The sequence below is a fragment of the Pipistrellus kuhlii genome, unplaced genomic scaffold (genome assembly GCF_014108245.1).
Source record: "Pipistrellus kuhlii isolate mPipKuh1 unplaced genomic scaffold, mPipKuh1.p scaffold_m20_p_13, whole genome shotgun sequence".
In the NCBI taxonomy this organism is placed as follows: domain Eukaryota; kingdom Metazoa; phylum Chordata; class Mammalia; order Chiroptera; family Vespertilionidae; genus Pipistrellus; species Pipistrellus kuhlii.
In genome coordinates, this window is record NW_023425438.1 from 48,575,278 (window position 1) to 48,718,404 (window position 143,127).

Here is a 143,127-nt window from a genome sequence, read left to right on the forward strand (position 1 = left end):
ACTCAGCTTTTGAATTGCGTGCACACACACATAGAAGCAGAGAGCTGGGATCATAAGTCCAACAGACCTGGGGAGCAGGTGGGGCAGGCAAGGGCAAGTCCCTCATTGGCATGAGCTGACCTGTATGTGGCAGCAGGAGAACCTGCAGGGGAGCAGCCAGGAGGCAGCACTAGGGCATCTTTCTTGAGACAGTTTCTCTGCTCGCCCAGAATGGTGCCAGGCATAGGCATAGGCATAGAGAAAATACTTGTTGCTTGATTGCTCAGTCTTCTACTAAATGGAATTAGTTACAAGCTGGTAGTTCACTGGGTGAAACTGCCTAGTGAAGGGACATAAACAAACACTGATACGGGGCACAGCAGGCAGGGCCAGGATGGGTGAGAAGTTGACACGGTCCTACTTCTAGCCTATCACCTGGTGAAAGGCTGATTCAGCATGGGCAACTCACTTAACTTCTCAGAGGATTAATTATCTGTAAAATGGGAACATGGGAATAACCAATTTGCCAAAGTTTATGGATGATCAAAATTACATATATCAGTTGTTTCATTTCTGTGAGAGGTTCAAATGCCAAATATTTTAAGGACTACATCAGACACAAAGAAAAGGAACTTTAATATTTTTGAGTCTTATGTTTTACAAGAAATTCACATTTGTTTGATTTTTTTTTTATAAGAAACTATAGCTGTCCCCTCCCCCCACTTAAGAAGGAAACTTCAAGCCCAGGTTTTTCTTACTCTGAAGAGAAATGACACAACTGGCGCCCTACAGATGCATTTACCACTTGGGGCCGCACACATGCAAACTCTGTCCCACAAACTGACCAGAGCTGCAGCTTCATTGTAGTCTCCCCGAGTCATCCTCAACCAATCCTCAACCACATGGGTGGGCCAGGCCTTGCCTCTGGAGACAGCGTTGCTGGGGATTTAAAAGAATAAAAATCTGGTTCACCTCCGCTCCACTGGAGAGCCGCTAAGACCAGATCCCGGAGGAGCAGAAAGGGCATGGAGTGCTCAGGAGGCAGCCCTGTTCAGGAGGGCCTGGCGCTCGGGACCTGCACTGAGACGGTAACCAGCTCAGGAGGCTCTGAGAGAGAAGCTGTGAGGCCAGCACTTGGGGAAGACTCACGGGGCACATAAGAGAGGGCATCCCATTCAGAGGGCTCTCCTGTGGGGCCAGAACTTCTTTCACCTTTGAGGCACGTCATGTGCAAGCAGATGGGACTCACAGACGAGCCCATGGGTTTTGGTTCAGTAAAGAGAGAACCTGTTAGTAACAGAACTGCGAGGCTTCACAAAGTGGCTTGCCCCATCTTTGCAGGAAGGCAACAGGTTAGTGGCACTTCGTCCTACCCTGGGGAAGAATTGGACTAGGAAGACAGCTCCCAAGTTCTGCCAGGTAGAAGGCACAGGCACCTACTGGGAATTTTCTCAAGTTTCTGTTTGATGTAACTGAAGAGCTAGGACAGGAAATGCCAAATTAGACCTTACTAGAGATTGCATTATGACAGTGCAAGTAAATGGCAATGAAGCCAAGGGTTCTAGGGCCTGGCTTAATTACAGGGGTGAGGGCTGGGCAGGGTGATTTCCCAGAATGTAAGGTAATGCTGGGCATGGGCCAGCCCGCTGGAGAGGGACAGGCAGGAAGGACTGGTACAGGGGTGCACCACCTGTTGTCCAGTGAAAGGAGTACCCTGCTCAGGAGCCCAGAACAGAATATTCCCAAGAACAGAAATGTTTTGAAGTACACTTCAAATGTTTTTCTTTATTATAACAAAAGTAACACATACTTGTTATAGAAATTTTTTAATCAAAAAAAGCACAAAGATGGGGATTGGTAAGGTATGTACAAATATAATACCTTATTTTTAAAAATGAGGGTGGGGGGAAGCACGAAGAAAAGTTAAAAAGATCTGTGATCCCACTTCCAAACTATTTCTGTTGTTGATATATTGGTATACCTAGACAGGTCTTTCTGTTTTTATAAAATGGAATCATAATACATACACTGTTCGGGTACTGAAATGCAGACCAAGTTGAAAAAATCACATTTATTATTTCATCTATGGCAATGATTTTACATTATTTTATATACATATTTCTTTTGTTGACTTCAAAGCAGAAGGGAGAGGGAGAGAGAGATGGAAACATCAATGATGAGAGAAAATCATTGATTGGCTGTCTCCTGCATGCCTCCCACTGGGGATCGAGCCCACAAGCCAGGCATGTACCCTTAACTGCAATCGAACCTGGTACCCTCCAGTCCACAGGCTGACATGCTATCCACTGAGCCAAACCAGCTAGGGCTTACATTATTTTATGAAGAGCTCTTAAAAGCTAACAATAAAAATTGAGTACCTTCAATTTCAAAAAGAGTAAAATTTATTAACAGGAAATTAATAAACATGTTAAAAAGCAAAGCTATCCAGCGCTAGAGAAAGTGTGGGGATGCTGGTGGCAGTGCCAGGGACACAACCCTCCTAGAGGGCAGCTTAGCAATAAAGTACCATAAATGTTTGGATCGTGAATTCCATTTTTAGGAATTCATCCCTGAGGAACTTTATTCCAAGAATTATATACATATTTGCCTTTGTTTTATTTTATTCTTGTTCTTTGTTTCTATTCAGCTCAAAATAGCTAGTAACAAAAATATTTAAGAAATATCTCTAATGCTTTGCTATCTGTTATTTTTGGTTGATGACACTTGATTAGTTAGAACCCAAGACCCTTGAGTCTGGGGGCCGACGCTCTAGTCAAACTGGCTAAGGCTTATTGGTGTGTTTTTGTTTTTGTTTTTAATACAAAATAGCCCCTAAACAAGCACCAACAACTTCAATTGGTCTTCAACCAAAGAAACAGTCATTTCTTCCAATACTGGGAGAAACTGGCTGTGGCAGATGGCACCTTTCTAACGGTCTCTCAAGGAAACTCCAATGTACCATTTTACTTTTTGTACTGACATTAGAAACTACCCCTGGGTATGGCACAGCTCTACTGTAATGTAAATTAAAATTGCATGATTTTAAAAGTACCCTATACCCTGGCCGGTATGGATCAGTGGTTAGAGTATCGGTCCTTGCATCGAAGGATCACGGGTTTGATTCCTGATCAAGGTTCAATTCCCAGTCCTGGTTGGTGTGAGTGCAGAAAGCAACCAATCCATGTATCTCTCTCATATCAATGTTTCTCTCTCACTTCCTCTCCCTCTTGCTCTTCCTCCCTGTCTTTCTAAAAATCAATGGAAAAAATATCCTTGGGTGAGGATTAACAACAACAAAAAGTGCCCTAAGAATGACAGCATAATTTAACCTTCAATTTAGTTCCTTCCGCAAGTTAAGCAGTGTGGCTAGCACCTCAGAATGTGTCACTGGCCTAGAAACTCCCATCATCAAAGATTCTCATGTCACAAAACCTGAACAAAAAAGCTGCCAGAGTGGATCAGTCTCAGTGTGATACAGGGTAAGGTTTTCAATTAGCAAGCAGTGCGGCTGGAGCTGACAGTCACTTTGTTTTGTCACACTGGGTGCTCATGAGGGTCTTACAGCCTCCTTCACACCCGCTCCTGCATTCTACTTCTCAGACGCTTGGCCTGAGTCTCACACCACCCCAGCTCAGATTTTATTTTCTTTTTTATTGAATTTATTGGGGTGACATTAGTTAATAAAATTATATAGGTTTCAGGTGTACAATGCTATAATGCATCATCTGTATATTGATTATGTATTCATCCTCCTAGTCAAGTCTCCTTCCATCAGCTTGAAGCTGGCTTCAGCTTCTGGCAATGCACAATTTCTACCTGAGCCATAGATGAGGGGAGAAGACGGCACAGAGAAGTCCTTCTGTGATCAGGTTTGGGAAACCGGCTGTGGGACAGCAGCGCCGTCTGTCGGGACAATTTTCTTGACTCCAGATTTGTTCTCATCCGAAGAGCCGCAGCTCTCTGCCGCTGGCATAGACTAAGTGCCGCACAGTTAGGAATCAAGAAAACAGCTTGGGAAGTTGCATTTTCTAAAATGACAGCTTGTAAGTACATTTCCAAAACTTGTCGGTATTGTTCAAGACTTTTGGGTCCAGTTTCTAACATGTTTAGACAGAATTTCTGGAGTTGAAGTACATTTCTTAAGCTTTTTGTGCACCATATGGAATTTGCTGAAGTTTTCCTCAACAAAATACCTTTTCCCCATTCATTAGCTCTTCTGTCTTAAACACTGTGGGTCTCCACTGGGCTCTCTTCCTGAAGTGAACGGACAAGATACAGTCTCCATGGCCACTCTAGCCACCAGCCAGCCTACATTTCCCTCTGATAATTTTATCATTTCACTTTTTCATGATAAGCCTTAATTTATTTGGAATTTAATTTGGTACAAAGAAAAGAATGTATGTAACCTTTTCACTTTTTATGTTTCCAAGGGTTTCTTGGTTCCCAAACAACAATTTATGAATTAATTCACTCTTTCCCATCTCGTTTTAGACTTCGGAAGTTTGTATGAAGTGCAATCCATGACCTTCGGGGCTACCTCTGATGGAAAGTCAGAAGATGCTGTTTCCTCCCTGAAACCTATGAGACAATGAGCATCACTTCCCTTCTTTTCACTTTGTTTCTTCAAACTCCTCTTTCCAAACTCGGTAAGGCCATGGGTTCCGTTCTGTAGGAATTCCCAGGGCCCGCAGACAAGGAGGAACTAACTCATGTGGGGAAATCGGGGAAATATTTATCTACTCCGTTAAGCCTACCCTCCGTGATGACTCAAACCGTCTAGAGTTTAAATCATCACTTTCATCCCCAAACCATTTCCTCCGTTAGGCTTCTCTATTTCTGGTGTCCAGACTCCAGGTCTTGATGTCATTCTCTAGCCCTCTCTCAGCTTCCCCTTCTGTGTGCACCTCGCAGATGCATTGTCCCACCACCAGCTGGTGTGTCATTTTCTCCCTCAACCCAGGTTCTCCTCACCAGGTCCATTGGGAGGAACAGTGACCTGCCAGCCCCATGCACTCCCTGTGCTAACCCTCTGAGTTCATCACTGTCAGTACCTTCCACATCAGGGCTCTGCAGGACACATCCGGCCCCCTCATTGCTCCCGAATGGACATGAAGGCCCACCGCCATCAGTTCACCTGACCTGCCTCTCCAATCTTTCCTCCTTACTCTGACTATCTTCCAATATTACCATTTCTCCCCTTCTTTACCTCTAACCTGAACAGTTTCTCTGCCAGGGCATACGCTATTCCTATGGCCTGAGGCATGAATCTCTCTATGTCTGTGCCTTCATCTGGCTAAACCCTCTCTTCCTGTCCACTATACTGCTCTGTCAGAGAGATTTTCTATGACTTTCAGGCTATGTTAGGTTCCCCTTCACCACCCCCATCTATCTCCAATAACATCCCACACCCACCTCTTTATTAATAAATACCACCACAGTGGTCATATATGCAAGACATAGCTCATCCATGAGCTGAAATGCTCTGTGCAATTGGAAACTATGTTCATCTTCATCACCATTCAGTCCTCAGCTCCACACATGTTTCTGGATCAAAGATCCCCATCTTCTGTGATGAATGAATGAGTGAATGAGTGAATGAATGAATGAATTGAGAATGCTTAATAATATTCCAGCCTACTGTATTCATTTTATTTTATTTTTTACCATTTTTTATTAAATTATTATCTGTGTACATATCTCACCATTGCCCCCCCTCCCATACATACCCTCCCTCCCCAGAGTTTTGTGTCCATTGGTTGTACTTATATGCATGCATACAAGTCCTTAGGTTGATCTCTTATCTACCCCAGATCTCCCTACCCTCCCCGCTGTAATTTGACAGTCTGCTTGTTGCTTTACTGTCTCTACATCTATCTTTTGGTTCATCAGTTTATAATGTTCCTTATTATCCATAAATGAGTGAGGTCATGTGGTGTTTCTCTTTCATTGACTGGCTTATTTCACTCAGCATGATGTTCTCCAATTCCATCCAGGTTGCTGCAAATGATAAGAATTCCTTCTTTTTTTATGGCAGCATAGCATTCCATTGTCTAGATATACCATAGTTTTTTGATCCAATCATCTGCTGATGGGCACCTAGGCTGTTTCCAAATCATAGCTATTGTAAATTATGCTGATATGAACATAGGGGTGCATATATCCTTTCTGATTGGTGTTTCTAGTTTCTTGGGATATATTCCTAGGTGTGGGATTACTGGGTCAAATGGGAGTTTTTTGAGAAAGCTCCATACTGTTCTCCACAGTGGTTGCACCAGTCTGCATTCCCACTAGCAGTGCATGAGGGTTCCTTTTTCTCCGCAACCTCGCCAGCACTTGTCATTTGTTGATTTGTTGATGTTGGCCATTCTGATGTGTGAGATGGTACCGCGTTGTTATTTTGATTTGCATCTCTCGGATAATTAGTGACTTTGAGCATGTTTTCGTGAGCCTCTTGGCCTTCCTTCTGTCTTCTTTTGAGAAGATTCTATTTAGGTCCATTGCCCATTTTTTTAATTGGCTCATTTATCTTCCTTTTATTTAGTTGTATAAGCTGTCTGTAGATGTTAGAGATTAAACCTTTATCAGTGATAACATTTGCAAATATGTTCTCCCATACAGTGGGCTTTCTTGTTGTTTTGTTGGTGGTTTCTTTTGCTGTAAAAAAGCTTTTTATTTTGATGTAGTCCCATTTGTTTATTTTCTCTTTAGCTTCCATTGCCCTAGGGGCAGTATCAGTGAAGAAGTTCTTTTGGCTTATGTCTGAGATGTTGCTGCCTGTGGATGCTTTTAGTATTTTTATGGTTTCCCGTCTTATGTTTAAGACCTGTATCCATTTTGAGTTTATTTTTGTGTATGGTGTAAATTGGTGATCTAATTTCATTCTTTTGCATGTATCTGTCCAATTTTCCCAACACCATTTATTGAAGAGACTGTCTTGACTCCATTGTATATTTGTGCCTCCTTTGTCAAATATTAATTGAGCATAGTCTACTGTATTCATTATAGACAAGCTCACATTCAACTTAGAATTCCTTTGATTATAACCTGATTTCTGGCTAGTCACATCTGGCATTATCTGCAGCAAGTCTATGCTTTACATTCCACATCAAGGAGGATAGTAAAGAAAGGTCTAAATTCCATGAGTGAAGGAGGAGGAATAAGTCCCAAAGGGGGAACAGCCTGAACAAAAGGTAGAGATGGAGACTTCATTCTGAGGGAGGATCCAAGATGGCTGCTCGGTTAGTCACCTAATCGCAGCAGCACACAACAATTTCAATGGAATATAACTAAAATGTAGAGTGGACATTGCCCAGAGCTACAGGTAGTCGACTGACTGAAATTCTACAACAAGAAGGAAAGAGAAAACCAGAAGGAAAATCAGAGGAGCTGAAAAAAAAGCCTAAGGTACGGAGACATGCTGCGCGCTCGCACGCATGCGCGCCGAGAGGTCGCAGCCTGAGAGGAGGAGAGGGCTGGGCGCTGCCTGGCGTTCCCTAGCAGGAAGGAAATAAAACCCCCAGCCTGGGCTAAACCCCTGAACCGGCAGCGCTGACCCCCAGTTATGAGCCAGACCCTGGGGACCCAGGCTCCGGCAGGGGAGACAGGGCTGTGAGGCAGAATCCCAAGCGAACAGCGAAAAGCAGGGCCCCAGAGTCGCGCGCACATTGCTCGCAGAGGACTGAATGTTGACTCTGATGCTGGATTACCCTAGTGGGAAGAAACAAAGCCTCCGGCAGCGCTGAGCCTCAGTCCTGGACCAGACCCTGGGAACCCAGGCTCAGGCAGGGGGAGACGGGGCTGTGAGGCAGAATCCCAGGGGAGTGGCGAAGAGCGGAGCCCCCAGAGTCGTGCGCACTGCGCGCAGAGGACAGTCTGTTGACTCTGATCCTAGACTCCCCTAGCGGGAAGGAGAAAAAAAAAAAAGAAAAAAAAAAAAGCTCCAGACTGGAGGAATGCGACAGGGAGCAGGAGCCCCTGCCGGACACCAGCCAGCTGGGCGCTGGCAGGGAGCCGGGCGACAGGGCCCCCAGTGGGGGGGCGGGGGGTGCCCCTGAGCCATCGACCTCTGAGCGCGGGCAACAGAGCCAAGGCCAGGGGCTGCTTCCTGGGCGGCGCCAACCCCAGCAACAGGATGGAGCAGCGCAGGAGCCCGCGGAGAACAAAGGGGTGCCACAGGCCAATCTGCTGAGCTCCCAGGACAAGGAGGAAGAAACCAAAGTTCTCAATGTGAAGAAATCAAGTGAGAGCAAAAGATAGTAAAATTACTTAAGAAAGAATACAAAGAAGATCTTGAAAAATCAAAGATTAAGTCAGAACTCAACTCACCAGCCAACATGGCAACATAAATGCGTTTTAAAAAAAAAAAAAAAAAAAAAAAAAGGACAGAATGTTGGAACAGCGGCGGCCAGGCCCCAGAGCAGCAGCAGCCAGAACCAGAGCAACAACAGCCAGCACTGGAGCAGCCAGACCTGGGGCAGTGGCAGCCAGGCCTGAGGCGGAGGCAGCCAAGCCCAGGGTGGCCAGTACAGGAACACCCAGACCCGGAGTGGCTGGGCCCAGAGAAGCCGGGCCCAGAGCAGCCAGGTTGGGAGCAGCCAGGCCCAGAACAGCAGTAGCCAAGCCCGGAGCATCCAGGCTGGGAGCGGCCAGACTCGGAGCAGCCGGGCCCGGGGCAGCCGGGCCCAGAGCAGCCGGGTCTGGTGCGGCCAGGCCCGGAGCAGCAGCTGCCAGGCTGAGTGCGGCCAGGCCCGGAGCAGCCGGGTCGGGTGTGGCCAGGCCCGGAGCAGCGGCTGCCAGGCTGGGAGCAGCCAGGCCCAGAGCAGCCGGGTCTAGTGCGGCCAGGCCCAAAGCAATGGCTGCCAGGCTGGGAGCGGTCAGGCCCGGAGCAGCCGGGTCTGGTGCAGCCAGGCCCGGAGCAGCAGCTGCCAGGCTGGGAGCGGCCAGGCCTGGAGCAGCGGCTGCCAGGCTGGGAGCGACCAGGCCCGGAGCAGCTGGGCCCAGAGCAGCCGGGTCTGGTGCGGCCAGGCCCAGAGCAGCGGCTGCCAGGCTGGGAGTGTCCAGGCCCGGAGCAGCCGGGTCGGGTGCGGCCAGGCCCGGAGCAGCGGCTGCCAGGCTGGGAGTGGCCAGGCCCGGAGCAGCCAGGCCCGGAACAGCTCGCTCCTCGCCTGCCCCTGCCCCACGGCTGCCTCTCAGACATGGCTGGAAACTTTTGTGGGAACTTGAGGGTCTGCTGAATCAAGTGATGAAGGCTTAGATCTGGATGTGTTGAGTTAGTATAGGGCTGGGGTGTTGATCTGTGAGTGCCTTGGGTGGGGCCTGGATGAGGCTGGTTGACCTTTTTGGAAATGTCTTTTGTGTGAAATGTATCATTGGGCATATGGTGGTATTATTGATATGAGAAAATGCTAAGTAACTGATTTACTATCTGAAAAGGGATTTACTATCAGGGAAAGGGAGGGAGGAAGAGACTGAACATAAACTGTGCACCTATGGATGAGGACAATGGGGGATGGGGAGGGGGCAAAGGGTGGGGTGGGAACCTGGTGGAGGGGGATGGGGAGGGGGCAAAGGGTGGGGTGGGAACCTGGTGGAGGGGGGAAGAAATGAGGAACCTTTGTAACAACATGAACAATAAAGATTGATTAAAAAAAAAAAAAGGTAGAGATGGAAAATGTTGGACATCAGGGGAAAAGAGAAAGGAGACTGACTCTAAACAGAAAAAGCTCACAAGCACGGTCTCATGCAATCCTCCACAATCCTCACAAAGTAAGAATCAGTCCAGTTTTACAGTTGAGGCAACCGGAGCTCTAAAAGTTAAGTAACTTGCCCACAGCCCCAGAGTAGGAAATAGAGACATGGAATGTTATGTCTTCATTCACCCTCTGAACTCATCTGGAATATCCATGTCCACTCTCCAAATCTAACTCCTCAAGACACAACTAACACAGCCTCCATGAAGGCTCCTTAATTCTGGGTATCAGCTGCAGGCAGCCGCTTCCCCTCTGTACCTCTGCCCTTGTTACAGCACTTCTCTCACTCTGCATGTACGGTAGACATCTGCACAGGTCTGCCCACAGGGTAGAAGCTGATTAAGGGCAGTGCAGCTCTTTCCCACCTCTTTCCCCCTAGCTTCTGCCAGGATGCCTTACTGGGAAGCAGGTTTCAGGGGACTGTGCTCTGTGGGAACCTTTGCTGTCTTCTGCCCCGGGGTTCTACTCCCCAGCCCAGGCTCTTTCAGTCTGCTCTTTCCCTCCCAGAGGAGCCAAGGTGCCTTTGAAACACCCTGCAGGGTGTATAGTGACCAACTGGGAACAGCACTAAGACCCCAAAGGGCAGAGTGCAGAAAAAAGAAAGATCATACTTTTTCCTTGGACGTTGTTGTTTTTTTAAAACCAAATGCTCCAAAACTGGTCCAGCCTTTCAGACTCAAAATTTAAACTTCCCTGAGGGTAATCAAGGGCCCAAATGATTCTCTATTTAAACCAAGCTTTCTAGAAAACAAGCCTGAGTCATCACCACTTAATCGAGGGGTAAACTACCCCATTTCCTTCCAACTTATCAGCAATTGTCCTACATGCCTGTACTAGAAAAGGGGACTTACTTCTAGTTTATACTCAGCAGGACAATCAAATTTGCCATTGAAGTAATGAAAAAAGCGTGTATCTAAGTAACTCAGCTATACATGTAACAGAGAAAACTTTTACAAAAAGTCAGTAAGGAATGAGTCCAGGGTGGACCCTATGTAACCAAGCATAACAGTTCAAGAGCACAGAGGTGCCATGAAACAGACCACGGCTGTGTTCAAAGTAGTCATGAAATTTGGAATGGACATCCAGGGTTGGAGGAACCCTAGTAGTCATTCAGCCTAAACTCCTTCCTTTATAGATGAGGAAATCCTGAAGACATGTAGGAATGTTGTAGGTCACTAGACTGGTTAAGGTCAGAGCCAGATTCAAGCCTCTTGCCTCTCCAACCACATTGTATGCCACATTTGCCAGATCTGCTACTCCCTGCTCTATGGCACAACTGCTCTAACTGGGGCTCATCCTTCCCAACAACCAGGAGTCTGGAAGCAGGGGAGAACTGTGTTCTGGGCATAGGACCTTTGCTAATGACTATTTGCATACATAATAAGTCAGCCTCATATCACATTGAATGCTTATATTAGTGGTTATAAAAATGCTTTGAAAACTGAAAAGCACCATATGTTAGGCTTTTAATATAATTACCATGTGATTTGTATCTGGGATGTTATCTCAACAGAACCAACTTAATTATTGGACAGTTTATTTCATAGCTGATTTATCTTTTTATCTGGAATTGGAATTTGGCCAAAATTAAGGCATCTGATTAAGTTCTTGATTTGCTTTATTGGCAAATTCATCCCATCAATTATCTGAAAGAGGAATTTGACATTTCACCTTGCATTCTGTGATAGAGAAGGGAAGTCATTCATAGTAGCAGAATAAGTCAAGTTATCCCACAGAAACAAACCCAGAAATCTCATTGACTTAGCCCATTTTTGTTTCCTACTGATGCCAAGTCTAAGACAGGTTGTTCAAGTCTCACCCAAGTGGAGCCACACCTCAACCACTTGCAGCCACACCATCTCGAATAGGTGACTTCCAAAGTTGCTGCATCAGAGGAAATTGGAGATGACAGGGGCACACGCTGAGCCTTGATTGCATCAGCCTGGAAGTACAACCCAGAATGTACTACTTCCTGCTCACAATGCATTGGTCAGAATAAGCCAACATCCCTAATTGATGGCCAGAGAGACAGGAAATGAAAACCGAAATTTATTAAGTAACCACCACAAGTGAGCAAATGGATATTCCATGAGTATAATCTACCACGTACGTTCCCTAGATTTCAGGGAAGCAAATATTTCTCCAACTATGCCATTTGCATATAAACAAATCTGTAAATGCTGTGAAAAAAACAAAAATGATTGGAAATAACACTAACATAGTAATAATGAATACCTCCAGTTATTCCAGTGGTTGTGGGTTTTCTTCTCTTCTTTAGGTTTTTTATATTTCCCTAGCAGTATTTAATAAACATGTTTGGAATCCAAAAAAGTAAAACAAGTTATTTTTTTTTTAATTGAGAAACAAGTTCAGACCAGGGATAGCTATGGCTCCAATGAGGAAAATGACTCAAAAGGAAAGGGACTTTCTTTACAATGAACTTCTGATTGGACGCTCACAATTAGCAAGCAAAAATAAAAGTGAGAGATGGGCACAGACATGCCTGCTGACACACAGGAGGCTCTCTAGTGAACTTTGATATTCTCTCTGTGTGTGTGTGTGTGTGTGTGTGTGTGTGTGTGTGTTTCTTTTTTATTTATTTGAGAGTTTGTTGTTGACACTATTGCAGTTGTCCCCCATTTGCCTACCTCCACCCTGCCCCTGCCTCCTGCTTTCTTGGCTTTCACCGCACTATTGTCTGTGTCCGTGGGTTATTCATATATGTTCTTTAGCTATTCCCTTCATGATTTTCACAAAGCATCTGTGAAAGAAGAAAAGGAAGTCACAGAACCAAGGAGCCAGGCAGAGAGGGCACAACCTTACTATCCACCATCTCAAGAGAAGAGAGAAAGAGAATGTGGAATAATTTTAAAAGAAAGCACAAAAAATTAGGGAGCAAATGAACTATGGCAAAGAGAAGGGGTCACAGCTACACGGGGATCTGCTGTTTCAGCACAAGTTCTGCCAATTTGAGTCCTCCATCTACTCCAAGCCATAGCATCCCTCTGTTCTCTGAGTTCTCAGAGCACTTACCCAAAGTTCACCCAATGTTAAATGGGTAAAGGCCTTAGTGGGTCTACACGGGGTCCTGCCTATATGACCCTTCCTCTCCAGCCTCATTTCATCACCCCTATAGCCCTCACCTTTCAGGAATCCAGCCTTGTACCCTATGTTTATTAAATCGACCATATGGCCTTTGCTCATCCTAATGTTCCCCCTTCCTTTCCCAGTGAACTACCCACTCCCAGTCTATGAGCTCCTCTGTTTGATGCCCTCATTCCATTGATTTCAATGTGTGCTGATCTGCTCATTCAGGAATGTCTTCACTATCCTCTTCTAGTGAAGCAGAGCAGCTACCATGGCCAGTTTTTCCCACTAAATGGAGTGTCACTCTTTTTAACTCTTTTTACTTATGGGTGAGATGACTCCTTCACCTTACCCTTCTTTAATGAAGAGCTAGAATCAGTAGGTAATAGTAGGATATTTTGAACTAGAAATCAAGAAACAGTGAGTTGCTACCCTTACAAGTTTGGCTCAATGGACAGGGCATCGGCCTGTGGAGTAAATGGTCCTAGGTTCAATTCCAGAAAAGGGCATGTACCTTGATTGCAGGCACATCCCCAGTAGGGGGTGTGCAGGAAGCAGTTGATCGGTGTTTCTCTCTCATCATTGTTTTTAACTCTCTATCCCTCTCCCTTCCTCTCTGTAAAAAAATCAATAAAATATATATATTTTTTAAAAACAGTGAGTTTCCATATTTGCTCCCACTCTTATATGGAACTCTCAATGTAACCTTGGGACCATGATACTTCCCTCTCTGAGCCTGTTTCCTCCTTTATAAAGTATAGTTTAAACCAGACAGTATCTGAGGTGCCTCCTTCTCTCCAACATAGCATTCTAGGTCCTTCAATTGACTAAAAAGACAAAGCAAAAAAAATAGAGAAATAAATTTTCAAAAGCAAAGGAAAGGATGAGGTCACACTAAGAAAGGGAGAAGGCCTGTGGTTCATTGAGCCTGGGCTCTGTGTCTGAATACCATTGCAGCACTTGATCACCTTGTAACCTTGAGCAGATTGCTTAATGTCCCTGGGCCTTGACTTCCTCTTGTGAAGAATGTAATAAGTATATTTCCCTCACAGGACTGGTTAGAGGATTAAATGAGATGATGTATTATAATACAGGGAACATGGAAGTCTATAGTACGTATTAGGTCCTTTCTGTCTTCCCACTGACTGTCAAGGAATTTTAAAGTGGATTATAACTAAGTAGGGCATAAATTGAGACAAAGGCTCAGTTGTCTCTGCATGTTTTGGTCCCTGCACACTTTATTCCTCTGCAGAGGCTTTCTACCACTTAAAACAAACAAACAAACTGCATCCCTGAGATTCACAGAGTTGCGTTACTCTCCTCATTCAAGCAATCCTATGAGATTCCACTACATGCAATGATTTTAAAGTTGGTTCCAAAGATGTTTGCAGATGTTTTCTGTCTTCATGATACAATGGCAAGAGCATGACTAAAGTCCCCATTCAGCTACCACCGACCAGGTACTCAATTATAATGGTCACTTTCACCCTTTCCTGTATGTCACAGAAAAACATGAGACCCTAGCTGGCTTTGCTCAATGGATAGAGCATTAACCTATAGACTGAAGAGTCCCAAGTTCAATTTCAGTCAAGGGCACATGCAGGCTCAATCCTTAATGAGGGGTGTGCAGCCAATCAATGATCCTCTCTCATCATTGATGTTTCTATCCCTCTTTACCTCTCCCTTCCTCTCTGAAATCAATAAAAATATTTTTTAGCCAAAACCGGTTTGGCTCAGTGGTAGAGTGTCAGTCTGTGGATTGAAAGGTCCCAGGTTCGATTCCGGTCAAGGGCATATACGTTGGTTGTGGGCACATCCCCGGTAGGGGGTGTGCAAGAGGCAGCTGGTCGGTGTTTCTCTCTCATCGACGTTTCTAGCTCTCTATCTCTCTCCCTTCCTCTCTGTAAAAAATCAATAAAATATATTTTTAAAAAATATATTTTTTAAAGAAAAACATGAGATTTATTTGGAGGAGGAAAGAAAGGGAGGGAAAATATTTTAACCCATTTCCTCTCTCTCTCTTTCTCTCTCTCTCTCTCTCTCTCTCTCTCTCTCTCTCTCTCTCTCTCTCTTCAAAGTATCCTAGAATCACTGAATGATAAAGTTTTGAGGCAGGAAATACCTTTAAGGATTATCTATTTCAACCCTGTCACTTGACATTAGGGGTGATAAGAGATTTGAGCATCTATATTCATTGGAAAGAGAAGATTGGACTTAGAATTTAAAAACTTGAGTTCCATTGCTAGCTCTGCCAATTTTATGGCCATAAATTGGTCACTCAACCTCTCAGGAGTCCCCAGCTATGAAAGAGGACAGTGATCACTACTTACCGTAGGTGAAGTAAGGAACCAGTGAGACCATGCAGGTGAGAGCTCTTTGTGAACAGTAAAGCAGTTTTCAAAGGAAAAGCATTGCCATGACTCTTTGGACACACAACCTTCGAGCTTATAGAGCACATGCACTCACCTACCAAAATATATCATCTCATCTCAAATATCTAATTTTGTGAATCAAGAAAGAAAAACACTGACCCTAGCAAAACCCCTGGCACAGAATAAGTGCACAGAATTTTTTCTGAAATATTTAGGTGAAAATGACTAAAGAAGGGTTTTTTGAGGTCTACTCAGAGTCAGGAGGTAGATGCATGAAGCTACCCAAAATCCCTGTCACAGGACAGCCCTAAACATACTGTGGTTCCAGTGGAGCTCTACCTAGTGCGTTCCTCTCCCTGTCCCCTAGAAGGAAATGGCCTGATGCAGAGGCTTCCTTACAAGTCAACCTTTGTTCACACTCACAGAACAGTAGCCTCCCCAAAACCCAGCAGGGACTTCACCTGCATAGTTTGCTGTTTAAAAACTGGTTTCCAAGGTCACATGAAGGAAAAAGTTAGATGAGACCCCAACCTGAGTTGTCTGTCCAGAAAAAAAATTTCAAGCTCTCCTTGAGAAATTCAACGACCGCAATGAAAATTCTCTGCAACGGAGAATGCCATTGGCCAGGATGGGCATTGTCACTGGTAATGGAACCAATGGTATTTTCCTGGATTACCAAAGAAGTGTTGCATGTTCTTCCCAGAAACTAAATATCTTTATGGTTTCAATGGAGATCTTCATCTGAAAATGCCCTCCCCATTGAAGATTTTAAACCAATATTTTCATAAGAACTATTTTTCCTTTGTTGAACCAAGGCATTACAGTGATGACTATACAGATTCCCAGGTGACAGAGCCATCATTAGCATTGCTATTATTTTTGTTTCCCTGCATCGCCATAACAGCCCACATTCACACTGCGCTCTGCAATCGCTTCTTAGTAATAGGCCTCACAAGATCTCTGTGAGGCAAAAGGGTGACTAGGATTAACATTTCTGTATTGCCTAAAGGGGAACCACAGACATGGATGGAAGATAACTGGCTACCAACACCATTTTTACAGTGATCGTACTGAGACACCCACCCTCTGCCCCAATTTGGCCCTACATTTACACTGCCTTCTTCAAGATGCCAGCTATTTTTGTAGCTCTTGTTTATGGCTATTGAAACACCAAGTCTATGATCAAGAAGAACTGAACTCGACAAAACCAGACATTTTGCACCTAGGATAGACCATAATGATCACCTAACCAGCTCCTTAAGGCGCAGAACCAGAGAAAATGCTTTATCGAACTCACACAAGCCACTTCCTCCCAGTTCTGTGCTTGAATGTGTTTTTATGCCATGTTGCCATGCCTCACCTTTCTCTCTTTACCTTATTTTTCTTCCTTTCCTTCTTCTTCCATCCATTTCCTTCATTTAAAATTTGTGTGGTTTAAATTCCAACCAGGAAACCAAAGACATATATCTGCTAAGGCTCTGGTGTTGCACCACCGGAACTGGGCTAGTCTCAGAATACTGAGAAAGTCTGTCAGTGTCAGAAATGAGTCCCTTCCTTTCTTCAACCTCTATTCTTGAGTCTAGCCGCTGGGCTCTGGCTCTGGCTCTGGCCAGGGACTTGCCTACACCTCCCTGTGTCTGAAACTATCCTCACTCTCCTGGGGTTTGTCCTGGAAAAGACCAGACCACTCTTTGGGCTCTGGTGGAGGCTGTAACATGCCAGAGCCCAGGGTTCTCTCCTGAACCTGTCACTTCTGTAGGAAATGGATTGATGGTATTCAGAGGAGTAAGAGGATAAAGACTTTTGTAGTTGAATGTCACTTTTGTCTCCTCTGACCTGCCCTAATCAGCAGGTTGTCACCCCATATTCTGAGTGATTTATTCCTATTCAAACAAACTCCTTCTTTGGGGGGGGGGGGGGGATGGATCTTCTTCTCTTAAGGACCACCCCTCAGCTGCCAGGGGCTGCCAAGTACCCTATCCATTCATGCTCAGCCACAGGGAACAATAAACAAATTAAGCCAAAACACAAACCACAGCTCCGAAGCTCCCCTCCAACTCCAACTTCTGATTTCAGGAGTTCTCTTTCCTCTTCCATCATATATTTTTAGAAACTTGTTACATGTCCTATGTCTTCTTCCTTTTTTTTCTAAGACTGTGTGCTTATAATTGTTTAGAGCAGAGCAATACAAACACAAAGCAATTCAAAAATCCTGGTTATCTCTGCAAACAACATTATCAAGTTTATCATCTGCCATTATAAGGGCAAAGGAACATAAAAGCATACAAAGCAGAATTCTTCCTTGTGAATTCCCAGTGACGCACCCATGGCCACGCCTACTCCACAGAAGACAAAAGGCAAAGGCACGGGACTCAGGCTAAGTCTCCGGCCAGAGAAGGAGTCACTGCACTGGCGGCTGAGTAACCAAGGTATTGTCCTTATCACATCTTTGGCTTTAAAAATATTTTTTTCTTTTTATCCTTGGCTGTTATCTCTCTAACTGCCTTCTTTAGAGCTAAAGCCTTTTCCTCCCTTTCTTGTCCTTTCCTGATTTGGAGTGTGAGTTAGAATCATGGTCAGATTTTAGAAAATGATTTTTTCTCCCGGTGGAGAACTGGGAGACAGAGGAACTTGTCTCATATAAGAGCAAGCCTTTCCTCTAAGGGAATTCTGCTCCCAAAAACTGTCTCTCTTTTGCATCTGTGTAAGGCAAATACCTCATTCTTGTGGTGTTTTAACTTAGCCAAAGTTCACTGAATGCCTGTGTGCATGCATTGAATTAAGACACATAAGGGATACTAAGATTCTAAACGAAATTTACAAGCTAGTAGAGGAGGCAGATGCAATGCAAATCATTCAAGGGATTCAAAAGAAGAATGGGGAAAATGCTGAGCGTGGGCTAAGTCATGCATTATGTTTCTCAAGAAGCGCAAAGCGGAGGTGTTTCCCCATGAAGGCATCTGGTTGAGGAACTGGCTGGGCTGACAGCCCCTGGTGTTCTCTGTTTCAGAAGTCAACATGGCTCAGGTTCCTGACCTCTTTGAAGACCTGAAGAACTGCTACAGGTAGGAAATAGATTCTCTTGTGATTCGATGAGGGGATCAAGGCACATTAGAATTCAGCTAGGGATTACAGTGACTAGCATGGGGCTAGCCTAGCAGACACTGAAGAGATGTGTCCTCGCTCCAAAATCAGGGCATGTTCAGCAAAGACCCAGGGCAACTAAGCATCCAGCATGTTAAGCTGAGATGGGATTGGGAGACAGCTATTCCAGGAAAATTATTTTTAAGGCCTGATGAGTCCTAGTGAATTTCAACATCTCCTCAGACACAATCTCAGCTGGGTTCCCATGTCTGACAGTGATAGGTTTTAATGGACTGTCAGAGAGGGAAACCATTCTCAGAAAACTTCTTGATCTCAATCTGGAATGGGAAATGGCTCCACAGCAGTCTGAGTACTTGAGTGCTTACACACAGTCCAACCTCATCCAGACATAGGAGAAACATAAATGAATAAGAAGGTAACATTATAGAGCCTTAAGCTAGCACGGTGCTCCCATTACCTGTTACTATACACTAACACACACTAGGCCATCCAGGTGTTGTTTGGATGTGCTGCCAAGTATAAATGACTAAATCCAGTTGAGTGAATACATTAAAGCAGCCTATAACATATATTTGGCTAAAATTAAAGTGAGATGCTTCCAAAGTATTTCTTTTCTCTTGAGAAGCTTAACATTTTTCTCTGAAATTTAATTATAACTCTTCAATTTGTTAGTCAAACTCTGTTTTTGTTGATAAAACCCAGGTAATGTTCAAAGTCTGCCCTGATGATTACTACAGTAATTCCAAATTAGTGAGAGACAGATCATTGTATAGATGTCTGTTTATAGAAGTCTTCCATTTTCTAAAATGACAGTAGTTGCTGTGTATGTGTGTGTGTGTGTGTGTGTGTGTGTGTTACCCAAAGATAATGTGGTAATTAAAATACATTGCCCAGTGACTGTACTGATATAACAATTACATTCTTATCATATTGTTTGACAGTGAAAATGAAGAATACAGTTCCAAAATCGACCAACTCTCTCTGAATCAGGTAAGCCAATGACTGATTCTTTCGGGATTGCTATCCTAACACTCGTATTTTCTCCCCTGGAAGAGAACCGCAATGGCTCAAATCCTAGAATGCTTCTGTCATACCCTAACATGTATCTGCCTCTGTGCACTGAGAGTTGATGGGCTTCATCATGCTCACTAGATTTTCCCAGAACAGAGCAGAACTATCTTGAATCCCAAGAACTGAAGACTCTTGGCCAGGTTTCATCAGAATGTTATGCCATCCTGAGACCGCCTCTTTGGGATATGTCTCCTAAAGAGATATGTTGGGGTCATCCTCTCCAGCTCCAGAAATTAGCGAGAGCCCTACAATGTAACAGCCCATGAAGCTAAGGTGGAGGAAGCAGGCCACACACCACCTGTGAGATTTTGCTAGGAGACCACACAAGTACTGCCTGTGTGTATTAGGTACTGGCTCTAAAAGCTGTTCTCAGAGGAATATTTCTAGACTCTTTGTGCCCTACAAGTGAAAATCTAACATCCTGAGAGAGAACTAAATGGAGAACCTCCACTCACAATGATCTCACTTGTAAACCTATTTCATTACATCTCATTTTTAAGTCGGTTAATGGGTGACAATAACCGGCCAAGAGGTCACGTCCTTTCAGGGAAATCCTGAGAGTTAAGGGAAGTGTGAGGGAGAGGGGAAGACTGATGAAACATGGGTTCGCCAAGGCCAAAATGCAGCTCCTTCTCACTGAGTCTATGGAATAAAACTCCTGCGGAAAGTACTCTCATTCTGTGGCCTTGGGAAGCCTCTCAGGTTCTACTTCCCTTTCTCACAGAAATCCTTCTATGATGCATACTACGACACACTTCCCAAGGACCGCACGGATCAATTCCTGTCTCTGAGTACCTCCGAGACCTCTAAGACATCCCAGCTTACCTACAAGGAGAGTATGGTGGTGGTGTCAGCCAGTGGGAAGATTCTGAAGAAGAGACGATTGAGTTTCAATCAGTTCATTACCAATGATGACCTGGAAACCATTGCCAATGATCCGGAAGAAGGTAGGGAGTCAAGTACAATAACATCCTTATTTTCCATTTTTAAGCAAATGTAGGGACAATAGAATATGGGGGCAAATAAAACCTAAAGTCAGAGTAACAAGAAGGCAACCAGACACTAGTCTGGTAACTATAAGGAAAGAAGATTAAATTATATCCCTCTCCAGCAGGAAGGAGGCAGCAGTGGCCTGTGTCTAAAATATTTGCTCACATGCTCATTTCGTGGCCATATTGTAAAGGTCATGTGACTTTCAGGCCTTTGGCGGAAAGCAGTTATACACTGTTTTTGTGGGTATCAGTTTACAAGCTGTGTTCCTCCACATGCTGACTATGCCTCCTTAGCCAAAGAACTTCATCCCCCTGTGCTCCAGTTTCCCCTACTGTAAATGGAGATCATCAGAGCCCCTACGCATTGTGAGGATTAAATGTGTCAATACTTGCAAGCTTCTTGACTGGAATAATGCCTGGCACATAGGAAAGATCCAGTAAATATCAGCTATTGCTGTTGTTATTAATCTTACTATTACTACTGCTGCTACTGCCTTTATTAATACTACCAACAATACCACTTGATTAATGGCTGCATTATCTCTACACTTTGCAACAACTCTACATTCTCATTTTACAGATGAGGAAACTAAGCTCAGTGAGATAGTCACCTTCCCGATTTGTAAATGGGAAAGCCTTAAACCAAATTTGTTTCTAATGATAAAAACCATGATTTTTCTCCCATGCCTCTATTTTACAACCCTCAATGTGAAACAAAAACCAAATATGTTTAAGGTAACACTATACACTAATACACATTCACCTAGAAAATTAAGAAGTAGAAGAAAATGTAAGAAAGAAATAAAAATTACTCATACTGCTACTAAGAGTTTACCACTGCCAGTACTATGATAGTTGTTTCTATATACATACATGCACATGTTAGGATCACAGTTTCATATGTAGTTTTTTTTTTCAAGTAACAATATATCAAGGACATTTTAGAGTGAAATTTTTCACCAATATAAATAATTGTAAAGGTCATGTGACTTTCAGGCCTTTGGCAGAAAGCATTTATACACTGTTTTTGGAAATCATTGCCAATGATCCAGAAGAAGGTAGGGAGTCAAGTACAATAACATCCTTGTTTTCCATTTTTAAGCAAATGTAGGGACAATAGAGTATGGGGGCAAATAAAACCTAAAGTCAGAGTAGCAAGAAGCTTGTAACAACAAACATCCATATCAATAAGCCATCATTTCTATCGCCATTTACACCTTAAAATAGACTCCTATAAGTAGAATTATGCAGAGCCATGAAAATTTGTGAAGATACTAATTTATATCACTGTTAAGAGGGGGACAGACATTTAGACCTCTCCCTCAGTAACATACAAAATTCTTAATATATGTATTTCTTTACACAGAGTGCATTCATTTGAAAATATAGATGGGGATATTAAGAACTTTCCTGGTTACTTAGAAACCTCCAAACAACCAAAAATGAAGACATTGCAGATAATCTCTGTTTAAAAAAATATAGAGGCATCACAGTTTAAAAAGAAATAATGTTAAAATCCACTCTGTTACGGCTGGGTGATCCCACTTCTCTGTTTCCTCATTTCTGTGCTTGTATTAGAGCAGGCATGTCATGTGTCTGCTCCCAGACACTAATCTGAGATTGTGCTAATGATTTCAGAAATCCTCCAGCCCACATCAGTTCCTTACAGCTTCCAGGGTAATGTGAGTTACCCCTTCATGAGGGTCCTCAAAAGACATTTCATCCTGAATGACAGCCTCCATCAAAGCATCATTCGAGACACATCGGGCCGTTTCCTCGTGGCTGCCACATTACATGATGGGGACCAAGCAGGTAAGCAGACAGCTCAATCATTCTCCCTCCTTTATTTTTGTATTTCTTTCAAGCTTTCTACTTTCAAAGAAAACAGCTCTCTAGACTCTTGGCTTTGCACAACTTTTCTAGAACAGAAGGATGAATATCATCCTGGCAAAGACAGGAGCCTCAACCAAACCTGGAGCCCCACAAGCAGGTGTCCTGTCCTTGAGGACATCTAAGTGCAGTGTGCAACTTCCTGATGTAGTTTCTCCTTTGGTTCTCTCAGTCTTATCCTCCTTTTTAAAGACGAGGAAACTGAGGCTCAAAAATATTAAATGACTCACCCCAGTTTGCCCAGAACCAATGAGGAGCCATCACGCTTTATTAGAAAGCCTGGCCAGCAAACTTACAAATAACACCAAATTAGAAAGAACCATTATCTCAAGTATATAACATAATTGGAGGCAAAATACCCAATAATATGCAAATATGTTCTGAAGGATGAAACTTGGTGTCTAAGAAGTTTTATCACACCATTTCCATGATGTATATGGTTAGCTTCAGGTTATGTCATCATCTACAAAATTATTTCCCAAGATCCACAGAGGATCCTCTGCAGTAAACAGCAGAGCTCTCTGATTGAACTTGAGCTAGCACGCTTCCCATGCTATGACAGTTACAAATTATTTGTGTTCTATTCACCAATTCTCCTATAAACTGGATACACACACACACACACACACACACACACACACACACACTGAGTGACCAGATTATTATGATCTCTGAACGCATAATAATCTGCCCACTCAATGTATATCCTATATAATAAAAGACTAATATGCAAATTGTCCCCTCAACCAGGAATTCAACCAGCAGGCAGGTCAGCCAATCACCCATATCCTCTCCCCCTGGCCAAGCTGGCTGGCCCCCACCCATGCATGAATTCATGCACTGGGTCTCAAATACACACACACACACACACACACACACACACACACACACACACATACACTGAGTGGCCAGATTATTATTATGCTTTAAGAGATCATAATAATCTGGCCACTCAATGTGTGTGAGTGTGTGTGTGTATATATATATATATATATATATATATATATATATATATAGAGAGAGAGAGAGAGAGAGAGAGAGAGAGAGAGAGAGTTTTCTCTAAGAAATTCTGTTGCAAATATCTTTGTATATATACATTTTTTCCTACGAGGTTATTTCTTTAGAAGAGCATATCCCAAAAGTGGAACTCCTGAGTTTCTAGACATATATAATTTTACAACTCTTATTAAGCTTTGTTCTCTAAGAAAATTTTAACTACTTGTCACTAACACTAGCAACAAGCCTATCAGCTTCCCTAAACTCTCCATCTTAGGTCATTATGAACTCATGACCTCACAAATTATAGTGTCTTATCCCATTAATGTAATTACACTAGATTTAATAAATACTTAGCCCCCAAGCATTCATTCAATTTAGACGATTCTAAGGATATTAACCAAGTGTCTATCTGCCTACTAAGTATGGCAGACATGGTAAAGTCACATCAATGTGCCAGGTTCCATTTCTGTCACTTACACCATAATGTGGGACCTACTACACACACACAGGCACACTCAGGCATAGACAGAGTATCTATTGATACATAAACACTTGATTCTATACAAATACCATATATTTACTTTCTTTTTGGCTTTTCTCTTCACAGTGAAATTTGATATGGGTGGTTATAAATCAGATGATCTTAAATTTCCTGTGACTCTAAGAATCTCAGACACACGACTGTTTTTGAGTGCGCAAAAAGAAGGCGAACCCGTATTGCTAAAGGTCAGTTGTCCTCTGTCTCTAATTTACCTTTGCATACATTTATAAATAACTCCAAACAACAGACACCCCTAGCAGGGTGCACAGTCCTCTTCTCTTCCTACCACAGCCCCCACCTGCTCATCTGGCCCCATCCTGCTTCCATCCCCAGGGGAAATTCTGGGCAGAATCTGTGAGAGAGTAAAATGCAGGTGCAAGAATATATAAGAGATAAATTGCCTTCTTCCTTCTTCTTTCTTTCTCTGCCTGATCCTGTTCACCTCCCATTCCAGGACATCCATTTATTCATTGTTATTTTATCCTTACTGACATCTACTATCTGTTTTTACATTATTTAGGCATTAGGATGATGGGCCTGCCTCCAAGAAACTCAAACAAGTCAACTGAGATTAGAGAGGATTAATCATGTGCCACTGGGCACAAGGGAAAAAGCTGGAGTCAACACTCTATCCCTAGCCTTCTGACTCTAGCACCTCTTTCTTCATTGGTGCCCACATTGTCCTTAATCCCAGTCCCATCTCCACTGCCAAAAATATAGATGCCCACTTTAGTGGAGTTTTCTCCACTAATAAATAGGTGACTCTTACTCAGTAAATTTATAATCCAACCCCCAACCCACTAGAATTTATGTGATGCATGTGTTTCTTTACTTGATCAAGTGAAATGAAAGTGGTGTCAGTGGCTTCATTCATGAAGTCATTTAGTAAGCATTATTTGCTGACAGCCTTCTGTCTGTCAAGCTCAGTGCCAGTGTAGGCACTAATAATTGGTGTAGGCAGCGGTACACCAAAGTCCCTAACCTTATAGGACTTAGTCTCCTGGGGACACAATCAATAAACAAACCAAGCAACCAGCACAACATGCAAGATGCTATAAAGCAAATGGACAAGGTACTGAGATTTTTAAAAAGTGGGAATTCTCTTTAGATAGAGAGGCAAAAATAGAGTTCCCTGTGAGATGAGAGCTGCTGAGGGGAGAGGGGGGCATGCCATCATACAAGGGAAGTGGGGGGAGAAGGGCATAATAAAAAGAGGGGTCTGACTGCTCCCAGCCCTAGATCTTTAAGAGTTTAAAGGCTAGCTTCAAAGATCAGAAGGACACTCTAGGAGCTGGGCACCAAGAGAGGAGGGAAGAAAGGCAGAGGCTGGTATTAGTGGAGCCTTGCATTTGGATTTCCTCTGAGGTGCAATAAAAAGCCATAAAAGGGAGTTCATTTATGTTTTCTAAAATAGAGGCTAGATCCGAAGGAAAGCAATAGAGGAAGCAGACAGCTCCACTAGGAGGCAATAACAACAGTCATGGGGTGGGAAGTGCTGGGACAGGTGGAAAGCAGTAGACAGAATCTCATTACATTTTGAAGACAGAATAAAAAAGAGCAAGAGGAGAAACTCCACTTATTGAAATGAGAAAAAATAGGAGAGAAGTAGGTTTGCGTAATGAAATCTTTATTGACATTAAAAACTCCAAGGGAACCTCAAAAGGGATATTTAGTTTCTTTAGATTAAAAAGAATAGAGAAGAAGTATCTCAGGTTAGAATTTGAATTTTACTTTTTTTCATGAAAGTATTGTTAAATTCTATTCATAACCACAAGAAGGATAGAGTCTAAAGAGATCACAATCATCAACAATTTTACAGAAAGAATTCAGCTGCTAATATACCTGTGTAGTGGAGTGTGTGTGTGTGTGTGTGTGTGTGTGTGTGAGTGTTTTGATATTTTTTCAACCTTCAATTGTTGATTCAAATACATACATAAACATTTCTACATTATATATTGTTTCCCCAAAGGTATGATTTACACTCTTAGAGGTCAAAATTTTTAGAGGTTTTAAAATTGTTTGTGCTTAGATTTGATGCAAAATGTCTTATGTTTGCATTGGAGGTAAGACAAGAATAACGTTTGACCACACCTGCCAGGATACAGAGAGACACTGGTGTCATTGGCAATCTTCATGACTAATTTGGATTTCTCTCCAGTTAACTAAGGAAATCAACTATTATGAGTAGATGATGTCATACATCTAATAGGCATGTAATAAATGCTTACTGAATGAACAAATGAATGAAGAACCTAGGTAATATTACAGAGTCAAAATCTTAAAGTGCTATGTTTCTCACTAAGGATATACCAAAGGGACTGAACTTTGACTTTTGTTCTAGCATCTTATTCTCTGACAACTCTGCCCTCCTTATCCTAGGAGATGCCTGAGACACCCAAAACCATCACAGACGAAACCAACCTCCTCTTCTTCTGGGAAAGTAAAGGCTCTATGGACTACTTTGAGTCAGTTGCCCATCCAAAGTTATTTATTGCCACAAAGGAAGAATACCAGGTGCACATGGCAAGTGGGCATCCCTCTATCATTGACCTTCAGATACTGGAAAACTAATAGCCTTGACTCTGGAGTCTACTTACTTGTGAAATGTTGACAGTCCATTTGTACCATGTACATGAGGCAGTCAATACCTTTACTCTTAGTCACTTGCTGAGCATGTGCTAAGCCTTTGTAATTCTAAATGAATGTTTACTCTCTTTGTAAGAGAGGGAGTAAGATCTAGGGGACCAAAACTAATATATAATATTGCTTGTTATTTAAGGAACACCCTATACTATGCAAGTACCAATCATTTTAATTATTATTATTCATTACAATCTTGGGAGGAACAGGGCTCCTGACAATAAAAAAGACTCTACCTATATTACATACGAGTTAACTAAAGCACAAAAAAAAACTAAGGAAGACCCACAATGGCAGTTGGAATGAGAAGCCATAGACCCAGGATTTCATTCCATCTGCTTGCCTTCTGCTTTTAAGTTGCTGATAGATCCTTAATCAAATACTGTAAGTTTCTTGGACTTCATTTTGACTGTCTTCAAAATGGAGGGCATGTCCTTTCTGCCTCAACAGTATTTTATGACAACCAATGAGATCATTTCAGTAAAACGCTTCTTGAAACTGAGCCTCAAGAACAAAGCAAAGCATTGAATGTTAAGTTATTATTTATATATACATAAATATTTATAAATATAATTTAAGATAATTATAACATATTATTATATTTATGTCAATTTTTTTTTCATTTGTGAGAGTGACCAGGTATCTTCAACAACATACAGTGTTCTCCAGGTTGAGTGAGTTTGATGTAGTTACACTAAGGCACTTTGGTCCAAGTTGTGCTCTTTCCATTGCCATGAGGCTATGTATTCTGGGATCCTTGCAATTATGATAATAAATTTATATTTTAATTATTTTCTTTGTTTGAGCTGATAATTGGCCAAAAGCTTTCGCTCCTCTACCTTTAAACTTTCTTTGTCATTCGTGTGGCATTATATTTCACCTGCTATCAATTTCTGCTAGCTAAAATGAATGACCTTGACTTTGGCAACAATGAGACAACTGTTATTTATTACTTCTAGGTTCTAAAAGTTGGGCTAAAACCACAGTGTCACATTACTATTACTAATAAAGACTGACATATTATCAATTACAATTGAATAAAAATTACAAAAAAGTAAATCTGACATATAATTATTGTCTTAATCATTATTTCACTGCACTAGAGGCCCAGTGCATGAAATTCATGCACTGGCGGGGTGGGGGGGTCCCTCAGGCAGCCTGCTCCCTCTCACAATTCAGGACCCCTCAGGGGATGTCTGAATGCTTGGTAGTGCTGCTGTGGATTTGGGAGAGGCTCCTGCCACCACAGCTGTGCTAGCCAGCCTTGAACTCAGCTTCTGGCTGAGTGATGCTCCCCCTGTGGAAGCACATTGACCACCAGGGGGCAGCTCCTGCCCTAAGCATCTGCCCCTTGGTTGTCAGTGCACATCATAGCGACTGACCAGTTGTTCTAGTCGTTCCTGTTGTTCTGTCATAATGGTCACTTAGACTTTTATATAGAGATAGATGGTAACTAGGAACAAAAAGTAAAAGTTCACATAAATAACTATAGTGCTATTATACATTACAAACCAAACCATGAGTTTATATTTTTTCTCTCCCTTTGTTAGCGAGCCAGTAGCATAACTGGCATTAAGAATGATAATATATTCAGGTTTATTTCAAGTTCACATTACAAATTTATAACACATGTGTTCATCTATCCACACAAACTCATACATACAGAGCCAGATTAATAACTAACCAATGCAAGTTAAAATCAAGGGAACTTGGAATTAGATTTGGGAAATAATGATGAAAGAGCAATTCTAGATGACTCTCAGTTTCCTATTACTGGGAAATAGGTGAGTGACTGTATCAATCAGTACTTTTGGTAGAAATATGGAGTTTTTCTCACTACCAGGATGCAGTATGATGAGTACCATTTTAGGCATGAAATTTGAGCTACTTGCAGGACACTCAGGTGAATATGTGGAATGGATAGATGATAATATGCCTGGAACCCAGGAGAAGTTAGAACTAGATATAGATTTGGAAGACAGAAGGTGTACAGTAGCTAAAATCTTAAAAGTGACATCAGAGAAAGAAGAGAAGAGAAACATATGGTGAACACTTGTTTGTTCATGCAATTGCCATCTCCCCTGCCTAAATGATAAGAAGGTCACCATGATGGAGTTCAACAGTCTTGGCACTGAACTTGTTAGACCCTGTTTATTTTATGATGGTCTTTATAAATCAGTTTTCAAACTGATGAGAGAAAAGCCAAATCTCCACCTTTAAGTCCAAAGTATAGAAACAAAAATCCAAAGGACATTTCCCTACCTCTTTTCCCACTAAGTCATCCCCAGACATTTAAAAATGCCTACACTCAAACTTTTTGAGGTGATAAAAATAGTTGGGATAGTAATAATATAGTATGTATAAATATGCTTGTGTATCTATATCTATTCCTTGATTATATGGTGGTTTTATGACTATATACACTTGTCAAAATTGTCCTCTTGAGTCTTGACCAATGTTATCTTGACCAATATATCTTTTATATAATTTGTAGGCCAGAATTAAATGTAGTGTTCAAGATTTGATCAGACCAGAAGAAACAAGAATAGGATTTTGCCAAAACCAGTTTGGCTCAGTGGATAGAGCGTCAGCCTGCGGACTGAAGGGTCCCAGGTTCAATTCTGGTCAAGGGCATGTACCTTGGTTGCGGGCACATCCCCAGTGGGGGGTGTGCAGGAGGCAGCTGGTCGATGTTTCTCTCTCATCGATGTTTCTGGCTCTCTATCCCTCTCCCTTCCTCCCTGTAAAAAATCAATAAAATATATTAAAAAAAGAAAAAGAAAAAAAGAATAGGAGATTTGTCCTTCTTATTTAAGCACCATGGTTTTGTTAGGAAGCAACATTAGCTTTTTGAAAGCAAGTGAAATTAGTGACTCATATAACATTTGTAGATAATTAAGACCTAGACCAATTCTGAACCTAAGTTCATACTTTAAATTTATCTCTGTTAAATTTAATCTTGTTAATTTGACCCCAGATCTTTTTAGATTGTTCCAGATTCTGATTTTTATAAACACGGGGTTTTCTTCTCCTCAGTTTTATAGCATCTGTAATTTGATGAGCATATTTTTATTTTGTTCACACCATATTGTTGATTATAAAGAATGGACTACAAAGATTTTACAGTATATCCCTGTCTTTATTTAAAATACCTACAATCTATATTTAAATGATTATTGAAAGAATGTTAACAATCTTACCTCTGAGTGATTGAATGATTTATAAGAGTTTTAGGTTATATGTTTTTCTGATTTTGTAAGTGAATGTATGATTGCATAACAAAATACCAATTTATACAAAGACTTTTATGAGTTTGACTTTTATTTAGATTTCACATATAAGTGAATACCATGAAGTATTTATCTTTCTCTGTCTGACTTATTTCACTTAGCATAATGTCCTAAAGGTCCACCCATATTGTAGCAAACATCAATATTTCTTTCTTACTTATGTCTGAATAATATTCCATGTATATACATATTTTATTATATTTTTTAAATTTATTTATCCATTCATCCACTGATAAATGCTTCAGTTGTTTCCATAACTTGACTATCATAACTACTACTGCAATAAACATGACCATGCAGGTATCTCTTCAACATCCTGTTGTCATTTTCTTCTGATATAATACCTAGAAATATAAATCCTAAGCTATATAATAGTTCTATTATTGATTTTTTAGGAACCTCCTATACTGTTTTCCATACTAGCTGTATCAATTTACATTCCCACTAACAGTACAAGAGGGTTCTCTTTTCTCCAGATCCTATCTTTGAGAAAACAAGAAAACACTTGTTTTCTCTTGTCTTTTTTCTGACAGCCATTCTCACAGGTATGAGGTGATATCTCATTGTAGTTTTGATTTGCATTTCCCTGATGGTTAGTGATGTTGAATATCTTTTCATGTACCTGTTGGCCATATGAATGGCTTCCTTTTTTTAATTTTCTATTCAGCTTCTCTGACTATTTTCTAATTGGATTTTCTTTTTTGTTTGTTGTTGTTTTGCTGTTGAAATGTGTGAGTTCTCTATATATTTTGGCTATCAACCCTATATCAGATAGATGGCTTGAAAAGATTTCCTCCCCTTCCATTAATTGCCTTTTATTTTGTTAATTATTTCTTGAGCTATGAAGAAACTTTTTAGTTTGATGTGGTCTCACTTGTTTATATTTGCTTGTTGAATCTGTCTTACTGTTAAATAAAAAATAAAAATAAAAAGAAATCATTGCCAAGCCCAATGTCAAAAAGCTTACCCTATGTTTTCTTCAAGGAGTTTTACAGCTTCCAGTCTTAAATTTAAGTCTTTAATCCATTTGAGTTGATTTTATATATGGTGTGAGATGGGGAACAGTTTCATTCTTTTGCATGGGGCTGTTCAGTATTCCCAACACCATTGATTGAAGAGACTATCTTTCTCTATTGTATAGTCTTGACTCCTGTGTCAAAAATTAATTAGCCATATATTTATGGGTTTATTTCTGCATTTTCTGTCTTGTTGCATTGATCTATGTGTCTTTTATACCAATTCCATAGTTTTTTATTGGAATTATTTTGTAATAATCAGGAAGTGTGATGACTCCAGTTTTGTTCTTTATCAAGAGTTCTTTGGCCGAGACCGGTTTGGCTCAATGGATAGAGTGTCAGCTTGGGGACTGAAGGGTCCCGGGTTCGATTCCGGTCAAGGGCATGTACCTTGGTTGCGGGCATATCCCCAGTGGGGGGTGTGCAAGAGGTAGCTGATCGATGATTCTCTCTCATCGATGTTTCTAACTCTCTATCTCTCGCCCTTCCTCTCTGTACAAAATCAATAAAATATATTAAAAATTAAAAAAAAAATTAAAAAAGAGTTCTTTGGCAATTTGGAGTTTTTTGTGATTACATAAATTTTAGGATTGATTGTTCTATTTCCATGAAAAATGCCATTAGAATTTTGAAAGAGATTGCATTGAATCTGTGGATTGCTTAGAGTAGTATGGACATTTTAACAATATTAATTCTTCCAATCTATGAACACAGATTATCATTCCATTTATTTATAGGTTTCTGGGTACAGATGTTTCACTTCCTGGGTTAAGTTCATTCCAAAGTATTTTATTCTTTTTTTTATACAATTGTAAATGGAATTGTTTTCTTAATTTCTCTTTCTGATGGTTTATAGAACTGCAACTGATTTTCATATATTGGTTTGCTCTCCTGCGAATTTACTGAAACTAATCGTTTTTGGGGTTTTCTTTTTTTGTGGGTTTGTGGTTTGTTTGTTTGTTTGTTTGTTTGTTTTGGTGTCTTTAGTTTCCTATATAAATCATGTCATTTGCCAATAGACACAATTTTATTTTTCCCTTTACTACTTGGTTTCCTTGTACTTATGCCTAAATGCTCTGGGGGACTTCCATTACTATGTTGAATAAAAATGATGAGAGCAGACATCTTTGTCTTGGTCCTGATCTTAGAGGAAAAGCTTTTAACTTTCCATCATTGCTTAGATGTTAGCTGTGGGCTCGTCATTTATGAACTTAATATATTGAGGGACATTCCTTCTATACTCATTTTGTTGGAAGTTTTTAATCATAAATAGCTATTGAATTCTGTCAAATGCCTTTTCTGCATCTATTTTGGGGTTTACCCTATTCTCCTTCGGGTTCTGACAGGAGGAGGGAAGTTCACGGAAGGTCGCTAGCTCGCTGCAGAGGCCGGAAGCTCTACCATCACCACCACACTCGCTCCTCCAATCAAAAAGCTCTAAGCCGCATGCCTTGTCCCGCCCTCTCCTGCTTCCTATTGGCGAGTTTCAAACACTGGGGAACCAATGAGGGAGGGCGCAGGCGCCGCGCCGCTCCTCAACTGCGGACGCGGCCCCTGAAGAGTAACTGTCGCGGAGGGACCACTATGGTGCGACCTGGAGTCTCCGCCGCTGCGGGTGAGTGCTCCGGCCGGCGGGCGCGGCGGGCGGGCGGCACCGCGGAGGCTGCTGGCCCCGTCGCCTGCCTCGGCGTCCCCACCCGGCGTCTGGGCACCTGGGAGACGTCCGCGCGCGGGGAGTCCCGAGACCCTGCAGGCACTGTCCCAGCAGGTCCTGCAGCAGCGATGCAGGGCGTCACCGGCCCCCGGCTGGTTGGCCCGGATTGTGAGTCCCGGAGGAGCCAGGCGCCCCTATCCCCCGCCCCGGCCCGAGTGGCCCCCGCCCCGGGGTGGCCCCAGCCCCCGCCCCGGCCCGGAGTGGCCCCGCCGGCCCGAGCCTGCACTGCGGCGGCCACAGCGCCTCGCGGGCGCGGGTCCGGGCCCCACCTCCCCGGTGGGCGGCGTTTGGCGGCGATGACATCTGCTCACCTGACGCATCCTGGGCGCTGCACTGAATGACCCAACGCCTAACGTTGGGCGCCTGTGCCCCGTGTTCGGGCTCAGCTTCGGCAGGTTTGCTAACGGGCTGGAAGTCCCAGAACCCGAGCCCCGCCGACCTGCAGGCCCCACAGCCCCCGCTGCACTGCCTGCCGTCCTCGCTCAGGGCCGCCCGGAGCCAGAGGGCCATGCGAGCAGCTCGGGTTAGGGGAGGCGGGGAGCAGATTTGCACCCTGTGATGTTTGGTTTGCCATTATTGAATATTAGCCTTTTCCAACCACCTGTTACCCTCAGTCCCTGCCTCTGAACTCCCCTAATTCTTTCTTTTAACCCTCTCTCATGGCACCTAGATTTTGCCTTGTGCTGTAATTATTGTTGTTTATTTTATCTCCAGTACTACATTGAAATTTATAAACAGAAATATTGGCTTTTACCCCTCATAGATGTCTTGATTAGAAATTCACCATAGGCATGTTTGCCATGAACCCCCTAACCTGGCCTATTTTAAAACCAAGAAGGGTTTGTAGGCAAAAATCATCATCCCTCTTGGGGAAAATGTAATAAGACCAGGCCTGGCTCACCAGCTCAGGTGTGCCAGAAACAGAATTTCCTCATGCAAGGAGTATGTTGTAGCCTAGAACAGTGCATGTGAGCAAGCGCTCTGGGGTTGAATAACACTGGCTTCAGATCCTGGCTTTGCCACTTATTAGCTGGGTAACTTTGGGCATATCATTTACCCTCTTTAAATTTCAGACTGTAGGGCCTGACATATAAATGATATGGGTAATGTTGGTATTCACTTGGAGGCGTGGTCTATGTCCGGTGGGCTCAGTGGTTAGAGCATCTACCAGAGCACTTTAGGTCTCGGGTTCAATTCCCAGTCAAGGTCATGTACCTGAGTTTGGGGTTTGATTCCTGGGGGGGTATTGGGGGCAACCATTTGATGTTTCGCACATGGATATTTCTCACTTTCTTTTTTTTCTCCACCCCCCCCCCCAACCTCCTCTGTCTCTCCCCCTCCCTCGCTCCCTCCCTTCCACTCTGAAAAGCAATGGGAAATATAAATGAACTGGTTAAGATCCCTCACTGAAGTTCTGTTCTTTGCTCACCTGTTTTGCAGAAGAGCGGCAGAGAAAGCTCCAGGAGTACCTAGCAGCCAAGGGAAAACTAAAGTGCCAGAACAGCAAGTGAGTTTGTCTCCCACAGTCAGGGGACTCCCATTGCCCTGGTTGCTAACGGCAATGGAAAGCCCTTTTGCTTGTGCTCTGCTCCGACTACATTGGCATCCCATGGTAGCTCAAAGAGGGCGTGTCAGTGCCAGCACGACAAAACCTCTGGCAGCATCTGGTACATTGGCAGAGACGTAGGCATTGTTATGAGACAGTCTCCGGAGGAAGGAGGGGAGCATCTACAATATCGCCTACCTCGCTGGAAGCTTCCTCTGTCCCTGCTTCCTTCCTGGGAAAGTAATTCTTGGGAAGGCAGTGTTTGGTCAAGGAGCCGAATGATCCTATTCAGGCCTCCATAGCTGCACATGAACATCCTGCTCTTTGGCCATCCTCTTAGCTCAGCAACTTTAGCTTTTTCATCTCATGGCATACATAGACTAATGACCAAAATTCTGCTGCACCAAGAAAAATATATTTTTGCTGATCTGACAAAAAAACTGTAATTTTGATTCATTCACACCAGATAGCTATTGTTGTGTTGACTGTGGCACACTGATTGAAAATCGCTGCCTTAGCACTCACTCTTTTTTAAAATATATTTTTATTGATATCAGAGAGGAAGGGAGAGGGAGAGAGATAGAAACATCAGTGATAAGAGAGAATCACTGATGGGCTGCCTCCTGCACACCCTTCACTGGGGATCAAACCCACAACCTGGACATGTGCCCTGACCGGGAATCGAACCATAACCTCCTGGTTCATAAGTTGATGCTCAACCTCTGAGCCACATCAGCTGGCAGCACTTACTCTTGAGGTGGACATGATGTTACCAATTCACTTTTATCTTTTGTCAACATCTTAGGGATGTCATTTATCCCTCTTCTGAGCATTAATCAATTTTATGCTCACTTGAGTAGCTAAACTTTTTTTTTTTTTTTAACAAAACAAATTTTTACAAATTTAGCTTTCACATTTTATTGTATTTTTACTTTGGGTTTTTATTTACCTTTATTTCTTTGTTTGAGTAAACCTACTGCATTTATTCAGCAGATATTTATTTAATACCTGTAATGTATCTCTCTTGGTTCTGAAGAAATGCTGCTTAACAAAGCAGAGCAGTCTGGCCCTCCCAGGGCTTGTATTCACGATGGGAGAAACAAAGATCAAGTCACGATTGAAGTCCCTGTTAGCTTGGCAATTGCTTTTGATCCATGGAGGTTAAATCCTTCTAAATTCTCCTCTACTTTCCTATCCTTTTTTGCATTTTCTGTCTCACTAGCTAGATTTTATATGTGCCTATTTTTTTCTTTAGTTGTATTACTTTTTCCTCTGGTAACTCACTGTTTGGAGATACTTATAACAAGCTTTTTAAACTTGTTAGGCATTATATCTCCAGTGCCTGACACAGTGCATTCAAATTGTTGGAATATTATGTATATGTGTAGGACATCTCTAAAAAGATCACACGTAGTGAATAAGAGCAGTTATGTTTTCTGAAGAGTAGAATAATGGAATTAAGGAGGGGAGGAAAAGGAGACTTCATTGAGTATAATTTTTAATTCTTTTACCATATACAGACATTTTAATTATTTAAAATTTCATTTTTGCCGGGACCGGTTTAGCTCAATGGATAGAGCGTCGGCTTGGGGACTGAAGGGACCCGGATTCGATTCCGGTCAAGGGCATGTACCTTGGTTGCGGGCATATCCCCAGTAGGGGGTGTGCAAGAGGCAACTGATCGATGACTCTCTCTCATCGATGTTTCTAACTCTCTATCTCTCTCCTTTCCTCTCTATACAAAATCAATAAAATATATTAAAATTTCATTTTTAATCACTTTACTTTCCAAGCCTTATTGATCTTTCTGTACTAAAAATTAATATTATTTTTTCTTTTATAGGCCTTATCTAAAAGCCAAGAATAATTGCCCAAATCCTCCATCTTCTAAACCTGTAAGTAGAAATTAGTCTTTTTTTAAATTTTTTTATTGATTAAGGTATTACATATGTGTCCTCATTCCTCCATTAAGAAATTAGTCTTTTAAAAAATATCTATTTTGAGTGATTAGTACTTAAAATAATAAAGAAGTTAGCAACCTAAAGAAAATGTTTTGCACAAATATTTCTCATAAATATGGGAACAATGTATAAGGGACAGGACAGAATTGTTTTTTGAAAAGCAATTGTTAACAAAAAAAATCTTTAAGTGCACTTTGGTCTCTTCGTAGTAAACATTTTTGAACACCTACTATGAGTCTCACTTGCAGGTCCTTGTAGCCTTATAAGATAGGTACTGTTACTAGTCCCATTTTACAGATGAGGGAACTGAGTCACAGGACAGCTTTTAAATGACAGAGCTGAGAGCTATTGGTCTCTACTACTTTGGAATGCTGTTTAATAAGAATATGTTCCCTAATCAGTTCCATTCAGCTAGATTGTAGATATAATGGAAAAGGACCCCAACATACTTCGGGTTTAACATAATAAAACCATAAAAAGTTATGTGGTGCATGTGTGGGTAAAAGGAGTCTGTAATACTCTCTGTACTTTTCACTCAATTTGGATTTGAACCTAAAACTGCTCTAAAAATTAAAGTTTATTAATTAAAAAATAAAGTACTGATACATGCTGCAACTTGGGTGAATCTCGAAAACATAATGCTAAGTGACAGAAGCCAGACACAAAAGGCCACATCACATCATACTGGGTGATTTCATTCATATTAAATGTCCAGTATCGGCAATTCTATGAAACAAATTAGATTGGTGGTTGCCAGGGTCTGAGGGGGAGGGAAATAGGGAGTAACTTCTAGCAAATATGGATTTCTTTCTGGAGTGTTGAAAATGTTCTGGAACTTGTGACAATGGTTGTACAGGCTTCTGAATGCCTAAAACCCACTTTAAATTTTAAGGGGATGTACACTTTAAACTTTAAGGGGATGCAAATTATATCTCAGGTGTTGTTGTTTTTTTAATGTACAAAAAAGAACAGCACACTTTGATACCAACCTCCATGCCTCAGCAGTAAGTGATAGAGGAGAGACAGGAGGTGGATATGAATGTTGTGGCTCAAGGAGTAGCCCAGCTATAGCCATGTGGGTGTACCATCTATTTCTGCCCCCACCCAGCAACACCACACATACCCATACAATGCTCTGAGTGCCTCGCCCTTAATTCCAAGTGGCTCGCCCTTAATTCCAAGTGGCTCGCCCTTAATTCCAAGTGGCTCTGGTTTCAGACTTCTTTACATACTCACAAAGTTTACATAGGAACTATTGACAATATTATTGAATGAAACAGAGAGAGCAGTAGCTCTAGCATATTTTCCCCTAGAAACCTATGCTCTACAAATGTCTGCCAAATTAACCTACCTGTGTAATTGCTTAGTACTGATGCGTCTATTCTTTACCATATCAGTTCTAACTCCCCTCAAAGTTCTCTGGACTCTACTCTTACCTTTCTTATCCAAAATTAAGTCACATGACTGAAACATTTATTTGTTAATAACTTATAATCTGATCTTAAAACCCATCCTGATTTCACAAATATGACTAACTTCTGTGATGTTAGATGCTTATGGAGAGTTGTTCAAAGTTTCTCAGGCCTCCCAGCATCTACTATCTGTCCTTGCAGGTGATGCGACAAAGGTTCTTGAGTGGCACTGTGGCCTTTACAAAGGCAGTGTTCTCTATAAAATATTAGTGTAACCATACAAAGAACTAGGAAGAACTTGGGTGGTACCCTAACATAAGTATACTGTATGTATATCTTACCAGGGTCCCTCAAAGGAACACTTCACTGGGACCTAATGGGCATTCAGCAAGTTACTTGTTTGGCTGGGGCATATTTTTTTAAACAGCAAGTTTTGTATGTTCACTGCATCTCTGCTTAATTCTATCAAGCTAAAAGATGTTGATATTTTTTTATAGGAACTCATTATTAAAATCCTCTATTTTCTCAGGTTTCAACTTCCTTGGTGAAATTCTAAATAAAATAACTAATTTTTCTTAAAAGTTATTTTCATAAATTTCCTTTTTTTTTTTTTTTTTTTTGATATTTTTCTTTGTCTTTTTAGACTATTAGACCCAAAAAGGATGTTGCCAACCATGCTGCTTTGCCTGTCAAAGCTACACGACCCATCAGCAATAAACATCAGCCCAGACCTGCCATTATCCCAGGGTCCCAGAAGCCAAAATTGGAGCCACCAAAACTTCTGGGCAAAAGGCTGACTTCAGGATGTGTTTCTTCTCTCCCAAACTGTAAGCCTTCCAGTAGCCATCAGCAGCAGCACAAAGCTGGAGCGTCCGCTGGAGAGCTGTCGAGGAAAACTGTGGGGTCCTTTAATATACAGGAACTGAAAGCTGCAGAGCAGCAGGTGACAGGTCCAGGAAATACTGCACATGTAGACTCTGTGGACAATGTCCGTGGTGAGGGTGAGTCCTCACAGAACTTTCTGAAAGAGGTGAACAAAGAGAACTTGTCCCAAACTGTCCTGGACTCTGAGAAGACACCACATTCTCAGTTATGGACCAAAAGTGAGCCAAAGACTAGCTCTTATAATCAGACCAAGAACATTTTGACCCCCAAACAAGCCTTGGGTAAAAGTTCATTGAATCGTGCTGTTCTGAAAGAAAGAGCTAATAAACAATTTGTTGGAGAAACTCAAACCAAGATTCCACCAGGAAAGTCACAGCAGCTCCCTAGGGGAGCAGCTCTTGTGAAACTAGGAGGAAAACCCTCAAAGACAGTTCCCTCTCACTCTGTTCAGACCCTTAGTAGGACTCAAGCATCGAAGAAACCAGGGGTCAAGGACCTGAAGGATATAAATATTAATAGGGTTAAATATGAAAGACCAGGTACAGCTAAGTTACAGTCACAAACTGCTATTGAACAAAAAGCAAAACATACCAGACCCAGGACATGCCCCGGTCTACTTCAAGAAGGACCTGATGGCCTTAAGCAAAACAAGAAACCCACTCAGCTTTGTTCTAGACCTCAGACATCACATGTGCAGCAGAAATCCAAGACTGTGAGCCAAAGGCTTGCCCTGGATGTTGGCAGCTTCACGTCAGTCATTCCCAACACCCCAAGCGTAAGAGCAAGTACAGCCAAGGGGCATAAATACAGCAGCAGCTGCCAACACAGAGCACGGACCCTGGACTCCAAGTTGAAAGGAGCTCTTTCCCAAAACCCCTTTCTAAACAAGACAGCTCCCAAAACTCAAGCTGGTGGCACAGCCGTCAATGGAAGAAGAGTCCCGAATGGGACCCAGACTCACCCGGATGTTAAGAAGAAGATCACAGCAGAGGATCGAAGGTATGTTGCTTTCATTCCAAAATTGCTGTTTAAGATGATTAGACAAATTGACCATGAGGTGTACTTGGTCAGAAAATAAGTCATAAATAATGGCTCTGGGTTCCTCTTAACTTCAACTCAGAAAAAAGAATATTGGAAGCAAATATAGTAAAATATTTTCTAACTTTCTGTGTGCTTGTAGCAGGACGATTGAGTAAAGAGTTGTGGTTGCAAGTATAGATGACTCGCTCAAGCAGTCCCTTCAGGTTGAGCAGCAAGGGAAGAGGGCAGGGAGGAGGTGGGGAGACGCTAGTCCTTTGTCAAGCAGACCAGACGTTAAGTCCAGAAAAGCTATCGAGGAAGAAGGAATGGGCAAAGTTTTGGAAAGTCAGTAAGATAGGAGTAGTCCTAGTTACAGTTACATGACTACATTTGTTAAAACACAGAACTGAACTCTTAAAAAAGTAAATTTTATTGCATGTTATTGAACACTTGTGTATTTTAGGTACTGTGCCAAGACAGTCAGGATTTTTGCCTTCCTAGAGCTTGCATTCTAGTGGAAAAGACAGGAAGTGAACACATCCTATATAATAAAAAGTTAATATGCAGTTTGAACGGCAGAAAGACCAGTTGCTATGACTGACCACCAAGGGACAGACACTCAATGCAGGAGCTGCCCCCCGGTGGTCGGTGTGCTCCCACAGGGGGAGCACTGCTCAGCGTGAGGCGCTGAGCCGGGCTCACAGCTGGCGAGTGCAGCGGCAGTGGTGGTGGTGGCCTCTCCCGCCTCTGCGGCAGTGCTAAGGATGTCCAACAGTCAGACATCCCCCGAGGGCTCCCGCACTGAGAAGGTGCAGGCTAGGCTGAGGGACCTTCCCCCCCGCCAAGTGCACAAATTTTATGCACCGGGCCTCTAGTTGTTTAAATAAGACAGGATAATTTCTTAATCAGGAAGGACTGAAGGCTGATTATGTCAGACCCCTGAGGCAGGGGTGAGTTAAATACACCAAAGCTTCTAAAGCAGTGGTCCCCAACCTTGTTTTGGCCATGCCTCACGTAAGCATCTCTAAAACCTGGTCCCCCTCACTGTGACATATAATTCTTATTATTCAAAAAGTGAACGCCTAGTGGATTAAAAAACTATGGTACATCTACACAGTGGAATAATACGCTGCAGTAAAAAAGGAGTTTACATTTGCAACAGCATGGATGCAACTAAGTGAAATAAGCCAGTCAAAGAAAGATAAATACCACATGATCTCACTCATTTATGAAATATAAAGAACAACATAGACTGATGAACAAAAACAGATCCAGAGACAGAGAAACGTCAAACCTCAGAGGGAAGGCAAGGGAGGGGGGAGGTAAGAGATCAACCGAAGGACTTGTATTCATGCATATAAGCCTAACCAATGGACACAGATAACGAGGGTGAGGGCATGCATGGGGGGATACAGTGGATAATGGGGGATAAGGAAAATAAAATGTTAATTTAAAAAAAAAAGAATTATAAGGGATTCAAGGCAACATGGGGTAGCCTGATACCATCTTTTCTACAAGTTTATTTGAAACTACTGTACAAAATGTAAATAAGTCGATTCTTTTTTCCCTTTTTCTGAAAGAAGAGAAAGAAAAAGTGAACTCTTATTCACATGAGGAAGCCTAAAAGGCCATTAGCTAGTTCTAAACAAGCTTCCACAGAACATGGCATCCATGAAACAGAAGAATGAAAGAGTGAAAGGAAGTTGAAGTACTGAGGAAGAAATCACTAAGAAATTGTTAAAAATAATAATGTGAAGTGATATTAAAAATAGCAAAGTTTCAAAAAATATAATAGAGAAATGCATAAATATGTCACAATATATGTTTATTTACTGTATATGAGGCCCTTAGAACCATAAGAAATGCAAAAAATTCACTGTTAACTCACTCTCGAATTCCCCCCCCCCCCGCCCTTTAAAAGTCAGATTGCCCCCCTCCCCCATTGGGCGTGTGCCCCACTGTTCCAGAGGGTAGGGATGGGAGGGGGAGTGGTGCGCCATAATTTTGGAGAGGCTGGCAGAACTCAGGCTACACTGCCATTCACCATAGGAAATGTTTTTTGTTTGTTTGTTTGTTTTTTAATATATTTTATTGATTTTTTACAGAGAGGAAGAGAGAGGGATAGAGAGTTAGAAACATCGATGAGAGAGAATCATCGATCAGCTGCCTCTTGCACACCCCCTACTGGGAATGTGCCCGCAACCAAGGTACATGCCCTTGGCCGGAATCGAACCTGGGACCTTTCAGTCCCCAGGCTAACGCTCTATCCACTGAGCCAAACCAGTCCTGACGCCATAGGAAATGTTTTGAATTTTATTCCTGGTGATGATCAGTTTGGCTTACATTTTAAAGATCACTCTAGATACTTATTCACAGGATAGATTGTTAAGGGTTAAAATGGAATCAAGAAAGGAGATGGGCCCTAACCGGTTTGGCTCAGTGGATAGAGCATCGGCCTGTGGACACAAGGGTGCCAGGTTCAATTCCAGTCAAGGGCATGTACCTTGGTTGCAGGCATACCTCCAGTGGGGGTTGTGCAAGAGGCAGCTGATGGATGTTTCTAACTCTTTTCCTCTACCTTCCTCTCTGTAAAAAATCAGTAAAATATATTTTTTTTTTAAAAAGATGAATTAGGAGGCAGCTGCAGCATTTGAGGCGGAAAGTGGCAGTGAAGTGGTCTAGGATGGTGAGGGGGAAGCAGTTCTGTCCATATGATGGTGTGAGGATGCGGAAAAAGAAAGTGCTGCTCAAAGACAGCTCCTAGCCTTCGGCCCTCACAACTGGGTGGACAGGGACACCGTTACAGATGCAGGGACAGATCTAGAGATGAAAATGGAGCATTGTTTCCGACAATATTAAGTTTGAAATGCCTGCCAGACATCAAATAAAAGATATCAACCAGGCTGTGGGTTTTACAAAGGTTGGGGCTGTAGGGAGAGATCTGGGCTGAAATGTACATTTGTGAGTTCTGAGCTAGTTAGAATGTAAAGAAGCTAGCAAGTCTACATCCACACACAGGCCCACATGTCTTTGTTCTTCCCCCAGCAGCGGTCTATCGGCTGCTCAGAAGTAGGAGTGGAGATTGTGGAAAGTGGAGGAGAGCGAGGATTAGGACTTGTCATCATCTTTTGAAAAAGTATCCTGAAATTATTGGTCTTTTTTAGAGTAAGGGGAGTCATGTGCGGCCAGGCGCAGGCTAAGGAACAGGGCAGGGTGGGTCACTTTGAGTGACACCACCCTGGTGAAAGCATAGTGCGGTGTGTTGAGTCTGTTCAGAGGCAAATACCAAGCTTGTGGTCAGAGAAGTGGAGAGCTGAGTTAGTGAGCTCAGAGATTAAAGTCAAGTGACACAAGTAAAATGAAAGTTTTCAGAGAAAACTCATGTATAATCTTGGTGTCAAGGGATTTGAAGACTGAGATGCTAGCCACCTCTAATGCTACAATAGTAACGCCGCTGCCTTCCGAGGAGGGACAGCCACTGCTGCCATTGCCCATTTGTAAGTTCCTTTTAATTCCAGTTTCCTGGCTTTGTACTTGAAGCTGTTCAGTGATAGTACTCAAATTCATGCCTAGCATATACTTTGAAGCTTGACCATGTACGCAAAAACCTAACACCATTCCTCCCCTCTAATTGCGTAACAGGAGACAGCTAGAAGAATGGCAGAAATCTAAGGGGAAAATGTATAAGCGGCCTCCAATGGAACTTAAAACAAAAAGAAAAATAATAGAGGAAATGAATGTTTCGTTCTGGAAGAGCATGGAAAAAGAAGAGGAAGAAAGGAAAGCACAGCTTGAACTGTCCGATAAAATTAACGGCACTCTGACCGAGTGTCTGCAGCTCATCGAAGGGGTGAGTGACGAGGGTGATCTCCAAAGCTTTGACCACAGACATTTTTCTTAAATAAAGTGTTGGGGAGGTAACCTCTGTCTAAACAGAAATTTCATTACTCGCTTTGGGGGATAGTTTTGTGTGTATCTTTTCAGTTTTGTCTGTGGTCGTTAGTCTGCTTAGGGCTTGTATTTCTTGGGCCAATTTTACTAATTCCATGCCTTTTATTTAAATCAAACTTGTTAAAGAGTTCTCTATTAATCTTTTTAAAGGCCATCTTTTGAATTGTATTGATTATTTTTCTCTTATATCAATGTCTACATCTATTTTTTACGTTTATTCTTCTTTTTCCAGTCTTTTCATTGAACGTTTGGATCACTTAATGCTACATTTGTCTCTGAATTTAGCTTTGGTCATGGCCTTCAGGTTTGATAGTAATGTCCTTTATCAGTCAAAGTCGAGTCAGAAACACAGAAACCACACCAGCAATATTAATAGATAAAATGTGGTGTTAGGATTGGTTTCACAGAGTCTTATGTGAGTTCCCTAGAAGCAGTCACTAAGGAGAATTTGTGTGAAAGGAATTTATTAGGAAGAGGCTCCCAGGAAAACAAAAGGGAGTGGGATGTGGGGCCAGAAAGGGAAGGAGGCCAAGCAAAGTCCACGGAGGGTGACTGGCACAGCCCCATAGGAAGCTCTGGGACAGGGCGAGCCATGCATCTCAGAGTCAGTCCTGATCAGGGCACTGCCCTGACTAATGGCTGCCCCTGGGGACAAAAAGCCCCAGGCACTTGTGACTCTGACACCTACTAAGAGGTGCTGGTGCTGGCTGTTGGACTTGACAGCGCTTTGTGAGCATGTGTGCACAAAAATGGTGAAGGGATCATCAGAGAGATATTGGTGTTGCAGCCATAACTCTAGGTCCAGGAGAGCATCATGTTGGGGGTACAGACCTAAAAGCTAGGAGAGACAAACCCGGGTGGGACTGGGACTCTGGCTCTAAAGAGGCATACTGCCCAGCAGAGGTTGGTACCACCGAGCTGGACAAGGCCCTGCAAGACTGGTCAGACCTTGAGAAAAGGCTGCTTCCCCATTGGTGTGGGCAGGGTTTGTGAATACCAGGAAAAGGGGAAGTAGAACCCATTGCTGCTGCCAGGGTAAAGGACCATTGTTGTGTGAGGAAGGCAAAGAGGAAGAAGAGGTCCCCTCTCCTCTCCCGCCCTGCAGTTTCCCCCATCACCCCACTGGCAGAGCCCAGTAGGGAGCTGTTGCCCGCAGGTGGTTTACAGAACTCTAGCCCCAGGGTCACAAAGCCAAGAAGAAATGAAGGATTTGGAGCTAAGACACCATAGCATAGTAATCTTGTGTTCTTCTTTTTGCTCATTTCTAAAAGGTTTAAGGCTTCCATTTTTAACAGGTCTTTAACTCCAGAGTTATCTTCAAACGTATCCTTTAACTTCCAGATGTGTTAATTTTTTTTCTTGGCTATTTTAATTTTTAATATACTGCATAGAACTTGCTGACATTTTCTTTCTGACCTTAGTCTGATCAGTTTTGGTAAGTGTTGCAAAAGTGTTTGAAAAGAAAATATATTCTCTGTTGAATGGAAAATTCTACATGGGTATCCATTAAAACAAACTTAGAAAATATTAATAATGCAGTTATTTGTATTTGTTAGTTCATTTGTTGCTTTCCAAAAGAAATATGCCAGAGTCTCTCACTGGTACTTTGATTGATGATTTCTCTTTGTATTGCTGTCCAACTTTTACTGCCTAATTTTTAAATTAGATTTATTGGTTAATAACATTATATAAACTTCAGGTGTACAACTTTATAACATGACATCTGCGTACTCCATTGTGTGTGCGCCGTCTAAAGTCTAGTCTTCCCTTCGCCATGTTTTCCAGTTCTCTTGTTAGGTACATAAAGACTCATGACTTACTTTCATTTTCCTTCTGTCTTGTGTTAATCTTGCCACACCTGCTTTTTGTTTCTGTTAGATTTTGTAGGGTAAATCTTTTTCTAGCCCTGTATTTCCAGAAGCATATCTCATATGAATACATGCAGTTGAATTTTTTTTTAACCAAGTCTGGAATTCTCTGCTTTTAAAAAACACATTTTACCCACCCACATTTATTGCAATTACTCATATGCTTAAAGTTGCATCTGTCATTTTATAATTAAATTTATTTTAATTCTTTTTTCTTTTCCCTCATTTCTGTGTTTGGTTTGTGTAAGAAAACATATAAATTAAAATCACAAAAGATAGTGGTAGGTGTAGGTTCAAACATGGTGTGCAAGTTATGTGTCATATTTTTTATAGTTTCTTTTATATTTTTTTGTTTCAAGTCTTCTACTTGAATTCTCGCGTTTATTCACTGGTTACTTCATGATCTTTGGATGGTGAGCTTTCTGAGTCCTTATGCTTGTGAAGATGTCATTATTTCACCCACATGCTGAAATCATAGTTTGGCTGGGGAAATTTCTAAATTCAAATTGTTTTTCCTGGAAAATTTGAAGTTACTGTTTCATTTTGTTTCTTGCGTCTGGGGTTGTTGATTTATTAAAGTTTGTGTCAATCTAATCCACATTCCTCTATAGAGGTGCTTAGGGTTTTCTTTTTATCATTTGTTTTCTAGGTATAGTTTTCTAAGTAAGGACTTTTCAGTCAGAACACGTTTCTTTGGTCATTTCTTGGAGATTTTCATCTACAACTGCTTTGAGTGTGTGTTCAGCTTTCTTCTCTGTTTTTTTCTTCCAGAAGTTCTCTTTGGCGATATTGAAATTCCTGAATAATAGACATATCCTCCAGAACTCTTACCTTTTCTTGTCATACACTCTCCATTTCTTTGTTGTTGCATTGGATTCTGGGAGAATCTCACACTCAAGTTTTCAGCTCACTGTTTATTCTTCAGCAGCATTCAAGCCACTGTTCTGCCCTTGTGTTGAGTCTCTTCCATAGCAGCCCATTCTGGTTTCATGAAAGCAATATTCTCACACCACCCTGAAGATACTAACTGCAATGCTCTTAAAGCTTAGTCATCTTCCCTCCCTCCACCGTTTAGCTGCAGTGTCTATTCTTGTGGGTGGTGAGTTTTATGCCTCCTCGTGTAGTGTTGATGATTCTTGACTATGAGCTGACCTCTGTGTCTCCCCACCTCCCCTCCCCCATCTCACAAGGAGAGAAGGTGCTGCCTGGCTGAGTACACCGGTACCTGGCACATGTTCCTCCTGGTCCATTTCAGTGCCCTGCTTTGGGTACAAGCCAGGAGGGCACCAAACCAGTGAGGCTACTTGAAAGTTCCTTTTTGTGGAACTTAACCCTCTTTCATATATACCTGCATAGATCCCCAAAACACACACATGCACACACTAGAACTCTGGCACACCTGTGCCTCTGTTAGAGCCATGGAAATTATGGTCCCTATTCAGTGTTCACATTGTTGTGGATGTTGATTACTTGGTTTGGTTTGGTTTGGTTTGGTTTGGTTTGGTTTGGTTTGGTTTTACACCACATAAAGCTGTAGAACGTATTTCTTACTTCAGCTATGAAAAACATTTTCCTGTTTGTTTGGGTTCATGTAACTCTAAAATTTAATAATCAATGTCAAAACTCATTGAAATATTCTATTTAAATGGTTGTATTTTATTATGTGTTAACTTGGTAAAATTGAAATGTTTTTAAAGTTAAAAAATTATTGATCAGACTGATTTCTGCCTAACTGCTATGTTAATAATAGGAGACATGAGTAACAGTGAGATGGTAATCATTTCCTCTGGGTATTTTTTTTCCTAGGGTGTACTTTCTAAAGAGGTATTTACCATATTGTCCAGTATTCCTGAGGGTGAAAAATTTGCTAAATTCTGGATCTGCAAAGCAAAGTTCCTGGCAAGTAAAGGCACCTTTGATGTTATCGGACTGTATGAAGAGGCCATTAGAAATGGGGCAACAGTGAGTATCTGTCTTGGGTGGGTGATTTCCTGAAAATTCTCTCATATGAGTTCTATTGTTTGAATATGGCAGTTTATATTACATTATATATGTAATGTAACTTCTAATTCACTTCATAAAGTTATACATATTATAGAATGTGAAGTTCAGTATGTCCTTTATGAACATTTTATTAAAATATTTATGCTTGCCCAGCTAGCATGGCTCAGTGGTTGAGTCTCAACCTATAAACCAAAAGATCATGGTTCTGTTTCCGGTCAGGGCACATGCCTGGGTTGAGTGCTCGATCCCCAGTAGGGTGCATGCAGGAAGAATCAATGATTCTCATCATTGATGTTTCTGTCACTTCCTTTCTCTCTTAAGTCAATAAAAATATATATTTTAAAAATATTTATGCTGTGTAAACTAACAAAGTCACTCTTCTTTGATTCACGTAGTACTTATATAAATATGCACTAATGGAAAGAATTAGCATGAAAGGTTATAAAATCACATCAGTTTTCAATACTTATAAAGTCATACCTCACCATAAAGAACCTACACATACGCTAATTCCAACACAGCAATATGTATGTCAGTAACTCCGAGCCATTGTATGAAATTCCTTTTCATTGTAAAACTACATCTCTGTGTAATTTTTAACAAAAATATCAAATAGTTTTATAGCTTTTCACTTGCATGTTGCTTTTTGTGTCATCATATATTTATTCTACAAACCTTTATCATGATTTTTCAGAGTCAGAGTTGTACATGCCTATTGTTTAAACAGTCAGATAGTTTGATAAGGTTCTTTCAATAAGGCTTCTGCTCCCCTTGCCTCCCATTTCCAACTTCCCAGAACAAATTAATTATTTTTATATTTACCTCTATAATTTCAGATAACATGCTCATATTGCTATTACCTGATTTTTTAGTTTTAGTCATAATTGTGGACTTCCAAATACAGAGGAATAGGATTTAACCTTTCATACACACCTGCACAGACCCCCAACACACACATATTCCTATGACTCTGGCATACTTGTGTCATCCTTCATGCTTCCTTCCATTAGAGTTATGGAAATTGTGGTCACTATTCCATATTCCGTTCATTGTTATGAATGTGTTAGAAATTAGTACTATGGCTCAATGTACTAATATACTATGGTTACTTTGCCTTTCAAGCACAACTTTCTACTTTTCCTTAAATTGGTTTTCTGAGTGTTTATTGTATAATTGATTCACACACTTTTCTCTAATTGTCGAAATTTCTTTATACTTTCAAAACGTCTGACACTGTATTTATTTCTTTTCCTTTGAGCCCTTTCTCCCAGACTCTTCTGATCTGTCCCAGTCTCAGCAGGTTAGCTTTACCCCATGAACTGTAGTGGGAGTCCTCTCACCTTTACTGTCAGATCTCCTTTATGACCTTATATCTCAGTTCCTAGAAACCATGTCAAGTTTACTTCTTCCTGCATTGTCTGTTTCTTCTCCAGTGCTTTCTCTTCTCTATCTATCTATTAGGTCTAGTAATAATTAATGTCGTTTTCTAATACTTTTTTAAATCGAATTTATTTAAACAATACAACAAAATTTAATCAACAATATAGTTGCCGTTGTTTTCTACTACTTGTGCCCAACGCTCAGGAAGCATTTTAATCCCTCTGTTGTAAAATTCTTGTGATTTTGATGCAAAAAATTCGGTCAATGCATTTTTGAGGCATTCTTCATTATTAAATTTTTTTCCAAGAAGAAAGTTTTGCAAAGAACGAAACAAATGGTAATCGGAAGGGGCAATATCAGGAGAATATGCAGGTTGAGGGAGAACTTCCCATTCCAACTGGCGCAGTTTTTCAGCAGTGATTCTTGCAGTATGCGGTTGTGCGTTATCGTGGTGAAGAATTACGCCCTTCCAATTAATCAGCGCGGGTTCTTTTTCTTTTAAAGCTTGGGCTAACCTTTCCAATTGGGCACTATACACTGCACTTGTAATGGTTTGGTTAGATGGTAAAAGTTCATAATGAAGAATTCCTTTAAAATTCCACCAAACACACAACATCACTTTTTTCGCATGCAAGTCAGGTTTTGGCGTGGGCTGCGGAGCCTCATTTTTGTCCAACCATTGAGGCCGCCTTTTCAAATTAACATACAGCACCCATTCTTCATCTCCGGTAACAATTTGCTCTAAAAACGGCAAACGGTTTTGACGAGAGAGGAGCGAACTGCAAATTGTGACTCTTTGATTACGGTTGTTGTCGGTCAACTCATGAGGAACCTATTTTCCAAACTTTTGGACTTTGCCAAGTGCACGCAATTGATTGGAAATTGTTTTTTGTGAACAATTTAAAGTTGTCGCAAGCTCTTGTTGGGTAATTTGAGGATTTTGCACCAAAAGAGCTTGAAGAGCTTCTTGATCAAAATTGGACACACGGCCTCGACCACTCTTGTCATCTAACGAAAAATTTCCCTCGCGAAATTTCTCAAACCAATGCTGGCATTTTCTGGCGCTAACTGCAGCTTGACCAAGAGCACTACAGATGTTTTTTGCAGCCTCACTTGCTTTTCTTCCTAATTGGAACTCGTAAAGCATGCAGTGCCGAATATGCTCTTCATCTGCCATCTTCTTAGCCCTAGTTTTGCAACAAAAACCAAACCAAACACAAACTTTTTCAAGAAAAACTTGTTAATTGCACTTCACACGTTCTGTAGATACCACGTGTTTGAAGGTTATGTCAATACAAGTCAACGCCAAGCAAGATTTTAAATGAATGTTTGAAAACGACATTAATTATTACTAGACCCCAGTCTATCTATCTATCTATCTATCTATCTATCTATCTATCTCTTGTTCATTTTGTTTTGTTTTCTATTGCTTATTAAAAGCTCTACTCAGATGCTAGTGAAACTGGGCTGTTGGCATATAAGAGGTGGGTTTGAAAGGATTATTGAAAGACCTGGGCACATGGGTGGAGTTTTACCATAAGTAATCTAACTAGGTCAGTTGGTTGAAGACCCTCATTATCAGTAGTTTTGGGTCCTTCCTCTTAGACGGATCATCTTCTCTAGAGAAGACTTTTCCAGTTTTTTTCTGGGAGCCAGGAACAGGCCACCAGTGTTGGGGGAGAAGAGAGTGGGATTCTTGAGCTTCAGCAGGAAACTTTCCTTTATCCCTTCCTTTCAGTAGACACCCCACTTTCAGTCTCGTAGGATGTTCCCCGTGGCCCTGGAGAAGGCCCCCACTGTTGGGATTGGGGCATAGTCACCAGGCTGTATAGAACTCAGAGTGCAAAGTAGACTGGGAGACAAATGTTCAAGAGTCCTCCTGAGCCTGCCCACCCATCCCTGTGCCTTCCCGATGCCCCGGGCTGGATCAGGTGGCTTCTTGGCCATACTGCCAGCTTCAAAGTTGGCTCTTTCATGTTGATCCAGTTGGCCATTTCTTCCTTCTACGTTCCAGCTTCCAAAATCTTGTTGCTATTTCTCCTTCCTATTTTTTATGGTTTTGACTCCTTTTAATCCCTTTCTTTTTATCAGTTTCAAGGGGAGTTAAAAATAAATGTATTTCCAATTCATCATCTTTAACTAGAAGCCTATAAAAGCATGAAAAACACCTGATGAGTGTTTTGTGTAACTCAGGCTCTTTGCAATGTATTCTGTACATTTCTTTCCATCTTTTTAAGCCTAAAGCATTTTAGATTTTATAAAAATGTATGGATAGCTTTGCTTTTATGCTCTGTTACCAGGCCATACCTATTATTTATTTGATCAGGTCAGAAGACCAGCCTCCTTTGAGGATGTGAAGTTCATTTGTGATGATCTGCCTTAAGGCTTGGCTTCCCTACTTTGGAAAAGGAAGGCTCTCTCAGCTAATTTTAAAGAAAATTACTTTTTTGTAATGCTTTTAGGTTATATTACCAAATAAAAGATTCAAAAAGAGAAAGGCTGGGAGAAAAATGTCCAAAGTGCTGATAACTAAAGGTTGTAATTGGGTGATAAGACTATGGGTGATTTCCTTTCTTAGGTTTGACTTATTGTTAACTTTTCTTTTTAATGAGGTATATGACTTTTATAATAAAAACCAAAATTAACTAAGACAACTCTAAAAATGTATGCCATGTTTTTTGTATGACTATCTTTATATTTTTGGGCCAGAATCTTTATATGGAAACATGTTTTTAATGGGATCATATAAGTCAATAAGAAAATTAATTTGTTTTAGATAAATTTTATTATAGACAATTTTCCATCAACCCATCTCTCCATTAAAGTTGAGCATGTCACCATTTAACTGACATTTTCTTTATTCTTATATTTTTCCATGAACCTATATGTCTGAAATTTTTAAATGTTATTTATATTTAGGCAAGAGATAAAGAAAACATTTTTATTATAAAAAGAAGTTTATTTGATGTTATACTTTTTTTGTGTAACTGCTCTAGACAGTTTCTTAGATCATTTTTTCATGAATGTTTTAATAATGTTCATGTCTTTTCTTTCATCCTTCCTTCCAGCCAATACAAGAGTTGCGGGAAGTTGTTCTTAATATTTTGCAAGACCAAAACAGAGCTAGAGACGGTACTGTGCTTTGTATTTAAGTTCACTCCCTTTAGCCCTACAAGTACAAGTCACTGAGGGTCACCTAGGGGTAAAAGAAGTCTGAAATGCCTCTCACCCTTGGTTTCTGCAGCCTGGCCCTCTCAACCAGTATCGTTGGCTGACTTATTTTGGTTGTTACAAGTAAATAAATAAACTTCTCAGCACTGAGCATCCTGGATTAGTGTCCTGCTTCCCCAGAGTCCTAAGTTAGAGAAGACAAAGGCTTTTTTGAGGCAGAAGAGAGAAATAGAAATAGAGAAAGGGGGACATAGAGATATCTGCAATAGTATCAATAAAAAAAGAAAGAGAGAGAGATGCCTCAGCTCAAGTCACATGTTTAATCATAACAAACCCACCAACGCTTTTACATCCAAATTCACATTCCCTCCAAAAATAGCCTTGGCAGGGCTCTGCACTTAGGTAAGCATTCCTGTCATGGGTCAGAGCTCTAGAGGGCTCTTCTGGGAGAAACATACAGGTACAGTGAGTGGCACATTATTTCTGCTTGTCATCTTTGTTATATGAATGGAGAGCCAGGTGGTCTAATCCATTCAAGCTACCTTCAGAAGATAAAATGGATTATTTTTATGAAATTAGAAGGTAATAAATCTTTATCCTTTAAGAGTAGATTTAACTTTGGGGAACAAATCATGTGAAATTACAGCTACTAACGCATTACTTTGGAGAATGAGGTTACAGAGGAGATATGCTCAGTGGCACTCTTACTGGGAATGATGCTAAAATTCAAATGTTTGTTTATAATATATGACAGCATTCAAAGAGATGAAAAGAGGAGATAGGAATCCATGTCTTATACTAGTTTACCCTTATTGAACTTTCTTAGGGTCTCAGCCTCCAGTCACAGTTTTGGCCTGTCTCAGTCTAATTTCCTTCTTTTCATTTTGATTGTTAAGGTTGGGCTATCATGCAAAGTGAGTTAACACAAGACATTTTCACCCACTGTCCAAGGCGATAGCCATATGGTCATCCTGGGTAAGGAGGGAAGTTAACCCTAGTGAGTCAAGAAAATTGACCCAAGGTGTGGTGTAAGGTAAAAGGCCATTGGTTAGCGCCTGGCACAGACTGGGGAGAGAGGGCACTAAGTGCCAACAGGGGCAGCCTCTGCATCTGTGCGGAGGAGGGGCAGCAAGCAGCCCCATAAAAACAGGGAAGGTGGCTGAAACCGGTTTGGCTCAGTGGATAGAGCATTGGCCTGCGGACTGAAAGGTCACAGGAGAGCTCTCTGGAGAGTGAATAAGTGAGTAGGGTGGGGCCGTGTTTAGTTACCCATCCTCCAGTGGGGCCAGAAGAGGGGTCAAGAGGCAGCCTGAGGAATCTGGGCACTGCTGCAGGCCTTAGCGAGCCTGGCCATAAATCCCACTTCAGAGCAGTTTCCCTTTTTTCGTATCGGGGGTCCACAAGGGAGTCATCGTATAGGTTACAGTGATTTCATTGTATTGATTTTGGATAAGTACTAAATATCTAAATCTTGCTTTCCTTCTTGAACTTGTGTACACAGGAATTACCTCTGAATCTTTGGTTGCCGGAACTACTATAGCTTCAATAGAAGAGCTGGCCAAGGACATAGAATCTGGAAGAAAGTCTTGTCTTTCTGCAAAAGAGAGAGAGCAGGTTCCAGCAACACCCCAAATAACCGAGGCAGAACAGGATAGGCACCCTGGTATCAAGTTACAGGTTGCCCCCATCCCCAGGTAAGCACTCTCTGAAGCAGGCTTTGTGCTCACAGGCCCAATTCTACTCCACAGATCCAAGCAATGTCAGTGTCTTCACATCTTCTGCCTCATAGAAAGACGAGGCAGTCTAATCCATTCTGGGCGTTGAGGGAAGGGGCTGAGGGTGAGGGGAGGGTTGGAACGGACTGAGAGAACTGACCTGCAGTGAGGGAGGTGCTGCTGAAGTAATGAGGGTTTGGGAGTGAATTTTTCCTTCCTCTTCACCCTCACTGGTCTTCCACTTGTAGACCCTACCTTCCTTTCCCGCCCGCCTGGCACAGACTGAGGAGAGAGGGCACTAAGTGCCAACAGGGGCAGCCTCTGCATCTGTGCGGAGGAGGGGCAGCAAGCAGCCCTATAAAAACAGAGAAGGTGGCTGAAACCGGTTTGGCTCAGTGGATAGAGCATCGGCCTGCAGACTGAAAGGTCGCAGGTTCGATTCCGGTCAAGGGCGTGTACCTTGGTTGCGGGCACATCCCCAGTAGGGGGTGTGCAAGAGGCAGCTATCAATGATTCTCACCGATGTTTCTAACTCTATCCCTCTCTCTTTCTCTCTGTAAAAAATCAATAAAATATGTTATTAAAAAAAAAAAAAGCAGGGTGGGTGGTTGGATGTGTACTGGTCACAGACTGCTCTGTTGGCTTTTTAACAAATGTAAAGTTTAAGACGGAATCCATAGTAATTTAAGCTATTGTGTCAGGTTATCAGTGTCATTTTCTGAAACATTAATGTTACATCAATCTCTGTTCATGATCTGAGAGCAGATGGATTCCACCCAGTTCGTTCTGACAATCAGAAAAGGGCCATCTTAGGACAAAGCTGCTCTAGCAGAACAATCAACCTACACTGAAATACCGTGTCTTATTAATGGAATAAGAAAAAAATAAAGACAAAGTGGGACTTCAAAAGAAGTGATAAAGTTTGAATACCTCTCTTGTCTCTCAGAATAAGTGGGATGCCGGAAGTGCAGGACATGAAGCTGATCACTCCTGTACGGCGGTCAACGAGGATCGAGCGAGCCGTGTCCCGCTACCCGGAGATGCTGCAGGACCATGACTTAGTGGTGGCTTCTCTTAGCGAGCTGTTAGAAGTGGAAGAAACAGAGTGTTTTGTATTCCGTAAAAACGAGGCTTTGCCTGTAACATTAGGGTTTCCAACCCTTGAATCATAATTTCTTGAACCTCCATGAGACGAGAAATGCCCTCGTCCAGCTGACCTGGGGGAAACTCGTGGACACAGACCAGGTCTTGGAAAGTAGCTGCAAGACTCGCTCTCAAATTGTCTGTCTCACACAGGACAGCTTTGGCTTGCTTGTTTAAGGTGGTTGTTTGCCAGTTTCACAGCATCCAGAAATGTCACTCTATTGAGCATGAATTTACCCCACAAGTATGGTAAGGACATGGGAGGTTGGTGCCACAGTAAGGCAGACCTTCCTTCCTGTGTCCACCTTAGTCTTCCCAGCGTGGACGGTCTGAGCTTAGGTCATGTGGGATATGTCAGGCCACCTGGTCAGATCCCCTCATTTTACAGATGAATTTATACTCACTGGGCCTTTGCTCAGAGATCAGAAATGATTTACGTATGACCTTTGCCTTCTGTCACCATGTCCTTGTGACGAGGGGTCCGTCCTTTCTCTGCCAGGTCTCCTAGTGAAACAGTCCTGGGTTGGGACGTTCATTGGGTTCGTTATATCCAGACTAATTTTTGCATTTGTTATTCAGAATGCTTTAAGTAAATGCACAAAGGAGAGCAGGTGGGGAGGGGATGCTTGCTTCTGCACTTCAGCTCTTTGCTCTGTAGGGAAAACCCCGCCTGAGAAGGCGGTGTGAGCCTCGGAGACTCCACGCGTTGCCTTTTCTTCCTTCTGAGCAACTGCTCTCGGGAAGTTAAAATCCAAATACTGTAAATATAATGTAGAGAACCTGGTTCTACATAGCTTTCTTAATATTTAAGTATTAACCAAAAAACATTAAATGTTGTTTATTCCTTCTTCATTTATCTTGTTTATTACAAAAGAAACTGATGATGGCATGACTTAGAGAATTAGTGGTCTGTCTGGGGAACCACCAATAGGCTACTCCAGAGGCCTGCGGGCCATTGATGACCCTGGAGAGCTGACCTTGATCGGGTTTCTGACCATCAGCCACATCCAGGAATCACACTTATTCATTGTAAGAGAAGCAGACCACCTCTAGGTCTGATTTATAATAACAAGGTTCATGAAAGTGAGCTATAATGGCTGCAGTGCTAATAGACCAAGAAGCAGATTGTTACCACAACAAAAATCAGGAATGTGTACAGCCAGCCCTTCCTCCCTTTAGATAGACTCGCTTTACCTGTGACACCACCAAATGCCCAGGGGGGTTACTAGGGATCACAAAATCTGAAAATGGGAGTTACTTTTCCAGGTTCTTTGTCCTCAGGCCCTTTCTGCATTTCCTACCCCAGGAGGAAATTCTAAGAGTTGATTTTTGTAGATTCAGATACTGAACATATTACAGCACCTTCCCAGAAAAGCAGGACCTAGGCTCTTTCCTGATAAAATGCTACCGTCTACCCATGATAAGAATCTGGTGTTGAAAGGACCAGGAATACCTGGTCCCTGCCTGGGCTAGTGCAAAGTCAACCCAGGAAGAAGGAAAGGCCTTGGGCTCCAAACCTGAAATGCAGATGTGCAAAATGACTGAGCGCTCAGAGCACATGGCCTGTTGCCCCTTATTTATCTTCAGATGTTCCAATGGGTCCCTTGTTTATCCACAGAAAATGCCACCAGTGAGCTGTGTCAAAAGTCCGTCTGTCATTTCAAAGGCAGAGACACTCACTCTAAGTCTCCAAATATCCCAGCTGGCACCACCACCAAGGGACAGTGACATCAGAACAAGGCAGGCCAGGGCTGAGTACCACACAGAGCAGTTCCTACCAAAGTAATGATCATGGTGTGTGTGTGTGTCTAATGTTCTTTCTTCTTGTTAATCCTCACCTGAGGATATTTTTCCCATTGATTCTTAGAGCAGGTGGAGGGAGGAGAAGAGAGAGAAACATCAATGTGAGAGAAATCAATTGGTTGCCTCCTGCATCCGCCCAGACCAGGCCAGGGATGGAGCCTTCAGCCAAGGTATTTGCCCTTGACTGGAAGCAAACCCACAACCCTTCAGTCCAAGGGCCAAACCTCTAACCACTGTGCAACTGGGTAGGGTAAATATTTTTATTTCAGAGAGAAAGGGAGAGGGAGAGATAGGAACATCAATGATGAAAGAGAATCATTTATCAGCTGCCTCCTTCATGCCCCCTACTGGGGATTGAGCCCACAACCCAGGCATGTGCCCTTGGCAAGGATTGAACCTGGGACCCTTCAGCCTGAAGGCCAACGCTCTATCCACTGAGCCAAATCAACTAGGGTACAATCACATTTTTAAAGCACAAATATAACTTCTCATATGTATTGATGTACCAAGTTCAAGGACACCTGGGCTATAGCATTTACTGTCTTCCTAATGACCTGGAGTGAGGTCCTCTACAGCCAATCATGTATTATTATATGCACAGAAATACTTTAAAAAAATAATAATTCTTTACTGTTGAAAATGTTACATATGTCCCCTTAACCCCCTTTGACCGCCCCTAGCCTGCCCCCTGGCCCCAGGCCCTCACTGCCTCTTATATGTATGACCTTATCTGTGTTTATGGACCATGTATATATGCATACAAGGTCCTTGATTGATAACCTCCCACCCACCCACCTTCCCCCACCTTCCCTCTTAGATTCTGCTCTCTGTTCCATGCTTCCTTGTCTCTGGATCCACTTCATTCATCAGTTTATTTTGTTATTTAGATTCCACATATGAGTGAGATTGTGTGACTTATTTCCCTTAGCATGATATTCTCTAGGTCCCTCCAGCTATCTTAAAGGTTGAGAGATTCCTTTTTTACTGCTGCATAATATTCCATGGTATAAATGTACCACAGCTTTTTATCCACTCATCTATTAATGGGCACTTGGGCTTTTTCCAGATCTTAGCTATTGTAAATTATACTTCTATAAACATAGGGGTGCATATGTTCTTTCTGATTGGTGTTTCTAATTGGGTATATTCCTGGAAGTGGGATCACTGGGTCAAATGGCAGTTCCATATTTAATTTTTTGAGGAAACTCCATACTGTTTTCCATAATGGCTATACTAATCTGCATTCCCACCAGCAACCTCACCAACACTTGTCATTTGTTGATTTATTGATAGTAGCCATTCTACAGGTGTAAGGTGAAACCTCATTGTCATTTTAATTTGCATCCCTCTGATCAGTGACTTTGAGCATTTTTTCATATGTCTCTTGGCCATCTATCCACTTTAGAGAAGTGTCTATCTAGATTCTTTGCCCTTTAATTGGATTGTTTGTCTTCTGTTAAGTTGTATGAGTTCTTCATATATTTGGGTATTAACCCTTTATCAAATGTATCGTTGCCAATTATGTTCTCCCATACAGTGGGCTTCCTTTTCATTTTGTTGATGGTTTCTTTTGCTGTGCAGAAGCTTTTTGTTTTTATAAAGTCTCATTTTTTATTTTCTCCCTAGATTCCTCTGCCCTAGGAAATGTATCTGTAAACATATTGCTGAGAGATGTCTGTGATTTTGCTGCCTATGGTTTCTTCTAGGATTTTTATGGTTTCATGACTTAAATTTAGAAATACTGTTTTTAAAAGAAATTGCCCCCTGCTGCACTGGGCCACCACTTCTTGTGCGGTCCCCTGCTCCTGGAGTCCATCTGCCCTCCGAGTGACCCAAAGCACCGCCTGGCTTTCCCGGAATCCAGACACAGGGGCCCTTTCACTGTGATGAGGGCCTGGCACCCCCTTGCTATATCTCCTGCTGAAATACCAGGATACAAAGATTGTGCCAACCCAGGACCCAAAAACAGCTTCTTGTGATATCCTGGTAGACATGATTGGTGAGTATGACCCTCAGACTCCATATGGCCATCACCAGAGGTCATTCACAGAGACCATGAGCTCCCCGTCCCCTGGGAAGCCGTGGCCGACCCAGCTGAGCGGTGTGGACTCCTCTACCTTCATCAGCACAGATGGTGGGCCCAGATGCTGAGTAGCAGTAAAGAACACAGTAGGGTGGGCCCCTTCTCTGACAAGATGAAGGAGAACTTTGTGGAGGAGGTGGATGCCCTGGGAGAAGGGACAGCCTCGATGTGCGCTGACCACTAAGCTGTGCCAGGGTTGCCGGCTTAATCCCACTGGAACCAGCCCAACCAACACACTGAGGCCAGGCTCAAGTGGGCAGTGCATCTGGTTCAAGAGGAGTTTCTGCAGAGACTAATCTACCAGCACAGCTGGCGGCCAGCACAGGTCTGGGTGGAAGAGGCCTCAGCCCAGAGATTCCAGGTGAACCCAACAGAACTGGCAAAAGGTGGCTGTCCCTGTAGGAGCATCTGTCACCTGGAATCTGGGCTGTCACCCCTGGTGACCATCGCCTTTGCTATCTACAGTGACCAGGCTGGACAGTGGCAGGTACTGTGTGCCCAAGGAGCTCCATCTGGTCCATGTTTGGTCTCTGTCCAGAAGACCCCTGCCAGAGCCGTCTGACGTCTTCCGGACGAGACCCAAAACCATGTCAGTGCTGTTCTAGCTGCATCTTTGTCCATGCCAGTGGCTTCACTGGTGGCCACCACACCCAACAAGGTGCCATCTTGGCCCAGCATCTATGCCTCCCACATATCCCCTCATCCAATAAAATTTCTTTCATTTGAAAAAAGAAAGAAATGAGTTGTCTTCCACATGAGGTATATGCAGAAATAAAATTGCATGATGCAGCTCAGGGGACTTGTTACATTTCCTGGCTACGAGGCCAGTGGGACACCTCGGATAAGCAGTGCTTTCTCCCGGAAAGAAGTGTTCTCAGCTCCAAATCTGTCCCATTTGGGAGATGTCAATATGGTGCTTCTTCTTTCATCCATACTTGTCCTGTTGCCTGAAAAATAGCTCAAGTGGAAGACAACCCATGGTGCCGGCCCAGGTCCAGCTCTGCTGGTCCTCAGGAGGCAAGAAAACTGGTCACGGAATCTTTCCTCCCAAGCTCACACCGTGACTCTCAATCAGGGGTGGGAAAGGTGCCAAATGCCCTTCTCTGGGCTGGGATGGAGATGAGGGGCAGAGAGGCCAAGCCATACACCCCCAGAGAAGCCACAGCTACCGCTGGGAGTGTGCGCAGCCCTCTGCTGGTTGGGATAGGGAAGTAGCTCCACAAACAACTGGACCACCAGCTAAAGAGAACTTGTGAGAGGGACACTAACAGCCCCAGGATGCCTGGGGAGCCAGGGAGCCAGCCTGCCATGACAGCGGGGATCTCAGCTCAGGGGCTCAGGAAGCACAATGGACGAGGGGGTGGAAGCAGGACCTCCATTCTCGTGGTTCTGCCACCTCTCCCAGAGCAGGGTGTGTTTGTCAGACGGTCCAGCAGAAAGGGGGCTGTAGGGGGGCCAGGCACCGACAGTCAGCTGGGCCCGGCTGAGCAGAACTGTGGATCTGCTCTGGCCTGAGAGCCTTGGTTCTTGGCCCATCGGGCCCAATGCCCAATTAAAAGTATTTTAATTTCCTCTTTTCTATCCTAAATTGAAATTCATAGATAATACAATTATCATCTTTATAATTTAAAAAAATAAATACATCTCACTGTAACATAGAAGAAATAAAAAGAAAAGTAACATAATAAAATAGTATGTTTCTATGTAAATACTCAGGAATGACTACACTGGAAGACAAGCTCCCACAATTCTCCAAAATGCCCCCAAGGCTGACAGCCCTCCCCTGGGAACGCTCTTTCTAGCCACTGTGGCCCCAAGTGGCGGAGCTCAGCCACAGCCAGGTGGCTCCTCCCAGCTCTGCTGTGCAAGAAGCCACCTGCTGCTCCCAGCCACTCACCCTCTGGGGCAGGAAAGGAGTCAGGAGGTGGGGTCCACGTGGGCCAATTCTTGCTCTGTGACCACATCATGGGACATCTGCAGGGACAGATGGAGAAGGTCCATCAGTAAGGCCTTCCGAGGTCCTCAGTAATCATGACCCCACGCCAGCCTTGCCCACAGCTGCAGCTCCCAGCCCAGCGAAGCGGCAGACGAAACTGGCAGGGAAGGGGTGGTCCAGAGAAGGAGGGCCCGGCAGATGGAGGCAGCGTGTTATAAGAGCCAGTTTCTTTCAATGTTTCATCTACTCCCTCAGTTGCCTTTTGTTTTTCTTAAATATTTTTATTGATTTCAGAGAGGAAGGGAGAGGAAGAGGAAGATAGGAACATCAATGATGAGAGAGAATCATTGATCGGCTGTCTCCTGCACGCCCCGCAACCCTGGCATGTGCCTGGCTTGGAATCGAACTGTGCGTGACCTCCTGGCTCATAGGTCAATGCTCAACCACTGAGCCACACTGGCCAGGAATCAGGTGCCTTTCTTCTCCTGTCTGGTCTTTACTTCAGCAGCATTGTCTGGCAGAACAGATAATTATGCCCAACCCTGGGTTTGCCCTCGGGAATTCTGCAGCCCTGCTCGTCTGAAAGCCCAGTGACCGCTCAGTCCCCAGCATGTGGCAGTGTGATGGGGGGGACAGAGCACTGGGCCCACTCCTGGCATTAGTCTCCAGCAGGTGACTGAGTTCCGCAGGTCCTCTGCACTCCCTTTGTGCCGGTGGTAAGCGAGGGTCAGGGGACCAATTTGCAGGGTCATGCTGAGCACTGAGCAAAATAAAGCACCGAGCGCAGTGCAGGAAGCACAGGAGAGACTCAGACACACCTTTCTCAACCATGTGGGCAGCTGAGAGAAGCAAGGAAAGCAGGCGGGAACCCCGGAGATGGGACTTCATGCCCAGGCCCCAACCTCAGACTCCGCACCTTGAAGATGGGAGCAAGGACACTAGGCTGGGAAAACTGCCTGTGCCCTGAATCCCCTTGGTGGCTAGTCAGTAAGCCACTGGGGATGGTTTTCTGCCTCCTTTTCCCAGGACCCATTACCCCTTGACTGCCTGACCCAAACTGATCAGAGCTGCCTGTCACTCACAGAAGGACCAACCCAGCAAGCAGGTGCTTCTCAAGGTGCAGTAATGGTGGAACTGGAGGACAGGGCCACGCTCCACAAATCCCCCACAGCAGAGCACACCGCTGTCACCGGGAACCTGGGCCAGCAGAGGGCGCTGCCTGACAAAGACAGGGAAACTCCCAGAGGTTGGAAGAATCAGAGGACTGGGCTCAGGGACCTGGGACAGGAAGCTGCGATGCCCATCCCCCCACCTCCGCTCCACTGGGCCGTCGGCTCCTCACTGGGCACCAGAATCTCCCTCTGGGTGGAGCTGATGGCTTGCAGCCCATGATGCTCCCATCCTTGTGACTGGTGCACAAGCGGCCATGTGGCCCAGGAGGAGGGGAGGAGGCAGACTTCCAGGCTCCCAGCACAACTTCCCTGGCCCCATTGGGGGTGAGGGGCACCTAGAAGGGACACTGGGTTGGGCCTGTGCACGTGTGTGAGATGTAGGTGCCCCGAGTCTGTGCTAGGTTGCTTGGAGGAAGGGCTCAGAGGTCACAGTGTGGGTGGCCCCTAGGGGATGAGAAGGGTCCCAAGGTCCAGTTCACTGGGGAAGCCCAGCATGGAGGAGATCTCGACCCCTTCACAACCTTGGCAGGACCTTGCTGCCAGGCCTGTACTGAGCCACCACCCTCATCCTCTCTGCTCCCCGTGGGTCCACAGTCTCCCCCTGGTACAGCTCTGCCAGGTCTAGTCTCCTCAGCTCCTCCCTCTGCTCTGAAAATGGATGGGGGGCAGCGGGATGAGTGACAGCCCTGGCCCCCTTCATCGGCCCGGGGCCCAGCGGAGCCATGTGGTAAGAGCAGAGAGGTCACCAGGGCCCAGGCAGCCATTGTGTGCATTGTGTCCTCACATCAGTTACTGCCCAGAGCAGCAGGGACAGCAGAAGCCCTGCGGACAAGTGCGGTCAGGTCACATCAGTGACTCAAACCCCAGCTATCTGACCCCAGGGACACTTCAGGTCATTCCCCATGGGGAGTGTGCCTTCTACTCACTATGCATCCTCAGAGCAGGTAGGGAGGTGGGGGTCAGGTGAGGAAGCCCCAGGCCACAGAAACACACCCGGCTCTGGAGTCAGGAGACAGGAGTTTGAGTCCCAGTTCTGACCTTTCTGGCTGTGTGACTTTGGGCAGGATGCTTAACCTCTCTGGGTCTCTGTTCCCTCCTATATAAAATAGACTTGCTCTCGTAAACTGGAGGGGGGTGTTATCATCGTCACGGCTAACCCTCACAGGAAAGGGGAAGGGGACAATGTGACAGCCTCTGGCCCACCCTTCTCTCCAGCCCAGTGCCAGCTCCTGCGACAGCTCAGGAACCACCAGGAAAGTCCACCAGCCCAGCCATTTCTAAAGCGTGAGAATGTTCCCAAAGATGTGGTCCCCGACATACAGGATGTCCTTCCTCCGCCCCGAAGCAGCTTGCACACACACATCAGATGGGCCTGCCATCATGGAGGACAGGCTTCCTCCCAGCCTCTCCCCGTCCCGGTAGCAGGCTGGGGACATGGGCTCCCAGTTGATGTGCCCACACATGTGGGGAGCCGGCAGGCCCATGGCATTCTCAGCCCCAGGGCGTCTTATGTGCCACCAGCTCAGCCAGGTTCAGTGACCCTGAGAGAGGCGGTGAAGGATTGGAAAAGACAGACAGAGAATAAAAGCGGGGTCTAGGTGGGACACTGCTCCTGGAAGGAGACAGCACCATGGACTACAAGCCATGTCTTTATTTTGTAGCCAGGAGCCACGAGGCAAAGTAAGGGTGTGGTCAAGATGTTTACAACATTCTCGTGAGTTTCAATCCCACTCTATTACATGCACCTCATCAAGCCTGCATCACTCAGGCACGCGGGTCCACGTGCATGGACCATAGGCTCAAGCTCACAACTACAGCCGTTGGCTATAATTGTGCTGGGAGGACTCTGCCCTCCAAGCTGGGACTTGCACGTGGCCATGAGAGAACTGTGCCCTCTCCTTAGTCAGAGGCTTGAACCTGTCCACTGTAGCCGCTCTCCACACGCACAGAGCTGGCCCAAGTCCCAAAGGGGGTAGAGGGCACCCTGGTCTGGGAGGGCAGAGCTGGGACAGCAAGGATGGCCATGGCGTGGGAGGAAGGGCGGCAGAGGGCCTGAGAGAGCCCCCGCTTTCCCCCCAGCCTGGTCCACAGATCACGGTGGAAGGGGCCTCAGCTCCTGTGGTACCATGTTGATCTGTCTCCCTCTTTCCACGAGGCAGCGGTGCTTCTGTGTGTCCATCACAAGCAGGTCAAAGTAGGACCTGAGGGCCTGGCTGAGGCTCGGCCTGCGGGGCGGGCAGGGGTACATGAAGTACCCTCAGTCAGGAAAACCTGCCCCGGCTCACAGGTTCTCAGCCAGGTGGCTGCTCCCGCCCATCCTGATGCAATCCTCCCCACACTTGGTTCTTCTTCGAGGGGAGGGCTGGGCCTGAGAGCGGCCCCTTGCACCCTGTGCTCCCAAACCTTGGCGCAGCCTCCTCAGCCAGGCATGAGGCATGCACCTCACCAGCGCCAAACAGGGACAGAGTGAAGGCCAGAGCGCCTGGCTGGGCTGGGCTGGGCCGGGGCCACTGCTGGCCTCTGCCCTTACCCACTGGCGACCACAGGAGCAAAACAATGAAGAAATCATCACCCATTCCACTGAGACCTGAAGAGGCCAAGAATCAGACCCCAAAATGCCAACCAGATGGTGGGGGTAGCAGGGTCCTGGCTCCTCCCCTCCCGCTCACTGTTTCCTACGGAGACTCAGTTTCCCCAGAGCTGGGAAGGAAGCGAGGGCCCCACCGCTCCTGCACTCATGCTGGTGTAGTTGTAGCTGCTGGTGGCCAAGAGCACTTCCAGCCGCCTTCCTGCCCAGCAAGACAGGGATCTGTTCCCGGAGGAAACACAGAGCAACTTCCAGGGTCGGTGCCTCCCAGGGCTGCCTGCGGCCCCTCAGGTCTCAGCCTCCAGCCGGGACCCAGGGCCGGAGGAAGTGGAGAGCAGGGCCAGGTTAGGCTCTGTTCACAGGGGAGGAGGAGGCCTGGGAGAGGAGGAGGGGACCGGGACAGGCCTGATTCTGACCCTGGTCTTTGGCCCCTCATCCTCCTCCGTGTTCTTCCAGGTCCCCCAGCATCTTCTCCTTGAGACAGATGGCAGGAGAGACACACCTGTGCATGTGCACATGTGTGCGTGTGTGTGTGTGTGTGTGTGTGTGTGTGTGTGTGTGTGCGCGCGCGCGCACGCACTGGTGTCCAAGACAGGGAAGCCCAGACCGCAGTGCCAGCGGAAGCAGTGGAAACTGAGGGGCTGTGGCCCTGGGGGCTGGCCCACGAGAGTGAGGGCGACGCTGAGAGTCCTGGAGGCCCGGGCTCCTCACCGAGAGGCAGACGCTGTCCGCTGTGTCAGCCACACCTGCAGGAGGCTTCGGAAGGACTGGAGAGGCTCCTGTGCTGACAGCCAGGGTCACAGCTGGGCAAGCCGAGGGGTCGGAGGGTGTCACCCTGTGCTGAGGTCACTCCGGGGGCACCAGTTACAAGGTTGGGGGCTTTGGGGTGAAGGTCATCCTGCTGAGCTCCTGGAGCCCCTCGGACCCCTCAGCGAGGCCTGTGCCTTAGGGGTGTCCCCACTTCAGGGCCCCATGCCTCCCCATGTCTGCCTCCCCCTTCCTGGGGGAGCGGGGGAGTGCTGGACCCACTGGGAGCTCGCAGTGGCCGGGAAGGGACTCCCGGTGGTGGTGTGATTCTGTGCTTTCTGCTCATCTCGGGGGCACCTTTTCGAAAGTGCTCTTTCCCATATTGCATTTTCCTCTGAATCAGAGGCAGAAGGAGGACTGCCTGGTTATGGGAAGTCCGTGCCCCTCCCACTGGGAGTGGGCGTGGCAGGTGTGCAGAAATGTAACTGACTGTCCCTGTAGCTGCATTTGGGGGTCAGCGAAGTCACTCAGTCACTTCTGTGTTTCTCAGGTGACTTCTCCAGGTCCGCTCCTAGCCATCTCCCGAAGCTGACTGGGCAGTGCAGGGTCTATGCCCAGCCAAACTGGCACTTGGTGGCTGGTGGCTGCCCATCACTCCTTGGCAGGTCTTGGTGTGACCTTGGCAGGTCTTGGTGTGCACCAGGAAGGCGGCACCTCCTCATGGTGCTGTGTGCTGGCGTCTCTGCTGCCACCCCAGGATGTGGCTGCTTGTCCAGACCTGAGCCCCTCGGCGACTCCAGGTCTAGCCAGGAGGTCCTCATGCTGTCACAGGCCCTCTTGGCCCTTTACCCTGTGCCCTCCCCTGGCATACTTGGGGGCATGCTGCGTTCCAGAGCCCCTTCTGGAAGAGGCATGCTGTCCTAGTAACAGTAGGTGCATCCTTGCACTGCTAACCCTGTGTGCCTCCTCACAACCCCATGAGGTGGGCCTGCTGTTTTTGTTTTCCTGAATTTCCAGATGACAAAACGGAGGCACCAGAGAGTTAAGCATGCCGCCCACTGTTACAAAGCCAGTAAGTGGCAGAGGGGACTGAGCCCAGAGGCCTGGTGCCAAATCTGTACTCTCAACACTGGATGAAACTGTCTGGTCAAGGACCCGGGACTCCTCAGTGTCATAAAAGACAGAGAAAGACTGAGGACTTTCCCTAGCCAGGTTGGCTTAGTGGATAAAGCATTGGCCTGCAGACTGAAGGGCCCAGGGATTCTGGTCAAGGGCCGAGATTTCGGGCTTGATCCCCAGTAGGGGTCATGCAGGCAGCAGCTAATGATTCTCTCTCATCATTGATGTTTCTATTTCTCTTTCCTTTTTCCTTCTTCTCTGAAATCAATAATATATATATATATATATATATATATATATATATATATATATATATATTTTAGAGGCCCAGTGCATGAAATTCATGCACAGGATGGGGGTGAAGGTGTTCTCTCCAATCTGGGACCCCTCAGGGGATGTCCAACTGCCGGTTTAGTCCCAGTCCCCCATCCTAAACTGGCAGTCAGACATCCCTCTCACCATCCAGGACTGCTAGCTCCCAACCGCTCATCTGCCTGCCTGCCTGCCTGATTGCTCCTAACCGTTTCTGCCTGCCAGCCTGATCACCCCCTAACCACTCCCCTTCCAGCCTGATCGACATGAGCCACATGCATCACTGGCCAGCCCAGTCGCCCCCAACTGCCCTCCCCTGCAAACCTGGTTGCCCCCAACCACCCTCCTCCCCTGCAGGCCTGGTCCCCACCCCCCAAATGCCCTCCCCTGCTGGCCATCTTGTGACCACATGGGGGTGGTCATCTTGTGATGGTCAATTTGCATATTACCTCTTTATTATGTAGGATATTTTTTAAAAGACTGAGGATGTATTCAGATTAAAGGATGCTGAAGAGGGGGCCAACGGGATCAAGATCTGCATTTGGGCACTGACTCAGGGAGGAGAATGTGATGCTGAGGATGTTAATAGGTCATAAGACTGGACTAGGGATGGGATAGTGGATTCAAGTGCTGTCTCTGTGGAGACCTGTGAAATTGCCCCTGTGTTCGGTGATGTCAGAAAAGCCCTGTTCTTGGAAAGACTCAAGTATTTAGGGCAAAGGTCGTGATGTGTGCAACTTAACTCCAGGCAAGGTCTGTGCATGTGCTTAGTGAGCCATGCGTCACTGGCCGGGATACATGATAAACATGTGGAGTGAAGTGCTAAGTAACAAGACGTAAATCTGGCCACGGGTGTAAGAACACATGTCCTTTGTACCTACTATGTTTTATTTTCATGACTTCTCATAAACTTGAGATTATGTCTAAGTTTTCCATAGAGGGTGTGTCTCCCGGGCCCCAGGGGACAGTACTGGAGCTGGCTCTCTGCCCACCTGATCCTGAGCCCCCCTCAGCTTCTCTCCCCCCACCCCTCCCCGCCCCTGCCCCAGCATCGTCCCTGAGGCTGTGGTGACAAAGGAGAAGGTTTCCTCCTGACTCTACACCTCGACTGTGTCAGTTCAGAGAGTCCAGGCCAGCACGTGAGGCCTTGTTCCTGTCACCCCCACACTCCCCTCCACCTGCAGGAGGCACTATTCCACAGCCCCTTACAACTCCAGCCACAGGCCTGGGGCGGAGGGGCTGTCCATCCCCTGGGCTTGGAGAAGCCCTCTGAGGCCACCAGAAACTAGGGCTTCCTCACACACAGGGCAGCTGGCACAGGCGGATTGGGGGGGGACGGGGGGCGGGGGGGCTGGTAGAGCAATGCTCCATGAAGGCTTTGAAAAGAGTGGAGTCTTTGATGTAGGATTTTTATTCGTTTAGAGGTGAAGGAATTTTGTGTAGCAGCAACGAGCTCAGTGCTGAGGACAGCAAGGAAATGGCCACAGAGGGCAGCAGAGGCTGGGAGCCGGCTCAGGGCAATGGCCCTCAGAGCCCAGCCTGGGTCACCTGCCTCATTAGGCATCACCTCATGCCAATGGCATGTCCTGGGTGTGGATGGGCAGGGCCTGAGGACAGAGGCTGGGCTCCACTCACTGGGAGGGCCCGGCCTGAGGCAGGGCCATCGGGCACCTCGGGTCAAGGACAGTGCTGCCCCTCCATGGGTGGGGGCAGAGAAGAGATGGGTTAGGGGTGAGAGGCAAGAAATGTATCTCCTTCCATCAAAAGAATGGAAGTTGCTGGAGTTTGTGGTGTGTGTGTGTGTGTGTGTGGGTGTGGGTGTGTGTGTGTGTGAGTGTGAGAGGGTATGAGTGCAGTTAGAGGTGTGTGTGTGTGTGTGTGTGTGTGAGAGAGAGGGTATGAGTGCAGTTAGAGGTGTGTGTGTGTGTGTGTGTGTGTGTGTGTGAGTGTGAGAGGGTATGAGTGCAGTTAGAGGTGTGTGTGTGTGTGTGTGTGTGTGTGAGAGGGTATGAGTTCAGTTAGAGGTGTGTGTGTGTGTGTGTGTGTGTGTGTGAGTGTGAGAGGGTATGAGTGCAGTTAGAGGTGTGTGTGTGTGTGTGTGTGTGTGTGAGTGTGAGAGGGTATGAGTGCAGTTAGAGGTGTGTGTGTGTGTGTGTGTGTGTGTGTGTGAGAGGGTATGAGTTCAGTTAGAGGTGTGTGTGTGTGTGTGTGTGTGTGTGAGTGTGAGAGGGTATGAGTGCAGTTAGAGGTGTGTGTGTGTGTGTGTGTGTGTGTGTGAGTGTGAGAGGGTATGAGTGCAGTTAGAGGTGTGTGTGTGTGTGTGTGTGTGTGTGAGAGAGGGTATGAGTTCAGTTAGAGGTGTGTGTGTGTGTGTGTGTGTGAGTGTGAGAGGGTATGAGTTCAGTTAGACCTGTGTGTGTGGGTGTGTGTGTGTGTGTGTGTGAGTGTGAGAGGATATGAGTGCAGTTAGAGGTGTGTGTGTGTGTGTGTGTGTGTGTGTGAGAGGGTATGAGTGCAGTTAGAGGTGTGTGTGTGTGTGTGTGTGTGAGAGAGGGTATGAGTGCAGTTAGAGGTGTGTGTGTGTGTGTGTGTGTGTGTGTGTGTGAGAGGGTATGAGTGCAGTTAGAGGTGTGTGTGTGTGTGTGTGTGTGTGTGTGTGTGTGTGAGAGGGTATGAGTGCAGTTAGAGGTGTGTGTGTGTGTGTGTGTGTGTGTGAGAGGGTATGAGTGCAGTTAGAGGTGTGTGTGTGTGTGTGTGTGTGTGAGTGTGAGAGGATATGAGTGCAGTTAGAGGTGTGTGTGTGTGTGTGTGTGTGAGTGTGAGAGGGTATGAGTGCAGTTAGAGGTGTGTGTGTGTGTGTGTGTGTGTGAGTGTGAGAGGGTATGAGTGCAGTTAGAGGTGTGTGTGTGTGTGTGTGTGTGTGTGTGTGTGTGAGAGGCTATGAGTGCAGTTAGAGGTGTGTGTGTGTGTGTGTGTGTGTGTGTGAGAGGGTATGAGTTCAGTTAGAGGTGTGTGTGTGTGTGTGTGTGTGTGTGTGTGAGAGGGTATGAGTGCAGTTAGAGGTGTGTGTGTGTGTGTGTGTGTGTGTGTGAGAGGGTATGAGTGCAGTTAGAGGTGTGTGTGTGTGTGTGTGTGTGCTGGTTTTGGCCTGACCCCTGAGCTCAGACTGGAGCATCAGGGAGCCTGCAGCTCCTGCCGCCCACACAGCCCGGCCTGCCCATCCCTCGGGACCCAGGCTGGGGACAGGGGTGCCAGGGGCCAAGCTTCCCCAGTGACAACATACAAAGCTTGGGGGGTTGCGGTGGGGGGGAGATCCTCTTTCAGGTAATTTGGCCCCTGAGGGTGAGACTTCATTTATCCCTAAACTGGAAAGCCTGGGCTCCCTACAGTGCTGCCGCGGTGGGCACGGGTCTGGGAAGGCCCTGAGGATGGCAAGGGGGGTGGGCAAGCAGCCTGGGGCAGCCTGCCCTGCGCTGAGGGCTGTGTCCAGGCATGTGGGAAGGCAGTCCAGGTAAGCACAGGAGGAGCTGAGGAGCCGAAGGCAGGCCTTGGCAGGAAGGAAGCCCTGGGGCCAGCTCCCAGGCCTGGGGGGGGGGGGGGGGAGCAGCACCTCCCCCCACAGAGACCACGGAGTCCCTCCCTGCAGCCCGAGTCAGGGATGCTCACCAAGTCAGGCTGCTGCTCACCGGGGTCTGGGCGAGCTGAGGACAGGCCAGAGCACAGTCCTGAGCAGCAGGAGGCCTCGGGAGAGTCAGAAACGGTGCCTATTCCGGTCGCCTCGGGCACATCGTACATAAATCAACCTCATCAGACCCCACCGGTTCCTTAGGCATCACCTCATGCCACGCTGCGCTGGGCTCAGTGAGGAAGACGTGTTACCTGCCCTGAAGTCAAGTCAGTCGCAGTCCAAGGAGGCGGTGAGAAAGGAAACCCAAGCCCCCGAGAGCCCAGGGGATCCGGGGAACTTGCTGGAGGAGGAAGCCGAGCGGGTGAGTCGGAAGCAGGCAGGCCGAGGGCAGCCTGTGAGCGTGGGGGGCCTCGGGCATGTGAGGGGAGGGCCTGTTGGTAGCCGGGACGTCCTCGTGGAGGTGATGGCCACAGGCGATGCTGTGAGAATGGCCTCGCCCCGTCTGTTTGGGAGGTCAGTCTCCCTGGCCCGGGGGAGGAGGACACGCGGGAGGGAGGGGTGGCTGGGCCGTGGAGGCCTGTTTGGAGCTGGTGTAGTGACTCTGGCAAAGGACGAGCTTGGAAGAATATGCACGTCGCTCACAGACTGCCCGGTGATGGGGGAGGGCGGAAGCGTGAGGGACGGAGGCCCCTGTCCGCACGGAGGCCTGGACCCCCAGGAGCAGAGCAGGAAGACGGGGTGACTTGAGACAGATGGTGAGACGGAGGAGGCGGGGAGATGTCAGAGAAACGGGCCTCAGGCCAGGGCGGGAGGGGAGGCCTGAGTCGTTGGCATGAGTTTGGATGAGAAGGTGAAACAGAGCTCAAGGCTCAGTACTAGACTTGAGTTCAGTTTTTTAATTGTTCAGAGTTTTTTTTAATATATCTTTATTGATTTTTTTTTTAAGAGAAAGAGAGGAAGAGGGAGGAGAGAACAGAATGTAGATCAGCTGCCTCCTGCAGACCCCCTACTGGGGATGGATCCTGCGACCCAGGCATGTGTCCTGCCTGGGAGTCGAGGCACAGGACGATGTCCATCCAGCTGGGACACACAGGCCAGGGCTCACGTTCGATTCTTTTTTCTTTTTTTAATATATTTTATTGATTTTCTACAGAGAGGAAGGGAGAGGGACAGAGAGTTAGAAACGATGAGAGAGAAACATCGACCAGCTGCCTCCTGCACACCCCCCACTGGGGATGTGCCCACAACCAAGGTACATGCCCTTGACTGGAATCGAACCTGGGACCCTTCAGTCTGAAGTCTGACTCTCTATCCACTGAGCCAAACCAGGTTTCTGCTCAAGTTCAATTCTTGATCCTGGACAGGAACATGCCGGTCGTGAAAACACATGTGGCTTCACCCAGAGCCCAGGCAGCTGGGGGGGTGGCAGGGCAGGCGTGCAGGGCAGGAGGAGGTCAGTCCCCGAGCTTGAGTGAGGAGTCCCACAGGAATTCCAGCTCCTTCTAGAATGTTCCATCCCAGATCCGGGCCTTCGGGAGCAGAATTTAGAAGCAGGACAACAGGAGAGTTGAGTTTCACCAAAAACAGGCCTTTGCAGGGACAAGGCTGTGCTTGCCTCCGTCCCACTGCAGAGAAAACCCGGCCACACTCCGGAACCCTGACACCACCCTGATGGCAGCCCCGCCCTGGGCCCTGGCCACTGCGCAGACCGGGGCCTAGCTCAGGGTTCCCGTGGCTCCTCACCCAGAGGAGTGGGGCTCCCCAGGGCTTTCTCCAGGGACACATGGATGGACGAACACATCAGGCCTGAGCCCCGGGAGACGCCACTCAGAGGCCACAGCTGTGCAGCCTTCAAACCCCCTTCAGGAGCCTGAGTTCCAGGGTCAGGACCTTCCACCTGCTCCGGATCCCCACCTCCCAGACCCACCAACGAGCTCACAAGCGCCCCATCCCTGCTCTGACCTCAGTGTGCACATGGCCTCCCCCCCTCCCCGCCAGGGCTGGTTTAACTGTAGCTCCTGACTCAGCAGGTGTGGGTGGGGCCAGGATTCTGCGTTCCTGCTGCGCTGAATCACCTGTGTGGGGCCGACCTTTGAGGACAGGGTGGAGCACCAGTTTGCGTGTTCGAATCGGCCGGGGAGGGACACCGCCTCCGACAGGTGAGCGCCAGCCAGGCAGGGACAGGAGGGAGGGCCGTTCAAGCCCAGGAGGGCCATGACCTGCGAGTGACAGCCCAGAGCCTGGGCCGGGCCCTCCCTCCCAAGAGTCACGAGCAACTGTCCTGAGTGGGGCCCGGGAATGGGGGTTCTCATGTACAACCACGTTTCAGGACCTCCGTTTTAAAAAGACATTGGGCAAATCCTGCCGACGCTAGAACCTGTGGGCACTCTAGAGGCCGGACGCCTCTCAGGCCTGGGAATCTCGCCCCCTCGCAGGAACATCTGCGAGTTCTGAGTGAGGACCGTGTCCTCAGTTCTCTCTCTCACTGGAGTCTCACTTCAGCCTGGGATGTAGGTGTCACTCTTCTGTCATCCTCGCCTCTCCCGGACAGATGAGGACAGGGAAGACTTGCTCTAGAAACCTCACTCACTCCCTGGGCCTTTCCTCTCTCTGCTGCCCCTCCTCTCACGTCCCCGCCCCCCACAAACAGCGCACCTCAGCGGGGGTGGGGGGCGGACCGCTAGGCCTGGTCATGGAAGCCGTGAGGCATGAGGTGGCAGTGCCCTCGGGGACACACACATTCCTCAGCCGGCAGGCTGGGCTAAATGCAGGCAGGGGCACGGCACCTGCAGGCCGGGCCCCTCCCAGCAGCGCCTCCCGTGCCGCAGCACAAGCTGAGCCCTGTGGGAGATTCTAGGTCGGCAGGGAGTGACCTAATTAAACACGGGGCTTATTCTTAGACGAGGAGCCCAATTAAGTCCCCGGGCAGCCGCAGCGCAAAGGCACAGCCCTAGAAGTGACCGAAATAATTCCTATTTTGAAGCAGCGGTTATTTACTTCTGATTATAAAAGTAGTACATGTTCATCATAGAACATGTGGAAATATAGAAAAAAGTGCTGCCCAGAGATAACCACTATTTTTGCTTCTTTCTTCTCACTCTTTTATAGGTATTTACAGGTTGGAGAGTGGGAGGAAATGCTTCGTCACATAATGTATCAACAGCACATGCCACTCTTGTTATCTACATTAGGATTGTCATCCAGATAGAGTTCCGAATCCTGTGCATCTCACGCACGACTAAAACATTTTCCCCATCACGTTAAACATTCAGCTACTGTGTAGGTATCCATCATCTAGAATAATGTGCACACACTGATGGGGCATTTACATTGCTTCCAGTTTTTCAAAGAACTCCACAATAACTTCCTGTATATCTCTGATTATTTTCTTGGGCTAGAGTTTCAGAGGTAAAAATTATCAGTTCTCTTGTTATCCATTGCCAAATGGCTCCCCAAATATTCAAAGCAATTGGCACTGCCACTAGCAAGTATGGGATGTCGTAGTGCCTGTGACATGTCTTGATCCTGAAATAATAACCAGAACTTTTTTTTATCAGTTGGTGGTAGATCCAGAGGCCACGGTTCATAGGCACTGATGCCGCAGAGCCACCTGGGACTTTGTGCCTGAGCAAGTCAGCTTCTATTAGGTTAGGCTGCTGTAACAAACATCCCTGGAATTTTAGAGCTTACAACAAGCAAGTTTCGTTTCTCATCCACGTTACTCAGAAGATGCGGATCAACTGTGCCTTTATTCCGAAGGTCTTCTTGTTCTGGAACCCAGGCTGGAGGCACAGCCCCCGTCTCCATGCTCATGGTCAAGGACCAAGAGACAGAGCAGAGCTCACCTGTCTGTTCAGAAAAAGCAAAAGAAAAGCCTTATGTGGAATATGCTACCAATTGTTTTGAAAAGGCAGAGAATCCTTAAACATACACATACTACTGTACATATAGTGTATGCTCACATGTGCCTAAAAATATTTCAAAAAAACTTGATAAGCAGCTGGTGACGGTGGCTTTTAGGAAAGTGAATTATGGGACTGATGGTGGGGGAGAGGCTTGTTTTTCACTATATTCTCCTTTTTACAGATTGTTTTTTTTCCCTTTGTGTTTATATTGCCTTTTCCAAACAAAAAATAATGATTTTTTAAATTAAATTTTTTAAGAACGACCCTTTCCCAGTCCTTTCTCACTCAGGCCACAGCGTCTTCCTCCACTGCTCCCTCCCGGGGACAAGCCTGGTTCCCACACAGAGAGCCTTAGAAAGCAGGCTTTCCAGAAACCCAGAAGAACAAATAGCAACAGTTTCAAAGCAAAAAGGAAAAAAGTTCATCCTCCAGCCATGCTTTGTAGCTAAGCGCCTTGGAGTGAGCTGGGATCCAAAGGCAGGGCGGGTTCTCCTGCGTGAGTCAGGAGTGGGCTCCTGAGAGGGAGGAGGGGAACCAGGGAGAAGAGGAGGAGATACTGTGAAAGCAGCCATAAGAGCCAAGGACACTGGTGGCCCCCGAAACAGGGCCCTTGGACACATGTTATGTACTGACTGGACACATGTTAATAACTGACAAGATTTGTATGAAAGAAACTGCAGTTTTCTTTCGTACAATGGGCTGCCTCCCTGCCCCCAGCTTCCAGGGCCCCTCCTCTGCACCCTCACATCCCCATGTTTGCTCCCTGCCCCCTGCAAGCTGTGTGAGCAGGTCCCTGAGGAACCTGAAGGGCTAGCTTCACCGTCTGGATGAGAGGAACAGGGACGGCACCCGTGGGAACAGGAGCTAAAGTCACAGATGCCATAAGAGCGCAGTCACCAGGAAGGGGTGGGTCCTGGGAGCTCTTCAATTTCTAGATGCAGTACCCACAGCCAATAAGGAGGGAATATGCTAATTGACTGCCCCACCCTCAAAGATGGCAGGGCCCACAGCTACAAAGTGGCAGCGCCCAGTCCCCTCAGCCCTGCCAGGGCAGCAGGCGTGTAGCAAGATAGGGCCTGCCCCAGGCAGGCCCAGCAGCTCTGCGCGCCTGCTTCCGGAGTCCCCCAGTCCTCTCAGTCCCCAGCCTCCCAGAGCTGGCCCGAGGCACAGGCAAGCCTGGGATGGTGGCTGTCCAGCCACCCAGGGCTGCCTGAGGCTGAGGTAACCAGAGCCAGCCGAGGCTTGCACTGCCAGCAGTGGCAGCAGCAGAGGTGTGATGGGGTGTCACCTTCCCTTGATCGCCAGGTCATCTCCCGCCCCTGAGGGCTCCCAGACTATGAGAGGGGGCAGGCTGGGCTGAGGGACCCCCACTCCAGTACATGAATTTTCATGCACCAGGCCTCTAATGAATACATAAGATTATTCTTTAAATGTCACCAGTCATAATAGCAATGAACTCCTCTTCATTTATTTCTCCATCACCATCTTTATCAAATTCTTCTATCATAGCCTGAAGTTCTTCATGACTCATGTTTTCACCCAATTCTCTGGCAACTTGTCGCAAATTCCTCAGGCTTATTTTACCTGAATCATCATCACCAAATAGTTTAAATGCCTTCAGTATTTCCTCATGTGGATATCTTTCCAATATCCAGACTCTCACAACTTTGTTAAAATCTTCAAAGGTGATTTTCCCTGTGGCTTCTCTGTCTTAATCTTTAAGAATCTTCAGCACCTCAGCTTTTTTTACATCAGACCCCAAGGCTTTCATTGCCACCTTTAATTCATGATAAACTGTTGCTTCATCTTTATCCGTCTCGATTAGTTCAAAAGCATCTTTAATTTCTTGTTTCTCTTCTGTTTTCCCCTCTTTGTTTTGTTTACAAGGTCACTTCTCAGAGCTGAACTCATTTTCTCTTCGGACAGAGACGTTCCTCTCAAGAACGACTTTAACCCCCACTCAGGGGAGCACCGCTACCTGGTCATTCTTAATTTCTGGAAAAGGGGCCCTGCTTTTTCATTTTGCTCTGAGCCCCACAAACTATGCAGGTGGTCCTGGCTGTGAACAGGTGAGAGTTGGAGGAAAAGCAGGATATGTGCCCAGCCTTAAACCATCTCCTAAACACTTGACAGTTAAAAGGGGGGAATAGTAACTTTGCCTGTAGACATCAGGTAAACACCAAATTAGCCAAGTGGCCAGTGTCAATAACATGTGATGGGCTGAGAAAGCAAATCATTTCTGCGTTATCCTCCCCAGAATGATAACACAGACATGCTCCCATTGAGGGACATTCCATAAAATACCAGACTATGACTGTTAAACATTGTCAAGGTCATGAGGACAAGAAAAGACTAAGAAACTGTCACCAATGGAAAAAGATAAGGCAAACTAAATGCAAAATGGGATCCCCAATTTGATCCTGGGACAGAAAAAAAAAAAAAAAAAAAAAAAAAAAAAAAAAAAAAAAAAGAGGATTGGCTGAGAAAACCAGGGCAATGCGAATATAATCCACAGGTTTGTTAACAATACTCAGTCAATATCAGCTTTCTGGTTTTGTTATGAAAGGTGTTAGCGCAAGGGGAAATCTGAAATTATTTCAAAATTTTTTAAAACTTGAAAGCAATGAAGTGGCCAAAGGCCTGCCCAGTTTTATTGGGGCTACTGTCCATGGCTCTCCATCTGTGAGAAAGACACACTGCAGCGGTGGGAAACACAAGAAGAATGTGAAAGGCTGCTATCAGAAATGGATGTCTGCCTACATTTTCCCTCCTCTTCTTCTGCCCCCACAGGCATGCCTCCCAAACTCTAAGGGTCCCCATGTGCAACCAGCGGAGCAATGAGCAATGGTAGTCAAAGGGCTGACCCCCTGAACCTGTCCCTAAGGCCCCCTTTCCTCTGGCTCTCCAGGGAGCTGACCGCAGCCCCTTCTGGGCTCACTTCTTCCCTCTAACGTTTCTAGAGAACCAGAGCAGCCCACTCAGTCTCTCTCCTGTCGCTTCTTCTGTCCCAGGCCCTTCCGTATGTCACTGTCCCAGCTTTAATTAACGTGCTCTCAACGTCACCTGGACTCGTGTTGTGAAATCTTTCCTGCATGAAGTCAAGAATCCATGCACTACTGGCTGGCCCAAGGCAGACCTACTCCACCCCAGGCCGGTCCCTTTTCCAGGAACATTCTCTGGTGGCCCAGATAGGACCTTGTTTCCTGAGCCTGCAGAGCCCCGCTGGCTCCCTTCTCCTACGTCCTTCATTGGGAACCCCACCTCTAGCAACTGGCGCTGTTTCTCCAGCAGCATCGCCGGAACATATGGTGCTGAGACTCGGGGCACCTGACCACCCTTCTCAGACACAGAAAGCCAGTTTCTCATTGTGGTTTTATCAGCCCAGACTTAGACAGGGATGTCATGTGTAGAGAGACAGGCTTAGACTCTGGATGTCACCGGCAAGCTCTAAGGAACGGAGCCTGACTCGGAAGCTGATGAGGGCCCCCTGGGGAGCCTTGCTTATCCACAGGGGTCACGCTCTCTTTCCAGGTCTCACTTGCAGAGCCCACCTGCATCGCCACCTCCTGAGAGGAGACTCGACAATGTAACTGAACGACTTATTCTCTGGACGAAATAATTGGGTCAGTGAGATATGGGGCAATTAACAACTTTGCTTCTGGATAAAACAATTCCATGTCAAGATGAGAATGCTTCGGGGATCCTGGCCCACACCCCTTTAGAAGGATGAGATAATAGCTTCTCTGTTCCTCCTCACCCCTGAACTTATCTCCCAGGACCCCAGGCTCTGTCTCCCTTAGATCAAGAAGAAGACCCCTGTCAGCAGAAAGCAGTTTCTGAAGACAGAGCCCTTCCCCCCTTCCTTCATCACCCCTAGAAGATTTCAGAGATTGTCTTAGCTGGTTTGACTCAGTGAATAGAGCCTCGGCCTGAGGACTGAAGGGTCCCAGGTTTAATTCTGATCAAGGGCACATGCTAGGTTGCAGGCTTGATCCCCACTGTGGGGTGTGCAGGAGGCAGCCGATCAATCATTTCCTCTCATCATTGATGTTTCTATCTCTCTCTCCCTCTCCCTTCCTCTCTGAAATCAATATTAAAAAATGTATTAAAAAAAAGATTTCAGGAATGGAAATCTCTGAGGGAGGAATGAAGCAGGAGAGTAAGACGCTAGGAACATCCCTTGGCAAGTGGGGTGGGGAGACTAAGACAGCTAAGCAAACTGGCTCAGAAATTTACAGCTACATACAGAAGGTCACTGAACAGAAAGCTCTGTTGAACTAGCAACAGGTAAAACTGGCCCAGGACACACACACACACACACACACACACACACACACACACACACAGTGGCCTTTCCTCCCTGGTATGTTGCTGGTCATGCAGTTTAGACGCATGACCTCTCCTCCCTAGAGATAACATCTAGGCCTCAATTGTATTTCAGCTCCAGGCCCAGAAAAGCAGCAAAACCAGGTGGGCAACACCAGGACCAGCTGCAATGCCTGGTGACCCTCTGCCCTGGTGCTGACCAACCAGTGGAGACCACAACCCTGAAAGGGCACCTGGGAAAGCTCAGGAATGTTCTATTGAGATGCTTCCCTAAAACCTCCCCAAGACGCCCAGCCTTTAAAACCCTAAGACCAAGTGTGCCTGCTCTCCGCCTCCCAGGAGCAGGCCTGCACCTTTCCCTCCCCGTCTCCTTCCCCACGGGAGGCATCTCCTAACTCACGGGAGACCCACTGACCTGCAGCCAGGAGCAATGGGCCGGCAGCTCCTCCTGGGCTTACCCCCAGCCTGTCTCCAAGGCCCCTTTTCTCTGACCGTCCAGGGAGCTGATAGCAGCCCCACCTTGGCTCATTCTTCCCCGTAACATTTCTAGAGAAAGCAGCCCTGCCTAGCTTGCTGTTGCTTCTTCTATCCCAGGCCCTTCCATGTTTCACTGTCCCCAATTTTAATAAATGTACTCTCAAATCTCCCCCTCCCCCCATACACACACACACACACACACACACACACACACACACACAGAATAGGATAAAAAAGCAGGCTCCAAATCTGACTGACAAAATAACAGCAACATTTCAATAAGGAAAGACACCTCCTACTGCATTCTCCGCTCCTCCACCTGCCAGGGCAATAACCCCACGTCCCCGTCTCCCAGATCCTCCTTGCCCTGGTATGATGCCAGCACCCATATGTAGGGGCCCGTGATGACAATGATGGGCCCTCCTCCTCCTGGGTGATGCCAGGGGACCCGCTTCTGGAATGAGGCCACATCCATGCCAATGATGTCTGGGCCCCCGATGTTCAGACATCCCACCCATCCCATGATGGTACCCACTGGCCCAGGAATGTCTCAACCAGACAGATGAGGATAGAGGGAGCCTCTTTATTTTCTTTTCTTCTTTTCTTTTCTTTTCTTTTCTTTTCTTTTTTTCTTGAGACAGAAGAAGGGAGGAAGAGAAGGTGAGAGAGAGAGAGAGAGAGACTGAAAGAGAGAGAGGGAAACATCCATTTGTCGTTTCCACTTATTTATGCATTCATTGGTCGCTTCTTGAATGTACTCTGACTGGGGATCAAACCCACAACCTTGATGTATGGGGATGATGCTCTTACCAACTGAGCTACCAGCCAGGGGGAGCCTCTTTCTATCCACTCACGTTACTTGTTCTCCTTCCCAGGAGAGCGTGGTGCTGGGACTCTGGGTGCTTTCTAACAGCCTAACAAGGAAGACTCACCGCCTCTGTGTATCAAGGAGAGAATAGTGTGTGTGTGAGAGGCTCCTGTGCAGAAGTGGCTGCTAGGCTGGTTCTGTTTCTTTAGTGCTGCTGTTTTCATTTTAGCCTGATCAGCCACTAGGAGCCCATCTTAGTAGGTGTCTTTCCCCCCCCCCCTCTTAAGATTCACAATTATGAAATATGAAATTAAAACGATAAATTCTTTCAGTTAATAAAATAAAATAAAAGTAAAAGCAATGACAATTAAAAACCAATGATAAAGTGCACCACACGTAAAACCAAAGACTTGACAGACTGCAGGGAAGGAGGCTTGCAACACGTCACAGGCAAAGGTCAAATCTCCCCAATAGTCTCTAGAAGAATGTGAATAACGCAGTAAGAGAAAAAGGAAGAAATCATTCAAAGAAAAGAATACAATGGCTCTTTTTTTTAAATATATATATTTAATTGATTTTTTTACAGAGAGGAAGGAAGAGGAATAGAGAGATAGAAACATCTATGAGAGAGAGACATCGATCAGTTGCCTCCTGCACACCCCCTACCGGGGATGTGCCCGCAACCCATGTACATGTCCTTGACCGGAATTGAACCTGGGACCTTTCAGTCCGCAGACCAATGCTCTATCCACTGAGCCAAACCGGTTTCGGCAAATGGCTCTTAAATGTATAAGAATGCCATCAAACTCATACGAGAAATGCAAATTAAAACTACAGATAACAATTTTCACCTATCAGGTTGGCAAAAATCCAACGGGTCGATAATACACAGTTAGAAAGGCTGTAGGCAAAGAGGAATTTTCACACGATCTTTGTAATCGTGTAAATTGGCACAACTCCTTTAGGAAGGCATTTTGGTAGCGTCTGTCAGAATTAAGACAAATCCTTTGACCCAACAGTTCCACTTCTACACTTCAGATTGACTTGTACATACCCAAAATGACTCTGTGCACTAGTATGCTCATTGCAACACTGTTTGTAATAGTAAAGTGGATAGAACTCATCAATAGTCATCAATGAAGGACTGGTGAAATAAATAAGGTCCCTCCACAAGGGAACATGTTGCACGTACACAACCATGAAAAAGAATGAGGATATTCTCCGCCTACTAATGAGGAGCACTCATCAAAGTGGCAGCAGATAGTGCATGACATTCTGTGTAAAAAAGAGAACAAGAGCCGAAACTGGTTTGGCTCAGTGGATAGAGCGTCGGCTTGAGGACTGAAGGGTCCCGGGTTCGATTCTGGTCAAGGGCATGTACCTTGGTTGCGGGCATATCCCCAGTAGGGGGTGTGCAAGAGGCAGCTGATCGATGACTCTCTCTCATCAATGTTTCTAACTCTCTCTCTCCCTTCCTCTCTGTACAAAAATCAATAAAAAAATATATTTTTTAAAAAAGAGAGAGAACAAGAATCTATGTCTGTATTTGCTTGTATTTTCATAAATAAACTCTGGAAGAATCTATAAGACACTAAAAACAGCGTTTCAGAGGAGAGGAAAGGAGGTAGGAACTAGTGAAGGGAAAGAGAGCCTCACACAGTACATATTTTTAAATTATGAGTCGTGTAAATGTATTACGTGTCCAAAATTAAATTAAATACTACAAGGAAATTATCATATAAAGCATGATCGCAACCAAAAATAAAATTAAACCTTGAGTACAAGAGTCATTCTTTAGAATGAAAAATGTACTTTTAACTTTGTTTTGACAAGACAAAAGGCATGCATAAGACTCAAACATTTCAAGATCTGGTGAGTCAAAGAAACGTGCTGGACTAAGAAGGCAATGTGACAGTAAAATGAAGAGCGTGCCTACGGAGCTGGATGCCTGAGAACCAGCCGACCCCGAACTATGAGAAGTTGTAATGTACATTTTATTTTTATTCCTGTTATGTTACTACGGAAAAAGTAAAAGTTTTTGCTTGTCTGTTAAGTATAAGGAAGAGAGGAAGGAGGAAGGAGGAAGGAAAGGAGGAAGGAGGGAGGAAGGGCCAATGGGCCCCTTGGGAGGAATGTAAATTGGTGCACCTTTTCTGCAGGGCAATTTTACAGTACCTGTCAGCACTTTGGATACACATGCCCTTTGACCCAAAAATCCTTTTCTTGGGAACTTACCCAGTAAACACATTCACACAGCTGTGTACTAGTAAAAGGCCATTAATGAGGCATAAGGTACACTGAGTGGCAAGATTATTATGATCTCTGAATAATGCTGCTGTGAGCACGGTGCCTGCCTTCAGATGCCCTGTCCACTGGAAGCCGGTGGGGTGGTCGTTCTATGTTTAATGTTATGAGAAACCCCGTACCGCCTTCCGCAGCAGCTGCCTTTCACGCTCCTGCCAGCAGTGCACTGGGGTTCCGATTGCTCCTCATTGAGAGTATTACTTTTTTGACTAAAAATGTGTTGAGCCCTAACCGGTTTGGCTCAGTGGATAGAGCATCAGCCTATGGCCTGAAAGGTCCCAGGTTCGATTCCAGTCAAGGGTATGTACCTTGGTTGCGGTCACATCCCCAGTAGGGGGTGTGCAGGAGGCAGCGGGTCGATGTTTCTCTCTCATTGATGTTTCTAACTATCTATCCGTCTCCTTCCCTCTCTGTAAAAAAAAAAAAATCAATAAGATGTATTTTTAAAAGTAAAAATGTGTTGAATTTTTTAACGGCTCATTTACTCCCGGTGGAAGGCACGAGGCAGTGCTGGTTCTGTTTGTACTAAACAGAATGAGCTCGTGGGCACTGAGGGAGCAAGGTGCCAGGCCCTGGGGGACCTCCACTTGGTGTAGAAATCGCACACGTGCTTTGGTCTTTCTTGCGTGTGTACATGGCAGGGACAAATTATTACAGTCTACACACATGGCACTTCTTCCCAGAAGAAGGGGCTGCACAGGCAGTCGGAGAGGAGAGAAGAGGAGAGAAAAGAAGAGGGGAGGAGAGGAGAGCAGAGGGGAGGGGAAGGGAGGGGAGGGCAGGGGAGGAGGGGGGAGAAGGGGAGGGGAGGGGGGAGGAGGGAGGGGAGGGGAGGGCAGGGGAGGAGGGGGGAGGAGGGGAGGAGGAGGGGGGAGGAGGGGAGGGGAGGGAAGAGGAGGGGAGGGGAGGGGAGGGGAGGAGACAGAGTCTGGGAAAAAGAGAGGACGGGCCTATTTGCGGCTGGGACAAGAGATGACCTTTGTAAGGAGTTTTGCAGGGGGACCCTAGAAGGCACGCGCCTTCCTTCGGGCTGTCCAGCTCAGGAACCTCTATTTCTGTTAAGGGAACCCCCTCTTAGAAAGCAGAATCCCCTTCGCAACAGGAGGGGAGATCCGAAGCTGCCTTCCCAGGTCACCGGCAGGAAGGGTACAGACACTTGGCTCCCGCAGGGGAGGGACTCACCCAGGGTGTGCAGCAGGAAGTGAGGAGCTGATGCTGGTGGTTTGGGGGTTGTGACTCCGCAGAGCCTCTCGCTGTGAGGGATGGCGTGAGCACCAGCGCTGTCTCACAGGAAGCAGCGTCCTGGCGGAGACACCTGTGCCGAGGGCCTGCCTCCTTATCGCTCTCAGACACCTTCTGTGCAGACCGAGCAAAGACCTGCGCTGCTGTCAAAAGTGTAGCCAACTGTGTGTTTCCTTTGGGCTTGTCACTGAGCCAAGGCTTGGACATGGGGGCCCGGTTCTATCGAGTTTAAACAGCATGCACATCGGACGTGGAAATGTCGGGGGGGCGAGTCTCACCAACCTGCTCGCAGGGGCTGCCGGAGCAGTGAGAATTTTGCATATTTCTGTACTGTTAAATTTTTTTTTTTTTTTTTTTTACCAAACTCATATATTATTTTTAAATGTTTCAAAAGTTTAAAATAATTATGTGAAAATGTGATTCATCTACAAATATAACAGGGTGCCCACATGAGGGAAATATAGAGTGAAATACGCCTCTGGCACAGGCACAGCGCTTCCGAGAGCAGGTGGTGAGGAACTGGCCGTCTGCTGAAGTGGCTCTGGATCCCAAATGCTGGGCTGCTGGAGCTGCACATGGTCCTGTCCTCGCCCCCCCCCCCCCCCCCCCCCCCCCCCCCCCCCCTTTTTTTTTTTTTTTTTTTTTTTTTTTTTTTAGATTTTAGTTGGCATCTCTTGGTGTTATTTTATGTCATTTGTGCAATAAGTGATTATTTTAAACACAATCTTAAACCCCCAGCAGAGGAGTAGGTCTGCTTTGCAGAAGTTCAAAGGCAAAGGAGGGATGGGGTGGGAGAAAGGCCTGGTTTAGCAGGAAGAGGTGGGAGGTAAAACTCAGCACACAGAGACCTTCCGTGGCCCAGAGGGTCACCCCATTAGGAGGGGACTGGAAAGACCATCTCTTGCAAAGTCAAAAAGAAGAGAGCACATAAGAAATTGTGGCACAGGTGTCCACTGACAAGTGAATGGGTAAAGAGGATGTGGTACATATATATACCGTGGAATATTACTCAGCCATTAAAAGGAATGAAATCTTGCCATTTGTGACTGCAAAGGGGAACCTAGAGGGTATTACACTAAGTGAAATAAGTCAGGCAGAGAAAGACAAATACCACACAATTTCACGTATATGTGGAATCGAAAGAACAAAATGAACGAACAAACAGAAACAAACTCATAGGTACAGAGAAAAAAACTGGTAGTTGCCGGTGGGACTGGGATTGGGGGTCAGGTGGAAAAAGTGAAGGAATTAAGAAGTACAAACCGGACGAAACCGGTTTGGCTCAATGGATAGAGCGTCAGTCTCAGGTTTGATTTCGGTCAAGGGCATGTACCTTAGTTGCGGGCACATCCCCAGTGGGGGGTGTGCAAGAGGCAGCTGATGGATGTTTCTCTCTCATCAATGTTTCTAACTCTCTGTCCCTCTCTTCCTCTCTGTAAAAATCAATAAGATATATTTAAAAAAAAAAAAAAAAAGAACAAACTGGTAATTATAAAATAGTCATAAGGATGTAAAGTACTACATAAGGAATATAGTTGATAATATTGTAATATTTATGGTGTCAGGGTAACACTGTGTAAAGTATATGATTGTCTAACCACCATGCTGTTCAGCTGAAAGTAACACAGAATAATGTTGAATGTAAACTCTAAGTGAAAATTTTTAAGAAGTGTGATATATCCATACAATGGAATATTACTCGGTAGAGAAAAGAGAAACACTAGTGAGACCCATGGCAATGTAATAAGAATGTCACAGACATTATGCTGACTGAAAAAGCCAGACACAAAACGGCACACGCCACTGGGTCCAATCTACATGGAGTTTTAGAAAAGGCAGAACTACGGTGAGAGAAGCAGAAGGGACGGAAAGTGAATATTTGTATATGACAGGAATTGTTGACAATTGGTTTTGCTGGCGTTTTGCACGGCTGTACACATTTGTCAAAACTCATCATACTGTATACTTTAAATGCAAAATATCTCTAATAAAAAAGGGGTAATATGCTAATTAGACCAGACTTCATTCCGAACGTCATTCCTGATGAAGCCTGGGCTGAGGGAAGCTGGTGCCAGCAGCCGGGGAAGGAAGGCTACTCTGGCACAAATTTAGTGCAGCAGGCCTCTAATATCTTAATGGATCTTTAAAAAGTGGAGGAGGGGATTTGGGGGAGAAGCGGAATGCTGGGCACGTTACGCCGTGCTCACGTGTGGTGGCCTATGGATGAACAATGGAGGGGGCAGCTCTGTTGTTGCCCATTTGCATTCAGGACATGACTAGGCAGAAGTAACAGAGCCTCCCTCTGTCTCATCACAGTCTCCGCCCAGGCGCCCAGAGGTGCCAGGCAAAGGTAAGCGGCCAGGGGGCCCCTCCCTGACCCCGGCATCAGAGGAGGGGGCATTAGGTCATCAGTCAGCGGGGCCCACTGCCCGCCTGGGACTGTGGCCTCTCCCCGGGACAGCACCGGGTGTGGGGCCGGCAGGAGTCTCCAGTTTAAAGATTTAAAATCTTGAGTCATCCTTACAGGGAACATAAGTGAAGTAATAACCATGAAGGCTGCGGTCAGCTCCACGTCCCATCCCCAGTGAGGCCTCCACCCTGTGGGTGGGGACTGAGGCCATGGGGGCCCTGGCACCAGCTCTCCACTCAGTTCCTTCCTCTTCCCTGAGGGCAGGAATCCCCACCTGGTCCCCACCCATTTTTGATCACCTGACTGACCTTAACACCTGACTTGCAGGACAGGTGTGAGGAATGCCTTTCTTATCTGGTCATAAAAAAAGGAGTGGTGGGGAGGGAGAGGTTGAGCGAGTTCCAGCTCCAGCCAGTTCCTGGCCACTGGACTGAATGAGATCTCTGAATGACAAGTTGGGTCGTGGGTTGAAGGCAAGTTCATGTTCTTATCCAGGGAACTGAAGGTGGCAGAGGGTTTTTGGTGAGAAAATTCTCAGAAGCCCCAAGACGATACCAGTTGCAGTGAGAATAAGAAAAAATCAATAGTAATGATTACTCAGAATAGCCACCTCCATGTATCTGTAGCCTGTAGGTTCACCCTGTAAGATCAACTCTTAACTTGATCTTCAAAGCCACTGTGCAGGCGGGAAGCGAATTGTCCTGGCTCCTCACCAAGGTCATGCTGTGACATTCTGTATCAACTCAGAAAGGCACGCCGAAGCTCTAGCCTAGGGGTGTCGAACTCAATCAGAGAAGGGGCCAAAATCTAAAATCCAGCCTAAATCGCGGGCCGAATGGTTTACTGAACAGTCATAAACTGTCATTGTGATGGAAACGCAGCAGAGTGCAGTGATGACAGCGCGGTGCGGGCCACATTGCAAGGCCTGGCGGGACGGATTTGGCCCGCGGGCCTTGTGTTTGACACATGTGCTCTAGCCCATCCACGAGGAACGAGGGACGTTTGACGTGGGTGCACGGGACGGGTCATGTTAGGAAACCCACTGGCGCCTATCTGCGTCTTTGTGATGTTCACAGGGACACCCGGGAGGTCTCCGCGGACAGTGGCAGGGCCAGGCTGGCGTGGTCTCTCATCTCACCCGCCCTCCCTCTCCTCGAGGCTCAGCCTCTCCCTGGGTGACCCAGGCCCTTTCCTGGCTCCTGCGGAAACGCTTGCTGGCGCTCATAGTTGGTAGGCAGCTGCCTTCATTATAATAAAGTTTTTGGTAGAAAAACCACCTAAATTCATGGATCACATTGAGTGATCTCTTGGTTTGGCCACACCCTGGGAAAACCAGCCTGCAGACCCAGCCGGACAGCAGCGCCTGCAGGCGGCACTGGGCTTGAGAACGGCGTGGGGGTGGGAATAACTTGCATCCATCCTGCCTCCCAGGGATGCGGGGGACACTGACTGCCTGGGCAGAGGCTGCCTGTGTATGATGTGATATGTGAACCATCGTATCGCAGTGCGCATGGACTGCCATGTATAATATTAACAACGCCACTCTGTTTGCGGTGACTCCTCTTCTTCCTATGGGGCATTAGAAGCCTCTCTGAGGGGCCAAACCCCAGGGGACCTGCAATACCCTGCACAGGGGACCACCACAGGTCACGGGGGATGGGCAGTGGGTCCTCAAGAAGGGCTGTCCGGGCAGCTTATCTGGGAGACCCATGCAGTCCAGACCCACAGCCCAGGCCGTGCTCTGGCTGAGAGATAACGTGGTCTTCTCGCCCAGCCCTCAGCCCCTTCCCGCTCTGAGCCCCACAGAACCTACACCAGATAGCAAAGACTTAGTGCCAAACACAAATATAAAATCTATCTCTAACTGGTTGAAATCCTATTTTCAATATTTGGCTGAAAGCAAATGCATTGTGAAAACTAATTCCACCTGTTTCTTTTCACTTTTTAAAATGTGGCTCTGAGAAAAGTTACCATTGCATTGGGCTGGGATTGCATGTCCACTGAGCTGGTGTCGGAAGAAGGAGGGCATGGAGAGAGTGCACGTGACGGTCATCGCAGCTGCTGCCCCCCCCGCCCCCCGCTCTCCCTGAGTGTGTGCCCGCCGAAGGGCTGGCACCGGCACGCTAAGGGTCCTGGAGTTTTCAGCTATAAGGTTCTGGGACCTTTGCCCCAGAATGGCCACCCACAGCGGGATAAAGAAACTGGACCTGGAGCTAGCTGAGTGTCGTCCCCTCATGGTCACCCAGCAGACAATCCTGTCCCCAGGAGTTTAGGGACCTCTGTCCCAGCAGCCACTTCCAAATGTCTTAAAATTAGCTTTCACTCTGATGAAACTGTGTTTCTAACAGATGCTTCCTCCCCTTCAGACTCTGCCCAGCTTTCCTCGGCGGCCAGTGGAAAAGGAGCTCTGGAGCTCTGGCTTCAGACCAGGGCCTGGGGTAGGCAGAGTCCAGCTAAGGCGCCCTGGGCGTGAGAGCACCAAGCCCCATGCCGGCCTCTCCAGGGACCCAGCCTGGTGTTGACCTGGGGGCAAAGGCCCAGTGAGGGACAGCCATTCACTGCCAACTGCAAATAAATACGAAAAATTAGCCTAGCCCAGCCCAGCCAGTGTAGCTCAGTGGTTGAGCATTGACCTATAAACCAGGAAGTCACAGCTCGATTCCCAATCAGGGCACATGCCCAGGGGCATGCAGGAGGCATCTGATCAAACAATTCTCTTTCATCATTAATGTTTCTATCTCTTTCTCCCTCACTCTTCCTCTCTGAAACAAATAAAAACATATTTAATAAAAAGAAAAAGAAAGATTAGCCAAGTTTGGGCTCAAGTCTTCAAGGGCTGTCAGCTCAGCAGCAGCAGCTGGGAGGTCCTGGGAGCTGCCGGCAACTGAGAGTCGAAGCTCATCCAGCCACAGGAGGCACCACACAGAAAATTCACTTAACATTTTATTTTCATTTATTTTTAGAGAGAGAGAGAGGAAGGGGCAGGGATAGAGAGAAACATAGATGTGAGAGAGAAACATCAATGGGCTGCCTCTTGCACACCCCCTACCAGGGATTGACCCAAAACCTGGGTATGTGCCCTGACCAAGAATCAAACCAGCAACCTTTCAGTGCACAAGAGGACATCAACCAACTGAGCCACACTGGCCAGGGCCGCACACATACATTCTTATATATCGCATATACTTGAGTCTGTTCAGTCCCAATGATTTGATGTCTATTCTTGGACTATATGGAAAATACCACCAAACTATTCTCACTGTTGTAATTTAACTGAGTGTTAACATTAAGCTGAGTATTAACTTTTAATCAGTTTATGCTCTTGCTCGCCCAGTCTCTTTTTTTAATCATTCACTGAGGGTACTTAACCTTAATGACCCATTAGGAGGGAAAGGAACGACAGAGGCCCAAGCAGACTCAGGGGAGCGGGAGGCCCCACCTTCATGTCAGGGAGCGCACACCGGGCGGGACAGGCAGGCTCCTGGCTGCCCAGGGCTGATAGGAGAAAAGGCGCCTGATCGCCCCTGGAAGCCACGTCCCGGGGTCAGAGGGGGAGACCCAGAACACAGACAGAGGAGCCGGAGGCTGTGTTTGGGGGTGGGGGGAGGATTGGGGGTGCTTTTTTGTTGTTGCTGATGTTGTTGTTAATCCACATCTGCTCTGCCCAGTGGGTGTGCCTACAACCAAGGAACATGCTCTTGACCAGAATCAAAACCCAGACTCTCTATCCATTGACCTGAATGGGCCAGGGCGAGGCTATGGCTTGAACTGCTGGTATGACTAAGTAGGGGGAAAGGGCATCATGAATATTTACCAGCTATTCAGACTCTCCTAGGGGACTTGCTCTTGAAGCCCAGTGATGGACCATATTTGCATGGACATGACTGATGGTAGATCCCTTAGGACAGGAAGCTTAGGTCCCCTCACCTCTGGGAAGGAGGGTCCACCTCTGCCTGGACTATTAGGGCCAATAGGTCAGGACAGTCTCTCCCGGAGCCCACAGCCCAGGGCCCTGGGGTTCTCAGAAGGGACCAAGTGCTAATTCCCAGTTGTCTCTACACATCGGGACCACGGCTCAGATCAAAGTAGTGATCAGCATCCCCAGGGCACAAGTTAAGACGATTTCAGTTGCAAGAAATGAAACCAGTGATGTTCTGAAGACCCAGCACTGCCTTCCCCATGGCTGGCGGCATCCTTCATAAAGGCTGGGACTCCCAGAGGATACCTCGGCTGCATGCTTCCCTTTGGGGGTGTGATCATCACATGGCAGACATTCCTTGCCCAGAAACCTCCAGCAGAAGTCTTATAGGGTCACCCTGGTGAGACCACACTTGCTTACATGTCATCCTGGAGGGAGTGGGGCTGGCTCATCTTGGCTGCTGGAGTTGGAAGGACTGAAGTCCTGACCAGAAACCTGGGGCTGCTGGGATATCACATGGCCATAGCACAGGGCTTCCTATGGGAGCAAAAAGGGAAACAGCCTGGAGCCCGGGCCCTAAAGTCTGGAGAGAAATACTTGTGTCACTGGAGAAACTTGGTCCTTTATCTCTTAGACTCATAACATCATTTGTCATTTCTTCCCAAGCTCAGGGTCAAACCCTGCCAGCCCTAGGGTGAGGCTACAGAAAGGCAGGCCCAGGACATGGGGACCCATGTCAGGAACGAGAGCCCACACCACACTGAGCCAGGTCCTCGCTGCTGCTCCACCAGCCCCTCCATAAAGGGGCTCACAGCTTTCAGGGACAGGGGCCATGTGACAGTGTTTTGTCCAGAAAGCCATTTGCAACTGTCACAGGAAGAAGTGCCCAGTGACACAGGAGGCCTTCCAGGGCTGCTGTTCTCCCTTCCTCCCCCCAACATGGTGGCAGTTCCTGGGCACCAGGAGGGCGGCTCAGGAGGAACTAAGCAGGGAGGCACCAGCCTGGTGTCAGCCCAGCAGCTCTGCAGTAGCAACATCCCACACAGCCTCTCTCTTTCCAAAACACAGTTTTCATTGGCCTATCGCAGCGGTTTTGTGCTCACAGATCAGCAGCTCTTCCCATGTACTCTGTGGTTTGACAGCAAGTTCTACAGGGTGGGCCGGGGCTCCCTCTCTCACACAGGGAGTGGGAAGCAGGCAGACCAAGGCTCAGCCCATCAAGGTTTCTCTGCAGTCGGGATAGACCAGGCGGCCAGAGACCACTGTGTTCACTGGGGATGCTGGAGCTGTGTGCTAGGTGTTCAGAAAATGCCAGCATTATCTAAATGCTTATAATTATGCTCAAGTCAGGCTGTGTTGAGTCCAACACTCCACCTTGGGCCATTGATATGGGAGATCTTACCAAGACCCTGGCAATAAAACCCCACAAACAGGAAACAGCGGCATTTTAAGTGGGGAAATGTTTAAATACACAGATTTTGCGATATCCATGAAGGATAAAGGACACCTGTTCCCAGTGTCTCCTTAGCTGCAGCTCTGATTTATTTTTTTAATTGATTTTTTACAGAGAGGAAGAGAGATAGTTAGAAACATCCATCAGCTGCCTCCTGCACATCCCATAGTGGGGATGTGCCCGCAACCAAGATACATGCCCTTGACCGGAATCGAACCTGGGACCTTTCAGTCTGCAGGCCGGCGCTCTATCTACTGAGCCAAACCGATTTCAGCTGCAGCTCTGATTTCTGTTGTTAACAAACTATCTCAAATGTTAGAGACTGAAGCCCCAGTCTGGTGGCTCGATTGTTTGAAGCATTATCTCATACACCAAAAAGGTTGCAGGCACATAGCCAGGGTGCTGGTTCAAACCCCAGTCCCAATTGGAGTGCATTTGGGAAGCAACTAATTGATGTCTCTCATCTACTAGTATGTCCTCTCTCTTCCCCCTCTCCCCCCGCCCTGCTTTTCTCTCCTTCCCTCCCACTCTCTAAAAATCAATGGAAAAAATATCCTTGAGTGAGCATTACCCCCCACCCCAAAATAAATAATGTATTTGGCAAAAAAAAAATTTTGTTTGACAAATACTAAGTGTTGACAAAGGCAAAAAATTGGAACTCTGATACACTTGACAATGAGAGTATAAAATGGTTTAATTTTGGAGAACAATTTGGCAAGATCTCATAAGAGTAAAGGTACATTGATGCATATAGTACAATGCATCAATTCTAGTCCTTGATTTAGAGAGACTCCTGCACAAAATGCCCAAGGAAACCTATATGATAAGGCAAATGGTAGCACTGTTTTTAATTTTCAAAAATTTGAAACCATCTAAGTGTTGACCAGTAAATCAGATAAACGTGTGTGGTCATGAATGAGCCACATATAAAAATGGAGGAATTGCACGACCACAGTACTTAAAGTAATTTGTGTGAGAATGCATACAGTGTGAGGTCATTTACATAGAGCCTCAGAACCTGCAAACCAGTGCTATGGATCACTTAGAGATGCATACATGTATCATAAAACTAAAAAACAATGAGCACTAAATTAGGTCAGGGAGAGCAAATCCAGGCCCTAAAATTGTACACTACGTGGTGGGTACATGAATGGTCATTATTTTTTTCCTAAACTAGTGGCCCAGTGCATGGATTCGTGCACACTGAAAGGAAATTAAATAGTTGGTCTTCAGACATATTCTGTTGATAGCGATGCTTTCTTTCAGCTTCTGAGGTACATTGTACCAATAGTTGGTATTCAGATACATTCTTCTGGTGTTGCATGCTATTGGTGCCAGCAAGAGCTTTATAGATATCATGCATACTCGAGTCAACGTTTATTTTTAAAATTGCTAGTGTGTGTCATTTATACGGACTGGTCAGACGGTTGGAGGGACGGTTGGCCACTTAGCCTTTTCTAGATAACCTTTCCTATGCCTGACTTAGTTCCCATCAAATTGTTTTGAAGGCCCAATTGTTCTAAGTGTATAGTCCAATGCTGGGGTGAATCTAGTAGCTACCCCTGCTGTGGTCTGCAGCAGAGGAGCTGAGAGGAACCTGCGGAGACCAACTTCCTGATTGTCTGCTTCCTGTCCCTGTGAAGTCACCACACATTGCTTCACTCTGATGCAGCAATTCCTTCCTCTACAGTAGTTGGTCCTGTTTGCAGATTGGTAGCCCTCAGTCAGTTTCTCACCAGCCGCCACCAGGCCCACCCACCTCAGGTGTGGGCCCAGGCCCACCAATCCTTCCAAGCTGAGAGGCCAGCACCAGCCATGCGGCCGCTTCCCCAGAGATCTATCAGCCTCACAGGGCTCCCCTCCACGCTCCTAAAGTTGTTATTGTTGGTAATCCTCAGCCGAGGGTATTTTTCCATTGGTTTTTAGAGAGTGGACAGGAGGGGGAGAGACAGAGAGAGAAATATTGATGTGAGAGAGACACATAGATTGGTTGCCTATTGCACATGCCCCAACCAGGGCCTGAAATTTAGCCTGTGAGCAACGTATGTGTCCTTGACCAGAATCAAAACTGGGACCCTTCACTCTGAGGGCCAGGGCTCTGTCCACTGGGCCAACCCAACAAGGGCCAGGCTCCAAGTTTTAATAACTCCAATATCTTTGTTTCCCGGCCTGCATAGTTCCCACCTCCATGACATCTTAGTCTCTCTCTCTCTCTCTCTCTCTCTCTCTCTCTCTCTCTCTCTCTCTCTCTATATATATATATATATATATATATATATATATTATTTATTATATATATATATATATATATATATATATATATATATATATTTTTATTGATTTTTTACAGAGAGGAAGAGAGAGGGATAGAAAGTTAGAAACATCGATGAGAGAGAAGCATCGATCAGCTGCCTCTTGCACACCCCCTACTGGGGATGTGCCCACAACCAAGGTACATGCCCTTGACCGGGATCCAACCTGGGACCTTTCAGTCCGCAGGCTGACGCTCTATCCACTGAGCCACACCGGTTTCGGTGACATCTCAGTCTTTGCTTTGGGCCATTTCAGTTAACAGTTAACACTTTCCACCTAGATAACAACTCTTTGACTAAGTTCTGTTAAACAGCCCTAACCAATTTGGTTCAGTGAATAGAGCATCAGAATGCAACTGAATAGAGCATCAGACTGCAACTGCCTCCTGCACACCCCCAGTAGATCAATGTTTCTCTCTCATCGATGTTTCTAACTCTCTATCCTCTCCCTTCCTCTCTGTAAAAAATCAATAAAATATATTTTTTTAAAACTTTTTTTGTTAAACACCTATGATTCCCATCTTCTGACTGGATTCTGATGCAGAAGTTGGTACCAAGAGTGAGGCTTATCTCCCACTCTCTGACGTGTATTTTGCCTAACGAGGCATCGGGACTCCTGAGTGAGCAGACCAGACAACATTACCTATATTGATAGCGGGCAGCTTGGGGCCTGGAGTCTCAGGCGGTCATCACGTGCTGAAGGTGGAGCCCCCTCCCTATCCTGGAGACCAGGGAACCACTGTAACAGCACTGGCTTCTTACACTTGGGGGAGAAATAAACTGTCTTCTCTGTTCTTGGTATTTTCTGCCACTAAATTTAACCTAATCCTAACTTATATAAAGGCAATCCATTCAATTAAATTCTTCATTTTAGATTTAAGAAATAAATGTATCATTAAGGAAAATTGCCTTAATGATAAAAGAAGAAGAAGGTATCAGTGTCAAAGAAGGTATCAGTGTCAAGGAATCAGTGTCAAGATAATTGTTACCATATTAAGAAAAGTTACCTATATTTACTGGCATGATTACAGTAAACACTATTTATGAAGTATCAGGCACTGCATACTTTACGTGCATTATTTTAATTAATCCTCATGAAAATCTGTTAACATAGTACAATTATTTTCACCAATCTTTGGACAAGGGAACTGAAGCTTAGAGAGATTAAACTTTGAATGGAAAGCCTTTCTCTATGCCAGATAGCGATTCTCTGTGGACACGATGGCCACTCTAAGAAAAGCCAAGTGTCACACCAACTTTACTCACAAGCTGACAGTATTTCCAGGAAGCTGGCAAGGCCAACCACATTGAGGCTGACAAGAGCCTGCCAGAAGCTAAGGTCTTAGCCCAAAGAAAACCACCTCCCTTCCAAATCAATAAGAAACACACAGGCCCATCATAGGGCTCAACTAATGGGCCGAATTGACTAATGTTCCCAGAAGCCGGCCCCCCAAAATTCATCATTGAAATTTAATTTAATAAAAAAGCCCAGGAAAAGACATCAAGTCAATAGGCACTTGGTGCTCATAGGCTGAAATCTGAACTGTAATGGTCCTTGTACACAGCACAAGGTCTCCCCGGGATTTCCAAAGGCCCATTATCCCTAATGCTATACTAAAAAGCAGTTTCACTTCAGGAAATAAATTGGCAACTCAGCTGCCAACTATTATTTTGCAAAGCAGGACACAGTGAGTTGAAAATTATATTTTACCAATTAGCGCAGTGAGAAACACTGCTGAGGCGTTCGCCCAAGCCTGCAATTAGAGAGCATTTGCTTGCTTCCAGAAATAGGATGAATGGGAGGTAGGCGCCTCTATCTGGGTCTTCAGCAGTGCAGCCCCAGGAAGGGAGGCCGAGCTGGAAATTGATTTTTTACAATTTTCATTTGTGCCTGCAGCAGCAGCACTCTGCCCTGCACCCCAGCCTGTTCAGATGAGGTGAGAAACCCGCATCCTGTCCGAATAGAACAGAAGGCGTTTGCACAAAAGCCTTGATGTTCGAAAGGCAAAGGACCAATCGGCAGCTCTGGTATTTCATTTCCGTAGTTGTTTTATTTATTTATTTGTTTGTTTGTTTTTAGTAAAGATATATTTTATTGATTTTTTTTACAGAGAGAAAGAGGGATAGAGAGTCAGAAACATTGATGAGAGAGAAACATCAATCAGCTGCCTCCTGCACACCCCCCACTGGGGATGTGCCCAAAACCAAGTACATGCCCTTGACCGGAATCCAACTTGGGACCTTTCAGTCCAAGGCCCACGTTCTAGCCACTGAGCCAAACCGGTGTTTTGGCTATTTTCATAGTTATTTTAAACAGTGATTAATAGTCTGATGTCGCTGAAACTGGTTTTGGTTCAGTGGTAGAGCGTCAGTCTGCGGACTGGGGTGTCCCGGGTTTGATTCCAGTCAAGGGCATGTGCATTGGTTGCGGGCACATCCCCGGTGGGGGAGGGGGGGTGCGGGAGGCAGCTGGTCGATGTTTCTCTCTTATCGACATTTCTAGCTCTCTATCTCTCTCCCTTCCTCTCTGTAAAAAATCAATAATATATATATATATATATATATATATATATATATATATATATATATATTTTTTTTTTTTTTTTAAATAGTCTGATGTCTCCATCTACCACAAAGGTAACAGTTTGGGAAGAACACCTCAGTGATCTCCAGCTAGCAAACCCTTCCAAGCTTTCAGACATCTCAGGGTCCCGCTGAAACAGAGGGTCGTTAAAGAATTATATAGAAGTCCGGCCTCTCGAGTAGAGGCGAAAGAACAGGGCTGAAGAGAAGCGACCCTGACACCTCGGAACAGGAGTTCAGTAGCCTTATTGAAACTGAGAGCGATGAACAAGATCAGCTGTGCGACAAGAGAAAATCATTGGCAATGATATTTGCAAATTGGCCCGGCTGGTGTGGCTCAGTGGTTGAGCATTGACCCATAAACCAGAAGATCACAGTTCAATTGCTAGTCAGGGTACATGTCAGGGTTTGGGGCTTGATCCCCAGTAGGGGGCATGCAGGAGGCAGCCCATCAACGATTCTTTCATCTTTAATGTTTCTATCTCTCTCTCCCTTCCTCTTTCTCTAAAAACAATAAAAAAACACAACTATTAAAAAAAAAAAAGATATTTGTGAGTCATATGTACACCACAAACCCAGTAGACAGGGGTTAATAGACCAGACGTCCCCAGGCCGGTGGATTTTATGGGAAACACCACAGCCCAGCTTTTAATGAGCATGTCACCTTCGGACTCTGGGCAGCTTTAAGTTGCCTGAACTCAAAAGTAAGGTAGGGTGAGAACAAATCCTTTTATTTCCTTGCCAACCAGGAAATGAACTGTTGAAAGCCCCAGCTTACCAGTGGCCTAAAGCTTAGCCCAGCCTGCAAAGGTGATGGCAACTTGCCAGTAAACAAGAGCATGATTATATAAGCCACTGCAGTGGTTAACCAGTTGGCTCAACACTGACCTGCTTATTCTGACTCCACTGAACTTTTAGACACCAAAGGAGCTTTACCAAGGAAGCAGCAGCTTCATCTCTCAGAAACATTCTGTGTGTTTCTGTGCACACATGTACAGGCAAAATGCCTAAGAAGATATGCAAGCTATTGAGTTACCTTTGGGTAATGGAACAGGGAAATGGGAAAGCATGCAAGGCATTCTCTACCTTCTATGCTTAATTGTTCAAAACTTTTTCAATTTAAACATTCCAGTAATTTTTTTCACTTAAAATGACTAAGCCTTAGCTGGTTTAGTACTCAGTGGATAAAGTGTCTGACTGAAGACTGAATGTCCGGGGAGATTCACAGGAGCTGCAGAAGTAAAGTGCAGAGGCACGGAGGCACGCACACAGAGAGGGCTAACAACTGAGTAGGCAGCTGGCTTTTTCAATCCACAGGGAGACACAAGCTCCTGATTGCTCTGAACTCCAATTCTGGGCAAGACTCTGGGGACCCAGACTCATACAGAGAGAAACTGGACTGTCTGGCAGTGGGAAGAACACGAGCACAGCTTTCTCTCAGAAGTGCTTGCAGTGATTACCAGGGGACACTGAGACCCGGAGGCCTCTTAGGGCAGGGCTGACAGGAAGCCATTGCTGTTTGCTCCACCCTGAGACTCTGCCCCATCCAAGCTGTACACAGAGGCTTTGCATATGAATTGCCTGGTCCTTTAAAATCTAAACTTACCTAACAAACTGCAGCTGAGTCAGAGAGACTCAGAAAATCTGAAAGAAGGCCCAAAGCCCCACAGCACTTGCACTGCTTCACAGTTCAGTCTCATCTGGGCACCTCCAAACTTCAAACAAAGAGGAATCTGCAGATCTCTCTGTAGCTCCTGTTGGGTGGCCTCAGGCAGAGGCTAAATTAGCACCTCCTTGGAGATCCAAGACCAGTGTACCCAGGGGTCAAAGTAGGACTATCCAGATTACAACTCCTCAGATCCATAAGGGACACACTCAGGGGGCAGACTTAGTGAGCACCAAAGCCCCGATGAAGCAAGTCTGACTTATAAGGGTGTCTCCAGCACAGCTGATCCTCACAGCCATTTGGCCTGGAGATCAATTCCTCCCAGTGATACAACAATCAAAATTTAACTACAACAAGACTGTGCACACAGCCCACTAAGGAGCACACCAAGAGTCTCCACCTCAGGAAACTGGGGAGGCTCAGCCACTGGGCCCTGCTAGGATATCTAACACACAAAGCCACTCCATCAACTCAGGAAAGCAGCAAAATGCAGAGACAAAGAAACAGGTCACAAATGAAAAAAAAAAAAATGGAGGAAAGCAAATGACTGGATACAGAGTTCAAAACCACGATTATAAAGTTTTTCAAGAATTTTATAGAAAAAGCCAATGAGGACAATTATGTGATACCATAATCAATCAATAAATTTTTGTTTTATTTTGTTTTGTTTAAATATATTTTATTGATATTTTACAGAGAGGAGGAAGGGAGACGGATAGAGAGCTAGAAATGTCGATGAGAGAGAAACATCGACCAGCTGCCTCTTGCACACCCCCTACCGGGGATGTGCAACCAATGTACATGCCCTTGACCAAATCGAACCTGGGACCTTTCAGTCCACAGACGGATGCTCTACCACTGAGCCAAACCAGTTTCGGCTCAATCAATAAATTAAAAAAAAAAAAAAGAAAGAAAGAAAGAAAGAAAGAAATAAACCACTAAAAAAAGAAAAGGCCAATAAATTTAGTGAGATTCTCGGGGATATAAAAAAGGACCAACTAGAAATTAAGCATACAATGACTGAAATAAAAAATAATATACAGAGATACAACAGCAGACTTGAGGAACACAAGAATCAAGTCAAAGATTTGAAATACAAAGAAGCAAAGAATACCCAACTGGAAAAGCAAAAAGAAAAAATAATCCAAAAATATGAAGATAGTATAGGAAGCCTCTGGGACAACTTCAAGCATACCAACATCTGAATTACGGGGTGCCAGAAGAAGAGAGAGAGAGCAAGATACTGAAAACCTATTTGAAGAAGTAATGACCGAAAACTTCCTCCACCTAGGGAAAGAAATAGACTTACAAGTCCAGGAAGCGCAGAGAACACCAAATAAAAGGAATCCAAAGAGGACCACACCAATACACATCATAATTAAAATTCCAAGAGCAAAAGAAAAAGAGTGAATATTAAAAGCAGCAAGGGAAATACAAATTATCTACAAGGGAGTGCCCATATGATTGTCAGCTGATTTCTCAACAGAAACTATGCAGGCCAGATAGAAGTGGCAAGAAATATTCAAAGTGATGAATAGCAAGAACCTACAACCAAGATTACTCTACCCAGCACAGCTATCATTCAGAACTGAAGGTCAGATAAAGAGCTTCTTCACAGATAAGAAAAAGCTAAAGGAGTTCATCACCGCCAAACTAGTATTATATGAAATGCTGAAAAGTATTCTTTAAAAAGAGGAAGAAACTGAAACTGGTTTAGCTCAATGGATAGAACGTTGGTCTGTGGAATGAAAGATCCCAGGTTCGATTCAGGTCAAAGGCATGTACATTGGTTGTGGGCACATCCCCAGTAGGGGGTGTGCAAGAGGCAACTGGTCGATGTTTCTCTTTCATCGATCTTTCTAGCTCTCTATCCCTCTCCCTTCCTCTCGGTAAAAAGTCAATAAAATATTTTTTTTTTAAAAGAAGAGGAGGAAGAAGAAAAAGGTAAAGATAAGAATTATGAACAACAAATATTTATCTATCAACAAGTGAATATAAAAATCAAGTGAATAAAAAAATCTAATGAACAGAATAATCTGGTGAATATAATAGAATCAGGGGCATAGAAAGTGAGTGGACTGACCACCCTCAGGGGTTGTGGGAGATGCAGGGAGAGACTGGACAAAAATTGTACACCTATGGATAAGGACAGTGGAGGGAGGGGACGGTAAGATCAGAGGGTGGGGCGGGATCCAGGTGGAGGGTACTACGGGGGGTGGGGGGGGAAGAGGAACAACTATAATAATCTGAACAATAAAGATTTAATAGAAATAAATAAACAATAAAAAATAAATGTTACTGTGTGAGTTAGAGAAGTGGATGCGAGAGCAGAATGCTGTTATTGGAGCTGGATGGAGGGCACCTGGTACCCGCGGTTCATTACACTTTTCTATTTTCATGTATATTTTAAATCACCATGCCTGTGCCTCACGCTGCAGTCAGGCATGGCCTTCCGCGTGGCATCAGACTGGAAGTTTATTTTATAAAGGACACAATGGAGGGCCCATGGGTGGGGAAGCAGTAGGCAGAGTTGAAGGCAAGTAACATACAGGCCACCCTCGCTCTGCAAGTAGCTGTGGGTCCGCAAATATGACCATGTGAGGTGGCCTAATAACCAACAGGTAAGATTGTTGTCCTACGAGCTTTAAAATTTTTTCTCAAAACATTCAATGACAGTAATAAATGTATATAGAAATCAAAAAAAATAGTTAAGCTAGCCAAAACCGGTTTAGCTCAGTGGATTGAACGTCGGCCTGTGGACTGAAGGGTCCCGGGTTCGATTCCGGTCAGGGGCATGTACCTTGGTTGCGGGCACATCCCTGGTGGGGGGTGTGCAGGAGGCAGCTGGTTGATGTTTCTTTCATCGATGTTTCTAACTCTCTATCCCTCTCCCTTCCTCTCTGTAAAAATCAATAAAATATATATATTTTTTAAATAGTTAAGCTATTATTTACTTAGTACACTGATTTAAATCTTTAGAAATACTGGAAGTGTTTTGGGATGGGCTTCCCACATCATACTTTTTTCACAACCATCTCTGAGGAACCATCTCTGAGAAGTCCCTGCATGTGAAATCCCGTCAGTCACTTCCTCTGCGACATCTGCACCGTTTCCTCCCTCATGTTGACAAGGTCACCTTCATCAACTTCCTCTCATAGCAGCAGCGCCAGCCTTTCCCCGGTCAAATACAAGCCAGTTTATGTTCAGTTTGAATTCTGCCACACTGTGCATTACTGTCACATTTTGTTACGATGCTTTCAATTTCTTCCAAGCCTCGGCTAAAGTAATTGCAAAATCTCCAGTCATAGCAGCAATAGCCTGTCCTAGAGTCCATGAAAGTGGAAATAACCTCTTTGTCCACTGGCCGAATTGATGAGAGCTGTGTTTGATGGTAAAAAAGCAAGTTTTGACACTTTTATTCAAGTCGCTAAGAGAATGAGGAGCTAACACATCAGTGGCACTAAACGCACTAGCTCTGCAGCCCACTCCACTGCAGGGAGAACAGGAGACGCCGCCGCGCCGCGAGCTGTCATCCCGAGGGAGCAGAGTTCACAGATGTGCAGCAACCAGCCACCCACAGATGAGAGGAGGGCCTGGGCAGGTCACTGGTGCTGATGCGCATCTGCTCTGTGAATGTGCTTTCTGCACTGAAGAGCTAGCATCCGAGTTAGTACATGTCCACAGCAACTGAAATTTGAACCATGTTGCTGGGAGACTGGGTTATCTACCCAAACGGTGGTATAGAATTTGTGCATGCTGAAGCCACAAAGCAGGAACTACCTGTGCTGGAAATAGAGAAATACAGGGTGGGGCAAAAGTAGGTTTACAGTTGCTTGTATGGAAGATAAACAATTAATAAATAATAAGAATAAACTGTCTTGCATAGTCACAGCTGTAAACCTACTTTTGCTGCTGTACGGTGACCTCTTCCCCGCCAGCCCCACAGATTCAAGTCACACTAAGACCTGACTCCTCTGGGATCACCCTCACCCAGGGTTTCTCCACCTCAACACTTTTGATATTTTAGTCGGGTCTTTGTTGTGGAGCTCCTGTACACTGTGAGTGTTCATAGCAACATTTCTCTGGCCAGTAGCATCCCCCAACTGTGACAACCAAAAGTCTCAGTATTGCCAATACTTGATATATTGCCACAAAAATCACAAGTGGGAAAGCACTGCCGGAGACAAACGGCCACAGTCCCACCAGCACCTCCCGCACTGAGCTTCCCTCCAGCACGTCAGGCTGCTCTCCAATATGAGATTAAAGAGCACCAGGCAGCCAAGGAAAGCCGTGGCAGGACACACACCAGAGCAAAAGCCAGAGCCAAAAATGGGAACTATTTTAACAAATTAAGATTATCATCAATATTTTTAAAAAGGTGTTGATTGCATCCATGAAATAGGACATAAAGGACAAGGTCAGAGAAAAAAACTGGGAAATTAGAGGACTCGTTCAGTAGCTTAGGGAAGAAAGAAAAAGGTGTGGAGGATATCAACGTAACTCAGGAAGTTCCTGGAACTGAAGGATGTGATTTCCGGGCTTCGAAGGAGTGAAGTGCTCAGTCCACTGAAAAGTAAACCAGCTCTGCACTGTCCAGTCCGCCACACTAAGAAGTAAACACCCCAAGCTCCTGGCAAGGAAAATGGATCAAAGGCACCAAGTCATCAGAAAGGATTCAGACTTCCAACTAACGCAGTGCCATCAGATCTCTAAAGGGGAATTATTTCGAACCTAGACTCTATACTCAAATTATCATTGAAATGTGAAGACAGAATAAACACACATTCAGACACACAAGGTCTCAAAAAGACTCCTCCCCAGCTCTTTTCTCAGGAAGCTGCTAGAGGGCATTCTCCACAAAAATAAGGGACTAAGCCAAAAAAAAAAAAAAAAGAAAGAAATAAAGAAAAATGGGCTACGGAAAATGGTAAATTTAACAAAGGAGGATGAGGATGCTCTCAGGACAGATGTATGACTTGTCCTGATGAGGTAAGAAGCTGTGAGGGAGGCTTCCTTCCGTGAGGGAGAGACCATGCCTATCACTTTGATGGTCCCAAGACAAAATCAGACAGACAACTAGGATTTTTACATCAGTTAGTGACAAGAACAAGACAACAAAATATCAGGAAGTGAGCAGGGTAGAGTCACTGTATGACTCAACAGCTCAGCACTACCTTTCCAATGCTCAGAATATTGATCTTACCAAAATTAAGACCCAGTAACACAGTAATGGAGGGGGGTTAGGGTCTGGGTATGTAGAAGGTAAGGCTTAATATCAGAGACACAGAGGAGCTAGGATTGAAAGCAGGGAGGCAGGGAAGGGGAGGGGAAGAAGAGAGGGGGGGGGGTATGGGGTGGAGAAGGGCTTAGAAAAGGAAAAAACAGGGATGGCAGATCCATTGTTACAAGCCTTACTGAATCACCTGACTCCTTAATATGCATACAACCTTGATTTAAAAATAACTCACCCCCTACCGCTGTCCCCCTTTTTTGAGCTACAGGGGAAATGTTGGAGGGTTACTATTCTCCATTTCACCCCAAGGCAGACTGTCAGTCTCCGTGAGGTCACATGGCTCCAGGAGAGGAAGCCAGTATCAAAACTCAGAGGGCTTCCTCCAGGACCCTAAGTTCAGGAGGCAGCTCCAGGTTTCCTTTAGCACAGGCCCGGCCTCCTTCCTCAAATAAAGCCACACAAGGCTACCTCCAGCCAGCCCCACAATACACTAGTGTGTATTGTGAAAAACAGATATTTTTCAGGCCCCTTTCATCAGCTGTAAAATAAAGATGAGACCTACTACAAGTATCAGGGCTAAATGTGCATAAAGTGCAGGGACTGATGAACATTTACTTGAGGATTCTGTGGAGCATGTACCCAACCAGTGATCAAATCCCTCAGGCACAAGTCTAATCTTGCAGGCAGTCTGGTTGCCAGAAAGCATCTTCCCAAGACTCGGTTCTCGGGGCAGAAACCATCAACCTAGTTTGCAAAGCTACACTTTCCATTTACAAAGATAATGGTCAAGACTAATGGAACCAATACTGAAGATTTAAATGAAGCTGAGCCTGCAATACACACACACACACACACACACACACACACACCTGAGCATTCTTTGTAATAGCAAAGCTGGAAAACAATTATAAAATAGTCCATTCAGTCCTAGCCAGTTTTGGCCTGCAGACCAAAGCCCAGTTTTTGCCAAAGCCGGTTTGGCTCAGTGGATAGAGCGTCGGCCTGCTGACTCAAAGGTCCCGGGTTCGATTCTTGTTAAGGGCATGTACCTTGGTTGTGGGCACATCACCAGTGGGAGTGTGCAGGAAGCAGCTGACAGATGATTCTCTCTCATCGATGTTTCTAACTCTCTCTTCCTCTCTGTAAAAAAAAAAAAAAAAAAAAAAAAAAAAAAAAAAAAATCAATAAAATATATTAAAAAATAAAATAAAATAAAACAAAGGGTCCCAGGTTCGATTGTAGTCAAGAGCACGTATCTTGGTTGAAGGCTCCTTCCCGGCCCAAACGCTGGTCAGGGTACATGTAGGAAGCAACCAACCGATATTTCTCTCACATCAAGGTTTCTATCTTTTCCTCTCTAAAAATCAATGGAAAAATATCATGAGGATTAACAAAACAAAAATTAAAAAATACTTTGTTCAAACAGGGAACTTTATGGATGTTAAAAACGGTGAAGAGATCTGTATGTGCAATGTGAAAATGTCTAGGTTATGCCAGTGTAAGGAAAAATGCATACACCTAAAATTAATACATTATTTAATGTTAACTGTAGTTGAAAAAAAAATGTAATGTTTTTGAGGGGAAATATGCCACACTTCCAATAGCCCCCTGGAGGATGTTGTGTGTCGTGAGATCACAGGCACCGCAACAAGGAGGAGTAGGGAACTCAAGGTTGGGTGTTGGTGTCACTTGTTAATGGCTAAGGACAACTAATCAGGAGCCCCAGTGCTTCACAGATGAACAAAAACCATGACAACAAATTATCTAAAAACTGTAGGCCTTTTTATTCAGTTAAGAGGTAGACAGATGAACATGGAAGGCTGTCCCATCTAATTTGCCCAAAGTTCACACTCCATTCATCCATCCCACACTGCCAGAAATCTTAAAGAAACCACAAATGCCAGGGGCTTTTCTTCCTATTTCTTCATGGCAATAAGTCAGTCAGTCCACTGCTTGCAGAAGTTACTAATTTAAATTCTTACTGTGCCCAAGAACCTCGTCCCCACAAATGCCACAAACACCAGCAGAACCTGCCACTGCCAACAGGAGGGCAGAGTGCAAATGACTATTTGTCTAAGAGACTACAAGGGAAGCTTCAGATATGTTTTTGTTGTTAAGTCCCTGTGCGTGTTCAGGCAGAAGCTGGTGACACCCCCAAACAGAGCACACTCACTGTATGTCACATGGCTCTGAATGGTGTTTAAGAAAACAAAGAAATCACACGTTATCTTCAGACACAACATTAAAACATAATGGAATTGAAGCCGGGTACAAAAAGTAGATAAATATGTACAGGAAGTCACAGCCAATAGGAACCAGTGGAAACCTGGCTATTTAAATAGCTAATTTTGAGACAAGTCATATTTAGCACAAAAGCAAATGTAGCACAAGTAATACTTCCTCCCACAGCTCCCAAACTGTAAAGATTGTCCTGGGTCTCCTGTATCACCGCAATCGTTCAGAGGAGCAGGAATGCTGTGGTGGTCCAAACACTGGCACAATTCTCATCCCGAATAGTTTCTGCTGAGGATGACATATTTGAAGAACGCCATGATAGCAGCGCTGATTACACCAGAAATGGGGACCGTGACAAACCAGGCCATGAATATGTTGCGAAAAAGTCGCCAGTCAACAGCCTTTTTGGATCGGAGCCAGCCAACGGACACAACAGAGCCCACCTAGGAGAGAAACAGGCAAGAGAATTGGTTACTAAGTTCCAATGATACTCTGGTAGAGAGGCATGATGTAGTAGGTAAGGAGCCCCAGACTGCTGAACTAGACCAAGCCCATGAAAGCTGGTGTATAACAGGTTAAGGAGATTACCTGTGGGAGAATGAAGGCAATATAAAAACCCAACCATTCAATTTACCGGTATTAACTGGGGTATATTATGGTAGGATAAGAACACTACCTTTTCCTTCTGAGCTACTGGAAGTTAATGACTTGCACCAATAATAATTTATAAGTTACTTTTAAGTTGTAGGTTTTTCCAAGATTGTTCTATAGTGAGGCTATTAGCTGATCACCTGCTGGGAGATCTTGGAAGAAAAGTTACTCACAGGGAAGCGATTCTTCCTTTCCCTTAAGTTACATGACAGGCCACCAAGCAACCCTAGGGCTCAATAGGTTTCTTAGCGCTTCAATCCTGACAGGCTCTACATAAACTGCCCTTCAACCAATCACAGACTTGCTAGCTCTACAGGAAAGGACTTTTGCATCATTTGGGGAGAGTATTATCTGCTTAAATAAGAGTAAAGAAATTGTAAAATGTAAGGCTTTACGTATATTCTTGACACATGTCCTTAACTTGCAACTCTTCAAGGTTGTACTGCATAAGTTTCTAAACCAAAGTGTGTGTGTGTGTGTGTGTGTGTGTGTGTGTGTGTGTAAAAAGCCTAGCCCAGCCGGCATGGCTCGATGGTTGAATGCTGATCTATGAACCAGGAGATCATGGTTCGAAACCCGGTCAGAGCACATGCTTGGGTTACAGGATCCATCCCCAGTGTGGGGAATGCAGAAGGCAGTCGATCAATGATTCTCATCACTGATGTTTCTAGATCTCTTCCTTCCACTTGAAATCCATAAAAATACATATATATTTTAAAAGCTTACATATTACCAGAACCATTCAAATGACACCGCATGTGACATAACACTTACTTTACAATGAGTTGTACTGATGGGAAGGCCAATGTTGGATGCAATTACCACAGTAAGGGCAGATGCCAGTTCAATACTGAAGCCACTGTGGACACAAAAAGATTACTTGTTAAGAATGAAACTTGGTTTTTTTGATAAGCTACCACTACCTCAAAGTTAATGCCAACTTGCTACGCCCCACTCACGGACCTCTTTAAAGGACTAGAACTCTTAAAATCTCCCTCAATCAGGCCATGGGAATTCTCTTCTCCCTCTTCTCTAACATGTGAGGTTTCAAGGTTTCGTGGAAGCCCATGAACAACATTCACTTTTGTTATACGTCCATTTTGGGTTCCAAATAAAACAAAGGCACCCAGCCGGCATGGCCCAGTGGGTGAGCGTTGACCAATGAATCAGGAGGTCATGGTCTAATTCCCGGTCAGGGCACGTGCCTGTGTTGCAGGCTCTATCTCCAGTATGGGGTGTGCAGGAGGCAGCCCATCAGTGATCCTCTCATCACTGATGTTTCTACTTCTCTCACTCTCTCCCTTCCTCTGAAAGATTAAAACAAAACAAAACAAAACAAAACAAAAAAACAGACCATCATAAAAAAAACAAAGACTGAGTACTGAGTATATCATCTTCCTCAAAAAAAGTTATTGTTTTGAGACCACTGGAATTGAATAAATATGACCAAAATTAGGCTTAAGGGCCAGATAATAAGTAAAATCTAAAAAGTTCACAGCAACAGTGAGATCATCAAGAACTTATACAAACTGGGTCACTTTAACTAAAGAGTGACTCATGTGGCAGCACCACAGCTGTGTGTACCTCAGGAACAAGACCCCTTTCCCAGCTTACCTGGAGGGTGTGATTGGCGTCAGATCTTTGCCCATGGTCTGAATGACTCTCCTTCCCCAGACCCACAGACCAATGCAGATGCCAACACCACCATACAGCAGAAGCCATATTGGGGTTGCTTCTTTTGAAGATACATCTCCCATTTTATAAACCAGGTACAGGGCAACCAGAGGGCCAATGGCGTTGCTAAAAGAAAAATGAGGCAAAGATGAACTTTTCAGACAAAACTAAAAACTAAGGAACTTAATAGTTGTCTTGAATGAAGCCTGGAGCTAATTAGCAAATAGGTCTGTTTCACAGAAAATGAATGGAACCCACGTACAGAAGAGGAGAGCTGCTCTGAGGAGCACCATGCATATGGGGACTGTCTTCTCACAGGGAGCCTAAAGCAACTCGGCTCCAACAGTTTATGAATCACAGAACTAAAGCCAATAGTCTGCAAACTCTATGGTGTCACAAGGCAATGATGTTGTTTTCCACCTTGCATCCCAAAATTTATTATCAGAGAACTGAGTCCCATCTCAATAGACAAAAAGGCTTCTCTGAACAATATCTGTTTACCACTTACAGATATCTCTCCAAAGAAAATTTTGCTGCTGGTTTTATTAAGTAAATTAACTGCTAGTACCTCATCCTATCTAGATATTCAGTCTCACAGATGGTATAAGCACCACAGCCACAAGCATAGCCTTATAAAAATATAAGCAGTTTAAAACTAGAATAAGCGCTAAGATTCAAAGTCACCAACCTGACATCATTGCCACCATGGGCAAATGAGCCAAAGCAGGCCGTGAGGATCTGCAGGAACTGGAAGAGGAGAGATACTTCTGGTTTATCCTGATCGTTCCATTCTTCTAGTGAGCTACTACTTCCTTTTCGGTCAGCCAGACCCATCTCTGCCTTGATGCTCATGTCCATCTCAGAGGCCGAGTGAATGTCGGACACAGCATTGCAGTAGCTGGTGTAACTGTCCATTCGAATTCGCTTCTTGCTGTCTGCATTCGGCCACGTCAGCTTCTCCATCTCCTCACCTTTCTGCTCACCTTCTTTGGCACGAAATGAATCCAGAGGCATGCCACAAATTGCCATGGTATAGGAAGTGTAGCTATTGTTGCGCCTCAAGGGTTTGTCACCAGTGTCTCCCATGCAGTCGCCCACCTTGGCAAGATGCAGCTTGTGCAGCAGCTCTTTGTACAAGCCGGAGTCCTTGTGCACGGTGTGATACTGGTAGTGGCCACTGGAGTTGATCTGGTTACTGACGGCCTGGTTGAACTGCACAAGGTTCCCATTAGGCAGCTGCACGGTACCTGGCCAAGACCAAAGGACTCGTCAATACAAAGAGCATCAGGAAAGGCAGTGAGTCTCTTCACCAGCAGAAAAGTGAAACTGTTTCCCCGCCGAAGAAATTCCACTCACCGTTCATGGGCCCGTCCAGGCTGGTTTCCTCTTTCAGGTCCACACTGGGAAGCTGCTCTCGCTCCGGCACTTCCTCCAAGTCTCCCAGCTTGAAGGAGACAGTCCTCTCTTCCACCACAGCCCGCAGGGGCACGGTGGCAGGCCCCACCTCAGAAATGGGGCTCCGGATTTCAATGTCACCAAGAGACAGCTTTGCTTCTTCATGGTCTTCTTTCAAGCTGTTCTTTTTTTCCATTAAGGGGCTTACCGAAGGACTAGACTTTATTTCTCCTAGAAAGAAAGAAATTTTTGTTTGGTTTTGACCAAACCAACTTGTTCCACATCTCCCCTTCCCCCACTTCAAAAAAGTCCATCTCAACATATGTAAACTTCAGTACAAATTCAGAAGTAATCTTTCTATCTGTTGTATTTGCCACATCTCATTTCTCCTGGGAGGAAAACAGCAATGCAGGACCCTTAGTATCAGGGGCTGCAGTCTTTCAGTAAAGGCCCAAAAAGCAAAAGCTTTGTGGGTTCTGTCGTGTCCTTTCCTTTACAGTCCTTTGCACGTAAGCCATGCTTAGTTCCCTGCCGACTGTTCCGTAGTGAAAGGTAACTCAAGCCAAGGCTGGCAACGGATTAAAATTTGGACTGCATCTAGTTCATGTTCTTATAAAAGAATTCCCCCAAAAGTTCCTCCATGAGTTCAAGCAAAGCAGCACAGCTCAGTGCAGGCAACTGAGGATGACAACTCTAATTTCCACTTCTATAAAAGAGAGATGTGCCTGTGTCTAAATTCCACAACCAGGTAGGGGTATTTTCTGCCTATCAAGCCAATGCCCAGAGTTTGCATGCTCATTCAGGCATCACAGTCAAGCTAGAGCTGGATATAAAACACTAGGGAGACTTGTATCATCCTCTCCCAGACTGAGGGGAAACAAGGTCAGCAAGTACTGAAGCCTCGTTCCCACTGTGCGCAGGCGCTCAGTGCAGTGGCATGACACAGCACTGCTCCCCAGGCCACTGCAGCCGGTGCTGCCTCCCTTGCAAATAGCAAACCACATCACCAATTGAGCATTTACAAGTGAAAAGGGCAAAGAAAGATTATATTAAGAGAACTCCACCAATAAGGAAAGGAATACAAGATTTAAGACTAACCAAAATTTACTTAGTGTTTAATTATAGTACAACACTGTGTGTAGGCCTAAAAGAAGCCTAAATGACACTTGGAAAAGTTCACCTCTAGAATTTGTGCTACAATTCTGAGAACTGTGAAGTCGGATATATACAACAGCCATAGTTTTGAATGACTAAATACGAAGTTTCACACAGAATGAGGGTAAATGTTTCCTCTAGGAAAGCATTTTGTACCTGATCCATATTTTTCATTAAGGTACTCTTAAGTATTCTCATTTAATGTAGTCTTCACCATCTATTTGTCTATTACCGGAAACTGTACTTTTTCTCTTAGTGATCACAGTTCACTAATATATGCCCAGCTTGTGTCCCCAGCATAGGCCTAACATTCCCCCTAACCAGTCTCAGATAATTTTAAGTCAATAAGAATATAACTTTGATGATAAACCCATAGCTTCAAATATTCATTTAAAATGACATTGTCAATATATCCAAATGGTGGAATTTTATAGGTGGCCGAATAAAAAGACAGCACATTACAAGTTACATTTTCTGCTACAATGTGATACTTACGTTCAATTTTCCTCTTCATCCTGGGACATACAAAGAACCAGACGATAAGGGCACAGAGAACTGCACATCCCACCGAGATGAGGATGGTGCCCCACAGAGGAAGTTTGTCAAAGCCCAGCACTAGGAGATAAAATGGTGCATCTTGAAAACCCCAGGGCGAAAGCCCTGGCAACGGTGTGTAAACCCTCCTGTGGGGACTCGGGTTCCCCACGCCAGCCCGTCGCCCCTCAGCAGCTGCCAGCATTAGGTCCACAGGAGCTGCTGTGCTCATGGCTACAGGCTTGGGAGGAAAATCTAGTTGTCACCTGACACCCACACCAGTCTGGCCCACTTTAAATACCTACTAGACTGACTCCCTGTCTCCCAAGTGCCTTCACAAACTAGCCTTTTCCCTTTCTTTGCCTTAGACAGGGGGATTACTCTACTGACAATCTACTAGCTCTGAAAATGGAACCACTCCACTCCCGTCTCCAGATGGTGGCTGTGCACGTTACATAGGAAGGTGCCAGAGTCACATCTGTTATACTGATAGAATTCTCTGTGGTGTTATCACAGCCATTGTACTATCCTCCAGCAAAATCCTTTAAAACAAGATTATTATCTTAGACTCATCAAACTAAGATACAGAAAACAAGTATATCATCTATCAAAACATAAGAACAGTTCAAAGGAGTCTTTCACAAAAGGAAAATAACTTAGTGGTAGTTATAATCATAAGCTGTATCTTAGAAACTGGTCTACTTTTTCATAGGGCTCAGGGATCATTAATATTAGCCACCATCTGCTTACCACTGACATGTCCAAGCCTCTAGTGTATATTTATGACAAAAGCAAAACACCAGAGAATCTATTTAAGCATAAAAGATGTTATGACTTCTAGCTTGTCCAAAAGCTTAGTCACTTATAGTTATTCTGCTTTTGCTTATTATTAATTAATAATGAAAATTCTATTGGCCCCTTAAAAACGATTACTATTTTAGTCATATGTAAATTGAGAACCCTTCAAAATGCAAGTTTTATAACGACTACAAGTCTTTTCATTTCAATTCCCACTATCAAGCTTGATCATGTAAAGTCACACAAACTATAAGATACATGAAATTCAATCAATATCATCATCACAATTTAAATTTGTCCATATCCCAAGTTTAAAAAGGGAAATGGAACTAGTTTTTCTTGTAAATGATCCACAAAAGGCAAAATAAAAATACCTAAGCTCCCTTTTCAAAAAGTTTCTAATTTCACTGAACTATGAGCTCTGCTGCTGCTTCATAAACCCGTGCTGAGAGCATCTTGGAGTCTTCTTAGGTTAGCATGAAGAACCCAATTTAAACCAATGCAAGTGCTGCACGTAAGCTTTTCCATGCCTGCAGCATTTGGTAAGGTGTCTAGTATGCTCTAAGATCAATATGCTCATAGGTCTTGCAGCTTCCAGATACTGTTCCAGTTCCCGTTCCCCTCTCCCTCACTATGTGCATGTGTCCTGGGCAACAACGTACATGTAATACTTCCAAAGGACAGGAGCACTAACTTAATGGTCAAAGGCCCTCATGCCAAATGAACCTAGATAGCACAACTAAGCTGATCAAGACAGGTGAGCCCTGCCGACACGTTACAAGTTGTCAACCTTTTCCATTTGCTAAATTAAACATGCATCATAATTTAATCCACTAATTGCCTTAGCCCCAATATGAATAGTTCAATTTTTACATTCCCACAAAGTACTTTTTCTCTTAGCTGCATATATTCGTCTTCCACATGCACTTAGATCAGGTGTTAAACATCCCAACTCTTCTTATTCAAGCAGGTTTAGGGGAGTAAATTAATACAATAAAAGTAACTCCATTTGGGAGAGAAAATGAAAATATCAAGCAAACCAGTGCTAAATGGCTGATTATTGAACACCAGACATAACTAAGAACTCTTCAGCAGCCAGGAGTTCAGGCCAGTACCAATGCCAATATTTTTGGCATAGATAGGAGAAAGGGAGGGAGAAGGCCATATTGTCTTGGGTCCTGTGAAGACTAAAGAGTAAAAGTCTGTAGTGATTTAGAATCTGAGCAGGTCTCTTTGGTTGAAAAACTATCTAGGTTAACTCAGCATACACTAGCCTGCAGCCTTCTGAAATGGGTGCAGGCCAGCCACCTTCTAGGAGATTTCAGCCCTGTAAAGCAAAAAGGGGTAAATTGGGCATTTAATGCAAGTTTGTAAACAACTTTAAATTCACATATAAATATTTTGATATATACTTACAAGGTGCTCCAGTATACATGATGGAAAACAGGTTTATCCCAACTGTGCAAGCATAGAAAACTGGCAAAGCTCGCAAACCATTAGGAACTGGATCTTCCTGTAAAATAACATTAAGATCAATACCCAAAAGCTGAGAAATTAACCATGTCTATAGAGCCTTGTAAAAGGGCAAGTTCAGGAATTCTGGTGCCAATAGCTGTTTCTCCACGGTAGTTCCCAAGCCCAGTGGGTTTATTCTACATCTGCTCCTGGAAGTCTGTTCATCAAGGTCAATTTACAGCTACCTGAATTCAAGTTTATGTGCTTTTTGTTTTGAGTTTTTGTTTTATCAAAACAAGACTATACCAGTAATGTCCCAGAAAATCGGTTAACACTAAGGGTTCCAGATGTAAATCTGAACACACACCTGAAGGTATAGAAGACATTTGTTAAGAGATGTCAAGAAACAGACCTTGATATGTTAGAACATTTCTTACCTCAAAGATTTCTTAAAAATACCCTATGTAGTACAATATACCTATAACAACCACCTTATCTAGACATCTGATAAAATCACAAATTATTAATGTTTTACCCAAGTGCTAAGAAAAAAACCAATTATGCACAAGATTACCCCTCATCATTCAACAGACTGTGCCAAGCACTATTCTTGGCACTGAAATACAAAAGTAAATTAAATAATGTCCCTGCCATCATAGAACTGATATTTACATTCTAACATAGAATAATGTAAAGTACCGACAAATGTTACGAAGAAAAATAAAGAAGGGTAGGGAGAAATGATGGAAGGAGGCATACATTTTAATTCAGGGAAGGGGGTGGGAGAATCAGTTAAGCAAAAACATGAATATTTAAGTCAATAACCATGTACACACACTTAGGGGTAGAGGAGCCGGCTACCTGGCTATCTGGTGGGATGGGGGTGGGGAATGGAGGGCATGGGCAAAATATTCTAGATAGCGATGTCAGCAGTGCAAAGGCCCTGAAACTTCAAACGTTTAAGAACAGTAAAAAAGCCAGTGTGACTGGAGACAAGAGCTCCACTTACAACAAATGTGTATTAATTTTGCAGGAAAAGACGGAAGTCGAACACTTAAAGAATGAGAGCATGGATCTGAATACATGGGAAGGCTAACCTATAAAGATGTTACCTATAGGTTTACTACTGTCTTGATCACAATCCAAAGGAAAAACTTGGGGAGGAAGAGAAAGGTAAAGACCCAAAAGCTAAGTAAAGGTGCCACTCCCAGTCAGTAGAGATGGGCCCTTACTGAAAAGCACCCTGAGTTTTAGCTCCCCTAGCTACCAGTAAACAGCCAAAATAAAGACAATGAGTAGCACAGAGAACCTAGAGACTGTTAAGCTTCCCTGAGCAACTCAAATAATGAGGGTCACACCCCAAGGGCAGTCAATAGGTTATGAACCTGAGGAATATACAGGTTTTTCTTTTAAGAACTACCCATGGTTTGAAGAAAACTCTCCACAAAGAACCTAAAAACCTCCCCTCCCGTGGCCCCCAGTCAAAACCCATTAGGGTTCTACAGACTTACGTAGGGACTTCTCATAACAAATTTTCAAATAATATTTGGTATTTTGATATCAAAAAGGAAGTAACCATGCATTTTCATTTTTTTTAATGTATTTTTATTGATTTCAGAGAGGAAGAGATGGAAACATCAATGATGAGAATCACAGATCAGCTGCCCCCTGCATGCCCCCTATGGGGATCAAGCCCAAACCCAGGTACATGCCCTTGATTGGAATAGAACTGGGTATTCTTCAGTCCACAGGCCGATGTTCTATCCACTGAGCCGAACCAGCTAGGGCTGTATTCTGTATTTCTTTTCCTGTATAGCTCAATTACCGTACAGATGCCAAAGTAATCAGTAATAAATTACATGGAATAGGGAATGATGACTACTACTATAGTTTATTATGAAATAACAGGCTCATGGTTTAAAAAAATAAAAAAGTTCATAAGAGTCTAGGTAAAAGGAGAGACCTGAGCAATCTATCTCTCCCTTTTACTCCAGACTTTTCAGTCACTCCTGTTCCCACTGGTTAAAATATAAAGAAGGCTAACAATTTTATGAAATACTTATCATTAAACGACCCACTGAACATTTCCTTAAAACTTTATCTGGAAATAACGTGTTTTATTCATTTATGAGGGATGGGAAAGGGATTTCCATAATCCCCCATCTTCAACCAGAACACTTCATGTTTTACATATTAAATGTTCCAGTAAGCTTGTCTAAAGAAAAAATGTTTTTGAATTTGAAAAGATGTCCTAGATATATTCAATGTGATTCCTAATAGAAAGGAAGGAAAATGCTGAGACTCATTTTAACTAGAATTTAAATACTCAACAGGAAAACCTCCCCTTTCTTTATTCCTGTTTATTGCCCAGTCCTTTTTTATTGTTGTTGTTAATCTTCGCCCGAGGATATTTTTCCATTTATTTTTATGGGGAGTGGAAGAGAGAGGGAAAGACAGAGAGAAACACTGATGTGATTGGTTGCCTTCCAAAAGAGCCCTGACCAGGGCACAGACTAGGGAGAAGCCTGCAACCAAAGTACGTGCCCTTGATGAGAATCGAACCCAGTACTCTTTGGTCCACAGGCAAATGCTCTATCCACTGAGCTAAACCAGCTAGGGCTATTGCCCAGTCCTTAACAGAATTACCTTATCTCCATTCTGCTTTTTCCTACTAGACTACTCAACGCCCTTGGAACAGACATTCAGAGAACGGAAACTTTTTAAAAAGTAATTTCAATGTCAACTTCCAAAACAAAAACTTAAGTTGAAAAATTTTAATAGCCAGGACCCCCAAAAGTTACTCATCTAAGGATGACTTCTGAGTTTAAAACCTATCTAATCAGAAATATTCACTCACTGCCTGAAAACTCATGTTATTGACAGAATGGATAGAATATATGCATGAGGTCATGCCTTAGGGTGGAGGGGTAAAAGGGTAGATGGGTGGAGGGGAGGGGAGAGGGGGAGGGGAGGGAGACCCTCAAAGTCAATTTGGTTTAAACACTATTTCAGTTATTCTTGATCATGTCCACCTCACGCCCATACAACTTAATTTAGCCCTGGCCAGTGTCGCTTAGTTGGTTGAGCATCAAGGTCCAAAGGTCACAAATTCAATTCCCAGTCAGGGCACATGCCCAGGTTATGGGTTTAACCCCCAGTAGGGAGCATGCAGGAGGCAGCAGATCAATGTTTCTCTCTCCCTTTCCCTTCCTCTCTCTACAACCAATAAAAACACTTTTTTTAAAAGAAGTTAATATATCTAACTGAAGCTCTCAATAACTGGCGATAAAAGTACCTAGCATGCATTCCTCAAACAATAGGTATGGCATCTCAAAAATCTCTCGTACCTCAGAGCACTACCATTCCCCGTAAAGAAGATAACTTTGTTTTGCCCAGTATCAGATGCATCTACTTCCCAATAATCAATCAACAGAGACCCAGTGTAAACCTTTATATAAGCAGGAATCTCTAATAAGGATTTTCCTGGTCACTGATGGCAGAAAGCTGTGTGACTAATAATAATACTAAAACATCTGGTCTGAGATTACTAGCAAGCCTCCAATTTAAGCATCACATTGTCATATGAGACAGCTACGGGAAGTGGGAAGGTAGATGTAGTCATACTAGCTTACAGTATAAACAATACCAAACTCTGAGATAGTTAATATCAATGAACTATTTACTCTCAAATTATTCCAGGCTACAAATGCTTCAAATTTTCAAAGCACTGAACTGCTTTATTCTTCCATGCTAATGCCAGTCAGTTTCTATAGAGAAGAGGTACAATTCCTTCCCTAGAGAAGCCTACAACTAGACCAAACAAGTGGGTCTGCACACATTCTTACCCCTGGGGATAAAGCTACTTATCTCCCTTCACTCAGATTTCCTCCACCTAGAAGCATTTTTAAAAACTTACAATGGACAGTTAAGAGCCATTTACCTTAAAAAAAAAAAAAAAAAAAAGGACAACTTTGTTTTCTTAGAAAAAAACATTTATTCTCACTGTAACTCAGTCCAATAACAACACCCCTTGTTGTCCACCTTGGAGCCAGCATCAGACTTCTTGATGAAAAAAATGCTATCGAGTCCCTGAAAAGGCATTTTCAAGTGGACAGGAAATGAAACGGCTCTCTGGATTTTTTTTCTGGCCCAGAAAAACCAAACAGTTCTAAGGAATTAGAGTCTAAGTCACAGTGAGAAGCAAAGTTTCCACCTAGAAGCTTATAAACAGGTTATAAGGATAATCAGCTCTACTGAATTAACTATGCAGACCCAAACTACTCTTAGTGGCACTAAGAAAAAAAAACCCATAGGGGACATTGTGAATTGTTGAACCCCAAGCTTACAATTCAAAACAGTCTACCTAATGGGGGTTTTTTAAGTAGTAATCTGCATATAGCTGGGCAAAACCACCTTAAATACATTTCCCTAATTTTCCACTCCCTGTCTTTCTTATTCCTTGGCACACCAAAGCACTCATTCAATTTTCCCTCCAGAACACCTTTTTGGTGCAAGCTTGCTTCTTTCAGAGAACTTAGCAACATACAAAAGGTACATAGAACAAAGAATTTTTCAACTGTCCAAGGCCATATATACGTACACACCAATTACACTGCAAGAGTGCTATTGGTCTAAATATCAGACACACTAAAGGTCATAAAAGGGGGGAGAGAAATTACCTTACGGAGGATGAATGTCCGAACAAGGTAGAATAAAATTCCGGACATGATACCAGAAAGCAGCGGAGAAATAAACCAAGACATCACTGGAATAGAACACATTAAAAACAAATATCAACAACTCACAAAAGTCGGGAAACCAATACACACTTTAAATTTTAGTATTCTGTTCCCAGAACTTTAATGTCCCTCCCTTTTACACAATGTTCCCCAACGTAATGCCATGGAACATGACGAGAATTAATAAGTCATTCTGAATTAAACATACCAATTTTGATCAGTTCAGACCACTTGACACCTTCCTGTCCTTGTGCCACAAGGGAGAAACCAATGGTTGCGCCCACGATACAATGGGTTCCAGAGATGGGAAGCTTCAAAAACGAAGCCACTAGCTGCCACACGGCGGAACCTGAAACACAGTAAAGTTTTATTTAGTAAACGACAAAACTCCATTATGTATGCAGTGCCTTCTGAAGGAAATCATGTGATAGGCAGGCGTCTGTTCCCCCAACACGGAGGGGACGACATAACACAGAACTCACCGAACATGGCACTGACCGAGCCGGCCATCAGCAGATGCTGGGTCGTGTTGTACATGGTCACGTCGATCAGGCCCTTCCTAATGGTCTCACTCACTTTGGCCCCCAGCAGAACGGAGCCCACGGTCTCAAAGATGCTCGCCAAGATGCAGGCCTGCTTCAGGGTCACCACTCCCGAGCCCACGGCTGTGCCAAACGAATTCGCTACGTCATTGGCACCCACGGAGAAGGCCAGCACGAAGGCGATGACGAAGCCCAGGATCAGCAACCACAGGTACTTGTCCAGCGGGCCGGTGGCCGTGGCCACGGTGCTGACCATCAGTGTGGCTGCGGTGCTGGCCACCAGCGTGGCCGCGGTGGACGCCATCCCCGAAGCGGCGGCCTTAACTACCGACAACTACTGCGCAGCTTTCAGGCGTGTAAACAGAATGAGAATGAGGTATCACAGACGCTCTAATAAATAATATATATTATATAAAATTAAATACTGTAAACTGCGGCGGACACCGGGCCGGCCACTGCTATACGCTGCGCGCGGGCATCTGCGGTCCGGGACGCCTCGAGTTCCGGGGGGCTAGCGGCGCGGCGCGGAAGGCCATGGCGAGGGCGCGCGGGGACACTGGCTCATCCTGGGGGGACAGAGAACCGCGATGGCGCACGCCCACAGCCCCGGGCTGGGCGCGCGGCCAGCACGTGGCGGGCCCCTCCCCGCGCCCGCCCGCCCGCCCGCCCGCCCTCCGTGGACACCGAAACAGGCCGCTCCCGCGCGCCGGGGCCGCCAAAAAGGCCGCGGGCGGGCGGACGCACGAGGCAGGAGTCCCGCCTGCCCGGAGAGAAAGCGCCCTTCCCCGCGGCGCCCCACTCACCACGGGAGACGAGGGCGGACACAGACAGGGAGGTCCAGGCGGCGAGCACAGGACGGGCGGGGTTGGAACCTCGGAGAAGCAGCGCAGTGCCTCAGCCACAGAGGAGAAGTAGCAACACTAGCCAGCGGCCATCACTCTGATGGCACCCGCCGCTCCCGCACTTTATAACCGGCGCGCGGCCCACGTGACCCGTCGCGCGCGCGCGCGCCACCTCGGAGCTCCGCCCCTGGTGACGCACTCCCGCCCGCTGGGCTGGCCCAGCGGGAAAAGCCCGGCGCCAGCGCTCATTGGCCCGTCGCGCGCCGGAGGCCACGCCCCCACGGGCAGCTGATCCCTCCGGGCGGAGGAGGCGCGCGGCGGGGCTGGGCCGGGGGTTTCCGCCTCGCCGGGCCTTGCAGCCTGCTGACCGTGGGGGTCGTCTGTGGGTTTCTGAGGCCGCGATCACAGCCGTTCCCGGTTCCTCCCGCGAGCCCCTAATTATGGAGCAGGCCGCGCCCCAATCCGCACTTGGAGGGCATCTGTAACCGGCCGCGTCGGGAGGCCGCGCCTGGCCGGTGATGCTGCGAACACAGTTCCCGCACATTCCCGCCCCTGGGATGCCCTTGGCCTGACAGGCGCTGCCCCGCCCGGGAGGAGAGAGGCGCGTTGGCCTCGCTCCCGCATTCGCGCAGCGGATGGAGGCAGGGTGGTCAATCCCGAGAATCGGGCCGCCCCCAAGAGCGTCCGGGGCACCAGGATGCTCCGGTTGGGTGGGTCACTGACCCTCGCGGACAACAATGCTTTCTGGCGGGGGCGGGGCGAGGAGGAGGACACCCATGCTAAGTCCAGTCCCAGCTCCTGCTGCCTGCACTGCGTCACCCAGAGCGAGTCCCAAGATATCCGACTGCTCCCTCCCGAATGTGAATTTTTAGGATATCTGCCTTGTGGCTGGAATTCAATGTAACTGTGTTTTAGAGTGACCAGAACGTTCAGTAAATGCTAATTACCAAGGATGGGAGGCCATGTTCTGTTTGCATCCCATCGCGAAAGATAAATTGACTTCTGATCCCCACGTGGTCTGTAGTGTGGTTTTCAATTAATAACCTTGGCTCTGCTCATTTGGTGGCATTTTGTCACAAGCTTGAGTATCAGACAACCCATCATGCCATGGGAGAGTAAGGTAGTGGTCTCTTGTCAGGGTGGTAGATTAAAATATTCCAACCAGAGCCTTGCTGGTTTGGCTCAGTGGATAGAGCATGGGTCTGCGGGCTGAAGGATCTAAGGTTCCATTCTGGTCAGGGGCATATGCCTGGGTTCTGGGCTCAATCCCCAGTGGGGGATGTGTAGGAGGCAGCCGATCAATGATTCTCAGCATTGATGTTTCTATCTCTCTCCTTTCCCCTTCCTCTCTAAAATCAGTAAAAATATATTTTTTTTTAAAAAAAATCCAACCAGAATGACCTACCAGGCTTAGAATGTTCTAGAGTGCTCCCTCTTCCTTTGCCATATCTAGCAGCCACGATATGAAGAGCAAAAATAAAAACATAAATCTATAAGTTGTTGCTATGTCTGAACCATATATGGAGGCTTAAACTCCACCTGAGCATCCCCTGACCTATCTGTGGTGGAGTTATAGTGAATAATTTACAAAGTTCCAGAGCCCAAGGTCATGTCTGAAAAAGGAAGTGGATGTCTGGGATCACTGACCCTAGAAGGCAATTCAGATGTAATTCTGGCATCCACCCACCCCCTCCACCCTTGCTTCATTTCAAGCTTATGAAAAAGTTGAGCCTTAGTTGGTTTGGCTCAATGGATAGAGCATCAGACTTCAGACTGGAGGGTCCTGGGTTTGATTCTGATCAAGGGCACATGCAGGAGGGGGCTGCAGGAGGCAGCCAATCAATGATTCTCATCACTGATGTTTCTATCTCTCCCTTCTCTGAAATAAAAGCAACAACATATATATTTTTAAAGTTGAATAAAAGGACTCATCTGTTAGAGATCTTTAGAGTTCTGCCATTTAAAACAATTTTCTAAGCAGTTATTTATAAGGAACTTGTCTAGAACTCTTCCCAGTATGTTTTTGTTTTTTTTTTTCATCTGTCCGTGGGTCTGTGGTATTAACTCATTAAGTCGGAAAACTTGCTGGACAACCTCTGGGTGAGGCAGTGGGGCAGCCAGCCATTCGAATGTCCGTGCAGGTGAATGAGTAATCCACCAAGGTGAAGCAGTCCAAGCTCCTTGGGTGGGACACTCAACGGGAATCCCCTTGCAATACAAGTGAATTTTGTCCACGTCTTCAGGCTCTAGAATGATCCTTCCTATCCTCCTTCCTGGGACAAGCCAGAATGCCTCTGCCAAGTGGGCTAAGAGGGGAAGCAAGGTTGGAGGTGGGTCCTGATGGCCTCACTTGAGGGAAAATGCCATTATAGACCTGGACTTGCCGTGGTCCGGATGCCTTCGTACCCCTAAGGGAGGACAGGTGGAGCTCTGCCTGTGGAGAGCAGTTACAGTGCCTTGAAAGGGGAAAAAAAGAAGAGGCCTGAGGACACAGTGACGCTGGTTTCTGACCTCATGGCTGAACGTGGGAAAGAGGGCAGAGATCCTAAGAGTACGTTAGAATGAAGGTGTTGGCACACACTTTCTAACATCTTCGTGAGGCCATTTGATCTAGTGATTAAACACACAGATGGTAAAACCAGACCATCTGCTCTGCTACTCACTAGTCATGTGAAGCCTTTTATGATTTTAATGCCCCTAGTATTTTTGGCTACTAGAGTTCAATAATTTAATTCTTAGTTAACATATAGGTACTAGAGGCCCGATGCATGAAATGCATACAAGAGTAGGCCTGTCTTCCCCTTGCTGCTGGCACCGGCTTCCCTCAGAGCCCTGGTTTCGTCCGGAAGGACGTCTGGTCTAATTAGCATATTACACTTTTATTATTATAGATAGGCTTTAATCAAATGTTTCAAATGCTTTGGTTGTCACATAGCTTATAGTCAAAGATTAAGAAAGTATGTTATGCGAAACCAGTTTGGCTCAGTGGTAGAGCGTCGGTCTGCGGACTGAAAGGTCCCAGGTTCTATTCCGGTCAAGGGCATGTACGTTGGTTGCGGGCACATCCCTGGTAGAGGGTGTGCAAGAGGCAGCTGGTCGATGTTTCTCTCTCTCATCGATGTTTCTAGCTCTCTCTCTCTCTCTCTCTCTCTCCTCTCTGTAAAAAATCAATAAAATATATTAAAAAAAAAAGAAAAAAGAAAGTATGTTAGTCATGTTCTGAAGAAGAAATGTTTAACAGTAGACTTTGCTCCAGATTGGGGTTGGGACACTGTGGAGCCAGACCAGGATCAAAGGCCATTCAGAGGCGGTCCCTTAGGACTTGTGGGAGCAGGGAGGAGGTGGGGAGGAATAACCACGGAGGAGGTGGGGAGGAAGCCTTTATACCCAGCCCTGCCATCCACTTGACTGCAGCCCCCAATGAGTGAAGTGATAATAACTAAATCTATGATGCAATTGAGTGCCTACTGTGCCAGGCACTGCTTCGGGTGCTCTGTGTGCATTACCGGTATACCGGTGACATTCTCGGTATACCTCCGATGATGTTCTTTTACCTTACTTTACAGGCGAAGAATCTGAGGCACAGCCAATGAAGCAACCTTTAAACCAGCGAGGAACCTAGCAAAGTTTCTCAGTGCTTTCCCCCCGGGTGTCAGTAAGAACAGAGGCACATGTGATGCCCTTGGGTGTTAACTCTTATTTGCACTTAAGGTAACACATTTTCCTTCCTCTTCTTTCCCCCTTATTTTTGTTAATTTACTCTGTTGCTTTTACAGCCTGTATTTTAAACCTCCTCAAACCATGTTGGAATAGAAAAGGGTGTTTCTAAGAGGCCTGACTCCAAGATTGTCCCGTTTCCCAGTAAGAAGAGGGAGGAAGCCAGGGCACATGCTCTCTTAGGAAGCAAATTGACGTAGTGGCCTGACCATTTCTTAGAGTTACTGGACCATGTCTTAGAGTTATTGTTCTTTTGAGACTTCTCAAAAAAGGCAATCTGTCTTGTACCTACCTATGGTCAAATCCTACAGGCAGTAGGTTCAAAATACTGTCTCAAGGAACACATATCATCATCACCACTACCCTTTCCCACCTGCCCTGGGCGTGGCCGACCTCTGTCTTCAAGCATTCCTCACTCCCCATGAAACAGGACTGGGCACCCAGTGTCCATGGCTCCGCCCCAGAAGGCCCACTGAAATTTCCAGACAGGAAGAGCGTGTGGGGGAGGCACTTTCAAGGACCAGACAGCCACGCTGTAATGCGGAGACTCACTGGTTGGAGTGGTTTCAGGCCAGCATCCCACAGCAGAAAAGACCTGGGTTTTGGTTGTGCCAGGCAAACCGGTCTGTTCCAGCAACACAAGGCGTGGGAGGTTGGCCCATCCGCCCCAGACTCTATGTGCTTTCTCCCTGACTGCTCATCGCCTGGTCCCTGCCCTTTGGGGTTTGAATTCACACATTTGGGTGTGATGTGTCACAGGACCCAGACAGAGGGGGCAGAAGCACAGCACTTAGAGCTTGAAACAGCCTGGACGTGTCTGGTCCCCCTGAGCCAGCTTTGGGACAGCCCAGTGTTCCTGAGCACATCTTCAGCACGACCTCTCTGGAGACCTAAACTGAGACCCTGTTTTCTCCAGCCCGGGTTCTCAGCTCATACCAGAAAGGAGGGAAGAAAGGCAACTTGCTGGAAACTCAGGAACTGTGTGTAAGGAAGATCCTGTGGCAGAAGCAGGAGGGTCAGCTCACTGCTGCCACACCCAGGACATGTGGTTTTAGGCTGAGAAAGTGAGTGGGTAGCAGGACATGAGTCATTCCCACAGCCGGTCCAGGAGGAGGTAGAGGGCAACAACTTCAGGCATTCTATCACTTTCCCTAGTTCTTTCCCTCATTTACTCATTCATTCATTCATTCAACAAATAGTCTGCTCTGGGTTTAATCTATCAACAAGATTGACCAGCCCATGCCCTCATAAAACACAAACTCCTTCCACCGGAATGTCACACTGAGGACCAGCCAGAAGCATCACCACCAAGGAGGCAAAGTCAACCTTCCTCTCCCACCAGACCGCCCACTCCTGAATCCGGACACACAGCTCGTCTTCCGGGACATCCTTACTTCTCCTTCACTCTCCCAGCAGACATTTCAGAGCACAAAGGATGGTGCCAGGGCACTCATCCCACAGTCCACCAACACTGTTCTCCACAACACGCCCTGCCCAGTTCAGAGTCCCTCACTCATCTGCACCCTCAGCTGGAGAAAGCTCTCTGAGGACAGCCTCATGGTTTGATGGACAAAACTGGAGAAAAACTGTCCATCTTGGGGGAGTTACCAAAGTCTGGGCCTGAACCTCAGATTTGCAGGCCCAGAAATGCAGGTGTTTGAGGGCTCACGGAGGGACTTGAGCTATTGGGAACTGCCTCAGGGGTGACTACAGTTCTGAGCAGAATCTAATTTCCTCATTTTCTGGGGAAATCCCTGCCTCGGGCCTTGCTTCTCAAAGGGTAGTCTACCGGCCAGCAGCAAAGAGCTTGCAGAATTCAGGCTCCATCCAGACCTACTGAAGCAGAATCTGCATTTTGACCAGGTCCCCCTGTGATTCACATGCACATTGCAGGTAGAGAAGCAATTTCAGTCATGCTTAATGATGAATATGCTCTGAGAAATGTGTTGCTAGGTGATTTCATCATTGTGTGAACATCACACAGTGCACTGACTGACACAGACCTGGGTGGTATAACCTACTACACGCCTGGGCTGTATGGTGTAGCCTTTTGCTCCTGGGCTACAAACTTTTTGCCTGTTACTGTACTGAATACAGTAGGCCACTGTAACACAATGATATTTGTGTATTTAAAAACAGAAAAGCCCTGACCAGTGTTCTCAGTGGTTAGAGCAGGTGTCGGCAACCTGCGGCTCCAGAGCCGCATGCGGCTCTTTTGAAGCTTCACCGCGGCTCCGACAACTGGCAAGCCTGTGTGAAAATGAAGGTAACGTCTTACAGCCCTGATGTGCTGACACTGTGCACTGAGGTTCAGGAGCAAGAATCCCATTAACCAGGTAAATTAAATATTTTAATTAGCTATTAATTTGCAAAAATATATTTTACATTGTTAAGTGAAAAAGTCCTTTTTTTTTCTTCAGATTGACAGCTAACTGCACGATCCGGTATATAGCATTAAGGTAAGAAACAATATATGCAGGGTTATATTTGTTTTAAATGTCGCAATGGTTTTGCGGCTCCCAGGTTTTTTTTTCCTTCGGAAACGGGTCCAAGTGGCTCTTTATGTCTTAAAGGTTGCAGACCCCCGGGTTAGAGCATCAGCCCACTCACTGAAGGGTCTCAGGTTTGATTCATAGTCGAGGGCTTACTAGTATATCTGGGCTGTAGGCTTGATCCTCAGCCCCAGTTGAGCCACAAATGGGAGGCAACCAATCAATGTGTCTCTCTTATATATCTCTCACTCTCCCTCTCTCTCTTCCTGTTCCTTCTTCCTTTCTACTCTCTCTAAAAATCAATGGGAAAAAAATCCTTGGTTGAGAATTAGCAACAACAGAAAAAAGTTGAAAAGGTACCATAAAATACAATATAATGTTACAGAAAACCAGAGAAAAACCAAGCAACACTTAGAGAAATGGAGTCACACATTATTATTATTATTATTATTATTATGCGCAGGCCCAGAGGAAAATGCCTTATAAATTCTGGGCAAAGAAACATGGAGGAAGCTTTCCTATTTATACTTTTTTTTAGCTCTTTGTCTCCCAAATAAGAGTTTTTCCTGTCCCCTTTGCAAGTTCTTAAAGAGCCCTAAGTGCTGGGGCATTGAGACCTCAACCAAAGACCTGGCCTCGCACCAGCCCGGATAACTGTCTGGGGAAGATTTATGGCTTAAGTAATAAGGAAAATAGTCTTATTTTCCTTATTACTTAAGCAAGCAAGCATTTACAGAAGCCAAAATATCAGGGTTAAATTTTTCAAACAGCAGTTTTTATTATAAGATGAATGCTTTAATAACAGATAAAAATTGGGACACCTATACAGGACATTTTCCATAAGTGGAGCTTGCAGGACTGGAAGTTGCTGGGTGAGTCGGTGAAGGAGTGGTGAGTGAGTGTGAAGGCTAGGACGTTGCTGGACACTGCTATAGACTTTATACTCACAGAACACTTAGGCTCAACTAAACCCATAAGATAGTTTTCTTTCTTTAATAAGTTAACCTCAGTATACTGTAACTTTTAAGCTTTATAAGCTTTTACATTTTTTTCTTTTCAACTCTTATAATAACAGAGCTTAAAGCACAAACACATTACACAGCTACAAAAACTTATTTTTTATTTATATTCTTATAAGCCTTTTTCTACTTTTTTAACTTTTTTGTTAAAAACTAAGACACAGACACACACATGTGCCTAGGGCAGTGGTCGGCAAACTCATTAGTCAACAGAGCCAAATATCAACAATATAACGATTGAAATTTCTTTTGAGAGCCAAATTTTTTAAACTTAAACTTCTTCTAATGCCACTTCTTCAAATAGACTCACCCAGGCCATGGTATTTTGTGGAAGAGCCACACTCAGGGGCCAAAGAGCCGCATGTGGCTCATGAGCCGCAGTTTTCCGACCACGGGCCTACGGATCACCAGTGTGGAAGGTCTTCAGGCACAGTAGCAGGCTGGAGCTGTTACCTCCTCTGAAAACTGGGCCTTCTTCTGGAATGCCTCCGGAGGGGCCTGCCTTCTTGGGGAGGTGGCTTGCTTGGTTTGTTCCTTCTCATTCTAGCTTTGCTGTGAGCAGGTACTGCTCCATGCACATTCCTATGAATAAAAACCTTTCAGTTTAGGGTCCATGTTTTCATACTTTCTAAGGACCTGGTGGAGGTCTGCAAAGCTTCTGTGAAATCCTTCACTGTGAACTTTCTTGGGGGTTCTACAGTTTCCTTTTCTCTTGCCTCTTCAGCCAAGTGCTCCTGTGTGCCGGTATAACACTGCATCCTATTTTACAGCACTTTTTTTTTTTTAATCCTCACCGAGGACATTTTTTCCATTGATTTTTTTTTTTTTTTAAGAGAGTGAAAAGGAGAGAGATGGGAGAGAGAAGGGAAAACACACACACACACATACACACACACACAAAAAAAAACAAAAACAAAAACAAAAAAAACACACAACAACAACAAAAACCAAACGTGAGAGAGACACATCAATTGGTTGCCTCCAGCATGCACCCTACCTGGGCTGGGGATCAAACCTGCAATCCAGGTATGGGCCCTTGATCAGGAATTGAAACCAGGACCCTTCTGTGCACGAGGCCAACGCTATAACCACTGAGAAACATGGCCTATGGCAGCACAATTTTTATTAAGTAGAATGTGTGCATGTTCAAATAATGCTAAAATTATAGTATAGTTAGTACATTAACCATTAAAGTTGTTTATTAACATTGTCAAGTATTATGCACTGCCCTTCATTGTGTGTGCGGCTGTCGGCACTGTATTGTCTACGCCAGCATTCCCACACCCCAGGAGCAATGACGTCACAATGGCTGGTGTCACTAGGCAATAGGAATTTTTGTTTTGTTTTAATCCTCACCCGATACATGAGAGAAACACATTGGTCAGTTGCTTCCTGCACAAGCCCTGACCAGGGCCCAGGCCGGGGAGGACCCTTCAACCAAGGTATGTGCCCTTGATTGTAATCGAACCTGGGACTCCTTTGGTCAGTAAGCCAATGCTCTATCCACTGAGCAAAACTGGCTAGGGCAGGAGTTTTTCAGATCCCTTGTAATCTTATGAGACTGCCATTGTATATGCTGTAAGTTGTTGACCCAAATGACATGACTGTACAAGAATAAAGATTCTTGTTACCTAGTAAGTTTAGAAACTACCTTACCACATTATTTTTCAGTCAAATGTTGAAAAATCATCACTTCTCTCTATGAAGTTCCATTTCCCTGAGCAAGCACTCCCACCATTTTAGCTAAGCAGAGGGTCAGCATGTGGCTCTGGGCTGGAATTCTGCTCCACCATTACTGCTCTGACCTGGAGGGCATCACAGAACCTCTCTGTGCCTCACATCACTCCTCAGTCTAGTGGAGGTCATGGGGTGTCACAAGGATTAAATAAGTAAAGTGCTTAGTACTGGACCTGGCCTTTCACTAGCAAGCAATACATTTGGGTGCTAATTGGGTTTGGGTGTCCCCAGGTTTTCTGTCAACCACATTGACCATCTTTTAGGGTGGTGTCATCCACTAGGCGCAGATCCTTCCCAGTTTTATTTTCCGAAAAGTGACTTTATTCCTAGGACAACTCATTGTTACCCCAAATTATATCCATTTTATGGCTGTCCCCTTCTCTTATTCCATAACCACCGTTGGCAGGGAATTGTGCTTTTAAACTGTGGCCCTAGATAATGCCTCTGACAGTGATTTATAAAAACCTTCAATTGTGGATAGGGCTCTTCCCCTCCTGATTCCAGGTACCTTCAAAGCATCGCCATCTCCCTTGACAGCTGGTGATGTAGGCAGAGCCGGGTTCTTACCTGTCTTACCCAGAAGTGAGCTCCGAGAGCCCTGCGCCACACCGTGAGCAGGAGTCGCCCTGGCCTGGCAGGCCTCAGGGAGGGAGTGACCCCAAGCCCAGCCTGCTTCCCATGGCCCTGTATTGCCTCCAGATTTAAACTATGGGAGTGACTCAGGCCAGCTGAGGGTGAGAGGAAGGAAGGAGAGAGTCCCTCACTCTCTGGGATGACCTCATTGCGAACATTCGGTCCCATTGTCTCTAGTAAGAATGCATATTTAGCCGAAACCAGTTTGACTCAGTGGATAGAGTGTCGGCCTGCGGACTGAAGGGTCTCGAGTTCGATTCTGGTCAAGGACATGTACCTTGGTTGTGGACACATCCCCATTAGGGGGTGTGCAGGAGGCAGCTGGTTGATGTTTCTCTCATGTAGCTCTTTATCCCTCTCCCTTCCTCTCTGTAAAAAATAAAATACATTTAAAAAAAGAATGCATATTTATCTGACTTGTGTTCTACGGTATTTAGTTCACACAATGTGGTTACTGGTACTATACGGCTCACGGATTTGTGCTTGTGCTAAAAACGCCACCATACAGAAGAATATAGTTCAAAGTGCTCCTCCTTAGAGCCCCAACTTCCTAATCTAACCCCAAACAGCTGTTCACTGTTCTTGTGAGCTCATCAACTTGTACATTAAATAGGTGCAGATTTTTGTATATCAATCACTTCAGTAAAGTGGTTTTTAAAATTTTTTTCTCCCCTGGCTGCACAGTTCAGTTGGTTAGAGCATCATCACAGTACCCCAAGGTTGTGGGTTCAGTTCCCACTCAGGGTACATACAAGAATAACCAATGAATGCATAGGTAAATGGAACAACAAACTGATGTTCTCTCTCTCTGTGTGTGTGTGTGTGTGTGTTTCTCTTCTCTCTAAAAATCAGTAAAATAATTTTTAAATCCCCTGATGCACACAGACCAACACATAAGGTATTTATATTTTTCTGTGCTAGATGCCATTTTTCTTTTCCACCCAATGAGATCGTGCTGTGCACAGGCATGCAACTTGCTCTTTTCACTTGCCCTTGTCTCAGAAGCTTTAGCTTGTCACCACACTCAGAGCTCCTGATTCTTGTCTCTTCACATCAGGCCGTGATAAGGTGTGCATGTCCTGGCCTGAGGATCATGAGCTCCGTGAATGTTTCCACTTGTGTGGCATTGCCAAACCATGCCAGCTACACGCCCAGCCTGTGTAGACGAGTTTCAAGGCTGGGGGTGCCCAGATCCTCAGGTCACGTGTGGTCAGAGCCTCCTGCTCACTCACAGCTCCTTTATCAACACCAGCCTCCCTCTTCACTCTCACTCGAAGGGGAAGACTTTTTCCTCCTCACCCCCTTTGTTCTTATCTTTCCTGAACGAACCAGTCTCTCCTTTCACAGTCCCTCCCAATTCCATGAAGTTCTCTCCTTAGTCCATCCAGCCTCTTCCCGCTTTCACATTCCAGCACAGTTCCAGCCCGCTGCCAGCACCCCTTCCCTTCCTCCCCTCCCCCTCCCCCAGGCGCATGGCATGTTCTCGGTGAGGTCACCCTCAGTCATATCCTGGCCATTGGTGCTCCTCCCTCCACAGGCCCGTTGGCACAGTGGTTGCTATGGGGCCTTTGTGGGTAACCAGACCCTGAAGATACAGACTCACTCACAACTCTAGTCTGTGGTTACTGGGCATCTCAGCGCTGGCTACCAAGAACTCGGTGATTAGTCCAATCCTCACCCTCCCTTCGTCGGGGTTACCCACTTCCACGTCCCTTTTGTCTGCTTGTGACTGGCACCTACAAGGCCTCTCCCACCGACCATCCGAGGGCGTCACTAATGTTCACACATCCCTGGCCCGTTTCACACTCCCAGTTCTGAGGGGCCCTGTGGCAGGGAAAGGAGAGAGAGAGGAGTCCAAGGGAAGGGGAGAAGGCAGAATTGCTCGTGCTCGGGTCTCAGAAAGAGCCAGCCTGGTCGGCAGCCTGACTCCTCTCTGCTGCCTCACTGAGCCTGGCACACACAGAGGGGTGCAGGGGGGTGCCTGCTGAGAAACCCAAGGCCAGCATCTCCATCTCCCCTCCATCTCCTCCGGCCCTTTCTCTTCACTCTCCTGTCTCAGCAGGGGCAGTACTTTTCTCACAGCTGTTTCCTTCTTTCAAAGACGGCTGCCTACCACCCACTTCCTGACCCTGACCCTGACTGGTCCCCACTAGCAGAAACCTGTCACCTCCAGCTCTCCCCCACCTTGCTCTGTCTGTTCTGCCCACAGCCTGAGGAGAAGCCCGCAGACCTCCTCCTTAAGGCTGTCTTGCCCGGGGCACTCGGTCTTCCTCCCTGGCTCCGCCTCCCACCCAGGGCCTCTCCACATGTCCCTCCAGTCTCACCTCACCCACTGCTGCCCTAGATCCTCGCGTCCACCTCCCGGCCCACAGTTATAAATTCCAGCAAATGTCACACATTTAAAGCAGAGTCTCAGCTTCTCACACGCCGCCCCATGACTTCCCTGTGACTCTAAGAAGCTCTGAAACTTCATTGCTCCCTTTTAAAAAAAATCAACGAGAGAGAGAGAGAGAGAGAGAGAGAGAGAGAGAGAGAGAGAGAGAGAGATCGTTTTCTTCTACTTATTGTTCCATCTACTTATGCATTCATTGGTTGCTTCCTGTATGTGCTCTGCCGGGGATCGAACTGGCCTGGCCGTATGGGGACAACACTCTAACCAGCTGAGCGGCCTGGCAGGGAAGGAGGCCTTCCTTTGAGCCCTTCAGCTCACATGCTGCAGGAGTGGCTTTGTATTGTTCATCTTCACCACAGGACATTTTCCCATCGATTTTGAGAGAGGAAGGGAGGGGGAGAGACAGAAAAATCAATGCGAGAGAGACACATTAACCAGGGCCAGGAATCCAGCCTGGAACTGAGGTACGTGCCCTTGACCGGAATCGAACTGAGACCCTTCCGTCTGTGGGCCGACACTCTCTATCCGCTGAGCCAAACCGGCCAGGGCTGTGTGAGGTTTTTTTTTTAAAATATATTTTATTGATTTTTTACAGAGAGGAAGGGAGAGAGATAGAGAGCTAGAAACATCAATGAGAGAGAAACATTGACCAGCTGCCTCCTGCACACCCCCCACCGGGGATGTGCCAGCAACCAAGGTACATGCCCTTGATCAGAATCGAACCTGGGACCTTTCAATCGGCAGTCCAACGCTCTATCCACTGAGCCAAATTGGTTTCGGCCTACGTGAGTTTTTACAGCCTTCACAGTTTCTCCCAGGTGGGCACCTATTGTCAGCTCCCACCCGCACCACCTCTCCTCGTTTTGTCCTTCATCCTCACTCTGAGCACACCCTGGAGGTGCCCCTCCCATCAGGAACCCTCCCTGGCTCCTCCTCCTTCTCCTCTTCCAGCACCTTCTGCTGGGACCGCAGAGGGAGAAGACTGCTTATGGAAACTGCCCTCCACCACGTGGTGTCTGCCCCGAGTGGGTCTAGCTGCCCAGCCCACAGGCTTGTGTGCTGTTTCCCAGCAATGGCAGAGGGCCCGGAGCACCTCCCAGTCTGTGCCTGCCAGGACGGGAGGCTCAGGGAGGAGACGGGAAGGCAAGTACACGAGGTAGAAAGGGTGCCAAGGGTTGGGGAGGGCAGGGTAGACCAAACAAACCCATCTGCAGGATGGAGAGGCTGGGGTCCTCTCCCAGAGGCCGCCCACGGCTGCTCCGTGGCCCTTCTTTAGGGTTGATCCCTCAGAGGCAGCAGGGGGTCCCTGGGGTCTGGCAGGTGGGAGGGGGGGGCAGGGTGACCCGATTTCTTTGGCCTAGAGAAACAGGAGCACCAGCCCCGGGCCCAGCGGAGTCACTTCTGCTTCTCGCCCAGCGCCATCGGTGCCACACCTGGTGTCAGGCGCCTGGCTGGCTCTAGCATCCTGTGAGGTCTAACCAGCAGCTTTTCTCACTCACATTCTAAAGAAAACGTGGGCTCATGACTCCCTCAAAGTCCTCCTGCCGATGACTCCAAAAAAGCAGCCCAAGCAAGTCACTCCGGACGCCAGCTGCGCACCCCTCACCTGAAGCATTTGCTGAACCGCTGGACACACTGGCCCGGGGACAGAAGGACATGGGCTGCTCCAGAGAGGGGGGAACAGAGGGCATGGAGGAGAAAAGCTAAGACAGAGGAGGATGTAGTGGATCCCGATCGGAGTCCTTCTAAAGCTCCCCGCTTGCTGCCCTGCTTTCTTTGTCCAGTACGTACCCTCTACCTCTGACCGCTCAGCTACTCCCCAGCCTCCAGCTCAACCCCTTAGCAACCAGCCTCACAGGGACCACATTCACTTGCTAAAGCCATCGCTTCCACTAAGTCTTCTCCCGCGCTGCTGACCCCTTCCCTAGACCTTGGCCTGCAAGGCGAATCCAGGGTGGGGCCTCCTCTGCCCACCAGCATCATTTCCCACTGATTCCCAACAAGAAAAATGTACTCGGCTCCATTGGGCTTGTGTGGGGTCCCTTATCACATCCCGCGTGGTTCAGGATTCTGTGTTCTGGAGAAGACCACACACAAATGAAAAGAGACTAGAAGAGTCAATTTGGGAAATTTGGGGGTCAGGAGGGAGTCCACCTCTAGGGGGAGGACTACCCACTGCTCTGGCCTTTTGCCATCCCTTTTATTGAGGCTATGGGAAACACCCATATCCTTTTGGCAGGAAATTCCAACAATAGACAATCAGCAAGAGTTTACATATGATTAACTGGCGGAGGTTGCTTTAACTACTAAAGTCTCAACTAAACAATGAGTTAATAGCTCCGATCATTCAGAGCCATTAAGGTTGGCCAACCTTTCAAATTCTCTTTTCACATGTAACTACTAGTGACAATGTTCGGTTTCCCTGCAGGCTCCTCACCTCCCCCACCCCTCCTTGCATGGAGGGAGGCCTTCTCAGCAGTTACCCCAGCCTCAGGAGTGCCAGCTGTCCCCTCAGTGCTCCACAGACTGGGGGGGGGGAGGGGGGGCGGGCGCCCAGTCAGCCTATTCCAATGGGCTCAGGCTCCGCTCAGCGCGGGTCTCTACACTGTGCTGTCAGGCCAAGAGGTCAGCACCTGGGAAGGGGGCCGCGCTGGCTTCTGTGTGACACATGCAAGTGTGTGTGACCGAGAGCGGGGCCAGGAAGACAGTCCGGAGGAACAGCTGTTCGTCTTTCATTTAGTTCTAACCTATGGAGCTGCTCAAGTTCACTTTCCAAATTAGACGTCATCCCCCTTGGCAGACAGCACAGGGCTGTCCTCCTGGAAGGCATTGCGAGAGGCTGAAAGGACAAGAACCGAGTGAGCGGCGCCCGGATGCAGGCAGAGACCAGCAGGACTTTCTGGGATGTTCTCACCTGGGTCCTCTCTGAGGTGGCCTCCGATGTGGGGCTGCCACCATCACAGGACAAAGGAGCGCCTCTCGCATCCCCACTGTGAGGAGAGTCATGTTTCCTGGCCTGTCATCGCTGACTGTGTTCCTCCGCAATACTGACCCGTTGGAATGGCGGTGGGGGGTGGGGCAGGGTGAACACCCTACCACACGGTCAGGGCAGTCAGAGGAGGCCAGCCAGAGGGAAGGTGCTCCGAGGCACCGGTTGGTGACTCCGAAGGGAGCAGCAAAGGTCACATTTGGGCTTAGGGTGCCCTGCCCTTTGTTGGTTGTGTGAGAATAAACAAGTCTTCTTTCCTATCAAAGAACAGTTTAGACAGCCACCATGTTGGCCACATGGCTTGCAGATCCCCTGGGGCTGCCATCTTGAAACAGCAAAGGCCATCCCCTCCCTTTGAATTAGCCAATCGAGAAAAACTGAGCCTGAGTGCCAATCAAGAGCAAAGGACAGGTCACACGTGTAAGGGATTATAAACCCAAGCAGCCCACCTGCTTGGTGTGCACACGCTTCCAGACCATGTGTGTGCATTCTTCTATGTAGAAGTAAATATGTTTGCCTTGCTGCCTGGCTCCCGAGTGTTTTGTATTCTATCAGAACCCTTGACTTGGGGGACTTACCTTATTTCAACAGTTGGTACTGCCATTCTCATTGGCTATCCAGCAGCTCCAGCCCTAAGAGCCATATCTACCTAGGTTTACCCTGAATCTCAGTTTTGTTCATCTTAATGTTTTAATTGTGCTGTTTCTATACACAGAGATAGATGACTGGGTTTTGTAAACCTACTGTTGACCACCCCACCCCATGACCATGCCCAGGCGGCCCCATGCATCATCCATGGCCTGCCTCTCTGCCCGGGGAGGGATGAGGCAGGCAGACTTGCACGACTCCACCCAGGCAGCCACCTGTCTTGTCAGTCGTACAGCAAATGCCGGCTGGCCGGCTCCCCCCATTCCCCCGCCGTGGGCACCCTCAACTCCTGGAGCTCTTGTAAGCAGCTGCCCATTAAGAAGACCTGCATCACAGGCCAGGTGAGCATCAGAGAGGTTGGCACAGGACATGAGCAGGCAGCAAGCAGCTGAGGAATGCTTTGAGAGGCGGGATGACTACGTGAAGGAAAGTTACAGAGGCCCGAACAAGCCCGGCTGGTGGCATGGCTCAGTGATTGAGCGTCGACCTTTGAACCGGGAGGTCAGTTTGATTCCCGGTCAGGGGCTCCATCCCCAGTGTAGGGCGTGCAGAAGCCCACCAGTCAATGATTCTCTCTCATATTCATGTTTCTATCTCTCTCCCTCTCCCTTTCTCTCTGAAATAAAAAACACATTTTAAAAAAAGGCCCAACAAGGAAAACTATTGAGGGCGGCCCGGGCCCTTGTCACGTGCTGCTGAAGGGCCAGATTCATCACCAATCAGACGGGGCATTTCCTCCTTCACAGCTTCAGCCCAGGCTGGCCTGCTGGGAGGGGAATGCCCCACGTTTGCAATGAGAACTCCGCTTTGTGTTTGAGGGCCTGGCTTTCCACCTTCCAGGCCCAACAAGCGCTTAACAAACAAATGAAAAGAGGACATTTGAGTGCATGCACCATGAGTATTATTTGTCATTTTTGTTTCTGTTGTGTGTGTGTGTGTGTGTGTGTGAGAGAGAGAGAGAGAGAGAGAGAGAGAGAGAGAGAGAGAGTGTCAACTGGGTCACAAGTAAAAAATATTTCTTACCGAGGGTTGTGGTTTAAAAAGTTAAACGTTGCTTTCAAGGGCAGATACCCATTCGCTCAGCATTACAAATATATCAAAACGGTCTCTCTTGATCTGGGGGAAAGAAGAGCCTGCGGGCTCGGCACTTCAGGAGCTCTGAGTCGGGGGTGACAGACTGTGGCACAGGGATGGGACGTGGCAGCCACCGTGGAAAAGCAGTCCCGTGCTCCCAGAGGAGGTGGCCGGGCAGGGAAACAGAGCTGGTGGGGGAGGGAGCGGGCGTGTGGGTGACGGCAGGGCGCAGGGACACTGGTGACAGAAATGAAAAGAATCAATGGGACCATATGATGGCTTTATCCTCTGGGACGATCGATTGCTGTCATTTAAATGGGGACAATGAGGGATCCCTGGGTCAAAAGGCAGTTTCATTTTTAATTGTTTGAGGAAACTCCCTACTGTTCTCCACAGTGGCTGCATCAGTCTGCAGACCCACCAGCAGTGCACGAGGGTCCCCTTTTCTCTGCATCCTCGCCAGCACTGTTTGTTGATTTATTGATGGTAGCCATTCTGACAGGTGTGAGGTGATACCTCATTGCAGTTTTAATTTGCATCTCTCTGATTATTAGTGACTGAACATTTTTTTAATATGTCTACTGGATATATATCCCAAGAAACCGGAAACACCAATCAAAAAGAACGTGTGCACCCCCATGTTCACAGCATCATAATTTACAATAGCCAAGATCTGGAAACAGCCCAAGTGCCCATTAGTTAGGAGATAAATGGATAAAAATGCTGTTGTGCAATGACACCATGGAATACCACGTGGCTGTAAAAAGAACGCTTACCCTATGCTAAGTGAAATAAGCCAGTCAGAGAAAGACAAATACCGTACGATATCACTGATATGTGGTATCTAGTGAACAAAATGAAGTGACGAACAGAATAGAAGCAGTGGCACGGATACATGGAGCAGACTGACAGCTGTCAGAGGGGAGGGCTGTAGGGCCTGGACAAAGGAAGGGGAGGTGATTAGCGGAAGAACATGTGTGCAGAGCCCATGGACACAGACAGTGCTGGGGAGGGCCGAAGGAAGGGGTCTGGGGCTGGAAGGTGGGCAAAGTGGGAGAGGGGGGACATCTACAATACTGTCAATAATAAAGACTTTAAATTAAAAAAAAAATGTTGACATTGAAAAAAAGAAGTGGGGGATGATACGAAGGGCAGCACTTGAGGGCCAGTGCTTCTTTGTTCAAGGACTTTTCCAGGTTTGTTAAAATATCCCTATTTGGATTTTCTTCAAGCTGCCGCCTGGTTGACCAGCCAGGCCCATCTCCCTGCTCTCGCCTCGGTTCCTCTCACACTCCCTGCCGAGCACCCAGCCGGGAGCTGGAGAGGAGACTGAGAACCGGAGGATGCGCTTCCCCCACCCGCTCCTCACACCCTGGGGCAGCCCTCCGGGGATTTAGAAGGAAACCAGGGGGCGGGCGTTCTCAGCCTCTTCCTGCTGGTTCCTCCCTGCTGAGAAAGGAGAGGTGGGAGAGCCAAGCAGAGCAGCGAAAGGAGCCCTTTCCTTTTCTCTGGCCCTCTGTAGACCCAGAGCCCAGAGCCTGCCTCTGCTCGCAGTCTCTGGGCCCAGGCGTTGGGAAGGGAGGGGTCAATGTGCAGTGCAAAGGGCCAGGGTGAGGAGCTGGGAATCCACCAAGGGCACCAGCCACATGCGGACACCGTCCTCCCAGCAGAGTCCCCCCACCTTGAGTGCCCGAGGTCCTCACACGGGTGCCCTCGGTGGGGTCTGTCTGCGAAAGCTGGTCTCCTGGGCTCCTGCACACCAGGCCCCTCTCCACACCTCTGCTTCCGGCCCAGTCTCCTGCTTGGAATTCCTTCGCCCTTTCCCACACCCGCCTCAGTCCTGCCTAAGGTTTGGTTAGATCTCAGATCCTCCAGGAAGCCGACCCGCACGAGCGCTCAGAATTCCTAAGATCTCTGTGGCCTTTAAATCTTTCCCGATAAGGGACTTATTCTTTCCCTGGCTTCCGCTTCCCGATATTGTTTATCTCTGAGACTGTAGATTCCCGGAACCCAGGGATACTAAGTCACACTTCTGTGCCTGCCATCCCAGATCAGATACACAATCTGAGTTCAAGCCCCTTCACATTCCTTAATCTCACTGAGGCTCGCATCCTCCCGTAAGACTAGGATAGAAACTGTACCTACCACGTGGAGATGCTGCGGATGTTAAGCAAAACCCTAAGAAAATGTTTAAAGTGTAGAGGGGCCAATTGTTTTTACTATCAATTAGTACGATAGGTGTCAGAGTGCGTTCTTTTTCATTTGCTTATTTCTGTGTATATTCAGTGTCAGGGTTTTACCCATCCTTGTGAGTTTTATTTATCTTTGAAATGTAAACTTCAAAATGTCTCCAAATATCAAGTCAGAACAAAAAGATATTTCAGCAAATATGCTTCTATTTCCTTGGTCCTCCCCATTCTGTTCCCAACATGCCCCGCAGGTGGCTGACCTAGTCCATCTCTGTGTGTTTTTTCTTTCTTTCTCTTGTCAAAGTAAGAAATGGCAAACCTGTAAGAGTTTTTATGAGTTTATTTGAGCCAAACTGACGGCAATTTCTCAATGGGTTGAGAAAATGCTCCAGAGAAAGGCAGTTTTCTGCATTATTTTATACATTACAATCAAAGAGGAGACTGAGGAGTTACATGAAATCCCTAGGTGATAGATTAGGGAGGGGAGAAAGCAAAGCAGGGGAAGCCTCTGGGGTTGCATAAAATGAATAGACAAATGCTTCCTTTATGCAGGTGGTTCCCGGATAGTTAACAGCTCACAATTAACATGATAATAACAACAAGGAGGGGATTTGAGGTCTCTGCTCTGGTGCATGTGGTTATGCTTTCAGGAGTCCGAATAGAAGGAAATTACTTTGATATTCCATAGATATGTTATCAGGTATGTTATCATAAATGCAAAAAAAAAAAAAAGATGACAGGCTCAGTCAAAAAATAAAGATTGACCTTTGTTAGGGAAAAACACCGGCCTAGGACACAACAGCTTTTTTTTAGTATATACTTTAAAATTTTTATTTATTGATTTTGAGAGAGAGAGAGAGAGAGAGAGAGAGAGAAAGGAAGAGAAACATCAATTTGTTGTTCCATTTATCTATGCATTCTTTGGTTGCTTCTTGTATGTGCCCTGACCAGAGGTCAAACCCACAAGGTCCGTGTATCCGACCACGTTCAAAGCTACTGACCACCGGGCCTGGGCCTTATGAGGAGCTTCAGTTAGGAAACTGTCATTTCAGACCGTCCTCTGTGGTCACTTTAGGTCTGAGTCTGTAAGGCCGACGTGAGGGTTGGTGCATGGTCCCCTTTCCATCTACTTCTTTCTTTTTCCTCCTCTCTGGGATATTCTCGAGCCCGGAGTTTCAGGCCCCTTTGCATGCGCTGCTGGGAGGCGCTGGAGCAGGAGCTCCGGGACGGGTTAGTCACGGGGAGGGTGAGCTCATGTCTCCACGCGGCTGGTTCCACCAAAGCACTTGCTCAGGGTCACCCTGGCTGGTAATGGGGCCGCAGCCCAGTTCCCGCTCCTCTGGAGGCAGGGACTTCACTGCGCCCCCCTGTGGCGGCCGATCCTCCTACAGTGGGGACAGGCCGGTTGCCTGCGTGTGGGATGCAGTTTTTAAGGCCACCTCAGGCTGCACCCTGCGGGTCCCACGGGATGGGCAGCCCCCTCGTGCTCCTCCCGTCACTTCCTGGTGAGATGTGAGGGGTTGCACTCCTGGGTGCTTCTCAGTATGACCTCCTTCCAAGGAGGAAAAAACCCGAGTAAACAAAGGTTCCCAGCCACAGGCCGCAGGGAGGTGGGCAGAGGAAGCGGGCGGGAATTCACTGGAAACGCAGTGGACGGAAGGTCTGTCTCGGAGTCGCGCTGCCCACGGCCAGCTCCGAGGCTGACTCACTGCTCGGAACAGGAGTGTCCTGTGCTCCGGACGCCGCTTTCTCCAAACAGGATCCGGGGCCAAGGAAGGAAGCGCAGCAGCCGGGGCTGGCAGACCTGGAAGCCCACGCCACCACACAGATTGCAGCTCGATGTTTATTTTAAAAAAATATATTTTATTGATTTTTTACAGAGAGAGGAAGGGAGAGGGATAGAGAGAAACATCGATGAGAGAGAAACACCGATCAGCTAGCTGCCTCCTGCACACCCGTTACTGGGGATGTGCCCGCAACCAAGGTACATGCCCTTGACCGGAATCGAACCTGGGACCCTTCAGTCCGCAGGCCAACGCTCTATCCAGTGAGCCAAACCGGTTAGGACAAGCTCACTGTTTAATATGAAGGGAGACCTGGAGTCAGCGTCCCAACCCAGGCCATGGCCATGTGGCATTTTGCAGCCAGAGAAGCAGTTACATTTAGGAATTTTTGCACATGGCTGTCTCTCCCGTCCACTGCAGCCACCCTGCCTGCCCTCCACCCCATCTCACCCTAAGGGGGCTTCACGATTTAGGGTCCCTGTTGCCTTGCAAGTTATTTGAAACGGCGACCCCTGGACTAGCAGCTCCCAGGTCCTTCCCACTCTGGGGCTCCAGGAGTCTATCCGCCAAGAAACAGATTCTGAGCAGTTAGAAGAAACAGGGCCAGCACTCTGCGCTGGGGTGAGAAGCAAACGGCCCTTGGTCCCAGGATCCTCTCCCAGGTGAGCGTGGCAGGGTGCCGGGGCCCAGCATGGGCCAGGTAGGACCCACACAGCTCTGGGAGAATTCAAAGCAGCTTTTTTCACAGCCTCCCAGAGCGCCCTGTTTCTCTGGGGCGGCTGCTGCCAGGAAGTCGGCATCGGGCCATCCTCCAGAGGGCAGCCAGGGGCAGGTACCATCTGCCCTGTGTCCTAAGCAGGCGGCTGGGAAAGTGGTTCTCGGGCCCTGGCTGCCCTCTGCCGGGCACACTCTGCCACTGCTGCGGGGTCGGAGGCGACAGGAAAATCCAGCGGAAAGGGGGAGGACGGACGAAAGGGGGCCTTCGCTTTCCTGCCACCTTCCCAAAGGGCGTGGCCTCTCAGTGGTGTCAGTGTTTCTGAAGGTCTCTAGTAAGACAGTTTCAGGGAAGTCTCTGTGTTTAACCAAAATGATTTTTCTTAGGGCCTGATGCACCACGCGCTCAGTAAATATTTATTGGATACATAAGTAGGTCAGCTCTTTCTTGCGGGAGAAGCTGCTTCGGGTGTTGTTCCGAGAGCAGTGACAGCTCTCATGCCTCTTCTGTAAATTCCTCTGTGACAGGTGCTTCCGCAGGCTCTCCACAGCCAGCTGCCTCTCCCAGGCGTCGCTGCCAAGTCCTCCCACTCCTCAGTCCCCCGCTCCCCACCTGTGTACTTTCAAATCGTGTCAGAATCGTATCTCTCTCACTCTCCTTTTCCCCCTTCCTTTCCCCCCTCCCATCCCCCTTCTCATATTCTCTCTCTCTCTCTCTCTCTCTCTCTCTCTCTCTCTCTCAACATGTCCTCTCTCTCTTTTGGACACCCGATTCTCATCTGGCCTTTAGTTAATTGGATTTAGAGATATTCTCTCTTTCCGGAAGCAGCCAAAGGTCCGTCTCCCTGACCCACCCCCATAAGAGCCTGTCATTGCCGAAACCGGTTTGGCTCAGTGGTAGAGTGTCGGTCTGCAGACTGAAAGGTCCCAGGTTCGATCCCGGTCAGGGGCATGTGCGTTGGTTGCGGGCACATCCCAGGTAGGGGGTGTGCAAGAGGCAGCTGGTCGATGTTTCTCTCTCATCGACGTTTCTAGCTCTCTCTCTCCCTTCCTCCTCTCTGTAAAATATCAATAAAATATATTTTAAAAAAAGAGAGTGCCTGTCATAAGTAAGACGGGCCAGTAGGAAGGGCAGACCTCCGGTTTCCAGGAGGGAGAGTCTGGGTGGGCCTGGGCAGCCTGGCTCCCACGGGGCCGCTCAGCAGGATGCTCAGTAAACAGCAGCTTTTCCTCAGGCCTGTCCCAGGTCTCCATCCCATGACCTAACGGCTGTGGCATTCTGTACGTTTTGTCCTGTGCCTATTTCCCATACAACTTGTTTTTCCTAATTAAAAATAGGGATCTAACTCTTTTTGGTTCGTGCGTAAAATATAGAGATTTTAAGAGTGTGAGCAAAAGTTGATTCAAATCAGAAGCCCCCCATTAAGCAGACAGAAAGGAACTCGGAGGAGCTGGGCGAAATGAAAGACTTACATAGGCAGAAGGGAGGGAAACGAGTCCTAATAGGCAAAGAAGGTCACTTTCCTCAGGGAAGTCAGGAGCTTCCTGGTTGACTGGTTTGAGATTCCATTTCTGGGAAAGCGGAAACTAATTACTTCTTGGCTGGGATCTGGGGTTTGGCATCACTGACTGTTTTGGGCTATTGTCTTGTTCTTAACAATTGGTAGGGAAAATTCAAAGGGCTGAACAGCCAGTAAAAAGTTATGCCCACTCTCACTCTCCCTCCCTTTCTTTTCCCCCAGAAAGCCTGCTGCTTTTTCTTGTGGATCTTTGTGAACACCGGGCTCCCTGGTGCCCCAATCCACCGGGTGGGGCTGTGACCGGCTCTGGGGAGCTTCCAAGCAGGTGTTGGGGTGGGGCTGCTCCCCTCGTTTGTCCGGGCCGAAGTTTAGGGCTCTTGACTGGCTTTAATGACGTGTTGCCAGAACACACCTGTGGTTCTGGTTCTGGGTGCGCTCTGTGGACCCGCGGTGCCGGGGCGGCATCACCTGGGAGCGTGGCAGTCCTCGGGCCCCGGCCCAGGTCCGTGGGGTGAAACTGCAGGGTCGGAGCCCAGAAGCCTGCGGTCTAACAGCCCTCAGCATGGCTCCGCAGACACGCTCCCTGATTCACATGCTGTCAGCCATGGTCACCACACATTCTCTAGTCTTACACAATTTTGAAAATCTTCTCCAAATTAAATTCTAGGCAAGAGATACCAATTAAATGTTAAGAAGTAAGCGATAAGTCTTATAGCTCAATCACCTGAAAATGAAAAGCAAGTCATTTGATCCTCTGGGCCTAGACTGTTCCACCTGTCACGTAGAATATTTGTTTATCCTGATGGCTGACCTGGTCCCAAACTCCTTCCCTAAACTCCATTATTAAAAAAATGGCAAAATTTGGACATAAGTGAGGATTAATTTAAAAATGCATAAAATAAGTTATTAGTGCACTGATAAATAGCAATATATACTTCTACTCCTCTTTACCCTTTTCAGAAGCGAATGCTATTGATGGTTGTCAGGCTGTAGTCCAGGTAGTGGGTACATCTGTGCCAACACCAAACAATCAGAAGAAAGTTTTTGGCTTTAACCCACTGTGCGCCATAAGCATCTTTAGATGCAAGCGATGGACCTTCCCTGCACATCACACACACACACACACACACCACACACACACACACACACACATATATATATACACACACACACACATATATATATATATATATATATATATATATATATATATATATATAAAGTTTTCCTGAAGTGGCAGCTCTGATCAACTTTAAAATCATTTTTCGTGAAATTTTCGGCTGAAAATATTCAAGAACACCCGAATTGTGAGTACTATACTTATTTTTATAATATTCATTACAAATTGATTTTTTAAAGTTAAATTCAAAATATCATGGCATGTGAGGATGGTTTCCGTTTTGGACGCGTGGCAGTTAACTGGTTTAATTTACAGACAAGCAAACCGGCTCAGGGCCCTCAGCGTCTGGCCTGGTAAGCACCGGACAGAGGAGGTGCGGCCTAGGCTGATTTCACTGCGGATGCCGGTGCTTACTGAGCCTCGCCCTGAGCACTGTGACCCAGGGGGAGACAAGTCCCAGCCTGAGCCCATCGCACAGACACTCTGCTGGCCTGGGCTGCAGTCTTACTTCCTGGACTGGGGAATGAGGTCTATTTTGATTAGAAAGGCCAAC

At 46.0% G+C, this 143,127-nt stretch overlaps 3 protein-coding genes, 2 long non-coding RNA genes and 2 pseudogenes across 8 annotated transcripts; 4 read left to right on the plus strand and 3 right to left on the minus strand.

The window, feature by feature from the left end:
* The first annotated feature begins 17,521 nt into the window (after nt 1-17,521).
* Nucleotides 17,522-26,539, plus strand: IL1A (interleukin 1 alpha). 2 transcript variants are annotated; one of them, XM_036435980.2, is made up of 7 exons: nt 17,522-17,616; nt 18,198-18,252; nt 19,234-19,282; nt 20,088-20,310; nt 21,994-22,167; nt 23,852-23,970; nt 26,165-26,539. In XM_036435980.2, the coding sequence occupies exons 2-7, from the start codon at nt 18,206-18,208 to the stop codon at nt 26,354-26,356; spliced, it is 804 nt and encodes a 267-aa protein (XP_036291873.1). In that variant the 5' UTR covers nt 17,522-17,616; nt 18,198-18,205; the 3' UTR covers nt 26,357-26,539. The 2 variants fall into 2 exon arrangements, with proteins under 2 accessions (XP_036291873.1, XP_036291874.1); XM_036435981.2 differs by having other exon boundaries at nt 17,591-17,616; nt 18,113-18,252.
* Nucleotides 26,540-32,218: 5,679 nt separating this feature from the next.
* CKAP2L (cytoskeleton associated protein 2 like) lies at nt 32,219-55,353 on the plus strand. Its single transcript, XM_036435971.2, has 9 exons — nt 32,219-32,346; nt 33,886-33,952; nt 35,835-35,886; nt 38,008-39,248; nt 42,912-43,119; nt 46,895-47,050; nt 51,541-51,604; nt 53,145-53,337; nt 54,305-55,353. The coding sequence occupies exons 1-9, from the start codon at nt 32,316-32,318 to the stop codon at nt 54,528-54,530; spliced, it is 2,238 nt and encodes a 745-aa protein (XP_036291864.1). The 5' UTR covers nt 32,219-32,315; the 3' UTR covers nt 54,531-55,353.
* A 241-nt stretch (nt 55,354-55,594) lies between these two features.
* On the plus strand, nt 55,595-58,992 carry LOC118717795 (annotated as a pseudogene).
* A 16,226-nt stretch (nt 58,993-75,218) lies between these two features.
* On the minus strand, nt 75,219-76,228 carry LOC118717651 (annotated as a pseudogene).
* Nucleotides 76,229-80,118: 3,890 nt separating this feature from the next.
* On the minus strand, nt 80,119-118,660 carry SLC20A1 (solute carrier family 20 member 1). Of its 3 annotated transcripts, none has more exons than XM_045580981.1 (12): nt 118,508-118,660; nt 117,645-118,270; nt 117,371-117,511; nt 117,103-117,188; nt 112,385-112,481; nt 110,132-110,251; nt 108,443-108,712; nt 107,775-108,333; nt 107,027-107,212; nt 106,187-106,271; nt 105,054-105,204; nt 80,119-80,177 (listed from the first exon to the last, which is right to left on the minus strand). In XM_045580981.1, the coding sequence occupies exons 2-12, from the start codon at nt 118,006-118,008 to the stop codon at nt 80,149-80,151; spliced, it is 2,088 nt and encodes a 695-aa protein (XP_045436937.1). In that variant the 5' UTR covers nt 118,009-118,270; nt 118,508-118,660; the 3' UTR covers nt 80,119-80,148. The 3 variants fall into 3 exon arrangements, with proteins under 3 accessions (XP_045436937.1, XP_045436938.1, XP_036291867.1); XM_045580982.1 differs by lacking the exon at nt 80,119-80,177 and adding an exon at nt 88,023-88,033 and having other exon boundaries at nt 105,053-105,204; XM_036435974.2 differs by lacking the exon at nt 80,119-80,177 and having other exon boundaries at nt 104,287-105,204.
* On the plus strand, nt 82,156-102,240 carry LOC118717658. Its single transcript, XR_004987553.2, has 3 exons — nt 82,156-82,167; nt 92,442-92,445; nt 101,716-102,240. It is a non-coding gene; the product is annotated as an uncharacterized LOC118717658 (long non-coding RNA).
* LOC118717657 lies at nt 100,414-101,721 on the minus strand. Its single transcript, XR_004987552.1, has 2 exons — nt 101,184-101,721; nt 100,414-101,078 (listed from the first exon to the last, which is right to left on the minus strand). It is a non-coding gene; the product is annotated as an uncharacterized LOC118717657 (long non-coding RNA).
* Nucleotides 118,661-143,127: the final 24,467 nt, after the last annotated feature.

Coding starts and splice junctions, on each gene's coding strand:
- IL1A (XM_036435980.2), top strand. CDS start 18,206: ATGGCTCAGGTTCCTGACCTCTTTGAAGACCTGAAGAACTGCTACAG. Junction 22,168..23,851: donor ACATGATGGGGACCAAGCAG/GTAAGCAGACAG, acceptor TTCTCTTCACAG/TGAAATTTGATATGGGTGGT. Junction 23,971..26,164: donor GCGAACCCGTATTGCTAAAG/GTCAGTTGTCCT, acceptor TCCTTATCCTAG/GAGATGCCTGAGACACCCAA.
- SLC20A1 (XM_045580981.1), bottom strand. CDS start 118,008: ATGGCGTCCACCGCGGCCACGCTGGTGGCCAGCACCGCAGCCACACTG. Junction 108,713..110,131: donor GATGAAGAGGAAAATTGAAC/GTAAGTATCACA, acceptor CTTTCTTTCTAG/GAGAAATAAAGTCTAGTCCT. Junction 105,205..106,186: donor TCAGTACAACTCATTGTAAA/GTAAGTGTTATG, acceptor TTTCTCTCCTAG/GTGGGCTCTGTTGTGTCCGT.
- CKAP2L (XM_036435971.2), top strand. CDS start 32,316: ATGGTGCGACCTGGAGTCTCCGCCGCTGCGG. Junction 51,605..53,144: donor CCAAAACAGAGCTAGAGACG/GTACTGTGCTTT, acceptor TTGTGTACACAG/GAATTACCTCTGAATCTTTG. Junction 53,338..54,304: donor CAGGTTGCCCCCATCCCCAG/GTAAGCACTCTC, acceptor CTTGTCTCTCAG/AATAAGTGGGATGCCGGAAG.